Source organism: Telmatherina bonti, assembly GCF_933228915.1.
Source record: "Telmatherina bonti genome assembly, chromosome: 20".
NCBI lineage: Eukaryota > Metazoa > Chordata > Actinopteri > Atheriniformes > Telmatherinidae > Telmatherina > Telmatherina bonti.
The window spans coordinates 33,253,754-33,397,932 of NC_136618.1; the positions used below are offsets into that span (position 1 = coordinate 33,253,754).

The following is a 144,179-nucleotide window of genomic DNA, read 5'->3' on the forward strand; positions in this document are numbered from 1 at the left end:
GGAACCCGGTACTAGAAGGTGGACCTGATAAAGTGGACAGTGGGTGTAGCTGGACGGTACCTTGTTGTTATCAGCGTCTCTGAAGGACAGACCGAAGTAGTCTCTCTCCAGCAGGTTGACATGTTCGCACACTTTGTCAAACAACTGAAGGCCCCTAGCTCGTTTCTGAGCAGAAAGACGGGAAACAGTTAATCTATGTCCAGTTCTCTTACATCTCTTACATCTACCTGTCCTATATCTATGGTCTTAGGTCCCCTGCCCAACATCTACCTGCTCTACGTCCACTTATCCCATGTTCCCATGTCCTATATTGACTTGTCGTAAGTCCACCTGTACAATATATATTTGTCTTATGTCTGCCTGTTATCAGTCTACCTGTCTTAAGTCCACTGTCTCACCCATAGACTGTATATATAAAATGTGTATGTATATGGAGGGAGGGGGTCATTTTGTGGTCTTTCACTAGTGGGAGGGGTCAGTTTCTGGTCCAACCATAGACTGTATATAAAAAAGATGGGCGGAGCCTCCGTGACGTCACCTGTAGGTTTCTGAAGAGTTGAATTGAAGCTCGGTGGGCGGTTCCTACCATCACCATCTTGGCAGGGGCATGCATGTCGTCTCGCCCGGAAAATACAAATATGGGCAAAGAGGTGGAGCTAAGAGGGGGGCTGTGAGCGTCATGGTGGATGATTGACATCGAGCGAACTCCAAGCTGCCTGCAGCTAAGAGCTAACTGAGCTAACCCAGAGATAACAGGAGATAACCAGCTAACGGAGGTAAGCGGGCTAAAGCTAAGTCACGTTGTTAACAGGCTAAAAATCGCAGTTGTTCTACGTTCTGCTGACTTGAAGCAGGAGATCGGGTACCTGTCAATCAAAAGGACATGCCCCTAAATATGCCAACTTTCAAGAATAAATTACTTTTTAACGGGCGAGTTAGAAAAAAATTCACTCCCCCCACAGTTGTCATGAAGGTAAACCTGACCTATTAAACCGAAAATGGACATTTTTGTACCAGGCTGTAAACATGTTTATTTCTGCTGTAAACATGTTTATTTCTACTGTAAACATGTTTATTTCTGCTGTAAACATGTTTATTTCTGCTGTAAACATGTTTATTTCTGCTGTGAAGTTGGTCTTTTTAACATGGGAGTCTATGGGGATTTGCTCTGTTTTGCAGCCCCTAGTGGATGAAGAGGGAACTGCAGTTTTATGCTTAGGCTTCACTTTTAACCGCCAGAGGCTCTGTCCATCTTTCAGATACGCTCTATGGTCTCACCTCCATGGTGCAGGTGAACAGTGACCCGTCCAGCAGGGTCACTCTGGTCTGCATGGTCCTGAAGCTCAGTGGGATTCTGACTGGAGAGTTGGCGATGCGGCTGTTTGATGACAGGTGACTGGCAGCGTCCTCATTCAGCGAGCCTGGAGCGGGGATGCGAGACGGCCCACCCTCTCCTCCCTGAGGTCACAGGAAGTGATATCACACTCAACAACAGCTCTGATGTCATGGTGCTTAGCCATTATTTGTCTGATGTTACCTGTTTGGGTGTGGAGTGGGCGGCGGCTTCAGGTAGAGACTCCGCCTCTGAGGGCTGGGCTTCACCTGGCTCTGTTGTCATGTTGATTCACCTGTAAGACAGTGATGTTACGGTTACCTTGGAGACAGCACAGAGTAGTGAGAGAAAGATCCAGAGGTGGATGTGGTCAGACCCATGATTTACTGATCTCATGTGTGTATGTTTCAATCACTTTATCATTATTATTATTATTATTATTATTATTATTATTATTATTATTATTATTATCATTATTGTTATTATTATTATTATTGTTATTATTGTTTTTATTGTTATTATTATTATAATTGTTGTTGTTGTTGTTGTTAATGAATGTTATAAAGTAAAATATTAATAAAATGATGTTTAATGTGAATATTTTGGTGCCTGAATGGTTTAAACATGCAGATTTACAGCCGTCGTCGCCTCCGACTACATTTTCAGCTCGTCTCCATCTTATGATGTCATCACACCAAGCGCCATGGTTACCATCTGCTGACCCCATCCAGCTGTCAGGTGCATGGCTGCCATGGTAACAGCAGAGGGCAGAGAGAGGGATTAAAATTGAGAGACAATCTGATCTAATCTGATCTGGCCTCAGTTCTGTTCGTTGTCATGGTGATGATGATGAGGATGGTGGTGATGATGAAGATGAAATAAAATCTAAAATGTGGAGGTAGTTTTGGATAAAAATCAGACCAGTGACTGCAGCAGCTGCCTGGTAACTGGAGAGCAGTCACATGACCCCAGCAGCATTCATTATAAATCTTCCTCATCATCATCATAAACGGTTTTATGTGCAGAACAGAAAGTCATAAACGGTGGATAACGATGATCTGAGGTTCTGGAGGGCCAGAACCTGAGAACTGGTTTCAGTCCCAGTAAGACACGTGGAGCTGGACGTCATAGAGACATGAGACGATGCTGTTTTAGTCTAAATAAATCCAGCAGGTTGGTTCATTAACCCTGAAAACTCATCTGGGACTTTTTTGTTCTTTTTCAGCCGTTTCTGCTCGTTGCAAAGAAACGTTTCTCTGGATGAACCTTAAAGGACTATTTCACATTGTTTAATAATACAAACAAACTTTTCTTTCAGCTCATTAGCTGCTATAAAACAAAACAGAATAAGGTTTTCTTTCATTCCTCATCAAAAATACATATAAATGTGAACTCGGTCAGCTCCTTAAATCCCAGTTTGACTGCAGGATGAGTTCAGGACGAGTAATTCTCCATATAATATACGTTTTAATTTCATTCAATTTGTTTTTTCCACATTCCAGCTCCATTAGACATATTTCATAACTTAATTTATAAAAACAGTGACATCATGTGATCAAACTGGCATTTAAAGGGTTAAAATAAGTTATAATATAATTTTATTGTATATATTATATATTATAATATATCTGGTAGTTTTGATTTGGACTAAAGTTAACTGGAAGATTTGGGGATAAAAGGTAATAACACTAATCTTAGTAATTAATATTGATATTATTACTTTTTATCCCCAAATCTTCCAGTTAACTTCAGTTTATATATATAATATAATATAATATAATATAATATAATATAATATAATATAATATAATATAATATAATATAATAATATAATATATATTGTGGGCTGCACGGTGGCGCAGTGGTTAGCACTGTGGCCTCACAGCAAGAAGGTTGCTGGTTTAATCCTTGGCTGGTTTGGTCAGTGGCCTTTCTGTGTGGAGTTTGCATGTTCTCCCTGTGTATGCGTGGGTTCTCTCCAGGTACTCTGGCTTCCTCCCACCATCCAAAGACATGCATGATAGGTTAATTGGTCACTCTAAATTGCCCCTAGGAGTGAGCGTGAGTGTGGTTGTTCGTCTCTCTGTGTGTGGTCCTGCGATGGACTGGCGAGCTGTCCAGGGTGTACCCTGCCTGTTGCCCACAGCCAGCTGGGATAGGCTCCAGCTTCCCCGCGACCCTGAATTGGAATAAGCGGTTCGGAAAATGAATGAATGAATATATATTGTAATATAACATGATAATAATTAATATAATATTGATAGGATTGATCCTAAATGTTTGACAGCAGCGGCTGGGAGTTTTAGAACTTTTAATGACCTGAAAGGTGACAGATTGAAGCGATGCAGCAGAATTCAACTGAAATGAAAAAGAAAACTAAAGTAGAGAAACTTTCAGGCATTTTGGACAAAATGGACAAATGTGGACATGATTTTTAACTGATTTAATGTGGATTATGTTTTACTCTGATTAAACAACAGCTGGATTGTGATAAAGGTGTTGTTCTTCTGCTGACAGATGTTGCAGTTAAAATCCAGTTTTCAGTCCTTCAGACCGGGTCGGATCAGACATTTCCCCACCTGGGACAGGTCTTTAGTTTCATCCTGGTGGAAGAGGAGAAACAGGAAAACCTCCCGCCCGGATTGCATCCTGCTGTCTGAAGCAGGTGGTCCATGCTTTATTACCCTCACCTGCACAGCTCCACATGAAACCAGACTGAGCTGGTCCCTGTTGTTGTCCCTGCTGCAGTCTGTGAGGGACTGCCGACCTGTCCAGGTGTGTCCCGCTTCTCACCTGACAGCGGATGGGATAAGCCCCGCCCCCACAGCCCTGAGACAGGGTGTGTAAACATGGATGCTGTGTCCTTCATGGTGAGACAAGATGTAGGACATCTCCACACAAACCCAGACATGCAGACCTGTCCGTGACTCTGGAACCAGAACTTCTGGATCCCAGACTGCTCCAGTCAGGACGGACTGACGAGGTGGAGGACTGGGACCAGATCCACGTGGTCTGGACTCAACCACACCAGCAGCAACCAAAGATCGATTCATTCCGAGGTTGGACTCACGTGACCGACTCCTGGTGTGAGCTTAGTAACGCGACATCACAGACAAAGAGCTGCTGTGGTCACAGGGCGTGGCTGCAGGTCAACCAGAGGAAGAGGAGGATGAAGAAAAGCTGACTCATCACGTCACAGGGAAGATGCGGAGAGATCACCGATCTCTGATCGATCCCTGATTTATCAGAGAACTGCTGAATCCTCGTCTGTGCGTGTTGGTGGTCCTGCTGCAGGACACGCGCGCGCGCACACACACACACTCAGCTGCAGTGTGATCACAGAGTCTCTCTCCATCTCTCTCTCCATCTCTCTCTCTCTCTCTCTCTCTCTCTCCATCTCTCTCTCTCTCTCTAGTGATGCTATCGAACTGATCACCTTCCATCGCGGATCAATAACGCCTCTAAAGAAAAACAAACCTTCATCTTTACCTGTCCTCGTGCAGGACGCTCGCCCTCTTCCTCCCGGTAGCGGCTTTTTTTTCTACGTCATGTCTTAGTACGTCACATCGTGGCAGCGTGGGTGACGTCACGACGCACGGTGCGGAGCTGCTGCTGCCAGATCTCTGCATGTGAGGATTCTCTCCATCATTAAAAATGACACGGGAACTAAACTCAGCTGTTCGGACCCAGAACTCAGTTACCATGGAAACCACCATTCACAGCTGTTTGGCATTTGGTCAGCTTCTCATTTGGGATTATTATGGGATGGTGAACGCCTGACCGTGATCTCAGAGAGGAGGTTCTGTTTCTGTTGATCAGCAATACTGAATCATGTCTCTGTGTGTGTGTGTGTGTGTGTGTGTGTGTGTGTGTGTGTGTGTGTGTGTGTGTGTGTGTGTGTGTGTGTGTGTGTGCAGGTGTATTACTTACCAGTTGGGACAGGAAACGATCCATCCAGTCAGAGGAAAAAGAAAACAAGAATTAAAATACAGAAACAAAGATCACTCAAACGAACAAACATATCAGATCAACCAAGAGTCACAAAGATCAGTTCATTCACACCTGAGAACCAACTGGCTCCTGTCTGGGAACCAACTGGCTCCTGTCTGGGAACCAACTGGCTCCTGTCTGAGAACCAACTGGCTCCTGTCAGAGAACCAACTGGCTCCTGTCTGAGAACCAACTGGCTCCTGTCTGAGAACCAACTGGCTCCTGTCAGAGAACCAACTGGCTCCTGTCAGAGAACCAACTGGCTCCTGTCTGGGAACCAACTGGCTCCTGTCTGGGAACCAACTGGCTCCTGTCAGAGAACCAACTGGCTCCTGTCAGAGAACCAACTGGCTCCTGTCTGGGAACCAACTGGCTCCTGTCTGGGAACCAACTGGCTCCTGTCAGAGAACCAACTGGCTCCTGTCTGGGAACCAACTGGCTCCTGTCTGAGAACCAACTGGCTCCTGTCAGAGAACCAACTGGCTCCTGTCTGGGAACCAACTGGCTCCTGTCTGAGAACCAACTGGCTCCTGTCTGAGAACCAACTGGCTCCTGTCTGAGAACCAACTGGTTCCTGTCTGAGAACCAACTGGCTCCTGTCTGAGAACCAACTGGCTCCTGTCTGAGAACCAACTGGTTCCTGTCTGAGAACCAACTGGCTCCTGTCTGAGAACCAACTGGCTCCTGTCTGAGAACCAACTGGCTCCTGTCTGAGAACCAACTGGCTCCTGTCTGAGAACCAACTGGCTCCTGTCTGAAAACCAACTGGTTCCTGTCTGAGAACCAACTGGTGTCTGAGAACCAACTGGTTCCTGTCAGAGAACCAACTGGTGTCTGAGAACCAACTGGCTCCTGTCAGAGAACCAACTGGCTCCTGTCTGAGAACCAACTGGCTCCTGTCAGAGAACCAACTTGCTCCTGTCTGAGAACCAACTGGCTCCTGTCTGAGAACCAACTGGCTCCTGTCTGAGAACCAACTGGCTCCTGTCTGGGAACCAACTGGCTCCTGTCAGAGAACCAACTGGCTCCTGTCTGAGAACCAACTGGCTCCTGTCAGAGAACCAACTGGCTCCTGTCTGGGAACCAACTGGCTCCTGTCTGAGAACCAACTGGCTCCTGTCTGAGAACCAACTGGCTCCTGTCTGAGAACCAACTGGCTCCTGTCTGAGAACCAACTGGCTCCTGTCTGAAAACCAACTGGTTCCTGTCTGAGAACCAACTGGCTCCTGTCTGAGAACCAACTGGCTCCTGTCTGAGAACCAACTGGCTCCTGTCTGAGAACCAACTGGTTCCTGTCTGAGAACCAACTGGCTCCTGTCAGAGAACCAACTGGTGTCTGAGAACCAACTGGCTCCTGTCAGAGAACCAACTGGCTCCTGTCTGAGAACCAACTGGCTCCTGTCAGAGAACCAACTTGCTCCTGTCTGAGAACCAACTGGCTCCTGTCTGAGAACCAACTGGCTCCTGTCTGGGAACCAACTGGCTCCTGTCTGGGAACCAACTGGCTCCTGTCTGAGAACCAACTGGCTCCTGTCTGAGAACCAACTGGTTCCTGTCTGAGAACCAACTGGCTCCTGTCTGAGAACCAACTGGTTCCTGTCTGAGAACCAACTGGTTCCTGTCTGAGAACCAACTGGCTCCTGTCAGAGAACCAACTGGCTCCTGTCTGAGAACCAACTGGCTCCTGTCTGAGAACCAACTGGTTCCTGTCTGAGAACCAACTGGCTCCTGTCAGAGAACCAACTGGCTCCTGTCTGAGAACCAACTGGCTCCTGTCAGAGAACCAACTGGCTCCTGTCTGAGAACCAACTGGCTCCTGTCAGAGAACCAACTGGCTCCTGTCTGAGAACCAACTGGCTCCTGTCAGAGAACCAACTGGCTCCTGTCAGAGAACCAACTTGCTCCTGTCTGAGAACCAACTGGTTCCTGTCTGAGAACCAACTGGCTCCTGTCAGAGAACCAACTGGCTCCTGTCTGAGAACCAACTGGCTCCTGTCTGAGAACCAACTGGTTCCTGTCTGAGAACCAACTGGCTCCTGTCTGAGAACCAACTGGCTCCTGTCTGAGAACCAACTGGCTCCTGTCAGAGAACCAACTGGCTCCTGTCTGAGAACCAACTGGCTCCTGTCAGAGAACCAACTGGCTCCTGTCTGAGAACCAACTGGCTCCTGTCAGAGAACCAACTGGCTCCTGTCTGAGAACCAACTGGCTCCTGTCTGAGAACCAACTGGCTCCTGTCTGAGAACCAACTGGTTCCTGTCTGAGAACCAACTGGCTCCTGTCTGAGAACCAACTGGCTCCTGTCTGAGAACCAACTGGCTCCTGTCAGAGAACCAACTGGATCCTGTCTGAGAACCAACTGGCTCCTGTCTGAGAACCAACTGGCTCCTGTCTGAAAACCAACTGGTTCCTGTCTGAGAACCAACTGGCTCCTGTCTGAGAACCAACTGGCTCCTGTCAGAGAACCAACTTGCTCCTGTCTGAGAACCAACTGGCTCCTGTCTGAGAACCAACTGGCTCCTGTCTGAGAACCAACTGGCTCCTGTCTGGGAACCAACTGGCTCCTGTCTGAGAACCAACTGGCTCCTGTCTGAGAACCAACTGGCTCCTGTCTGGGAACCAACTGGCTCCTGTCTGAGAACCAACTGGCTCCTGTCTGAGAACCAACTGGCTCCTGTCTGGGAACCAACTGGTTCCTGTCTGAGAACCAACTGGCTCCTGTCTGAGAACCAACTGGTTCCTGTCTGAGAACCAACTGGCTCCTGTCAGAGAACCAACTGGCTCCTGTCTGGGAACCAACTGGCTCCTGTCTGAGAACCAACTGGCTCCTGTCAGAGAACCAACTGGATCCTGTCTGGGAACCAACTGGCTCCTGTCTGAGAACCAACTGGCTCCTGTCTGAGAACCAACTGGTTCCTGTCTGGGAACCAACTGGCTCCTGTCTGAGAACCAACTGGCTCCTGTCTGAGAACCAACTGGCTCCTGTCTGGGAACCAACTGGTTCCTGTCTGAGAACCAACTGGCTCCTGTCTGAGAACCAACTGGCTCCTGTCTGGGAACCAACTGGCTCCTGTCTGAGAACCAACTGGCTCCTGTCTGAGAACCATCTGATTATTATGAGTGAAATGGACCTTAAGATGTACTTTGCCATGTGAAGATGTGCAAACGGACGGTCCATGGAAATGTACTAAAGATTATAAACACTGCTGCCCTTTTGGATGACTAAGATTTAGTTTTGGTAGCAAAGGAGTGGCTCTTCAGTGCAGTTAAAGACTAAAAATCAACCAGACTGGTTGGAGAGGCCGAGTCTCCTCAGCTAGCTGGCTGCATGTTGACAATTTCCAGATTATGAAATAGAGAAGAGATGAAGACTGAGATTGTGAGGTATAAAGAAGAATAGTCGAAAGCTGAGATGGAAAAATTAGCAGTGTGACAAACAGAATGGATGACATGCACAAGATGCTGAATGATCACTCTCCGTAAGCAGCACTGGGACAATACTGAAAGAAAAGAGGAAGAAATACTGAGGCTGAAAGAATGGAGGGAAGAGTTTGAGGCATGACCACAAGTTGTTGGGTGAGGGAAGGGGGTGAGGCAGGCAACAGGAATCAGATTTTGTGGCTAGCAACAACACCGATACTCTACAGAGCTCACCAGACATTTTGTTCCTAATGAGAAGCAACCAGAGTTCCACTCTTAGTCTATGTCGTAAAAAGCCACTACTTTGCAGAGCAGATTATACAGAACGTTTAGAAATGGAGAGGACACTGGAGGATTCGATTAGACAGATTAATATCTTCTCTGACAAGACCTATGAAGTTAACAGTAACAGAGCAACCTTTAGAGAGAGCCTCCTGCAGACCTGTGTGGGAATCACTGAGCTACGTTACCCAGCGTCCCCAATGTTGACACAATAAAAATCTTTGGTTTATTCAAAGAATAACCTTTGACTGTTTGCTGTGAGCTGATTCTGCTACGCCGGAAATACTCCTTTTTCCTACCACCACATCAAGCATATACTCAGATGGACTTCTTTAGTCACAGACATAAAATGCTCTTGTATATTCATATTTGACCACAGCCCAGTCATATTCATCGAATGTGGTGCCTCAACACCAGGCTATTGATCTGACCAATGCTCAAACCGTTTTTGTCTTAGACATTAACGATGTAACCACTGATGTAAGTGGTGGCCATTTGTCGGAAACCTTAAAAGCTTAAAGTTCTCCACAAATGGCAAATCATTTTCATGCAAAAGAAAAGAAAACTGAAACAAATAATGGTTTCCTCTCAGGAAAATTTTGAAGGCTGTAAAGGAACCTAATTTGGCACATTCTGCAACTTCCTCCAAGCTGATACCAAAATCTGATTTTGCTTCAAGCTGAGGATGATGTCAGCATGAGAAAGATCTATATCTCCGGTTGAGACAGGATCTCAGTGAACATCTCCAGACCGAAAATCTGGAAGTGCAATCCCTAAGGGGTACCTTAGGGGAAGTGGTGACTGTAACTGTATAAAACATTTGCTCCCAGCCTGATACCCTGCTCTGCAGAGTTTATGGGAGTTCCTTGACAAAAAAGAGCTCTGCATCCGACAATGCCACAGGCCACGATCTCTGTACTGCTTAAGACAAAAAAGAATCCTCTTAAATGTGAAACAAGCTGAATATTAAATTAAGATAGCAGTGATTATAAGATATTGACCAAAGTATTAGTAGCTAGGATTCAGTCTGTTATAGATAAGATAATATATCAGACAGTGTATGCTGCTGGTCAACGACTTTCCAGTAATCTCTGTCGCCTGTTTGATGTGATGTACTTTGCTGAGGATAATGTTGAGCTGAGATTGTGATTTCCCCCAATGCCCACAAAGCCGTTGATTGAAAAGACTATTTCCATCTGTACATGACCCTGAGAAATTCGGATTTCTAAACTCTGTCCTAAATTCTGTTCATTGACTGAGATAATCTATGCAAACCCTCCGTCAATGGCAAGAACAAGCAATATAATATGTGAACATTTTTTTTCTATTTCAGGGAAAGAGGCAGGAATGCCCCTTGGCTCCCCTGCTCTTTGATGTCAACTTTGAGCCCCTTGTAATAATGCTAATGAATACTGTGGGACTGAGAGGTCCACAGGGGGAAGCAAACCCATAACCTTTCTCTATATGCTGAGGACCTTCTCATTTTCCTGTTGAATCCTGTGACAAATGTCCCCATCGCCTTTGATATTTTTAAGGACTTCAGGAGGGTGTCTGGTTATAGAATGAGTGATCCTCAGGCAATCCTGCCAGGGCCGTTCTTTAACAACATTCGTTCCTCATACCGTTTATTCCAGTTCAGGGTCACTGGTAAGCTGGAGGTTTTCCCAGTAGGAGAGACACAGGTATGTACGTGTTGGACACGTTACCAGTCCATTGCAGAGACAAACAACCACTCACCCCGAGTGACCTCCTGAGGTAACATGCATGTCTTTGATTGGTGGGTGGAAGTTAGTGTACCCAGAGTTAAGCCACGGATACTCCACACAGAAAGTCCACTGTTTGAACCAAAGCGGCAATCTCCGGTGGTTGAAAGTGAAGCCTAGTGCATTAAACTGCAGCTCCCCCTTCATCCACTAGGGGCTGCAAGACATACCATAGATCTCCAAAGACCAATTTCACAGCAGAAATAAACATGTTTACAGCAGAAATTGGTTCAAAAATCCATTTTAGGCGTAATAGGTCAGGTTTACCTTCATGACAACTGTGAGCTGAGTGAATTTTTTTCTAACTCGCCCGTTTAAAAGTAATTTAATCACAAAATTTGGCATATTTAGGGGCGTGTCCTTTCGAATGACAGGTACCCGATCTCCCTCTTCAAGTAAGAAAAACGTAGAACAACCACAGTTTTTAGCCGGTTAACAACGTGACTTAGCTTTAGCCCGCTTACCTCCGTTAGCTGGTTAGCTCCTGTTGTCTCCGGGTTAGCTTGGTTAGCTCTTAGCTACAGGCAGCTTGGAGTTCGCTCGATATCAATCATCCACCATGACGCTTACAGCCCCCCTCTCAGCTCCACCTCCTTGCCCATATTTGTATTTTCCGGGCGAGACGACATGCATGCCCCTGCCAAGATGGCGATGGTAGGAACCGCCCACTGAGCTTCAATTCAGCTCTGCAGAAACCTACAGGTGACGTCATGGAGGCTCCACCCATCTTTTATATACAGTCTATGTTTGAACTTCAAAGACATCATTTATCACAGGATGAGCTGGCAAATATTTATCAGGAAGCTGAGCTGACTGGCCTTAGATGTAAACAGCTGTCAGTCAGGTTAAGGTACATGTTCTGGTCCTGTCCAAGGCTAAAAGGGTCCTAGGCCAAAGTTTTTAGATCTTCTGAGTCCTTCAAACGAAGATATAGAGCACATCTGGCATTTGCCCAAAGAACACTCTTGGCTGGATAAAGGCAACACAGCCATGTCATAAGCAATGCATGGAGGAAGTGATGGTGCGCATTAATCAGAGCATCTCACATCTACTTCGCAAGGCAACACTAAAGGGATGGCAGCCTTTTATTTCTTATTTCAAAGAAATCAGCAGCCCAACCCTACTTTTTTTTATTGTTGTTATCACTATGTTTATTGCAGTCTTTACGTATATACTTGTGGTAAACGGGAATGTCGGGATCACATAGGTTCGGTATCACTCATGTCTGATATTGTTATTGATAGCATCAATAAACTCAATGTATAGTTATAATTCCAGCCATATCACCCATTTTAGTAAAATATTTATATAATATAAATTATGTATTTGATCATATTCACCAAAATGTTATATTTGTCCATTTAAGATAAATTTATAACTTAACAATTTAAATTCTTTCATAGCAATATCTTGTTCAGAGTGTTTGGGAAGACAGTTCTATGCTGACATATCTCTGTAGATCACCAATTTTTTTTTTTATATTTTGGCAGTGAAAAATGACCTCATGCTGTAACTGTGAGTTTCATGATTATTATGTAAGAACTATCTGTTATCTTAGAACTACTCTAGAAATATACGAGTACTCTTAGAGACCTCTGAGAAAAGTTGAGTGTCAGATTTATGTGAACACAACCAAAACATAACAGTGATGTAGATGCAGTTTCACAGTCCAATTCATTCCAATTCATTATCATCTAAATATAATGCTGTAAAAACTAATCCAGTTGCTGATCCAGTCAGGATATATGAGTACACCTTCAGTACTGGTATAAGGCCTCTTGAATAAATGTATCGGCTGTTTTCCTCTGCAGGTAAACTCATTACTACAATCTCCAATCTTTATCTTCTCGGCCTCTGACTGGTCAGTAAAAGTTACTGACATCGATGAGTGAACCACACCCAGACGTACCTGGAAGTAGTTAGAAGTACCCGGTCACTATCTGAACTCAAAAAGTCCTTGAGCCCTGCTTGAGACTGAATTGAACCAGACAGTTTCCCAACAGTAACCTTACTGTTGGGAAACTGTCTGGAACTATTTGCAGAATGAATGAATACATGAATGAATCATAGCTTTGGGTTCAGTGTGTCGGTGACCTCAGAGGGTTTTAGGATTCAGCACAGCCAAAAAGGTCCACAGAAAGCAACTGTTTTTTTTCTCCACACATTCATCCTGGTCCATCTGTAACTACGTCATCCTCACTGTGGCCACTAGAGGGCGCCACATTTACACACAGAGAGTCATCCTGACTTCATTCCAGATGAACTTCCCAAGTCTGATCAGCAGGAAGTTCTTCTGGAACCAGGATCTTTTGGAACCATGGTCCATCTGGACCTATCATCTATCTGGAACCACGGTCCTTCTGAACCATGGTCTTCTGGAACCATGTTTCTTATGGAACCATGGTCCATCTGGAACCATGGTCTATCTGGAACCATGGTCCATCTGGAACCATGGTCTATCTGGAACCATGGTCCATCTTGAACCATGGTCTATCTGGAACCAGGGTCTTCTGGAACCATGTTCCTTTTGGAACAATGGTCTATCTGGAGCCATGGTCCATCATGAACCATGGTCCATCTGGAACCATGGTCCTTCTGGAACGTTCTCCTCAAACAAAAAAATCTTGGCGACCAAGTTCAATTGGACCTTAAAAGTGTCATAATCACATAACCTTCTGTTATCAGATCCCCTTTCTATGGAGCCAGCTAGCAGTTTAGCTACTGGTTTCATGCAGTGGAATTTCTGTGTGGAGTCGTTTGCATGTTTTGTAGGACTGAGTGTAAGTGGTTGTTTGTGTCTCTGTGTTGGACCTGCAATGGACTGGCGAGCCGTCTCCTGCTAATGGCTGGGATGGAAAATGAATAAATATTTTTAAAGCTTTCATGTTTTACTACTTTTACAAGATGCATTAATTGAATGAATAAATCCTATACAGTCTATTTAGACACATCTTTGCCTTGTCTATCAGAATGTATTGGTTTATCAGAAATGAATTCACACAGGTGAACAGATCACATGTTTGATTTCAGGTTGAAAATATCTCAAAAATAAATATCTAATGAACCTGTTAATGATGAGTATGATGGTGCAGCTGTAACTCACACATTTGAGTCCATCTGTTTGTAAAATGTTTGCTTGAACCTTTAAAGATCTGTTGAGTTTAGATTCATGACAGGCAGAGGACCCAAACACAGGTAAACACCAACGTCTGAGATTGAACAGGTGGAGTTATGGTTTTTAGTTTTTGTTGCTGCACTGTAACAACTCTTATCTTCTCCTGTCAGGTAATAGTGGAGCCATGTTTCAAACTTGTGTTTAACAAAGTTTCATAAAGAGAAACCTGAAAGTAGAGATGAAAAGCCCAGGCGTGCCCAAGATGGCCAACAAAGCCCCAGTGATGACATATTGTGTAGTCTTTATAGGCACGGTCTACGTCCCAGAGACGTCTTCTTTCTCAACTGGATCCTGGATCAGAGTTCTGCTGCTGTTGACCTTCTTCCCTGCCATATCCACCCCCAATTAGTCCAGGGAGATGGACCTCCTTCCTGAACCTTGATGGACATTTTCCATCCCAGTCTTGAAGGAAATTTTCCCTCAGGTCCTGCAGTTCTCTGGTCCTGATGGAGGCTAATCTTCCTGGTTCTGGTCCTGATGGAGGCTAATCTTCCTGGTTCTGGTCCTGATGGAGGTTTTCCTTCCTGGTTCTGGTCTTAATGGAGGCTTATCTTCCTGGTTCTGGTCCTGATGGAGGTTTTCCTTCCTGGTTCTGGTCGTCATGGAGGTTTTCCTTCCTGGTTCTGGTCTTAATGGAGGCTTATCTTCCTGGTTCTGGTCTTAATGGAGGCTTATCTTCCTGGTTCTGGTCCTGATGGAGGTTTTCCTTCCTGGTTCTGGTCCTGATGGAGGTTTTCCTTCCTGGTTCTGGTCCTGATGGAGGCTAATCTTCCTGGTTCTGGTCCTGATGGAGGCTAATCTTCCTGGTTCTGGATCCTGATGGAGGTTTTCCTTCCTGGTTCTGGTCCTGATGGAGGTTTTCCTTCCTGGTTCTGGTCCTGATGGAGGTTTTCCTTCCGGGTTCTGGTCCTGATGGAGGTTTTCCTTCCGGGTTCTGGTCCTGATGGAGGTTTTCCTTCCTGGTTCTGGTCCTGATGGAGGTTTTCCTTCCTGGTTCTGGTCCTGATGGAGGTTTTCCTTCCGGGTTCTGGTCCTGATGGAGGTTTTCCTTCCGGGTTCTGGTCCTGATGGAGGTTTTCCTTCCTGGTTCTGGTCCTGATGGAGGTTTTCCTTCCTGGTTCTGGTCCTGATGGAGGTTTTCCTTCCGGGTTCTGGTCCTGATGGAGGTTTTCCTTCCTGGTTCTGGTCCTGATGGAGGTTTTCCTTCCGGGTTCTGGTCCTGATGGAGGTTTTCCTTCCTGGTTCTGGTCCTGATGGAGGTTTTCCTTCCGGGTTCTGGTCCTGATGGAGGTTTATCCTCCCTTTGGGGAGGATGGAGGACCAGTAATGACTTACTTGGAGGGTTGATTTAAACAAACTTTCAGCTGCCTATTTGTGATGTTTTAGGTTCTGACCATCTTGTCTTCATTTCACAACTTGAAGCAACAACTAAACTGGTCAGATTGGTGCCCCCACATCCTGAGAGGAAACTAAAAGAGCAGTTGCCGTGGTTACATGAATAATGATCTTTTAATCTGTTATTATTACTGTTGATATGTTCGTAGATGTGGCTTGTGTCTCCGGGTTTAAAAAGTTTCAGTTCCTGGAAAACCAGGACCACAAAGATCCAGGACCACAGATATAATCTGAGCAACGGGCCGGTCCTGGTCCAGGATCAGAATGGGAGCGGGGAGAGGAGAGGGCTGGTGGTGATGAAGAGCAGAAAACAGAGGAGGAGACATGATGAGTGCAAAGTAAAGCTGAACATGTGGTTTACCTGGACAGGTGTTCAGAGGACTCAGTGATGAAGATGATGATGAAGGTGATGAAGAGAAAGTCCGTCAAAATGGTTTTCGTCCTTGTTTTTCTCCTTTGTCTCTGTGTGTATGTGGATGGATGGATTATTGGTTTTTACCCAGACAGGCTCCTCCCACACAGATTATCCCCCCACACCCCCACGCCCACAGCTGTCCGTCAGGCAGGGGAGGGACTAACCTTTGCAGGGAATCATGGGATATGTAGTAATTTGGTCTGAGGGGTATTCTATTAAATTTATCCAACAAAGACCATATTGGCCTGAAAGTCAGCCTGAAACTAGAGCTCATCAAGCCTCAAGTCCACTAACGTGGCCCAGACTGGTTCCAGACTGGTTCCAGACAGACTGACTTAGTCCCACATCCTGAGGTCTGATAAAGCCTGAAGAACTGATAAACTTTTCAGTTTTTCATCAGTTCTAGTCATCACACAACGCACTAAAAATGTGTGTTTCATTGAGTCAATGTGTGTACGTACGTGTTTGTGTCTGTGTACCCCTGTCTGGAACAGTAGATCCCATCAACTCTGCTTGAGGTTGTCCACCCCGTCTCACCCCCACATCACTGCTGCAGGCTTCCTTCTCTCCACGGTCGATGACTGATCTCTGTGCTCTGAGCACATTCTGACCTCGGGCATGTAGGACCCCACCGCGGTATTTCTGCTGCAGGTGGAGGAGCTGGAGGAGTTAGCTCTGGTGTGTTTCTACTCATTATGTGACGTTTCTCTTCTTTCTCAGCAGATAGAATATTAGAACATATATAAATATATATATATATATATATATATATATATATATATATATATATATATATATATATATATATATATATATATATATATATATATATATATATATATATATATATGTATATATATATATAGATATATATAATGTGTGTGAAGTCTTCGTCGTGCTGCTTCTCCATGACCACTTCGTCTGGTTGGTTGGCCTTTTCAATGTTCTTGGTTTGTATCAGGAAGTCTTACAGGATCCAAGCCCTCTCAGCGTCCACCACTTTGGGAGGCATTGTCTAAGTTGTAACCTGCCGTCTCTGGTGTTTATTTTCTGTTTCCTCCGTGTGTGTTTTTCTCCTTCGGGACTGACTGTAAATATGTTAGTATATCCAGCAGTATTTTAACACACATGCTGTGGTTTTTATAAAGGTAAAAATATTTAAACCCAAAACAGCTGGTCTGAAACCATGAAGGCAGAGTTTGATAGACCTGGTTACTGGAATGAGACCCCAGTCCAAATCCAAATCTGGACTGATACCAGTCTGATCAGGTTACATTACACAGGGCTGATGTAGAACTTGGACTGAACTGGTCCAAGACTTTTTTCTGGACCTGATTTACAAATGTCAGGATAACATAACCTTTGGTGAAATTGACACAATCTGTATGGTATGAAGAATATTGTCACTTGACACAGAAATTAACACGATTTTTCTTTTTCCTCATTATTATTATTATTATTATTATTATTATTATTATTATTATTGTTGTTGTTGTGGTGGTGGTGTTGTTATTGTTGTTTATGATGATGATGATGGGAATTTTGTTATTGATTTAATTTGAGAGGCGGTCTCGTTTCTCTGTTCTCTGATTGGTCCTCTCACCTGTCAATCGGAAAACAGGCGGAGCTTATGAGCAGACCGGGACGCTCTGATTGGTGGATTACAGCTGCTCCCCGGTAATTTTCGGACTGAAAAGTAGAAAGAAAAAAAATAATTCTGGATCCCTCACTTCCAGCACAAGAAGAAAAGAAGAGAAAGAAGAAAGAGAATTTTAAAAACAAAGGAACAAAGAAGAAGAGGAAAGTTTGAGGAGGAGGAGATGTTTGTTCTGGGTGTTTTCCTCCAATAAGTTTGGATTTTGGCTTCAGGACTCGGAACCAGACGGACTGAAGGATCTTGAGCAGCTGAAAACCTCCGTCTGACCTGGAGAATGACACCGAGGTGTGACGGAGCCCTCAGCCGGACCCGCGGCTCCTCCGGCGGACCATTTGGACTGTGACAGACTCCTGTTGCTTCTGGACGGACTGGGACTGGGTCCTAACAAGATCATTTGTTCTTGAGACGGAACACTTAGTCCAGAATGTCCTCGGAGCTGGTCCTGGGTCTGGTCTTCAGAATTCTGTTACCTCTCAGCTTCACTGCTGGTAAGTTCAGAACCAGGTCCACGAGGGGACCCGGTCATCGAGGGGACCGGGTCCACGAGGGGACCCGGTCATCGAGGGGACCGGGTCCACGAGGGGACCAGGTCTGTGACGGGATCTTCAGAGGAAGACAGAAAAAGTTCAAACCTAATCTGACGGATTTTTCCTTTGATCTTCCTGAAAGTTTTTAAAAAGTTCAAAACTGGTTTATGACGCGTTATAATGACTGGATGGATGGATGGATGGATAAAGGGTGGGATGATGACCTTTTTTTTTTACCCTCGACCCCCTATGATCCTATTGTATCTCTGTTCTTATCTGTTGTAAGGCAGCGCTGTAATAGCTGCATGGTCCAAGCTTAAGATCGGTTCTGTTTTTCTCTTTTGTTATGAATGTTACATGTCTGTATGTCAAACCTTGGACGAGCTGGCTTAAACTCTCAATTCCCCCTCGGGGATGAATAAAGTATCTTTGATTTGATTTGATTGATTTGATGATAGATGTATCCATGATGGTGGATGGATGGATGGATGGATGGATGGATAGAGGGATGGATGGGTAAAAGGAGGGATGATACATGTATCCACAGATAGAGGGATGGATGGATAGAGAGATTGATAGAGAGATGGATGGATCCATTGATAGAGGGATGGATGGATAAAAGGAGTTGTGGTAGATGTATCCACGGATAGAGGGATGGATGGATGGATAGAGAGATGGATGGATGGATGGAGGTTTTACCCTGAAGGGATCGTTGTCGACTATTGTTTCAGAAATAATCAATCGTGTTATTGGTTTTAATGACCTGTCAGAGTATCTGATGTCTACTCCGTTCACGGCTCCCTTCCATCGCTGATGAATAATGTTTTCGTGGAAACTGCTGAGTAATATTCCAACAGTTATTGACAACTGGTAAATATCAGGATTGATCATCGACTGTCAGTCAGAAGAAGCTGTTCAGATTATTGATTTTAATCCAGTCACACATATCTGGAGTTTATGGATGCTTTTGTTCTCTACAGAATATTTCCAGGTCTTATCTTCCATGCATTAATATATTGATTACTGTCTTCACAGCCTGTGTGTTGCGGTACAATGGATTCTCTCTGATCTACATCCTGCTGCTGCTCCTGCTGCCGCTGCTGCCCCAACCCACCTCCACCTCAGGTACCAGAACTGATCTATACTTCTAATTAAGTCATGGTACAGTCTGAAGAAGCAGCAAAATCTTTTTATCAGTCCTGCAAAAAAATTATATGATTGCAAAACGCTGACTGAGGAAGAAACAGAAATGTTTTCTGCAAAGTCGTCAGATGAAGAAGCAACTGCAACGACTCGACCAGTTTCTCCACGGGAAACAGTGGAGACACTTCATCATACATGTAAACGTAATAAACACCCTGGGAAATGTGCAGAGCAGTTTATCAATGTTTTCAGGAGGAATTCTCATTGGTGTTGCAGAAGGTATTTAACTTCAGGGGAAGCAGCGGTATGAGGGTCTGAAGTCGTCCTATCAGTTTTACATAAAAGATCCAACCTCATGTGAAGGATCCAGACCTGCCAGTTTTATTCATCCTTACAAGCATGATAATAAACAGAGTTCAGAAACTCAGCTGACCTGCTTCAAACAGATCAAATAGCTGTGTCACCTGAACTCACCTGTTTCCAGATGTGTCACCTGAACTCACCTGTTTCCAGATGTGTCACCTGAACTCACCTGTTTCCAGATGTGTCACCTGAACACACCTGTTTCCAGATGTGTCACCTGAACTCACCTGTTTCCAGATGTGTCACCTGAACTCACCTGTTTCCAGATGTGTCACCTGAACTCACCTGTTTCCAGATGTGTCACCTGAACTCACCTGTTTCCAGATGTGTCACCTGAACACACCTGTTTCCAGCTGTGTCTCACCTGCCATTCTCCTGTTTTCTAAACTTCCTTTGCGTTTGGACAAGTTTTTGACGTCTGTCAACAGAAATCTCTTCATGGGAACGGTTCATGGCTGTTGCTCAGTGTTTTAAACACTTCTAGCAGCCCAGTAAAAGAGTTCTAAACCTATTTGATCAAAGAAACTCCTGCTGGGAAGCCCAACTTAGAGCCCTGATATTATGGATAATCAAAGATAAAGATGCAACATGGGTGGAAATGGAACAAGGGGTTTGCTTGAAGATGTAATCACTGCCTGCTACAGTAAAAGCAGCATAAAAAACACCAAATCTCACATGTAACATGATTGGATTAATCAACCAGTGAAAATATGGTCAACCACACAAAATCTATCAAGGTTGGTGATCAAAGCTATGAAAATGTCAATAAATCCAGATGTTTTAATATGTATTAAACACCAGTGTGGAGAAACAGTGGACTAATATTTATTGACCACAGTTTTAAAGCAGCGGTTTTAAAATAATTTGATCAGGTTAAGTAGAGATGCTACCAGTGTTTATGGTACCAAGGTTAAAGACAAATGGGAAATGGAAGGAAGTGTATTCTAGCAGATGAGGACTGGGAGGACTGGGAGGAAAGACTGGACATAAAATACCTAGCAGCCTCTCATGGAGAGAGCGTAATTGGAATGTGAAGAGGATTTATTTTAACACTCTGATTATTAACCTGAAATGTAGTATTACATCAATACTGGAGGGATTGTGGGTTGGTGGGGGCCTTACCTCATTTATCCTGGGTCTTTCCAAAGGTCGTAGATCTCTGGAAAAGTGTCCAAAAACAAATAAAGTCCAGCATGTTGATCCAGCTTTGTTCAGACTAGGACGTTACCCAAGGATCCTCCAGACAGAAACTAACATATTTACCAAGAATCCTGCTCACGTCAGAAAAGAAAATAATTATAATCCCATGGCTGAAATCCCGCCCCCCCCCCAACCATACAGAAATACATTAGATGTGTGTAGATTAGAAACTTCTGTCAGATGGGAATGAATTGTGAATTATTTCTGTGTTCAATAAACAGAAAAACTCAGCATCTCCAGCTCATCAATGTCTTCCTTATGTTTTACTTTGATGACATCATGAATGCCCAATAATGAGTTCTGACATGATGATGTCATATCCAACTAAGCGGTGATCGGTCTCAGGTGACGGCGGGAAACTGGTCCTTTCCTGAAGGATCTTCCTGAGGAAACTCAGAGAATAGAGCAGTCCATGTCAGGCTGTGACATCACTTCCTGTCTTCTAGTTGTGGTCTAAATGTGGAGGAAAGAATGGAGGGGGGGTTTACAAAGGATGTGTGTTCAGGTATATTTAGTAACTGAACCTAAAGGAGAATCATTCTGTACTCATTGCACAGTAATTACAGTTCAGTTTGGTTTGATTCAGTTTGGTAAGTTTGACTTTGGTTTTGGTTAGGTTCAGGTTTAGTCAGGTTCAGTTTGGTTTTGGTTAGGTTCAGGTTTAGTCAGGTTCAGTTTGGTTTGGTTAGGTTCAGTTTGGTTAGGTTTAGTCAGGTTCAGTTTGGTTTGGTTAGGTTCAGTTTGATTCAGTTTGGTTAGGTTTAGTCAGGTTCAGTTTGGTTTAGTTTGGTTTGGTGAGGTTTAGTCAGGTTCAGTTTGGTTTGGTTAGGTTCAGTTTGATTCAGTTTGGTAAGTTTGACTTTGGTTTTGGTTAGGTTCAGGTTTAGTCAGGTTCAGTTTGGTTTTGGTTAGGTTCAGGTTTAGTCAGGTTCAGTTTGGTTTGGTTAGGTTCAGTTTGGATTGGGTTAGGTTCAGTTTGGTTTGGTTAGGTTCAGTTTGGTTAGGTTTAGTCAGGTTCAGTTTGGTTTAGTTTGGTTTGGTGAGGTTTAGTCAGGTTCAGTTTGGTTTGGTTAGGTTCAGTTTGATTCAGTTTGGTTTGGTTAGGTTCAGTTTGGTTAGGTTTAGTCAGGTTCAGTTTGGTTTAGTTTGGTTTGGTGAGGTTTAGTCAGGTTCAGTTTGGTTTGGTTAGGTTCAGTTTGATTCAGTTTGGTTTGGTTAGGTTCAGTTTGGTTTAGTTTGGTTTGGTGAGGTTTAGTCAGGTTCAGTTTGGTTTGGTTAGGTTCAGTTTGATTCAGTTTGGTTTGGTTAGGTTCAGTTTGGTTCAGTTTGGTTTGGTTAGGTTTAGTCAGGTTCAGTTTGGTTTGGTTAGGTTTAGTCAGGTTCAGTTTGGTTTGGTTTGGTTTAGTTTGGTTCGGTTAGGTACAGTTTGGTTCTGTTAGAGGCAGTTTGTTATAGTATGGTTCAGTTAGGTTCAGTTTGGTTCAGTATGATTTGGTTAGGTTCAGTTTGGTTAAGTTAGATTAGGTTCAGTTTGGTTGAGTAAGATTAGGTTCAGTTTGGTTGTGGTTAGTCAAAAAGCAGAGAACCCCTTCTTTAAAGTCTGTGATCTTAAGTTCCAGGACTCCGTATAGTTTGGAAATGACGTTTTATTTTTAGCGGTTGCTCCTCTGAGATCTCTTGTGATCCCCTGATGAACTCCCGATCATTTGTCCTGTAACATTAAACTTTTCCACATTGCTCTGGGGTCAGCGATGTGGTTGCAGGCCCAGTTCTCCACAGCTGAGTTTGTTGTTGTGACAGAGTTCCACTTCACCTGTTTACCTACTGTATTGTTTACCTACTGTACTGTTTACTTACTGTACTGTTTACCGCCTCTGCTTGGTCTGTTTACATGTGTTGCCCAGAGACAAAATGTCTGCTTATCCACACGTTTAGCTGTGTAGTTCTTGTCCCACAACCACCATCGCCATCGGTTCAACCTGCTTGGAAAGGTGACTAGAGGTGTAGATGTAGAATACACCAGCTGGGATTGTTGGAGGGGAGAAATAATCCACCAAACACGGATTTACTGACCTTTCCTGCTGAGTTTAGTTTGTGGAGCAGAACTAGAAGATGCAGCTGTAGAAGGAATTTAACGATGTTCAGTGAAACGAGATGAACGGTAAACAGCTGGCGATGTTATACACCCGCGCCCAAACATCAGTTCCTCAAACTAAACACTCCAAAGAAATACACAACACAGAGTAAACAACATGAAGTTGTATTTATTTAAAAATACTATAATGATAAAAACGGTTATCATCAATCTCTTATTAAATTATGTTTACCCCCCCCCCCCCCCCCCCCCCATGTGACATCATTTCCTGTTTATGACCCTTTTATGTGTATGTTACCTAGGCAACACCAGTCGATGTGTGATGGCAGCGTGTGTCTCCAGCTTCGTCTTCCTGCTGCTGCAGAGTTTCTTTCAGGTCACCACCATGACGCTGCAGCCTGAACACAACTGTAAGACAAACACGTCCTCATGCACACCAGTTTTACCTGAATGTGTGTGTTTGTGTGTGTGTAATGCGACTGTCTATGTGCAGGCACATCATGGCAGAAAGCTCTCAGTCAGCTCGGCCTGGTGAGGTAAGAATGCCGTCAGTGTGCCATCAGAAGGCCTCCATTTACTAACTGTCACGTTTTGTGGAGGATGTGGAGCCAGAATGCAAGCTGAGGAGGCGGGCAGGTGCAGGGAGAAAGTTTTATGTGAAGTAAAAAAACAGGACAGACGGTAGAAACCAGACAGTAACATGACACTGAACTGGCAATGTGAAAAGGAAACGAAGGGGTGTACACACACACACACACACACACACACAGGTGGGTTAGTAAGGAACAGGTTAATAGGGTGAGCAAAATTTAGCCTAGTGAACTAATGACACAGGAAGCAGAAAGCAAAAACACAGGACAACCTACAAAACGAGACAGAAAACAGCACTAAACCTGACCGTTACTAGCTGGTTACTCTCTTAGTTTTTGGCTATTGTCAGGTTATTATCTGGTTATAAATTGTTTTGTTAGTTACATTTGGTTACAGTCTGGTTATTGTTTAGTTACATTCTGGTTACTATGTGATCACTGTCTTTTTAATGATTGGTTACTCTGGTTTTGGTTATAGTTTAATTATTGCCTAGTTAATATCTGGTTACCACCTTTTTATTCTTTGGTTATTGTGTAGGTATTGTTTGATAACTGTCTGTTTACTGTCTAGTTACTATCTGGTTACTGTCTAGTTATTGTTTGGATAGTTTATGGTTACTATCTGGTTACTGTCTAGTTATTGTTTAGTTGCTATCTGGTTACTGACTAGTTATTACTTGGATACTGTATGGTTATTATCTGGTTACTGACTAGTTATTACTTGGCTACTTGATGGTTACTATCTGGTTACTGTCTAGTTATTGTTTAGTTGCTATCTGGTTACTGACTAGTTATTACTTGGATACTGTATGGTTATTATCTGGTTACTGACTAGTTATTACTTGGATACTTGATGGTTACTATCTGGTTACTGTCTAGTTATTGTTTAGTTGCTATCTGGTTACTGTCTAGTTATTACTTGGATACTGTATGGTTATTATCTGGTTACTGACTAGTTATTACTTGGATACTGTATGGTTATTATCTGGTTACTGACTAGTTATTACTTGGATACTTGATGGTGACGATCTGGTTACTGTCTAGTTATTGTTTAGTTGCTATCTGGTTACTGACTAGTTATTACTTGGAGACTGTATGGTTATTATCTGGTTACTGACTAGTTATTACTTGGATACTTGCTGGTTACTATCTGGTTACTGTCTAGTTATTGTTTGGATACTTTATGGTTACTATCTGGTTACTGTCTAGTTATTGTTTAGTTACTATCTGATTACTGACTAGTTATTACTTGGAGACTGTATGGTTACTATCTGGTTACTGACTAGTTATTACTTGGATACTTTATGGTTATTATCTGGTTACTGACTAGTTATTACTTGGATACTTGATGGTGACGATCTGGTTACTGTCTAGTTATTGTTTAGTTGCTATCTGGTTACTGACTAGTTATTACTTGGAGACTGTATGGTTAGTATCTGGTTACTGACTAGTTATTACTTGGATACTTGATGGTTACTATCTGGTTACTGTCTAGTTATTGTTTGGATACTTTATGGTTACTATCTGGTTACTGTCTAGTTATTGTTTAGTTACTATCTGGTTACTGACTAGTTATTACTTGGAGACTGTATGGTTACTATCTGGTTACTGACTAGTTATTACTTGGATACTTTATGGTTACTATCTGGTTACTGTCTAGTTATTGCATAGTTACTATCTGGTTACTGTCTAGTTATTGTTTGGATACTTTATGGTTACTATCTGGTTACTGTCTAGTTATTGTTTAGTTACTATCTGATTACTGACTAGTTATTACTTGGAGACTGTATGGTTACTATCTGGTTACTGACTAGTTATTATTTGGATACTTTATGGTTATTATCTGGTTACTGACTAGTTATTACTTGGATACTTGATGGTGACGATCTGGTTACTGTCTAGTTATTGTTTAGTTGCTATCTGGTTACTGACTAGTTATTACTTGGAGACTGTATGGTTATTATCTGGTTACTGACTAGTTATTACTTGGATACTTGATGGTTACTATCTGGTTACTGTCTAGTTATTGTTTGGATACTTTATGGTTACTATCTGGTTACTGTCTAGTTATTGTTTAGTTACTATCTGGTTACTGACTAGTTATTACTTGGAGACTGTATGGTTACTATCTGGTTACTGACTAGTTATTACTTGGATACTTTATGGTTACTATCTGGTTACTGTCTAGTTATTGCATAGTTACTATCTGGTTACTGTCTAGTTATTGTTTGGATACTTTATGGTTACTATCTGGTTATTGTCTAGTTATTGTTTAGTTACTATCTGATTACTGACTAGTTATTACTTGGAGACTGTATGGTTACTATCTGGTTACTGACTAGTTATTACTTGGATACTTTATGGTTATTATCTGGTTACTGACTAGTTATTACTTGGAGACTGTATGGTTATTATCTGGTTACTGACTAGTTATTACTTGGATACTTGATGGTTACTATCTGGTTACTGTCTAGTTATTGTTTGGATACTTTATGGTTACTATCTGGTTACTGTCTAGTTATTGTTTGGATACTTTATGGTTACTATCTGGTTACTGTCTAGTTATTGTTTAGTTACTATCTGGTTACTGACTAGTTATTACTTGGAGACTGTATGGTTACTATCTGGTTACTGACTAGTTATTACTTGGATACTTTATGGTTACTATCTGGTTACTGTCTAGTTATTGCATAGTTACTATCTGGTTACTGTCTAGTTACTATCTGGTTACTGTCTAGTTATTGTTTGGATACTTTATGGTTACTATCTGGTTACTGTCTAGTTAATGTCTAACCAGTCTGTTAACTGGTGAATTACCATTTGGTCGCCGTGTGGTTACATTTTAAAACATAACATTTTAACCAGCCGTCTGTGAGTGGATCAGGTTAGCGGTGGGAAAGCTGGCGGGGATGTTTGGTTTACCAGTCAGGTTGACGTTGCGACAAGGAGCTCCGGGTTTAGACGGAGAAGGACAGAGCTCACTAACTCTTACACATGGTGGTAACTGTACACTGGAATCTGCGTGAATTGATTATATAATGCAGGATTCCTGCTGTGAGGTTCAGGCTCTGACAGAACGTCTGAATTAGACAGATCGGAGTTCTTCGTTGTGTCTGTGTTTGTTTTTGAATCAACAGTTTAGTCGTTTTCTGTTTCTCTGCGTCCCTTTTCAGCCTCAGATGTTTCTTTAACCAACAGGAAGTGAAGACAAATGGCCAACCTAAGAGGCAGGTTAATGTCGCAGCCTGTCTCCTCGGAGCAGGATGGCGTCAAACCAGGATGGCCTCAGTGACATCTGAGCCTGTATGTTTGTGTGTGTCAGCAGAAGGAGGTTCAGACAGTAGCCTCTCTGTCTGGACTATAAACTCCTACACACCAATAAACTGGCAGTAACTGGCTGCTAGTGAACCACATGTTCCCTGTGGACTTGTCTTCTGACTGGGGGCTGGACCTTGTCCTGTTAATGTAAACATTACATATGAGTCTCATCTGTTGTTGTTCCTTATTTATTTATAGTGTGGATTTGTGTTTAATCCTTAAAGCTGTTGTGATCAGGTCTTGGGATCATTTTGTGTTTCGGGGTTTTCGTGTTCTTGAGGCGCTGTAGAGACAACGTGCAGCTCGGTTAACTCACATTTCCTCGTGTTTTGTTGTAAACAGACAGAAATGCTGCTGCTAGCAGACATGTGGAGCTGGGAATGTTAAAACACTTTGAACCTCAGTGTGTTTGTTCGTTTCCTGAAGCGTTTCTGACCATCTGGACCAAATAACCCCAAAGAGCCACTGAAAGTCTGTGTGTCTGTCAGTCTGTCAGGAAGTGACGCAACATCTGCACTGAGGCAGCTGCTTCCAGATGTTGGCGTTCTGGTGGTCAGCCTGCTGACGTGGAGGCTGATTGGGAGGCTGGACGCCGCCACACACACACAGGTAACACAACTCAGAGCAGACCAACAGGTGTAACCTTGTTAAGACGTCTCCTCTTCTTTCCTAATGAGCTTAACTCTCCATCAGAGAGTAACTCAGGAGGATATTTATTAACCGTAAACTTGTTATGTGACTTCATGGGACACACACACACGCACACACACACACACACACACACACACACACACACACACACACACACACACACACACACACACACACACACACACTGACAATGTATTGATTTGAGCTCATGTTCAGTTATCATTTTATTATTAGTCGTCTTGGATTCTATTTGTGATGCTGGACCTCACAGATCCAGTAGAACCTGAGTTGGACCTCACAGATCCAGTAGAACCTGCGCTGGACCTCACAGATCCAGTAGAACCTGCGCTGGACCTCACAGATCCAGTAGAACCTGAGCTGGACCTCACAGATCCAGTAGAACCTGCGCTGGACCTCACAGATCCAGTAGAACCTGCGCTGGACCTCACAGATCCAGTAGAACCTGCGCTGGACCTCACAGATCCAGTAGAACCTGAGCTGGACCTCACAGATCCAGTAGAACCTGCGCTGGACCTCACAGATCCAGTAGAACCTGAGCTGGACCTCACAGATCCAGTAGAACCTGCGCTGGACCTCACAGATCCAGTAGAACCTGAGCTGGACCTCACAGATCCAGTAGAACCTGAGAGCGGCGCTATCAGACTAAACCACCAACTTGTCATGGTCAGGTAGAAGACACGCAGCAGGAGGTGGTGGCTGAAGAGGACCTCCATGATGGAGACGATGAGAGGGATGAGGGTAGCAGAAACAAGGTTCTGCTGAAACTGGAGGTTCTGATCCGTAAAGCCCGGCTAATGGTGGGGGCCATGACAACAACTGGAGCAAAAATCCTGCTGACCACTTTACTGGGCCTGACAGGTAACCACACCATTCTCACTTAACCAGTGTATGACTTGCAGTTAACTGGTATAGCATCCACAGATAACCAGTATGAGTCCAGGTTAACCAGTATATGACTGTCAGTAAACTAGTTGCACTAGCTGCAGTGGGCTGCACGGGGTCTCCCTACCTATGTGTAGGTTCTCTTCAGGTCCTCCGGCTTCCTCCCACCGTCCAATGACATGCATGTTAGGTTAACTGGTTACTCTAAATCCTCCCTAGTAGTGGGTGTGAGCGTAAATGGTTGTTGGTCTCTCTGTGCTGGACCCGGGATGGACTGGAGACCTGTCCTGGTGTATCTGCCTCTCGCCCAGTGGTTGCTGGGATAAACTCCAGCTTCTTGTGACCCTTAATTGGACTAAAAGGTTGATAAAATGAAATGAATGAAAAAAATAGTATTTTCCTCTAAGATAACCAGTACACAAGTCTTACTCAACCAGTGTATGACCAGTATGTGAGTCATAGTTCATTCGAGCATTAATCCTTATTAACTCTTATATGACTCAGTTAACCAGTGTTTGACTCATAGTTAATCATTATATGACTCAGTTAACTCCTGGTTAACCAGTATGACTCCCAGTTAAAAAGTATATGTCTCTTTTGACCAGTTAAGCAGTATAGGACACAATTAACCAGTGTTTGACTTCTGGTTAACGATTATAGGACTCAGTTAACTCCCAATTAACCAGAATGACTCCTGGGTAACCAGTGTAGAATTAATATAACCAGAGTATGACTAATGGATAACCAGTATAGGACTCAGTTAACCAGTGTATGACTCCTGGTTAATCAGTATATGACTCAGTTAACTCCTGGTTAACCAGTATGACTCCCAGTTAAACGGTATATGACTCATTTGACCGGTGATTGTCTGGTTAACCAGTATAGGAGTCAGTTAACCATTGTTTGACTCCTGGTTAATCAGTATATGACTCAGTCCTGGTTAACCAATATAACTCCCAGTTAAACAGTATATGACTCATTTGACCAGTGGTGACTTCTGGATAACCAGTATAGGACTCAGTTAACCAGTGTATGACTTCTGATTAACCAGTACTTCCACCTCCCTCGCCCTCACCCCTCCAGGCATCATGTTCCCCTCCCTGTCCTCCCTCCTTTATCTAACCTTTTTCCAGGTAATATGTACCTGGTGGGCGTGGTCAGGCAAAGTCCCACCCCTCATCACCAGGTGTGTGTCTGTGATGTCACTGGTCTACTCAGCTGCCCACCTACTGCTCTTCTACTGCTACCAGCTACCATCACTGCAGGAGGTGTGGCCTCCTAACAGCACCTCCTCCAGGTAATTCTCCTCCCTGTGCAAATGCACAGCGGTACCTGCCTCTTCAGCAGGTAAATGGGGAAATAACGGGAAGGTGCAGAAGAGAAGAAATACATAAACAAGAGGTTAAAATTTTCTGCTTTTTTTTATTTAACCATCTTTTAACCAGGTAAGTCAATTAAGAACTAACTCTCCTTTACAATGATGTCCTGGTTCCAAGTGATGCAGGACAAGAATGAGAGCAGGGCTTGACCGACCTTGTCCGAGTGTCCTGGTTGTGTCCACAACTGCATCCACCAGCTGCTGTTAAAACATGGAAGGAAACCCTGAACACAGCACTGGCCACTAGCCGAGGAACTGACTTAAAAACCACGGCAGCATAACAGATGAATGAAAATACGACGTTGTTTGAGACGTACTGGAAATGGACCGTATGTCCATCCATTAGTCAGTAATCCTACCGAGTAAACATTCACCCTTCTACAGACCAGCTCTGATGGACTGACACATATGATGTCATGAGGATCTGCAACGGTACATGTTGCTGGTTAAAACACACCTCATAATGCTCCTTTAGCATATAAAAATCCATGATTGATTACTAAATGGATCGTTGGTCATGAAATGACTAGAAACCTAATCAGACTGATTGATAATTAATCATTTATTTGGCAACAATTAGTTAATTTAATTTGATTACTTAATGATGAGTATCTTACCTGTTTTCTAGTGACTAGTTCTGAGTAACCAGCTACTTCTGAGTTCTGTTTGCTGTTTGCTTACCAGTCTTGACCAGCAGTAGTTCTGCAGGACTTCATCATTAACTCATCAGCCTTTAAGCTTTTATTGCTTCCTGAAGTAAAGTAAAAACTCTTTCTGAGCATTTAATGAGTAATGATGCAGAAGAATGATGGCCAGAGTAATTCTGTGAATGTATTTTCCGTACATGTACACTGTCGCGTAATGTCGAGGGATATCTGTAATCATAACGGTCTGACAACATGTGACTTCTAACAAAGCTGCTCTATAAGTAAAGATGGACACTCTGTGCATCTTTGACAAATCCAGACAGCGAATGAGTTCAGGCAACAAAATTCTTCATGTGAAGCTTAGTGAAGCACTGAATCCGTTGATGTGTCGGCCATGAAGCTGACTCAGTGCTTTTGGTCCATACAGAGTGCGCCATCGGCTGGCTGAGTGTGTGTAATGCAACTGAAGGGAGGCATTGACAGGACTGGGTTCATCCACGGCTGTCACGGGTCTGATCTTTGACTGGAATATTCTCTGTCCCTCTGGCAGACATGAGTTGGACAGCTGTTTGCTAAATTGATTTATCAGCTACTCCATAATAAATAACATTATTATATAAGTGAATATAATGTTTAGAAAAAAAAATTTCTTTTGAAAATTGTTTCATAGCTGGAAAATGTGGATTCATAATAAAGAATCTGCAATTATAAATTACATTTCTTATTTTTAACTTTTCATGCTAATTCTCAAAGACAAATACTTAAAATACATAAAATGTCATCTGTGTAAAATCAAACACAAAATGTTTATTAAGTTATATATATATATGCACAACTTTAGATCAATATGCACTAATGTGTAATTGTGCACACAAATCCTAACTGACAGTTCTGTAATGCCATATTAATGACTGACCATTAAGTGATCATTAAGTAATCATTTGCTAGTTTGTCCGGTTTCACAAGAGTGCAAAGCTTAGGTCATCAATAATAATCATCAGTCCCTGATTAAATCAGATACTAAGTAAATAAGTATTCTGTCAGGCCCGTAAGATTTAGTGTTACAAATTTTATTGCTACATAATCAATAAATAACAACGACCATCATCATGGATGAAAATATGGATTAGCACTGTACTATGTACTAATTTCTACCAAGAGTTACTCCAGACTAGGCATGATAATAACTCTCGCAATAACTAAACCTACATAAATTAGGCTGCCAGCTTGGTAGTTAGCCTGTATGCTAATCCGATAGTTGGACTGGCTGCTAGCCCAGTTGTTAGCCTGGCTGCTAGCCTGATTGTTAGCCTGACTGCTAGCCCAGTTGTTAGCCTGGCTGCTAGCCTGATTGTTAGCCTGGATGCTAGCCCAGTTGTTAGCCTGGCTGCTAGCCTGCTTGTTAGCCTGGCTGCTAGCCTGATTGTCAGCCCAGTTGTTAGCCTGGCTGCTAGCCTGATTGTCAGCCCAGTTGTTAGACTGGCTGCTAGCCTGATTGTCAGCCCAGTTGTTAGACTGGCTGCTAGCCTGATTGTCAGCCCAGTTGTTAGACTGGCTGCTAGCCTGATTGTCAGCCCAGTTGTTAGACTGGCTGCTAGCCTGATTGTTAGCCCAGTTGTTAGACTGGCTGCTAGCCTGATTGTTAGCCTGGCTGCTAGTCGTCTCCAGGCTAGTCTAGCTGCACAGAATGAATCTCCATGGTAACTGATATATTAATGCTTTTGTAAAACTCATTCAGGTATTGGTTCAGCCAGGATAAGCAGAAAGTCCTGGTGGACTGTGCTGCCCCTTGCTGATTGTCTGTGTATTGATTATTGACTGAACTGTGATCAGGGTGCTAGGTGTGGTTCCTGTGGTCCTGGTGGACTGTGTTAACCCCTGGAGTCTACAGGTGAACCCTGAGCTCAGCTGGTACCACTTCAGTAGCCCTCTGATGCTGCTGCTGCTCTACCACACCGTCGCCTGTCTTTGGAGGAACCAGGTGAGGATGAGGTCATCACATACATGTGCTACTTGCGTCCTGGAGCCTGACAGGTGTCACGTGTTTCCACAGCTGATTGACAGGTCTCAGGGCAGGAACGAAGAGAATGTAGAGTCAATGGTCAGGGGGAGCTGTGACATCATCACCTCCACCAGCATCTTGAGCGACGAGGTCAGCTGTGACATCCCAGCTGAGCGACGGAGAGTGCTATGGAGGAGAGCTCATGAAGATAAGAATGCTGTAAACATGTTTTCAGAAAGATCATCTCATTCAGTACTGTCACACATGTTTACATCATTGTTTACATCAGTAAACCCTGCTCCCTGTCTTTCAGGCACAACTGTCCTCTTCCAGTGACGGCCCCTCTGACTCGTTTGCTCCGCCCACACAGAGCACCGCCTTGGGGCTGGATATGTATTCCACCCCTCACTGCTCCTTCAGCCAATCAGGTGAGTGTGTGGAAGCGGATCAGTGGAGCAACTTGTGCATACGATTGATCAAGATGAAGACTCAACTCTGATCAGTGACTAGTGACGGGTCTGCTCTTGTCCTTGCGGCCACAGACACACTGGAAACATGTGTTTTTGAAGGAGATGGATGGGAAGAAGATTGTGAGGAGGATGTTAGGAGTTTTGAGGAGGCGCGGGGTGGCGCCACCTCCGTGGCCTTGGGCTTCCTCCTCAAACAGAGCTATATCGGTGCTCTGATCTCCATGATGGCCTGGTCCATCACATATGTGTCCTGGCTAACCTGCGTGCTGCTGCTCTGGTCCTGCGTCCTGTGGATGATGCGAGAGCGCCGTCGCTATACACTGATGTCATCGCCCTGGCTGGTTGCCTACGGCAACTTGCTGGTGGTACTACAGTATATCTACAGCTTCCCCTCCCTACAGGAAATCCCTGGACTGTTCCCACGCAATCACGACCCCTGCAGGGAACTCGCCTCCAAGGTACGACCACTGAATGCGACTGACAGCTACATACTACCTACTTTTAATTTTAAAATTTTTTTCTTATTTTATAATGTTTTGATGTTTCTATACAGCACTATGAATCTTGCCCTTACCTAAGAGAAGTATGTATGACTTTAGAAGTATTGGTCCAAGTACAGAACCCTGAAGAACTCCATGACTTACTCATCTGGAAGTGTGTGAGGAAGACTCATCATTTACATTAACAACTAAAATCTATCAAAAATTACTTTGATAGATTTCACTGACCAGCCTGATTCCGATTCCAATCCCAATCAAGTCTATGTAGCAAAGAGCTGTGATCAATAGTGTCAAATTCAGCACTGAGGTCTAACAGGACCAGTCCAGACAGGAGTCCTTTACTGAGGCCAAGAAGAGCCGTATGGTAACTTTCACCAGTGCTGTCTCTGTCCAGTGATGAGCTCACATATCCTGCCAATAGAGATACGCTGATCAAAGCTAACACAGATGCATTCATTCAGAGAAAACCTTTAAACAGTCTGGTTGGCATGGGTGTACAGCACAAGTTAAAGGTTTAGATCAGGCCTGGGCAAATCTGGTCTTCGAGGACCGCAGTCCTGCAGGTGCTGGGAGTTGCCCTGCTGCAACACACCTGACTCAAATCAGTGGGTTATTAAAAGAGTTTGATGTGTGTCCGGTGTGTTGTAGCAGAGAAACTCCTAACCTCTGCAGGACTGCAGTCCTAGAGGACTTGAGAGCCCACCCCTGGTTTAGATGAAGCTGCCATGGTGGTTAAATCGTACCGCTTTTCCACCAGACTGGCCCAAGTTTTGGTTGGAGGCCAGATCCTGACATAGTGCCTGTTCTCTGGTTTTCCACTGCCTAAGCACTGGTTCCTGGCTCTCAAAACTGGTTCTTAACAGGCACAAACATTTTGCTGGGACAGAGCAAAGAACCACTTGGTTGCATCAACAGTTGGGGTTGGGGTTATGTGGCCAACAAAAAAGCACTAAAACATTGAACCGCCATCTTCCCACTAGAGCAGCCATGAAAATATAGACCAACAAATTTGGTCAGAAGAGGAGACCCATTGTTTGTGTGCACTGTGGTCATCCCCTGAAATTCAGAATAAACTGAAGTTTTCCACAAATTGCTGCACAGTAAATCCGGAACAATGGGATCCCACCAGTATCTTGACCGTGGAGGTGTCTAGGCAACCTCTACACCAGAATTCACCTTAAGACCATCCAAAAAATTAAATGAAATTACTTTATTAATCCCAGAGGATAATTGCAATGGTGTAATGGGTATAAATGTTGCTTGTACTGCTATAAATATAGCCCTTTCTAAGTTGACCTACAACCTTATGAACTGACTTTGAATCATCCCCTTTTCTCATTAAACAAGCGTGCTGTCGTTGATATTCAAATATTGACGATCGACCATGAACAGATTTAGTTTTCCATACCAGTTTAGTCCAGTTTAGGGACACTGGAGTCTATTTCAGCCAGTAGCAGGTGAGAAGTTGTCCATTAAGGACCAACACAGAGAGAAAAACAACCACTAACACCTAGGAATGACTTAGTGCCCCAACAACCTGACATCAGAAAGGCCCCATGCATACACTGGGAGAACATGTAAACCCCACACAGAAAGACCACTGTTGGAACCCAACCTAGGCTCGAACCAGTGACCTTCTTGCTATGAGGCTGCAGTACTGGTCTTTACACCACTGTAATACTGACTGAAACATACTGCTATTGACTGCTACTGACCACTGCTGTGACTGACTCAGTGAATATTCCAGACATACAGGCTGTTAAGGAACTGCCAGCATCCACCATGTCTTTATTACGTGCTCTCCAACATGCCGTTTCAAGCTACACCTGCGTCTGAACTCAAGCATTTCCACGCACCTTCTATTCCTGTGATTTGCATTTCAAAATTTGTTTGTTTATTGTTTATTTCAAACAGTAATTAGATTATAACTCAAACATGAATATAAAACAACAAAGCAAACAAAATTAAGAGGTCACACATGTGACGCAAAATACACATATATATATATATATATATATATATATATATATATATATATATATATATATATATATATATATATGTATGTGTATATATATATATATATATATATATATATATATATATATAATAGGGAACAATCTATATGTTCGAAAAGGAGTAGGAAGAAGTGTAAAACTTATTAAATCCTTCCCCTTTTTCTAACTACAAGCATAAATCTACATGTAAACCCAGAATTAAAGCTTCATACATCAGACCATGCTTCTTAGCCGAACCCCCATTATAGATCTTCACTCACACATAATCACTCCAGACTACATTATCCATGATCATGCAATCCAAAACATAACAACGAACAGTACTCCATCATATTTGTTACGATTAACAATCATCTGTGCCTAAATACTACAACATAATCCGCCAAGCACATCCATGTGCTACCTGTAAATGCATATTAAGCCTACTCATTCCCATACCTTTTGAATATACTCTGTTTATATTTTTTCTTAAATAGGATGATGTTTGGATATTATTTCATCTCCACATTCAGTACGTTTCAAAATCAAGGTCCTCCTCAGTGCAGGTAATTAAACATGTCATGAAAAATACATAACAGTACGAGGTCAGTATGGAAATAAGAAGTCACATCGTTTAAAACCCTTCACAGATATTATGTGAAACATCAACATGCTCTCTTTGGCCAAGATTAATAAGTCTGGATGAGTGAACATTAAAAGCAGATGTGTTCCCAGGTAAACAATGTGTTTTATCTAATTGTTTAATTGGTTTCTTTATTTATCATTCTGTTCATGACTACTCAGTTAAAGGTCCAGGAGTTGTCTTGGTTTTATGGCACAGTCAGGAGCTGGAGCATAGCGTAGGCTCAGGCTGTGGGCGACTCATGTCAAGTCAAGAAGGTCTTGTCGGTCTCACCTTAAGGTCCGTCTTTTGCTGGCCTTGACTTTGTAGCTGCGTAGTTTCTGCAGATGTCTGTCTTTGTCCATTTTCCTGCTGTAACCAAACATGCTCCGGCATACAGCGATGGAAGAGGGCTCTGTCCATGCTGGCTCTCTTGCCTCTTGGCTTTCACTGGTCACTCAAGGTCGCAGCTGTTCTGCTGCAGCAGGCAAGATGGAGCGTGTATTTGGCATGTCACACTTTGTTACTGTTTCTTCTGTGTGTTTGTCAATGCCTGGACTAAATATGTCGGGCTCTGTATGTCTTCTCTATATCAAAATAAGTTGCACCATGTCTTCTCTGTGAGGAACAATGATTGTCTCACCTTCCAGCAGAATGACATCTGCCTCTGTAATCTTGTTTCGGTGGTTCCTGAATTCCCTGTTTGGAGGGGGACATAAGTTCCTTGTCTCTGGTCAGACTGTCTGCATAACACGTCTGTGGGTGGACAGCTGCTCATCATTAGCTGTGGATGTCTTAATGTCACCGAGCCTTTCTCTATTCATTGGCGCTGTGTTGACGGCAGTGTGGACTTAGGTCTCGAGCTCGTGAGCTGTCCTCGTTATCCCTGGGTTTTCTGGACAAGGTGTCGGCCACTGGGATGTCGTTGCCTGGTTGGTGGATGAGAGCTGTATCTCTGGAGTGAAAGCAGCATGCATGGCAGGTGTGGTGATGGCCTTGTTGTAGCAGGTATCTGAGAGGTGCACTTGGTCTGCTAGCTTGGGAACAACCATGTGAAGAAATGTTTCCAGCTCTTTTTGGTGACTGTAGGTCTTGTTCTGCTTTCCGCTTGATGAGGTCTGGTTTCCGTTGGGTTTCTCATGGGTTTGTTTCCTAAAAAACTCAACTCAGTGATGCAGATGCAACATGTATCTGGGTTCAACTTCCAAGTCTCTTCCTCTGGTCCAGGTGAGCATGGCTTTGAGGTTGTAATCATGCTTTTGCTTTCCCAAAGACAACAATGTTAGCCATGACGTTGTTAGCAACGTCCTTCACAATGTCGAGCCAGATCTGTGAGCTGGACTACCTTTCATGTCATGGTGTCTGTTTCTATGTTGTGTAGACCTGTCTTCAGATGGTCTCTCAGCGTGGATGGGACCTCCTGGGTGGGCATCCCACTGGTGTTGTATTGGTGTCTATTTCAAAGCTGCAGTCACTTTGGAATTTACCTGTGTAAAGACGGATGAATCCTCTTTGAATATGTCAGTGGGCTGGGTGGCATACTGTGGGGCTGTGACTGCATACACCACTGGTTCTAGAGATCGCTCTTTAGCCGAGCATGCTAGGACAAGTGGGCCATTGCAGTTCTCAACGAAGACCTGTTCAGTTATTGATCTGTCTGTGTAAGTACTTTCCAGGTTGTAGTAACCTTTCACCTTGAGTTGGTTCCCCCGTGTAGCCTGTGTTTGTCTTTCGTTAACTGTTGTGTGTCACAGTGGATGATTTGTTCACCAGTATGCACCTCCCTGCCATGCTTTGTGTATAGTGTGGGCTTTGGTTACTACTGGCTACTATTAACTCAAACTCATTCCTACTAACAAAAACTATTACTACTGATTACTATAAACTAAATAAATTTGAACTTAAATAAATTTGAACTTACACCAATTAGTATGACTAATACTTACTACAATTAATTCTGTTATCTAAAGCAGATTATCATCACTACAACTAACTCAACCAGATTACTAGTGATAATTACTTAGTAAAACCAATTACCACTCACTACTGTTAATTCATACCGATTACTACTGAAAACTCCTACTACTGACTACTAGAAACTAAATCCAATTATTTTCACTATTAACTAAAACCTATTAGTATGACTACTACTTACTAAAACTGTTACTACTGACTACTGTTATCTAAAGCAGATTATCATGACTACAACTAACTCAACCAGATTACTAGTAATAACTACTAACTAAAACCAATAACCGCTGACAACTGTTAACTCATACTGATTACTACTGACTAACACTAACTAAAACAGGTTACTATTACTACTGACTATTATTAACAAAAACTGATTACTATCTCTACTATTATTATTTATTTTGTTTCTACTAACTTCTATGTGCCATGTTGCACCATTACACAGGAATAAGTCCTAGTTTGGGAAACTTCTCACTGACAGTGGCAATAAAACTGACCCTGACCCTGGCTCTGGCTCTTACTCTGACGCTGACGCTGACTCTGATCCTGACGCTGATCCTGACTCTGACTCTGACTCTGATCCTGACGCTGATCCTGACACTGATCCTGACGCTGACTCTGACTCTGATCCTGACGCTGATCCTGACTCTGATCCTGACGCTGACTCTGACTCTGATCCTGACGCTGATCCTGACTCTGACTCTGATCCTGACGCTGACACTGATCCTGATGCTGACGCTGATCCTGACTCTGATCCTGACGCTGACTCTGACTGTGACTCTGACGCTGATCCTGACGCTGACTCTGATCCTGACGCTGATCCTGACTCTGATCCTGACGCTGATCCTGACTCTGATCCTGACGCTGACTCTGACTCTGATCCTGACGCTGACACTGATCCTGATGCTGACGCTGATCCTGACTCTGATCCTGACGCTGACTCTGACTCTGATCCTGACGCTGACACTGACGCTGATCCTGACGCTGACTCTGATCCTGACGCTGATCCTGACTCTGATTCTGACTCTGACTCTAATCCTGACGCTGATCCTGACTCTGATCCTGACGCTGACTCTGACTCTGATCCTGACGCTGACACTGATCCTGATGCTGACGCTGATCCTGACTCTGATCCTGACGCTGACTCTGACTCTGACTCTGATCCTGACGCTGACACTGATCCTGACGCTGACTCTGATCCTGACGCTGACTCTGACTCTGATCCTGACGCTGACTCTGACGCTGATCCTGACGCTGACTCTGATCCTGACGCTGATCCTGACTCTGATTCTGACTCTGACTCTAATCCTGACGCTGATCCTGACTCTGACGCTGATCCTGACTCTGATCCTGACTCTGACGCTGATCCTGACTCTGATCCTGACTCTGACGCTGATCCTGACTCTGATCCTGACTCTGACCCTGACGCTGACTCTGACTCTAATCCTGACGCTGATCCTGACGCTGATCCTGACTCTGACGCTGATCCTGACTCTGATCCTGACTCTGACCCTGACGCTGACTCTGACTCTAATCCTGACGCTGATCCTGACTCTGACGCTGACTCTGACTCTAATCCTGACTCTGATCCTGACTCTGACCCTGACGCTGACTCTGACTCTAATCCTGACGCTGATCCTGACTCTGACCCTGACTCTGATCCTGACGCTGATCCTGACTCTGACGCTGATCCTGACTCTGACCCTGACGCTGATCCTGACTCTGACGCTGATCCTGACTCTGACGCTGATCCTGACTCTGACGCTGATCCTGACTCTGATCCTGACTCTGACTCTAATCCTGACGCTGATCCTGACTCTGATCCTGACTCTGACCCTGACGCTGACTCTGACTCTAATCCTGACGCTGATCCTGACTCTGATCCTGACTCTGATCCTGACTCTGACCCTGACTCTGATCCTGACTCTGACCCTGACGCTGATCCTGACGCTGATCCTGACTCTGACTCTGACGCTGATCCTGACTCTGACGCTGATCCTGACTCTGATCCTGACTCTGATCCTGACTCTGACCCTGACGCTGACTCTGACTCTAATCCTGACGCTGATCCTGACTCTGATCCTGACTCTGATGCTGACTCTGACTCTAATCCTGACTCTGATCCTGACTCTGACCCTGACGCTGACTCTGACTCTAATCCTGACGCTGATCCTGACTCTGACCCTGACGCTGATCCTGACTCTGACGCTGATCCTGACTCTGACCCTGACGCTGATCCTGACTCTGACGCTGATCCTGACTCTGACCCTGACGCTGATCCTGACTCTGACGCTGATCCTGACTCTGACGCTGATCCTGACGCTGATCCTGACTCTGACTCTGACGCTGATCCTGACTCTGACTCTAATCCTGACTCTGACCCTGACCCTGACGCTGACGCTGACTCTGATCCTGACTCTGACGCTGACTCTAATCCTGACTCTGACTCTGATCCTGACTCTGACGCTGATCCTGACTCTGACGCTGACTCTAATCCTGACGCTGACCCTGACTCTGACTCTGACGCTGATCCTGACTCTGACGCTGATCCTGACTCTGACGCTGATCCTGACGCTGATCCTGACTCTGACTCTGACGCTGATCCTGACTCTGACTCTAATCCTGACTCTGACCCTGACCCTGACGCTGACGCTGACTCTGATCCTGACTCTGACGCTGACTCTAATCCTGACTCTGACTCTGATCCTGACTCTGACGCTGATCCTGACTCTGACGCTGATCCTGACTCTGACGCTGACTCTAATCCTGACTCTGACTCTGATCCTGACTCTGACGCTGATCCTGACTCTGACGCTGATCCTGACTCTGACGCTGATCCTGACTCTGACGCTGACTCTAATCCTGACTCTGACTCTGATCCTGACTCTGACGCTGATCCTGACTCTGACGCTGACTCTAATCCTGACGCTGACCCTGACTCTGACTCTGACGCTGATCCTGACTCTGACGCTGATCCTGACTCTGACGCTGATCCTGACTCTGACTCTAATCCTGACTCTGACCCTGACCCTGACGCTGACGCTGACTCTGATCCTGACTCTGATCCTGACTCTGACGCTGACTCTAATCCTGACTCTGACTCTGATCCTGACTCTGACGCTGATCCTGACTCTGACGCTGACTCTAATCCTGACGCTGATCCTGACTCTGACTCTGACGCTGATCCTGACTCTGATCCTGACTCTGATCCTGACTCTGACCCTGACGCTGACTCTGACTCTAATCCTGACTCTGATCCTGACTCTGACGCTGATCCTGACTCTGACGCTGACTCTAATCCTGACTCTGATCCTGACTCTGACGCTGACGCTGATCCTGACTCTGACTCTGATCCTGACTCTGACGCTGATCCTGACTCTGACGCTGACTCTAATCCTGACGCTGATCCTGACTCTGACGCTGATCCTGACTCTGACGCTGACTCTAATCCTGACGCTGATCCTGACTCTGACGCTGACGCTGATCCTGACTCTGACTCTGATCCTGACTCTGACGCTGATCCTGACTCTGACGCTGACTCTAATCCTGACGCTGATCCTGACTCTGACGCTGACGCTGATCCTGACTCTGACTCTGATCCTGACTCTGACGCTGATCCTGACTCTGACGCTGACTCTAATCCTGACGCTGATCCTGACTCTGACTCTGATCCTGACTCTGACGCTGATCCTGACTCTGACGCTGACTCTAATCCTGACGCTGATCCTGACTCTGACGCTGACTCTAATCCTGACGCTGATCCTGACTCTAATCCTGACGCTGATCCTGACTCTGACGCTGACGCTGATCCTGACGCTGATCCTGACTCTGACGCTGATCCTGACTCTGACGCTGATCCTGACTCTGACGCTGATCCTGACTCTGACGCTGATCCTGACTCTGATCCTGACTCTGATCCTGACTCTGACGCTGACCCTGACCCTGACGCTGACTCTGACTCTAATCCTGACTCTGATCCTGACTCTGACGCTGACGCTGATCCTGACTCTGACTCTAATCCTGACTCTGACCCTGACGCTGACGCTGACTCTGATCCTGACTCTGACTGTGACTCTTACGCTGACGCTGATGCTGATGCTGACTCTGACTCTGATTCTGATCAATAGTGTTTGGACTAAAACGTTGTTGTTGCAGCTGGTGTGTCTGTTGACTTTCTGGCTGCTTCTGCGTCAGTCTCTGACTGAGAAAAGAGACAGACAGAAGGAGGCAAACCTGTCTGACATCTCCGTTCATATAAAGCAAGGTAAGTCTATCTGTCTGATCACCTGTCTGTCTGTCTGATCACCTGTCTGTCTGTCTGTCTATCTGTCTGATCACCTGTCTGTCTGTCTATCTGTCTGATCACATGTCTGTCTGTCTGATCACATGTCTGTCTGTCTGATCACCTGTCTATCTGTCTGATCACCTGTCTGTCTGTCTGTCTGTCTGTCTGATCACCTGTCTGTCTGTCTGTCTGTCTGATCACCTGTCTGTCTGTCTGTCTGTCTGATCACCTGGCTGTCTGTCTGATCACCTGTCTGTCTGTCTGATCACTTGTCTATCTGTCTGATCACCTGGCTGTCTGTCTGATCACCTGGCTATCTGTCTGATCACTTGTCTATCTGTCTGATCACTTGGCTATCTGTCTGATCACCTGTCTGTCTGTCGGATCACCTGTCTGTCTGTCTGTCTGTCGGATCACCTGTCTGTCTGTCTGTCTGTCTGATCACCTGTCTGTCTGTCTATCTGTCTGATCACCTGTCTGTCTGTCTGTTGGATCACCTGTCTGTCTGTCGGATCACCTGTCTGTCTGTCTGTCTGTCTGATCACCTGTCTGTCTGTCTATCTGTCTGATCACCTGTCTGTCTGTCTATCTGTCTGATCACCTGTCTGTCTGTCTATCTGTCTGATCACCTGTCTGTCTGTCTGATCACATGTCTGTCTGTCTGTCTATCTGTCTGATCACCTGTCTGTCTGTCTATCTGTCTGATCACATGTCTGTCTGTCTATCTGTCTGATCACCTGTCTGTCTGTCTATCTGTCTGATCACCTGTCTATCTGTCTGATCACCTGTCTGTCTGTCTGATCACCTGTCTATCTGTCTGATCACCTATCTGTCTATCTGTCTGATCACCTGTCTGTCTGTCTGATCACCTGTCTGTCTGTCTGTCTATCTGTCTGATCACCTGTCTGTCTGTCTATCTGTCTGATCACATGTCTGTCTGTCTGATCACATGTCTGTCTGTCTGATCACCTGTCTATCTGTCTGATCACCTGTCTGTCTGTCTGTCTGTCTGTCTGATCACCTGTCTGTCTGTCTGTCTGTCTGATCACCTGTCTGTCTGTCTGTCTGTCTGATCACCTGTCTGTCTGTCTGTCTGTCTGATCACCTGGCTGTCTGTCTGATCACCTGTCTGTCTGTCTGATCACTTGTCTATCTGTCTGATCACCTGGCTGTCTGTCTGATCACCTGGCTATCTGTCTGATCACTTGTCTATCTGTCTGATCACTTGGCTATCTGTCTGATCACCTGTCTGTCTGTCGGATCACCTGTCTGTCTGTCTGTCTGTCGGATCACCTGTCTGTCTGTCTGTCTGTCTGATCACCTGTCTGTCTGTCTATCTGTCTGATCACCTGTCTGTCTGTCTGTTGGATCACCTGTCTGTCTGTCGGATCACCTGTCTGTCTGTCTGTCTGTCTGATCACCTGTCTGTCTGTCTATCTGTCTGATCACCTGTCTGTCTGTCTATCTGTCTGATCACCTGTCTGTCTGTCTATCTGTCTGATCACCTGTCTGTCTGTCTATCTGTCTGATCACCTGTCTGTCTGTCTGATCACATGTCTGTCTGTCTGTCTATCTGTCTGATCACCTGTCTGTCTGTCTATCTGTCTGATCACATGTCTGTCTGTCTATCTGTCTGATCACCTGTCTGTCTGTCTATCTGTCTGATCACCTGTCTATCTGTCTGATCACCTGTCTGTCTGTCTGTCTGTCTGATCACCTGTCTGTCTGTCTATCTGTCTGATCACCTGTCTGTCTGTCTGATCACCTGTCTGTCTGTCTGTCTGATCACATGTCTATCTGTCTGATCACCTGTCTGTCTGTCTGTCTGTCTGTCTGATCACATGTCTATCTGTCTATCTGTCTATCTGTCTGATCACCTGTCTGTCTGTCTGTCGGATCACCTGTCTGTCTGTCGGATCACCTGTCTGTCTGTCTGTCTGTCTGTCTGTCTGATCACCTGTCTGTCTGTCTATCTGTCTGATCACATGTCTATCTGTCTGATCACCTGTCTGTCTGTCTGTCTGTCTGATCACCTGTCTGTCTGTCTATCTGTCTGATCACCTGTCTATCTGTCTGATCACCTGTCTGTCTGTCTGATCACATGTCTGTCTGTCTGATCACCTGTCTATCTGTCTGATCACCTATCTGTCTGTCTGTCTGATCACCTGTCTGTCTGTCTATCTGTCTGATCACATGTCTATCTGTCTGATCACCTGTCTGTCTGTCTGTCTGTCTGATCACATGTCTATCTGTCTGATCACCTGTCTGTCTGTCTGTCTGTCTGATCACCTGTCTGTCTGTCTATCTGTCTGATCACCTGTCTATCTGTCTGATCACATGTCTGTCTGTCTGATCACCTGTCTATCTGTCTGATCACCTATCTGTCTATCTGTCTGATCACATGTCTGCCTGTCTGATCACCTGTCTATCTGTCTGATCACCTATCTGTCTATCTGTCTGATCACCTATCTGTCTATCTGTCTGATCACATGTCTGTCTGTCTGATCACCTGTCTATCTGTCTGATCACCTATCTGTCTATCTGTCTGATCACCTATCTGTCTATCTGTCTGATCACATGTCTGTCTGTCTGATCACCTGTCTGTCTGTCTGATCACCTGTCTGTCTATCTGTCTGATCACATGTCTGTCTGTCTGATCACCTGTCTGTCTGTCTGATCACCTGTCTGTCTATCTGTCTGATCACTTGTCTATCTGTCTGATCACATGTCTGTCTGTCTGATCACCTGTCTATCTGTCTGATCACCTGTCTGTCTGTCTGTCTGATCACATGTCTGCCTGTCTGATCACCTGTCGGTATGACTCCACATCCTGCTCTACAGAGGATTTGGATCAGAAGAAGAATAAGGAAGAGATGTCCTATGAAGATGTGCTTCTTCGGGGTGGAGGAGGACAAGGTCAAATGGAGGCTCTCGTTGCCGTGGTTACCAGGATGTTTGTGAAATACTGGATTTATGTGTGTGGGATCATGTTCTTCTTCGTCAGCTTCGAGGGGAAAATCGTCCTCTACAAAGTTATCTACATGGTCATGTTCCTCTGCTGTGTGGCCCTCTACCAGGTACTACGCATTTTACTACTGTCCCAGTACTATTACTACTCTTCATCCCAGGTAGTACTACTACTGTCTCAGGTACTACTACTGTCCCAAGTACTACTACCAGTGTTCCAGGTACTGCTATTATTACTATTGTCCATCTCAGGGACTATATATTGGGACTATATATCTACTGTCCCATGTACTACGACTGCTGTCCCAGGTACTACTACTGTCCCAAATACTACTACAACTGTCCATCCCAGGTACTATTCTTACTGTCCCATGTACGACTACGACTGCCCCAAGTACTACTACCACTGTTCCAGGTACTGCTACTACTACTACTGTCCATCTCAGGGACTATATTTACTTTCCCAGATACTACTACTGTCCCAGATAAAACTACTACTGTCCACTATAGTACTATTACTACTGTCCCAGGTACTACTACTACTACTGTCCCAGGTACTACTACTACTGTCCATCCCAGTACTATTACTACTGTCCCAGGTACTACTACTACTGTCCATCCCAGGTACTATTACTACTGTCACAGGTACTACTACTACTACTGTCCATCCCAGGTACTACTACTACTGTCACAGGTACTACTACCACTACTGTCCATCCCAGGTACTACTACTACTGTCCCAGGTACTACTACTACTGTCCATCCCAGGTACTACTACTATTGTCCCAGGTACTACTACTACTGTCCATCCCAGGTACTATTACTACTGTCCCAGGTACTACTACTACTACTGTCCATCCCAGGTACTATTACTACTGTCACAGGTACTACTACCACTACTGTCCATCCCAGGTACTATTACTACTGTCCCAGGTACTACTACTACTGTCCCAGGTACTACTACTACTGTCCATCCCAGGTACTATTACTACTGTCCCAGGTACTACTACTACTACTGTCCATCCCAGGTACTATTACTACTGTCACAGGTACTACTACCACTACTGTCCATCCCAGGTACTACTACTACTGTCCCAGGTACTACTACTACTACTGTCCATCCCAGGTACTACTACTACTGTCCCAGGTACTACTACTACTGTCCATCCCAGGTACTACTACTACTGTCCCAGGTACTACTACTACTACTGTCCATCCCAGGTACTACTACTACTGTCCCAGGTACTACTACTACTACTGTCCATCCCAGGTACTACTACTACTGTCCCAGGTACTACTACTACTGTCCCAGGTACTACTACTACTGTCCATCCCAGGTACTATTACTACTGTCCCAGGTACTACTACTACTGTCCCAGGTACTACTACTACTGTCCTTCCCAGGTACTATTACTACTGTCCCAGGTACTACTACTACTACTGTCCATCCCAGGTACTATTACTACTGTCCCAGGTACTATTACTACTGTCCCAGGTACTACTACTACTGTCCATCCCAGGTACTATTACTACTCTCCCAGGTACTATTACTACTCTCCCAGGTACTATTACTACTGTCCCAGGTACTACTACTACTGTCCATCCCAGGTACTATTACTACTCTCCCAGGTACTATTACTACTCTCCCAGGTACTACTACTACTGTCCCAGGTACTACTACTACTGTCCATCCCAGGTACTACTACTACTACTGTCCCAGGTACTACTACTACTGTCCATCCCAGGTACTATTACTACTACTGTCCCAGGTACTACTACTACTGTCCATCCCAGGTACTATTACTACTCTCCCAGGTACTACTACTACTGTCCCAGGTACTACTACTACTGTCCATCCCAGGTACTATTACTACTCTCCCAGGTACTACTACTACTGTCCCAGGTACTACTACTACTGTCCATCCCAGGTACTATTACTACTGTCCCAGGTACTACTACTACTACTGTCCATCCCAGGTACTACTACTACTACTGTCCCAGGTACTACTACTACTGTCCATCCCAGGTACTATTACTACTCTCCCAGGTACTATTACTACTGTCCCAGGTACTACTACTACTGTCCCAGGTACTACTACTACTGTCCAGGCACAAGTCTGCAGATGTAGTCTGAAGTGAGTCAGGTGCGTTGCAGCAGGGAGACTCCTAACTACTGCAGTACTACACCCCTCGATGGCTGGAGCTGCCACCCTTCATATACTCATTACTAGTTCTACTAGTACTACTGTTTCCCCAGATACTACTGTTTATAATAATAATGTTTATAAAGTACTTACCACTACAACTAATAACACTGTTAACTATACTACTCTAATTACTACTATACTAGTACTTTACTACGAACATGCGTACTTGAACTGCAAATACTGCTACTGTAGTACTGCCAGTCCTTCCACTATTACACCAAGAACTACTGCAAGTACTACTGTAAATGTGCAGATACTCCGGTAAAGTTGGTGGGCGGGGCTTCAGGCTGTCTCAGCTCTCTGATTGGATGACTGTAAATATTGATTAGGGATGGATCTGCTTGTACTTTCAGCTGAACTATGAGCGTTGGCGTGCCTTGCTCAGAGGTTTCTGGGTAGCTGTAGTGGTTTACTCTATGCTGGTCCTCATCCTGGTCTACACCTTCCAGTTCCCCTCATCTCCTCATACCTGGAGTTACTACACTGGACTGAGCACGGACAGGTTTGTACACCTTCACACACACCTGTTGCTGTGAGCCAATCAGGAGGCGGTTGACATTTACCTTGGTAGAAACCACACTCGATGGGGACTCAGCTGTGTTTGGCCTCCAGCGGGGTCTTCCTCAGTCCTGTGAACACACTGAGGAAGACTCTGTAGAGGTTCGGATCATTTCAGTTCCCTCGTGTGCATCACTGAGCTCCAGTCCAGGAAGTGAACAGGTTCCTAAGCTGATCGTAGCGTCGTCTCACACGGTTCTGTTGAGTTTCTCTGGTGCTGCTTCCAGTTTTCTGAGTCCTGCTCATGTCCTGATCCATCTGCTTACCTGTCTCATCGCCTGACAGAAGCTTCCGTGTTGTTCAGACAGGTTCTGAGCTGGAAGCGGGATGGAACTGCTTCCTACTGGGAAACCTTAATGTTTACGGCCATCTGTTGGTGGATGTGTTTGGTACCCTCATAGACTGTATATAAAAGATGGGCGGAGCCTCCGTGACGTCACCCGTAGGTTTCTGAAGAGCTGAATTGAAGCTCGGTGGGCGGTTCCTACCATCACCATCTTGGCAGGGGCATGCATGTCGTCTCGCCCGGAAAATACAAATATGGGCAAAGAGGCGGAGTTGAGAGGGGGGCTGTGAGCGTCATGGTGGATGATTGACATCGAGCGAACTCCGAGCTTTCTGTAGCTAAGAGCTAACCAAGCTAACCCGGAGATAACAGGAGCTAACCAGCTAACGGAGGTAAGCAGGCTAAAGCTAAGTCACATTGTTAACTGGCTAAAAGCCGCGGTTGTTCTACGTTCTTCTGACTTGAAGCGGGAGATCGGGTACCTGTCAATCAAAACCTATTAAACCTAAAATGGATTTTTGAACCAGGCTGTAAACATGTTTATTTCCGCTGTGAAGTTGGTCTTTTTAACATAGGAGTCTATGGGGATTTGCTCTGTTTTGCAGAATCCTGCAGTTTTATGCACCTCCGCATAGGCTTGACTTTTGACCGCTGGAGGCTCCGTACGTCCTTCATATACGTCTCTGTGTGGACACACAGAGCTTCTCTGAACCCTGCAGGGCCACAAAGCTGGAATCCTGAGGGGAGCGTCTCATACTTAGGGAACAGTACGCCCTTTAGGATCCTGCATGACGTCCTAAAGGTCTGCAGGTCTGTGCTGACCTGATTGGAAGCAACCAGGTCAACTATAAACCCGTTGATGGTGTCCCTCTTGTCCACAGTGACATGCTGTCGGTGGACTGAACATGGACAGCTGGGTGTGAAGGTGTCCACCTCAGATGAATGTGTCCTCCCTGACCGGTCTTCTCTGTGTGTCGTTGTTTCAGATTGGAAGATGTCGGGCTTGAAAAGTTCTCCATTCCAGTCCTCTTCACCAGAATCTTCATCCCCGCAGCCTTTCTCCTGGTAAGGTGTTGACTGATGCATGTGCAGCTTCTTTGTTGGTTACCATGGAAACGCCACGTGCTGTCCATTCTACAGGTGTGCATCATTCACCTGCATTACTTCCATGAACCGTTCCTGCAGCTGACCGACCTGAAGACAGTGGTGGACACACACAACAGCACCATTACCAGGTCGTCCTCTCACATGTCTGTCACCTGTCTTTCACTGTTTTCTCAGTTCATATGCTGGCGTGTGTCTTGCAGCAGTTCTTTGCTTCCTTGTTCGGTGTGTAATTACGTGGATGCTTGCTGACTTCTACCGCAGTACTTGTGAACATTAGTCCAAAGAACAAAATTGTTATTAGTCGATCATCAAAGGTGTACAACATCTCCAGGTTCACCTCCAGATCTCTTGGTGCTCCCTGGATTGCCATCGGCAACGGAAGGCGAGGAGGTCGGCGTACAGGGTTGCAGCTGCCTGTCAGCTAAGCTGAGGAAGCAGCCGCGCAGGGCTCCAGGCATATTTCTATTCAATGCCAGATCAATCAGCAGCTAAATAGATTAACTGGAGCTATAATGCTCTTAATGAACATCAACGTGTCCAGTCATCCTCGTCATCACTGAGGATGTCCATCAGGCAGGCTTAAAAACTGACCCAACTTCACATAATATCTTCAATATGTTGGAATACACTCAACTGTGTGTATTCCAACATAAAGAATGTTTACACATCCGGACCTGTCAGACCACCCGTTTAAGTTTATGTTCCCAGTATGCATCCCTCCCACAAGGCATGCAAACGCTGTCGCAGAGACCGTCAAAACATGTCCTGAGGGGTCTTCTCTGAGCTGCAACACGGCTCTGGAAGCACCATATGGGATTTATATGAGCCTGAGAACTTAGACACTTACATGACTGTTTAATTATATAAGACACCTTTTATGGACTCTGTGATTGTTGACAAGAACATCAGTGTTTTCATTCATTCATTCATTTTCCTAAGCGCTTAATCCAATGAAGGGTTGCATGGAAGCTGGAGCCTATCCCAGCAGTCTTTGAGTGAAAGGCAGGGTACACCGTGGACAGATCACCAGTCCTTCACAGGGCCACACAGAGACAAAAAACCACTCACACTCACTCCTAGGGGCAATTTATGTAATTTAGCCAATCAACCTAACATGCATGTCTTTGGACGGTGGGAGGAAGCTGGAATACCCAGAGAGAACCCGTGCATACACGGGGAGAACACGGCTGCTGTAGCTCAGGAGGAAGAGCAGTCGGCTTGTAACTAGAAAGTTGGGAGTTTGATTCCCCTGACTATGTGCCGAAGTGTCCTTGGGCAAGACACTGAACCCTAAGTTGCCCCCCGATGTGCCTATCGTGGTATTAGCGTGTATGTAAGTCGCTTTGGATAAAAGCGTCTGCTAAATGACTGTAGAATAGAATAGAATACAATAGGACATGCAAACTCCACACAGAAAGGCCACTGTCCAAACCTTACCCCAGCCGAGGATCGAACCACCATGCCACTGTGCAGCCTCAAATCAGGGTTTTCTCTAACCAGGAACCCTGGATGATCAATGAAGTCTGATCACTTCTCAGGGCAGCTGACAACAGGTTAATAACTGCGGTGGCGTGTTATTATCCTGACGTGAGACAGACACCTGGATCAGTGAATCTGAAGAAAGCAGCTGGACTTGATGGGGCACCTGGGAAGAAACTTGAAGCTTTGTGATCTTCAGTTGATCTCTAGCACAAGCTGAAGTACCAACTGGCCGGAAATCCTCAGTTATCATCCTCTACCCAAATATCCACCACTACATTCATTTTCTGTAGCGCTATTACCAATAAACATCGCAGGAAAGCTGGAGTCAACCCAGCAATCACCCGGCGAGAGGCAGGTTCACCTAGACAGGTCGCCAGTCCATCGCAGGATTCCACCACAGACAGACTCAATGACTACAGGCCAGTTGCACTCACACCTGTAAGTATGAAAACATCATCAGTCTAGTCTCCCCCTGTTGTGGAATATTCTATGCTATTGGTGCTACAGAAAGGAGGCAGCAGCTGATGGCAAAGAGACTACATTTATTACAGACTGACATAGATTCAGAATGGGACGAGGGGAAGACCTGTCTTCAGAAGGAGCCTTCTGCTAATATCGGATCATCCCTGCAGCAACACTTCTTTACATGGGAAGGCATGTCACAAGTTGCTGATTATACACTGTCCAAGCTGACTGCTGGTGACTGCTGCTGTTGATAAAGTTGCTATGTTACTTCAACAAGTATCATTGTTTGCCAGATGCAGAAGTTGACCTTGGATCCAATCTAACTTCCACACCCCCACCCCAAGATTTACACCAACATCAGTTAGATTATTGATAAAGCAGATCTACAGACCATGGTGCCATTGCTCTCCACTAAACCATCAGTGGAACTATAGAAGAAGTTGTCTCCCAAGAACGGAACAGCAAACCGTCCGCATCTTCGACTGCCTCACCTAGATGGTCTAAACTAGGGCTGGTCCAGTCCGGTATGCGTTCTCCAGTTAAAGTCTGCTTACCAGGCTTCTGCAGAGCTGAGATGAGGGAATTCACTCACTTGATTCAAGTGTGTTGGAGAAAATGTGGATCTAAATGTTGCAGGATGGTAGCTCTCGAGGACCAAACTCGCCTGTCTCCTGGTATGACTACAGGGTATGCTGCTTATTCCCCCCGCAGAGTAGAAGGCTCTGCAGAGAGAGACTGACTGTCCATCCATCCATCTATCCATCCATCCATCTATCCATCCATCCATCCATCTATCCGTCCATCCATCCATCTATCCATCCATCCATCCATCCATCCATCCATCCATCTATCCGTCCATCCATCCATCCATCCATCCATCTATCCGTCCATCCATCCATCCATCCATCCATCCATCCATCCATCCATCCATCCATCCATCTATCCGTCCATCCATCCATCCATCCATCCATCCATCTATCCATCCATCCATCCATCCATCCATCCGTCCATCTATCCGTCCATCCATCCATCCATCCATCCATCCATCCATCCATCTATCCGTCCATCCATCCATCCATCCTTCCATCCATCCATCCACTGACAGCACAGAAACAGATCAGCATCCACCCAACCCATGGCTAATGCCAGATACCTCAGCAAAGCCTCGGCCATCACCAGCGAGTGTCCATCCAGGCTGTTAAACCTCCTGAAAGCAGTAAAGTTCGCTTAAAGTCTGGACCAGACTAACAGAACAGACTAAAGACCAGCTTTTTTCCTCACACCAATCCCTGCAGTGAATGGACTTGAATGCATCGTGTACAGTTAGTTGATCATGTGCAATATTTTTAATTTGACATTATTTTTATTCTTTATGAACCTTTTATAAACTATAGTTTCTGTGTATAAAGACTGTCTTGAATCCAACTTGGACCTGTCTCTGACTCGTCTCTCACTGCGTTCTCACCTGTCTCGCTGCAGGTTGGTCCACTCCGATGGCAGTCTGGTCGACTTGTCTCTGATTGCAGCTCCTCAGCTCCCCCAGCAGGAAGAAATGACTGGAGAACAGGAGGACAGAGAGGAGGAGACAGATAAAAAGTGCATAAAGGAGGAAGAGCAGGAAGAGGAAGATTACCCCTCTATGTTTGACAGGGAAACCCTGTCTGACCACCTCACAGGTAACCCCATGATGCCGTCACCTGACTGTTTGGGACTAAAACAGGAAGTAATGTCTGTAGCTCCCAGTCGAATAAACAGTCTTTACTGATGGTCCGGAGTGGTTTTTATTTATTCAGCCATTAAACCTTCATAGACCAACGTAAGGGCTAAACGGCACAATCACAAAGAAAACAAACGTTACATTTCTGACATAAATTCAGTTACATACATTAACTTATAGCATCTAGCTTTAGTTACATATCCATTTCTAATTTCTCATATGACAGAAGATGGAGATTTAATGTAGCTTGTTGCCACATTCGACTGGTGCTGATACTGGTAATGTCCCGTTTATTATACCTTAAACTATGTTTTTCTTCTGTGTCGTTCACTAAACTGTATGGCCGTTTCTTTCGTTGCAGTTAGTTACCTTTAGTTACCATTAGTTACAGTTAGTTACCACTAGTTACTGTTAGTTACCATTACTTACTATTAGTTACAATTAGTTACCGTTAGTTACCATTAGCTACTGTTAGTTACCATTAGTTACTATTAGTTAGCGTTAGTTACCATTAGTTACCGTTAGTTATCGTTAGTTGCCATTAGTTACCGTTATCAACATCTGTTAAAACCCTCTCAGAATTAAACAGTTCTACATTTACAGGAACAATGCTATGATTAATATGTTCACATTTAAAGGTGAAACTAAAAATATAAACTCCTGTCAACAATCTTAACAACGTCCTTGTTCCTGGTGGACAGACCTGGTGTCCTGGAGGTTGGTGGTGGACCGTCTGTCTGTCTTGTTCTTGCACTTCCTGCTCTCCCTTCAGCGCCTGCAGTGCCTCCTCTGGTGGCTGCTGGAACTGCACATTGTGAAGATCGTGTCCTCCTTCATGATCTGGATCTGCGTGCGGGAGGTCAGTGTCTACACTCATCTGTCTGTTTAAAGCTGTGTGTTCTTCTCACACCATCACCTGTCTGTGTATCCCAGGTGTGTGTGTTTAACCTGCTGTTCGTGCTCTGTGTGGCCGTGGCTCTGCCCTGCAGGGCCTGGCGCCCCCTGCTGTCCGGAGTCTGCACTGTCTGGACCTGCGTGGTGACCGTTTGTAAGATGTTGTATCAACTGAAGGTCGTCCAGCCAATCAGTTACTCCTCCAACTGCACCATGGTAACCATGGCAACAGCATCACGTACCGGAGTGTGACATGGCTGTCTGCTTGACTCGTCTGTCCCTCTGCAGCCAGGTAACGCCAGCATCGACCTGTCCCACTCGGCTCTCTACTCTGGGCCGATTGACCCCGCCCACTGGGTGGGGCTTCGTAAGACGGAGGGGAAGCTGCTGGACTATTTGAGGGTAAAGAGCGGAACACCGCCAGCAGATACCGACACGTGATGGACCATCAGCAGATAATAACACCATACTTGTGTTCCTCTACAGAACAATCTGATAATGCTAGCGCTGTTAGCCTTTGAGGTGACAGTTTACAGACACCAGGAGCTCTACCGTCTCCGACATGATAAAGTCCCACCCCCCACCAGGACCGTCTTTCATGACGTCACCAGGTGTCACCTGGACGACAGTGTGCTGAGCTGCATGAAGTATTTCCTCAACTACTTCTTCTACAAGTTTGGTCTGGAGGTTAGCAGCAGAAGCATTAGCATAGCGGCAGAGTATTCCTCTTTAGGACTGAGTGACTCCTCCTCCTCTTCCTCCTCTTCCTCTCCAGACCTGCTTCTTGTTGGCCGTGAATGTAATTGGTCAGCGAATGGATCTGTTTGCTGTCGGCCACGCCCTCAGCCTCATTGCGGTCCTGTCACATCGCAGCAGGAAGCGCATAGCATCGGTGTGGCGGCGGTATTGCTACTTCGTTTCAGGGCTGCTGTTCTTCCAGTACATCCTGTGCATCGGATTCCCTCCTGCAGTCTGTAAAGGTACGGACTCACCTGAAGTCAACATGTTCACTCCTGTTCCTGCCTCATGAACCCATGTGTAGGTTTACATTTCTTGCACATGGCTCTAGCGCTACATGGCAACGCCTATGTCTGACCAGCAGATGTCCTCTGCCGTTAAAGTTCTTGTGTTCTCATTCTCACATGAAAGTCTTTTGGAGAAAAGCGTCTCCACCCTTTTTTAAAACGACAGCAGTGCCGTCTTATAACCACGAGCCAGCTGTTTCCCAGCAGTTGTTATCAACCGGAGCATCAGAGGAACATTTCATGGTATCATGGACTTTCTGTTAGATTGATGATAACTTTATGTCTTATCTCTTTTTGTTTTTGTTCATAAGAAAGCTGGACAGAATAACTGATAACTGGCCAAGTTAGCCCAACGCTGAACCAGAAAATGATCTTTAAAAATGAAAATGTTTTTGAACTTTGTTTATATTTGGCCTAAATGTTTGATTGGCTGAACTCGCCGCTGAGTTTTCTTTGCTGTTGGTTGACAGATTATCCTTGGAGACCTCCATCCTCAAACGTAGAGTCCAATCTGGTGAAGTGGCTCTTCCTGCCTGATTACCTGACACGTCCCAATGCAGTCTTCCTCCTGTGTAAGACCATCATCATCATCATCATCATCATCATCATCATCATCATCATCATCATCATCATCATCATCAAGACTTAGTCATACTTTACAGTCCCAGTGACAGAAAGCATCATATGGCTCTGACACACAGTAACAGACGTCAGGGGACTCAGCCACATGGTCTGGGTCCTGGGAAACCAATCCAGACTCCAGACTAGAGTCCAGTCCAGGCTCCAGACTAGAGTCCAGTCCAGGCTCCAGACTAGAATCCAGTCCAGGCTCCAGACTAGGGTCCAGTCCAGGCTCCAGACTAGAGTCCAGTCCAGACTCCAGACTAGTCCAGAGTCCAGAATAGAATCCAGTCCAGTCTCCAGACTAGAATCCAGTCCAGACTCCAGACTAGTCCAGACTCCAGACTAGAGTCCAGTCCAGACTCCAGACTAGAATCCAGTCCAGTCTCCAGACTAGTCCAGACTCCAGACTAGAGTCCAGTCCAGACTCCAGACTAGAATCCAATCCAAACTCAAGACTAGAATCCAGTCCAGTCTCCAGACTAGAGTCCAGTCCAAACTCAAGACTAGAATCCAGTCCAGTCTCCAGACTAGTCCAGACTCCAGACTAGAGTCCAGTCCAGACTCCAGACTAGAGTCCAGTCCAGACTCCAGACTAGAATCCAGTCCAGACTCCAGACTAGAATCCAGTCCAGACACCAGACTAGACTCTAGTGCAGACTCCAGACTAGACTTTAGTGCAGACTCCAGACTAGAATCCAGTCTAGACTCCAGACTAGAATCCAGTCGAGACTCCAGACTAGTCCAGACTCCTGACTAGAGTCCAGGCCTGACTCCAGACTCTAGACTAAAATCCAGTCCGGACTCCAGACTAGAATCCAGTCAGGACTCCAGACTAGAATCCAGTCCAGTCTACAGGCTAGTCCAGACTACAGACTAGAGTCCAGTCCAGACTCCAGACTAGAATCCAGTCCAGACTCCAGATTAGAATCCAGTCCAGACTCCAGACTATAATCCAGTCCAGACTCCAGACTAGAGTCCAGTCCAGACTCCAGACTAGAATCCAGTCCAGACTCCAGATTAGAATCCAGTCCAGACTCCAGACTATAATCCAGTCCAGACTCCAGACTAGAATCCAGTCCAGACTCCAGATTAGAATCCAGACCAGACTCCAGACTAGAATCCACTCCAGACTCCAGACTAGAATCCAGTGTGGTCTCCAGACAAGAGTCCAGACTAGTCCAGACTCCAGAATAGAGTCTAGCCCAGACTCCAGACTCCAGACTAGAATCCAGTCAGGAATCCAGACTAGAATCCAGTCCAGACTCCAGACAAGTCCAGACTCCCGACTACAGTCCAGTCCTGACTCCAGACTCCAGACTAGAATCCAGTCCAGACTCCAGACTAGAGTCCAGTCCAGACTCTAGACTCAAGACTAGAATCCAGTCCGGACTCCAGACTAGAATCCAGTCCAGACTCCAGGCTAGTCCAGACTCCCGACTAGAGTCCAGTCCTGACTCCAGATTCTAGACTAGAGTCCAGTCCAGACTCCAGACTCCAAACTAAAATCCAGTCCAGACTCCAGAATAGAATCCAGTCCAGTCTCCAGACTAGAATCCAGTCAAGTCTCCAGACTACTCCAGACTCCAGACGAGAGTCTAGTCCATTCTCCAGACTAGAATCCAGTTCATTCTCAAGACTAGTCCAGACTCCAGACTAGAGTCCAGTCCAGACTCCAGACTAGAATCCAGTCGAGACTCCAGACTAGAGTCCAGTCCAGACTCCAGACTAGTCCAGACTCCAGACTAGAGTCCAGTCCAGACTCCAGACTAGAATCCAGTGCAGTCTCCAGACTAGTCCAGACTCCAGACTAGAGTCCAGTCCAAACTCAAGACTAGAATCCAGTCCAGTCTCCAGACTAGTCCAGACTCCAGACTAGAGTCCAGTCCAGACTCCAGACTAGAATCCAGTCCAGACTCCAGACTAGAATCCAGTCCAGACTCCAGACTAGACTCTAGTGCAGACTCCAGACTAGACTTTAGTGCAGACTCCAGACAAGAATCCAGTCTAGACTCCAGACTAGAATCCAGTCGAGACTCCAGACTAGTCCAGACTCCAGACTAGAGTCCAGTCCGGACTCCGGACTAGAATCCAGTCCAGACTCCAGACTAGTCCAGACTCCTGACTAGAGTCCAGTCCTGACTCCAGACTCTAGACTAAAATCCAGTCCGGACTCCAGACTAGAATCCAGTCAGGACTCCAGACTAGAATCCAGTCCAGTCTACAGACTAGTCCAGACTACAGACTAGAGTCCAGTCCAGACTCCAGACTAGAATCCAGTACAGACTCCAGATTAGAATCCAGTCCAGACTCCTGACTATAATCCAGTCCAGACTCCAGACTAGAATCCAGTCAGGACTCAAGACTAGAATCCAGTCCAGACTCCAGACTAAAATCCAGTCTAGACTCCAGAATAGAATCCAGTCCAGTCTCCAGACTAGAATCCAGTCAAGTCTCCAGACTAGTCCAGACTCCAGACGAGAGTCTAGTCCATTCTCCAGACTAGAATCCAGTCCAGTCTCAAGACTAGTCCAGACTCCAGATTGGAGTCCAGTCCAGACTCTAGACTAGAATCCAGTCCAGACTCCAGACTAGAATCCAGTCCAGACTCCAGACTAGAATCCAGTCCAGACTCCAGACTAGTCCAGACTCCAGACTAGAGTCCAGTCCAGACTCCAGACTAGAATCCAGTCCAGTCTCCAGACTAGTCCAGACTCCAGACTAGAGTCCAGTCCAGACCCCAGACTAGAATCCAGTCCAAACTCAAGACTAGAGTCCAGTCCAGTCTCCAGACTAGTCCAGACTTCAGACTAGAGTCCAGTCCAGACTCCAGACTAGAGTCCAGTCCAGACTCCAGACTAGAATCCAGTCCAGACTCCAGACTAGAATCCAGTCCAGACTCCAGACTAGACTCTAGTGCAGACTCCAGACTACACTTTAGTGCAGACTCCAGACTAGAATCCCGTCTAGACTCCAGACTAGAATCCAGTTGAGACTCCAGACTAGTCCAGACTCCAGACTAGAGTCCAGTCCGGACTCCGGACTAGAATCCAGTCCAGACTCCAGACTAGTCCAGACTCCCGACTAGAGTCCAGTCCAGACTCCAGACTCCAAACTAAAATCCAGTCCGGACTCCAGACTAGAATCCAGTCAGGACTCCAGACTAGAATCCAGTCCAGTCTACAGACTAGTCCAGACTACAGACTAGAGTCCAGTCCAGACTCCAGACTAGAATCCAGTACAGACTCCAGATTAGAATCCAGTCCAGACTCCAGACTAGAATCCAGTCCAGACTCCAGACTAGAATCCAGTTCAGACTCTAGAATAGAATCTAGTCCAGTCTCATGACTAGAGTCCAGTCCAGACTCCAGACTAGAATCCAGTCCAGACTCCAGATTAGAATCCAGACCAGACTCCAGACTAGAATCCAGTGCGGTCTCCTGACTAGAATCCAGTCCAGACTCCAGACTAGAATCCAGTGTTGTCTCCAGACTCCAGACTAGAGTCCAGTCCAGACTCCAGACTAGAATCCAGTCCAGACTCCAGACTAAAATCCAGTCTAGTCTCCAGAATAGAATCCAGTCCAGTCTCCAGACTAGAATCCAGTCAAGTCTCCAGACTAGTCCAGACTCCAGACGAGAGTCTAGTCCATTCTCCAGACTAGAATCCAGTCCAGTCTCAAGACTAGTCCAGACTCCAGATTAGAGTCCAGTCCAGACTCTAGACTAGAATCCAGTCCAGACTCCAGACTAGAATCCAGTCCAGACTCCAGACTAGTCCAGACTCCAGACTAGAGTCCAGTCCAGACCCTAGACTAGAATCCAGTCCAAACTCAAGACTAGAGTCCAGTCCAGTCTCCAGACTAGTCCAGACTTCAGACTAGAGTCCAGTCCAGACTCCAGACTAGAATCCAGTCCAGACTCCAGACTAGAATCCAGTCCAGACTCCAGACTAGACTCTAGTGCAGACTCCAGACTACACTTTAGTGCAGACTCCAGACTAGAATCCAGTCTAGACTCCAGACTAGAATCCAGTTGAGACTCCAGACTAGTCCAGACTCCAGACTAGAGTCCAGTCCGGACTCCGGACTAGAATCCAGCTCAGACTCCAGACTAGTCCAGACTACAGACTAGAGTCCAGTCCAGACTCCAGACTAGAATCCAGTACAGACTCCAGATTAGAATCCAGTCAGGACTCCAGACTAGAATCCAGTCCAGACTCCAGACTAGACTCTAGTGCAGACTCCAGACTACACTTTAGTGCAGACTCCAGACTAGAATCCAGTCTAGACTCCAGACTAGAATCCAGTTGAGACTCCAGACTAGTCCAGACTCCAGACTAGAGTCCAGTCCGGACTCCGGACTAGAATCCAGTCCAGACTCCAGACTAGTCCAGACTACAGACTAGAGTCCAGTCCAGACTCCAGACTAGAGTCCAGTCCAGACTCCAGACTCCAAACTAAAATCCAGTCCGGACTCCAGACTAGAATCCAGTCAGGACTCCAGACTAGAATCCAGTCCAGTCTACAGACTAGTCCAGACTACAGACTAGAGTCCAGTCCAGACTCCAGACTAGAATCCAGTACAGACTCCAGATTAGAATCCAGTCCAGACTCCAGACTAGAGTCCAGTCCAGACTCCAGACTAGAATCCAGTTCAGACTCTAGAATAGAATCTAGTCCAGTCTCATGACTAGAGTCCAGTCCAGACTCCAGACTAGAATCCAGTCCAGACTCCAGACTAGAATCCAGTCCAGACTCCAGACTAGTCCAGACTCCAGACTAGAGTCCAGTCCAGACTCCAGACTAGAATCCAGTCCAGTCTCCAGACTAGTCCAGACTCCAGACTAGAGTCCAGTCCAGACCCTAGACTAGAATCCAGTCCAAACTCAAGACTAGAGTCCAGTCCAGTCTCCAGACTAGTCCAGACTTCAGACTAGAGTCCAGTCCAGACTCCAGACTAGAATCCAGTCCAGACTCCAGACTAGAATCCAGTCCAGACTCCAGACTAGACTCTAGTGCAGACTCCAGACTACACTTTAGTGCAGACTCCAGACTAGAATCCAGTCTAGACTCCAGACTAGAATCCAGTTGAGACTCCAGACTAGTCCAGACTCCAGACTAGAGTCCAGTCCGGACTCCGGACTAGAATCCAGTCCAGACTCCAGACTAGTCCAGACTACAGACTAGAGTCCAGTCCAGACTCCAGACTAGAATCCAGTACAGACTCCAGATTAGAATCCAGTCAGGACTCCAGACTAGAATCCAGTCCAGACTCCAGACTAGACTCTAGTGCAGACTCCAGACTACACTTTAGTGCAGACTCCAGACTAGAATCCAGTCTAGACTCCAGACTAGAATCCAGTTGAGACTCCAGACTAGTCCAGACTCCAGACTAGAGTCCAGTCCGGACTCCGGACTAGAATCCAGTCCAGACTCCAGACTAGTCCAGACTACAGACTAGAGTCCAGTCCAGACTCCAGACTAGAGTCCAGTCCAGACTCCAGACTCCAAACTAAAATCCAGTCCGGACTCCAGACTAGAATCCAGTCAGGACTCCAGACTAGAATCCAGTCCAGTCTACAGACTAGTCCAGACTACAGACTAGAGTCCAGTCCAGACTCCAGACTAGAATCCAGTACAGACTCCAGATTAGAATCCAGTCCAGACTCCAGACTAGAGTCCAGTCCAGACTCCAGACTAGAATCCAGTTCAGACTCTAGAATAGAATCTAGTCCAGTCTCATGACTAGAGTCCAGTCCAGACTCCAGACTAGAATCCAGTCCAGACTCCAGATTAGAATCCAGACCAGACTCCAGACTAGAATCCAGTGCGGTCTCCTGACTAGAATCCAGTCCAGACTCCAGACTAGAATCCAGTGTTGTCTCCAGACTCCAGACTAGAGTCCAGTCCAGACTCCAGACTATAATTCAGTCCAGACTGCAGACTAGTCCAGACTCCAGACTAGAGTCTAGTCCAGACTCCAGACTCGAATCCAGTCTGGACTCCAGACTAGAATCCAGTCCAGACTCCAGACTAGTATCCAGTCCAGTCTCCAGACTAGAATCCAGTCAAGTCTCCAGACTAGTCCAGACTCCAGACGAGAGTCTAGTCCATTCTCCAGACTAGAATCCAGTCCAGTCTACAGACTTGTCCAGACTACGGACTAGAGTCCAGTCCAGACTCCAGACTAGAATCCAGTACAGACTCCAGATTAGAATCCAGTCCAGACTCCAGACTATAATCCAGTCCAGACTCCAGACTAGAATCCAGTCCAGACTCCAGACTAGAATCTAGTCCAGTCTCCAGACTAGAGTCCAGTCCAGACTCCAGACTAGAATCCAGTCCAGACTCCAGACTACAATCCAGTCCTGACTCCAGACTAGAATCCAGTCCAGACTCCAGACTAGAATCCAGTCCAGACTCCAGACTAGAATCCAGTCCAGTCTCCAGACTAGAATCCAGTCAAGTCTCCAGACTAGTCCAGACTCCAGACGAGAGTCTAGTCCATTCTCCAGACTAGAATCCAGTCCAGTCTACAGACTTGTCCAGACTACGGACTAGAGTCCAGTCCAGACTCCAGACTAGAATCCAGTCCAGACTCCAGATTAGAATCCAGTCCAGACTCCAGACTATAATCCAGTCCAGACTCCAGACTAGAATCCAGTCCAGACTCCAGACTAGAATCTAGTCCAGTCTCCAGACTAGAGTCCAGTCCAGACTCCAGACTAGAATCCAGTCCAGACTCCAGACAAGTCCAGACTCCCGACTAGAGTCCAGTCCTGACTCCAGATTAGAATCCAGACCAGACTCCAGACTAGAATCCAGTGCGGTCTCCTAAATAGAATCCAGTCCGGACTCCAGACTAGAATCCAGTTTAGTCTCCAGACTCCAGACTAGAGTCCAGTCCAGACTCCAGACTATAATTCAGTCCAGACTGCAGACTAGTCAAGTCTCCAGACTAGTCCAGACTCCAGACGGGAGTCTAGTCCATTCTCCAGACTAGAATCCAGTCCAGTCTACAGACTAGTCCAGACTACGGACAATAGTGCAGTCCAGACTCCAGACTAGAATCCAGTCCAGACTCCAGACTAGAATCCAATCCAGACTCCAGACTAAGGTCCAGGCCAGACTCCAGACTAGAATCTAGTCCAGACTCCAGACTCCAGACTCGAATCCAGTCTGGTCTCCAGACTAGAATCCAGTCAGGAATCCAGACTAGAATCCAGTCCTGACTCCAGACTAAGGATCAGGCCAGATTCCAGAATAGAATCCAGTACAGACTCCAGACTAGAATCTAGTCCAGACTCCAGAATAGAATCCAGTCCAGACTCCAGACTAGAATCCAGTCCAGTCTCCAGATTAGAATCCAGTCCAGACTCCAGACTAGAATCCAGTCCAGACTCCAGACTAGAATTCAGTCCAGACTCCAGAATAGAATCCAGTCCAGACTCCAGACTAGAATCCAGTCCAGACTCCAGACTAGAATCCAATCCAGACTCCAGACTAAGGTCCAGGCCAGACTCCAGACTAGAATCTAGTCCAGACTCCAGACTCCAGACTCGAATCCAGTCTGGTCTCCAGACTAGAATCCAGTCAGGAATCCAGACTAGAATCCAGTCCTGACTCCAGACTAGAATCCAGTCCAGACTCCAGACTAGAATCCAGTCCAGACTCCAGACTAGTCCAGACTCCAGACTAGAGTCCAGTCCAGACTCCAGACTAGAATCCAGTCCAGTCTCCAGACTAGTCCAGACTCCAGACTAGAGTCCAGTCCAGACCCTAGACTAGAATCCAGTCCAAACTCAAGACTAGAGTCCAGTCCAGTCTCCAGACTAGTCCAGACTTCAGACTAGAGTCCAGTCCAGACTCCAGACTAGAATCCAGTCCAGACTCCAGACTAGAATCCAGTCCAGACTCCAGACTAGACTCTAGTGCAGACTCCAGACTACACTTTAGTGCAGACTCCAGACTAGAATCCAGTCTAGACTCCAGACTAGAATCCAGTCCAGACTCCAGACTAGACTCTAGTGCAGACTCCAGACTACACTTTAGTGCAGACTCCAGACTAGAATCCAGTCTAGACTCCAGACTAGAATCCAGTCCAGACTCCAGACTAGTCCAGACTCCAGACTAGAGTCCAGTCCGGACTCCGGACTAGAATCCAGTCCAGACTCCAGACTAGTCCAGACTCCCGACTAAGTCCAGTCCAGACTCCAGACTCCAAACTAAAATCCAGTCCGGACTCCAGACTAGAATCCAGTCAGGACTCCAGACTAGAATCCAGTCCAGTCTACAGACTAGTCCAGACTACAGACTAGAGTCCAGTCCAGACTCCAGACTAGAATCCAGTACAGACTCCAGATTAGAATCCAGTCCAGACTCCAGACTAGAGTCCAGTCCAGACTCCAGACTAGAATCCAGTTCAGACTCTAGAATAGAATCTAGTCCAGTCTCATGACTAGAGTCCAGTCCAGACTCCAGACTAGAATCCAGTCCAGACTCCAGATTAGAATCCAGACCAGACTCCAGACTAGAATCCAGTGCGGTCTCCTGACTAGAATCCAGTCCAGACTCCAGACTAGAATCCAGTGTTGTCTCCAGACTCCAGACTAGAGTCCAGTCCAGACTCCAGACTATAATTCAGTCCAGACTGCAGACTAGTCCAGACTCCAGACTAGAGTCTAGTCCAGACTCCAGACTCGAATCCAGTCTGGACTCCAGACTAGAATCCAGTCCAGACTCCAGACTAGTATCCAGTCCAGTCTCCAGACTAGAATCCAGTCAAGTCTCCAGACTAGTCCAGACTCCAGACGAGAGTCTAGTCCATTCTCCAGACTAGAATCCAGTCCAGTCTACAGACTTGTCCAGACTACGGACTAGAGTCCAGTCCAGACTCCAGACTAGAATCCAGTACAGACTCCAGATTAGAATCCAGTCCAGACTCCAGACTATAATCCAGTCCAGACTCCAGACTAGAATCCAGTCCAGACTCCAGACTAGAATCTAGTCCAGTCTCCAGACTAGAGTCCAGTCCAGACTCCAGACTAGAATCCAGTCCAGACTCCAGACTACAATCCAGTCCTGACTCCAGACTAGAATCCAGTCTGGACTCCAGACTAGAATCCAGTCCAGACTCCAGACTAGAATCCAGTCCAGTCTCCAGACTAGAATCCAGTCAAGTCTCCAGACTAGTCCAGACTCCAGACGAGAGTCTAGTCCATTCTCCAGACTAGAATCCAGTCCAGTCTACAGACTTGTCCAGACTACGGACTAGAGTCCAGTCCAGACTCCAGACTAGAATCCAGTCCAGACTCCAGATTAGAATCCAGTCCAGACTCCAGACTATAATCCAGTCCAGACTCCAGACTAGAATCCAGTCCAGACTCCAGACTAGAATCTAGTCCAGTCTCCAGACTAGAGTCCAGTCCAGACTCCAGACTAGAATCCAGTCCAGACTCCAGACAAGTCCAGACTCCCGACTAGAGTCCAGTCCTGACTCCAGATTAGAATCCAGACCAGACTCCAGACTAGAATCCAGTGCGGTCTCCTAAATAGAATCCAGTCCGGACTCCAGACTAGAATCCAGTTTAGTCTCCAGACTCCAGACTAGAGTCCAGTCCAGACTCCAGACTATAATTCAGTCCAGACTGCAGACTAGTCAAGTCTCCAGACTAGTCCAGACTCCAGACGGGAGTCTAGTCCATTCTCCAGACTAGAATCCAGTCCAGTCTACAGACTAGTCCAGACTACGGACAATAGTGCAGTCCAGACTCCAGACTAGAATCCAGTCCAGACTCCAGACTAGAATCCAATCCAGACTCCAGACTAAGGTCCAGGCCAGACTCCAGACTAGAATCTAGTCCAGACTCCAGACTCGAATCCAGTCTGGTCTCCAGACTAGAATCCAGTCAGGAATCCAGACTAGAATCCAGTCCTGACTCCAGACTAAGGTCCAGGCCAGATTCCAGAATAGAATCCAGTACAGACTCCAGACTAGAATCTAGTCCAGACTCCAGAATAGAATCCAGTCCAGACTCCAGACTAGAATCCAGTCCAGTCTCCAGATTAGAATCCAGTCCAGACTCCAGACTAGAATCCAGTCCAGACTCCAGACTAGAATTCAGTCCAGACTCCAGACTAGACTCTAGTGCAGACTCCAGACTACACTTTAGTGCAGACTCCAGACTAGAATCCAGTCTAGACTCCAGACTAGAATCCAGTTGAGACTCCAGACTAGTCCAGACTCCAGACTAGAGTCCAGTCCGGACTCCGGACTAGAATCCAGTCCAGACTCCAGACTAGTCCAGACTCCCGACTAGAGTCCAGTCCAGACTCCAGACTCCAAACTAAAATCCAGTCCGGACTCCAGACTAGAATCCAGTCAGGACTCCAGACTAGAATCCAGTCCAGTCTACAGACTAGTCCAGACTACAGACTAGAGTCCAGTCCAGACTCCAGACTAGAATCCAGTACAGACTCCAGATTAGAATCCAGTCCAGACTCCAGACTAGAATCCAGTCCAGACTCCAGACTAGAATCCAGTTCAGACTCTAGAATAGAATCTAGTCCAGTCTCATGACTAGAGTCCAGTCCAGACTCCAGACTAGAATCCAGTCCAGACTCCAGATTAGAATCCAGACCAGACTCCAGACTAGAATCCAGTGCGGTCTCCTGACTAGAATCCAGTCCAGACTCCAGACTAGAATCCAGTGTTGTCTCCAGACTCCAGACTAGAGTCCAGTCCAGACTCCAGACTATAATTCAGTCCAGACTGCAGACTAGTCCAGACTCCAGACTAGAGTCTAGTCCAGACTCCAGACTCGAATCCAGTCTGGACTCCAGACTAGAATCCAGTCCAGACTCCAGACTAGAATCCAGTCCAGTCTCCAGACTAGAATCCAGTCAAGTCTCCAGACTAGTCCAGACTCCAGACGAGAGTCTAGTCCATTCTCCAGACTAGAATCCAGTCCAGTCTACAGACTTGTCCAGACTACGGACTAGAGTCCAGTCCAGACTCCAGACTAGAATCCAGTACAGACTCCAGATTAGAATCCAGTCCAGACTCCAGACTATAATCCAGTCCAGACTCCAGACTAGAATCCAGTCCAGACTCCAGACTAGAATCTAGTCCAGTCTCCAGACTAGAGTCCAGTCCAGACTCCAGACTAGAATCCAGTCCAGACTCCAGATTAGAATCCAGACCAGACTCCAGACTAGAATCCAGTGCGGTCTCCTAAATAGAATCCAGTCCAGACTGCAGACTAGAGTCCAGACTCCAGACTACAATCCAGTCCTGACTCCAGACTAGAATCCAGTCCAGACTCCAGACTAGAATCCAGTCCAGACTCCAGACTAGAATCCAGTCCAGTCTCCAGACTAGAATCCAGTCAAGTCTCCAGACTAGTCCAGACTCCAGACGAGAGTCTAGTCCATTCTCCAGACTAGAATCCAGTCCAGTCTACAGACTTGTCCAGACTACGGACTAGAGTCCAGTCCAGACTCCAGACTAGAATCCAGTCCAGACTCCAGATTAGAATCCAGTCCAGACTCCAGACTATAATCCAGTCCAGACTCCAGACTAGAATCCAGTCCAGACTCCAGACTAGAATCTAGTCCAGTCTCCAGACTAGAGTCCAGTCCAGACTCCAGACTAGAATCCAGTCCAGACTCCAGACAAGTCCAGACTCCCGACTAGAGTCCAGTCCTGACTCCAGATTAGAATCCAGACCAGACTCCAGACTAGAATCCAGTGCGGTCTCCTAAATAGAATCCAGTCCGGACTCCAGACTAGAATCCAGTTTGGTCTCCAGACTCCAGACTAGAGTCCAGTCCAGACTCCAGACTATAATTCAGTCCAGACTGCAGACTAGTCAAGTCTCCAGACTAGTCCAGACTCCAGACGGGAGTCTAGTCCATTCTCCAGACTAGAATCCAGTCCAGTCTACAGACTAGTCCAGACTACGGACAAGAGTGCAGTCCAGACTCCAGACTAGAATCCAGTCCAGACTCCAGACTAGAATCCAATCCAGACTCCAGACTAAGGTCCAGGCCAGACTCCAGACTAGAATCTAGTCCAGACTCCAGACTCCAGACTCGAATCCAGTCTGGTCTCCAGACTAGAATCCAGTCAGGAATCCAGACTAGAATCCAGTCCTGACTCCAGACTAAGGTCCAGGCCAGATTCCAGAATAGAATCCAGTACAGACTCCAGACTAGAATCTAGTCCAGACTCCAGAATAGAATCCAGTCCAGACTCCAGACTAGAATCCAGTCCAGTCTCCAGATTAGAATCCAGTCCAGACTCCAGACTAGAATCCAGTCCAGACTCCAGACTAGAATTCAGTCCAGACTCCAGAATAGAATCCAGTCCAGACTCCAGACTAGAATCCAGTCCAGACTCCAGACTAGAATCCAATCCAGACTCCAGACTAAGGTCCAGGCCAGACTCCAGACTAGAATCTAGTCCAGACTCCAGACTCCAGACTCGAATCCAGTCTGGTCTCCAGACTAGAATCCAGTCAGGAATCCAGAATAGAATCCAGTCCTGACTCCAGACTAAGGTCCAGGCCAGATTCCAGAATAGAATCCAGTACAGACTCCAGACTAGAATCTAGTCCAGACTCCAGAATAGAATCCAGTCCAGACTCCAGACTAGAATCCAGTCCTGACTCCAGACTAAAATCCAGTCCAGACTCCAGACTAGAATCCAGTCCAGACTCCAGACTAGAATCCAGTCCAGACTCCAGACTAGAATTCAGTCCAGACTCCAGACTAGAATCCAGTCCAGACTCCAGACTAGAATTCAGTCCAGACTGCAGACTAGAGTCCAGACTCCAGACTAATATCCAGTCCAGACTCCAGACTAGAATCCAGTCCTGACTCCAGACTAGAGTCCAGTCCAGACTCCAGACTAGAATCCAGTTTGGTCTCCAGACTCCAGACTAGAGTCCAGTCCAGACTCCAGACTATAATTCAGTCCAGGCTGCAGACTAGTCAAGTCTCCAGACTAGTCCAGACTCCAGACGGGAGTCTAGTCCATTCTCCAGACTAGAATCCAGTCCAGTCTACAGACTAGTCCAGACTACGGACAAGAGTGCAGTCCAGACTCCAGACTAGAATCCAGTCCAGACTCAAGACTAGAATCCAATCCAGACTCCAGACTAAGGTCCAGGCCAGACTCCAGACTAGAATCTAGTCCAGACTCCAGACTCCAGACTCGAATCCAGTCTGGTCTCCAGACTAGAATCCAGTCAGGAATCCAGACTAGAATCCAGTCCTGACTCCAGACTAAGGTCCAGGCCAGATTCCAGAATAGAATCCAGTACAGACTCCAGACTAGAATCTAGTCCAGACTCCAGAATAGAATCCAGTCCAGACTCCAGACTAGAATCCAGTCCACTCTCCAGATTAGAATCCAGTCCAGACTCCAGACTAGAATCTAGTCCAGACTCCAGACTAGAATTCAGTCCAGACTCCAGAATAGAATCCAGTCCAGACTCCAGACTAGAATCCAGTCCAGGCTCCAGACTAGAATCCAATCCAGACTCCAGACTAGAATCCAGTCCAGACTCCAGACTAGAATCTAATCCAGACTCCAGAATAGAATCCAGTCCAGACTCCAGACTGGAATCCAGCAAGACTCCAGATTAGAATCCAGTCCAGACTCCAGACTAGAATCCAGTCCGGACTCCAGACTAGAATTCAGTCCAGACTGCAGACTAGAGTCCAGACTCCAGACTAGAATCCAGTCCTGACTCCAGACTAGAATCCAGTCCTGACTCCACACTAGAATCCAGTCCAGACTCCAGACTAGAATCCAATCCAGACTCCAGATTAGTCCAGACTCCAGAATAGGATCAAGTCCAGACTCCAGATTAGAATCCAGTCCAGACTCCAGACTAGAATCCAGTCCAGACTCCAGACTAGAATCCAGTCCATACTCCAGACTAGAATCCAGTCCAGACTCCAGACTAGAATTCAGTCCAGACTGCAGACTAGAGTCCAGACTCCAGACTAATATCCAGTCCAGACTCCAGACTAGAATCCAGTCCTGACTCCAGACTAGAGTCCAGTCCAGACTCCAGAATAGAATCTTGTCCAGTCTCCAGACTAGTCCAGACTCCAGACTAGAACTCAGTCCAGACTGCAGACTAGAGTCCAGACTCCAGACTACAATCCAGTCCTGACTCCAGACTAGAATCCAGTCCAGACTCCAGACTAGAATCCAGTCCAGACTCCAGACTAGAATTCAGTCCAGACTGCAGACTAGAGTCCAGACTCCAGACTAATATCCAGTCCAGACTCCAGACTAGAATCCAGTCCTGATTCCAGACTAGAGTCCAGTCCAGACTCCAGACTAGAATCCAGTCCAGACTCCAGACTAGAATTCAGTCCAGACTGCAGACTAGAGTCCAGACTCCAGACTAATATCCAGTCCAGACTCCAGACTAGAATCCAGTCCTGACTCCAGACTAGAGTCCAGTCCAGACTCCAGACTAGAATCCAGTCCAGACTCCAGACTAGAATCCAGTCTGGACTCCAGACTAGAATCCAGTCAGGAATCCAGACTAGAATCCAGTCCAGACTCCAGACAAGTCCAGACCCCGACTAGAGTCCAGTCCTGACTCCAGACTCCAGACTCCAGACTAGAATCCAGTCCTGACTCCAGACTAGAGTCCAGTCCAAAATCTAGACTCAAGACTAGAATCCAGTCAGGACTCCAGACTAGAATCCAGTGTGGTCTCCAGACTAGAGTCCAGACTAGTCCAGACTCTAGACTAGAGTCCAGTCCAGACTCCAGACTATAATTCAGTCCAGACTGCAGACTAGTCCAGACTCCAGAATAGAGTGTAGTCCAGACTCCAGACTCCAGACTAGAATCCAGTCCAGACTCCAGGCTAGTCCAGACTCCCAGACTAGAGTCCAGTCCTGACTCCAGACTCCAGACTAGAATCCAGTCCAGACTCCAGACTAGAGTCCAGTCCAGACTCCAGACTATAATTCAGTCCAGACTGCAGACTAGTCCAGACTCCAGAATAGAGTCTAGTCCAGACTCCAGACTCCAGACTAGAATCCAGTCAGGAATCCAGTCCAGACTCCAGGCTAGTCCAGACTCCCGACTAGAGTCCAGTCCTGACTCCAGACTCCAGACTAGAATCCAGTCCAGACTCCAGACTAGAGTCCAGTCCAGACTCCAGACTCCAAACTAAAATCCAGTCCGGACACCAGACTAGAATCCAGTCAGGACTCAAGACTAGAATCCAGTCCAGACTCCATACTAGTCCAGACTCCTGACTAGAGTCCAGTCCTGACTCCAGACTCCAGACTAGAATCCAGTCCAGACTCCAGACTAGAGTCCAGTCCAGACTCCAGACTCCAAACTAAAATCCAGTCCGGACTCCAGACTAGAATCCAGTCAGGACTCAAGACTAGAATCCAGTCCAGACTCCATACTAGTCCAGACTCCCGACTAGAGTCCAGTCCTGACTCCAGACTCTAGACTAGAGTCCAGTCCTGACTCCAGACTCTAGACTAGAGTCCAGTCCAGACTCCAGACTCTAGACTAGAGTCCAGTCCAGACTCCAGACTCTAGACTAGAGTCCAGTCCAGACTCCAGACTCTAGACTAGAGTCCAGTCCAGACTCCAGACTCTAGACTAGAGTCCAGTCCAGACTCCAGACTCCAGATTAGAATCCAGTCCAGACTCCAGATTAGAGTCCATACTGTAGTGGACTGTTAATCCAGGTGGTCTCATGGTCCTGAGTGAAAGTTTTCAGATTGTTTTTCTGTGATTTCGTGTCTTGATGTTGTGGAATGTTCTGAGATTTTATGGAAAGCAGAGATTCTGCACGTGAAAAGTGACGTAAATAAACCCATAACAAACTGAACCAGGAAGTCGGTGAATGTGGTGATGATGAGCGACTCCTCACCTTTCAGACGACTTCCTGCTCCTGCTCGGGGCGTCTCTACAGCTGCAGGTGTTTGAGGAGGAGCTCCAGACATCCGTTCAGCTCCTAGCAGGAGACAACAGTGAGATGGACGAAGACGACGAGCACTTCTCTGATCCAATCAGACGTCTCCGTCTCTGTACAGTGCCAGACTTCATACTGTGCAGGTAATCTGCAGCATGGTCACCTGTCTATGTCACCTGTCTACGTGTCAACTGTCCCTCTCTTGTGTTTGTTCAGGTCGTACCTGGATATGATGAAGGTGATCATCTTCAGTTACATGTTCTGGTTTGTCCTCACCATCATCTTCATCACTGGAACCACCAGGTGAGGGGTGGAGTCACACGTAGAGATGGATGCAGCTGATGCTGTGGTTTATTGAAGTGCAATGCCGATGATGACCACTAGGTGGTCAGAAATACCTCCAACAGGTGTATTGAAAACAGTTGGTTCGTTAAACTGGTTTACTGCTGATAAACCAGTCAGTGAAACAACCAGATTTGTGGGTCATCCAAATCCAGACTGGAACACCTGAGCCCACGATCCACACAAGTCTGAAAACCAAAGCACAAGATTGTTGACTCAGCAGATGGTCCAGCCAGTCGCAGACAAGACAGCACAGCCAGCCAACCAGTCGGCGCCAACCAGTCGGCGCCAATCAGTCGGCGCCAATCAGCCGGTAGCCAATCAGCTGGCGCGAACCATTCGGCTCCAAGTCCTTCCACTGTAACACTTCCATAAAAATGTTCTGAAATCATTTGAAGTTGTATTTCTGACGTGTGAAAATTCCCAGCTGACAGTGAAGCGGATCTGATCTGTTCCAGGATCAGTATCTTCTGCATGGGTTACCTGGTGGCCTGTTTCTACTTCTTGTTGGTGGGCGGAGACCTGCTGCTGAAACCAGTTAAATCCATCCTGCTGTACTGGGACTGTCTGATTGGCTACAACATGTTTGTGATCACCATGAAGAACATTCTGTCGGTGAGGCACATCTTCATTACCATCAGTGTGATTAGTGTACACAGAGCAAACCTGTGTGTGTGTGTGTGTGTGTGTATCAGATCCTGGCTTGTGGCTTCATCAAGTCTCTGGTGTTGAACCACTGCTGGCTGATCCAGCTCTTCAGCCTGGCGTGCACCATCAAAGGATACTCTAAACGTACGTCTGTCGTCCCCTCCTCCAAGCCTCCTCCTCTTCTGTTGTTTACAGTTTGTTTACAGTTTGTTCTTTACAGTCTGTTGTTTACAGTTCTGTTGTTTACTGTCTGTTGTTTGCTGTTTGTTGTTTACAGCGGAGCAGCAGAGCAGTAAACAGTGTGAGCTGCCGAGCGACGAGGCCGGGATCATCTGGGACGGTGTGTGTTTCTGCTTCCTGCTGCTGCAGAGGAGGGTCTTCAGGAGTCACTACTTCATGTATGTGGTGCTGGACCTGCAGAATACGCAGCTTCTGGCGTCCAGGTACACACCTCTCTCTCACACACACACACACACACACACACAGCCAGTCACATAACAGCAATGTGTGTGTGCTGCAGGGGGGCGGAGCTCTTTGAGGCGTCCACAGTGAAAGCCGTCAGAGCGAGACTGAGCGAGGAGAAGACCTCCATGGACTTACTGAAGAGACAGTAAGACTTAAAGTCCAGAGTCAAGACTAGATATAATCCAGGACAAGTCCAACACGTGTCCCAGTCTAGTCCTGGTTTAGTCCAGTTATTTTCTACCAGTCCAGTCCAGTCCTGGTCTGGCATGAGTCCAGCCCCAAAACCACTTTGTTGAGTCCAGAACCAGTGTGGGAAGAGACCAGACTGTCTCAGTCCAGTCTAGAGTTTAGTCTGGTTCCAACCCAGGAACAGTCCAGATCCCAGAATGAGAACTGGACCAGACAGAAACTGGATTCTGTCCCATCTGGACTTCAGCCTGTAGTCAGGTCCTGTGTTCTGTAGTGATGTCCATAAATATGTTGGTGGACAAACTCACCTGTCCAGGTACAGATACACACATGTCCAGGTACAGATACACACCTGTCCAGGTACAGATACACACATGTCCAGGTACAGATACACACCTGTCCAGGTACAGATACACACATGTCCAGGTACAGATACACACCTGTCCAGGTACAGATACACACCTGTCCAGGTACAGATACTCACCTGTCCAGGTACAGATACACACCTGTCCAGGTACAGATACACACCTGTCCAGGTACAGATACACACCTGTCCAGGTACAGATACACACATGTCCAGGTACAGATACACACATGTCCAGGTACAGATACACACCTGTCCAGGTACAGATACACACATGTCCGGGTACAGATACACACATGTCCGGGTACAGATACACACATGTCCGGGTACAGATACACACATGTCCAGGTACAGATACACACCTGTCCAGGTACAGATACACACATGTCCAGGTACAGATACACACATGTCCAGGTACAGATACACACATGTCCGGGTACAGATACACACATGTCCAGGTACAGATACACACATGTCCAGGTACAGATACACACATGTCCGGGTACAGATACACACATGTCCGGGTACAGATACACACATGTCCGGGTACAGATACACACATGTCCAGGTACAGATACACACATGTCCAGGTACAGATACACACCTGTCCAGGTACAGATACACACATGTCCAGGTACAGATACACACATGTCCAGGTACAGATACACACATGTCCGGGTACAGATACACACATGTCCAGGTACAGATACACACCTGTCCAGGTACAGATACACACATGTCCAGGTACAGATACACACATGTCCAGGTACAGATACACACATGTCCGGGTACAGATACACACATGTCCAGGTACAGATACACACATGTCCAGGTACAGATACACACATGTCCGGGTACAGATACACACATGTCCGGGTACAGATACACACATGTCCGGGTACAGATACACACATGTCCGGGTACAGATACACACATGTCCGGGTACAGATACACACATGTCCAGGTACAGATACACACATGTCCGGGTACAGATACACACCTGTCCAGGTACAGATACACACATGTCCAGGTACAGATACACACCTGTCCAGGTACAGATACACACATGTCCAGGTACAGATACACACCTGTCCAGGTACAGATACACACATGTCCGGGTACAGATACACACATGTCCAGGTACAGATACACACCTGTCCAGGTACAGATACACACCTGTCCGGGTACAGATACACACCTGTCCGGGTACAGATACACACATGTCCAGGTACAGATACACACCTGTCCAGGTACAGATACACACATGTCCAGGTACAGATACACACATGTCCAGGTACAGATACACACCTGTCCAGGTACAGATACTCACCTGTCCAGGTACAGATACACACATGTCCAGGTACAGATACACACCTGTCCAGGTACAGATACACACCTGTCCAGGTACAGATACACACATGTCCAGGTACAGATACACACCTGTCCAGGTACAGATACACACATGTCCAGGTACAGATACACACATGTCCGGGTACAGATACACACCTGTCCAGGTACAGATGCACACATGTCCAGGTACAGATACACACCTGTCCAGGTACAGATACACACATGTCCAGGTACAGATACACACATGTCCAGGTACAGATACACACATGTCCAGGTACAGATACACACCTGTCCAGGTACAGATACACACATGTCCAGGTACAGATACACACCTGTCCAGGTACAGATACACACATGTCCAGGTACAGATACACACATGTCCGGGTACAGATACACACCTGTCCAGGTACAGATACACACCTGTCCAGGTACAGATACACACATGTCCGGGTACAGATACACACATGTCCAGGTACAGATACACACCTGTCCAGGTACAGATACACACCTGTCCAGGTACAGATACACACCTGTCCGGGTACAGATACACACCTGTCCCGTCTCTGTGTCCTTCAGGATGGAGAGGATAAAATCCCGGCAGCAGAAATTCCGTAAAGGAAAGGAGAGGATGATGACGATGACCCGAGACAGTTTCCAAACCGATGGTCTGGCAAATAATATCTGTCGTCATGGCAACAGGCTTCCAGTTGCTGCATAAACTGAAGATTTATTTTCTGCAGGTCAAGAAAAGACGAGGGAGGTGCAGGAGGAGAAAGACTGGTGGAAACCCTGGGTCAATCACGCCTCCAGTGAGTCACATGACCTCTGACATGATCAGAGCCTTCTGCCACTTCAGACGGGGTTCATATTGTTTCTCCCTGTAGTGGTGAGGAGTGGCGACTACTACCTGTTTGAGACAGACAGTGAGAAGGAGGAGGAAGAAGAGAAGAAGGGGGGAGAGGAGAAAAAAGAGGCGGGGCTTACTGACAAGTCAGCCTTTCAGGTAAGTCTCCATGACTCGCTGGAAATGATGTTGGATGTTGTTGGATGTTGGGAATCCAACCTCTGCTCCTCTGCCAGTGGGAGCAGAAAATAAAGACCATGGAGTAGCTGGAAGACACAGCAGCTGTATGTCTGATGAGGTTTGTGATGAGTCTGGTTTGTTCCTCTCCGTCAGTTCGTCTACCATGCCTGGATTACAGACTCCAGAACAGCTATGAGAGCTCGCAGCAAGAAGCTCTGGAGGAAGAACTCGTCCGAACAGCGGAGCAGGAGAGAGGAGGAGAGAGGAGGTGAGGAGGAGCTGGAGGGAGGTGGAACATCCTCACATAAACATCTGCACCGCTGTCACCGTTCACACGTTCACATCTGGGTTTGTAGTATTGACTGGTTAGGATACTCATCCATCATCCCTCCATCCATCTATCTATCCATCCATTGTCCCTCCATCCATCCATCCATCCATCCATCTATCTATCCCTCAGTCCATTCATCCATCCCTCCCTCCATCTATCATCCATCCATCCATCCCTCCATCCATCCATCCATCCCTCCCTCCATCTATCATCCATCCATCCATCCCTCCATCCATCCATCCATCCCTCCCTCCATCCATACATCCATCCATCCATCATCCATCCAGTAATCAATCCATCGTGAACCAGTGAGGAACATTTAATCAGATTTAAATAGTTTTTTCTGGATCAGCTTTACCTGGATAATTGAATTAAAACATACAACATTAATACAGACAGAAGGCAGGAAGCGTAATGGTTTCACATCTACAACTTGTCTCAAACCCATTTCAGTGTTCTCAAATGTTGGTGAAACAGTGTCTGAGCAGTCTTAGTGTCAGAGGTAGCGATGATACCAGAACCATCTTCTTCTGTTTAACAGCTGCAGTCATAGAGGTGATGGAGGAGACAGAGGAGGAGGAAGTGGAGGAGGACACGGGGTTGGAACCAGGTAGGAGGTTTCCACTGAAGCGTTTTATAAAATGTATTAATATAGGAGTCGTTAAAACGCTCGGCTTCCGTGTTCTTCAGACACAGCTCTGCGTCGGTTCTCCAACACTCTTCGGTTCTTCTGGGTTCTGCTCTCTGCTCTCCTTGACTCTCTGACTGCCTGGTTGAACAGCTTGTGTCAGGAACACATGGATATCTCCACCGTGCTCCGGATTGAGCACTGCATGTTGACACAGCAGGCCAAACAGGTAGAAACATCAGGACTGCAATGTCCTGCAGCAGGCTGTGGGCTGGAGGGGAATCCTAACCTGGTTGTGTTCTCTGGCTTTCCAGGGCAGTACCCCCAGCAGGGAGGCTATCAACTATTACTACCAACAGAAGATGATGGGAACCTCTACAGAGTCAGAACTGGACTACAGTACCCATGAGTCCAAGCAACAGGCCTCAGCTGAGACAGGAAGAGAAGAGAGGCTCGTTTCTGACCCAGCTGGAGAAGCACCAGCTCAATCATCTGGCGAAGAACTACAGTCAATTTCTGGCAGAAATTACATGGGAGACCTACACACTGAGCCAGAACCAGGATCTGGACCAGCAGATTGTGGTCCCACAAATCTACATGTTGAGACAGAAATAGAAGGAAGTGGACTCTTCAGTCCATACCCTGAACCTGGTCCAGCACTGGGATCAGGACCAGATCCAAACACTCTTCATGCTAAAACAGGACTGGAGTTCTACAAAGACCAAGTCCAAAAAACTGAACCTCAAAATCCTGAAGATCCTCCTGAAATGGATCCAGAACCATTATCAGGAGCAGATGGATCAGTAGAACCAGATCAAGCCTCAGAGGGTCCAGCTGAAGCAAAACCTCCACCGGGACAAGCGGAGAAATCTGGTGAAGCCGAGGGCCGCCCAGAATGCCTGGTGGCAAAAACCAGCCAAAGACCACGACCCAGGTTGTCCAGGATGGACAGAGTCCGTTCTTTCCCGTCCTTCACATCTTCAGAGGAAGACAGCACCGGTGGATCACACAGGTCCGTTCATCAGGAATCATCCTCTGATCTCAGCCAGACTATCATCCTGGTGTCTACAGGGACACCTTCCTACTTCTTCTTCTTCTTTACCAGAACCTTCCTGCTTCTTCTTCTTTACCAGAACCTTCCTACTTCTTCTTCTTCTTTACCAGAACCTTCCTGCTTCTTCTTCTTTACCAGAACCTTCCTACTTCTTCTTCTTCTTTACCAGAACCTTCCTGCTTCTTCTTCTTTACCAGAACCTTCCTACTTCTTCTTCTTCTTTACCAGAACCTTCCTGCTTCTTCTTCTTTACCAGAACCTTCCTACTTCTTCTTCTTCTTTACCAGAACCTTCCTGCTTCTTCTTCTTTACCAGAACCTTCCTACTTCTTCTTCTTCTTTACCAGAACCTTCCTGCTTCTTCTTCTTTACCAGAACCTTCCTTCTTCTTCTTCTTCTTTACCAGAACCTTCCTGCTTCTTCTTCTTTACCAGAACCTTCCTACTTCTTCTTCTTCTTTACCAGAACCTTCCTGCTTCTTCTTCTTTACCAGAACCTTCCTGCATCTTCTTCTTCTTTACCAGAACCTTCCTGCTTCTTCTTCTGGATCTTTATAAGAACCTTCCTGCATCTTCTTCCTCTTTATCAGAACCTTCCTGCTTCTTCTTCTGGATCTTTATAAGAACCTTCCTGCTTCTTCTTCTTCTTTACCAGAACCTTCCTGCTTCTTCTTCTTTATCAGAACCTTCCTGCTTCTTCTTCTTCTTTACCAGAACCTTCCTGCTTCTTCTTCTTTATCAGAACCTTCCTGCTTCTTCTTCTTCTTTACCAGAACCTTCCTGCTTCTTCTTCTGGATCTTTATAAGAACCTTCCTGCTTCTTCTTCTTCTTTACCAGAACCTTCCTGCATCTTCTTCTTCTTTATCAGAACCTTCCTGCTTCTTCTTCTTCTTTACCAGAACCTTCCTGCTTCTTCTTCTTCTTTATCAGAACCTTCCTGCATCTTCTTCTGGATCTTTATCAGAACCTTCCTGCTTCTTCTTCTTCTTTACCAGAACCTTCCTGCTTCTTCTTCTTCTTTATCAGAACCTTCCTGCATCTTCTTCTGGATCTTTATCAGAACCTTCCTGCATCTTCTTCTTCTTTACCAGAACCTTCCTGCACCTTCTTCTTCTTTACCAGAACCTTCCTGCTTCTTCTTCTTTATCAAAACCTTCCTGCTTCTTCTTCTTCTTTACCAGAACCTTCCTGCTTCTTCTTCTGGATCTTTATAAGAACCTTCCTGCTTCTTCTTCTTCTTTACCAGAACCTTCCTGCATCTTCTTCTTCTTTATCAGAACCTTCCTGCTTCTTCTTCTTCTTTACCAGAACCTTCCTGCTTCTTCTTCTTCTTTATCAGAACCTTCCTGCATCTTCTTCTGGATCTTTATCAGAACCTTCCTGCTTCTTCTTCTTCTTTACCAGAACCTTCCTGCTTCTTCTTCTGGATCTTTATCAGAACCTTCCTGCTTCTTCTTCTTCTTTACCAGAACCTTCCTGCATCTTCTTCTTCTTTATCAGAACCTTCCTGCATCTTCTTCTTCTTTATCAGAACCTTCCTGCTTCTTCTTCTTCTTTACCAGAACCTTCCTGCTTCTTCTTCTTCTTTATCAGAACCTTCCTGCTTCTTCTTCTGGATCTTTATCAGAACCTTCCTGCTTCTTCTTCTTCTTTACCAGAACCTTCCTGCATCTTCTTCTTCTTTATCAGAACCTTCCTGCTTCTTCTTCTTCTTTACCAGAACCTTCCTGCTTCTTCTTCTGGATCTTTATCAGAACCTTCCTGCTTCTTCTTCTTCTTTACCAGAACCTTCCTGCTTCTTCTTCTTCTCTTGGATCTTCATCAGAATGTGTATATCCTTCGTCAGAACCGGGCCAGTGGGTTGAGGACCTGAGACCTCCGTTCATGAGGCTCCCCCTCCCCCTGAGCTAAATGCTCTGAACGTTTTTACCAATCAGACATATTGATAACCAGGCTGGTGTTGGGTGTTTTGGACAATAACAATAACATTGATCTGTCTGTGTGTAAACAGTGGTGGAGAATCAACACAACAACTTCCTGTTTGTAGCCAGCCTCCTCATCAGTTCTCCAGTGCCTCCTTTCCCACCTCCTCATCCTCCCTGCACCTCCCACCTTCCTACAGCCTGGCCCTCGGCCTAGACCTGCAGACAGGTACGGGGCAGTTAGAGGACGCCAGTGAGTTGGGCCCAGGAGTCGGGAGACCACTGTCTTTTCAGAGTCCGGTGGGTGACTTCCTGTCTGAGTCAGCCTCCACTTCCTGTCCGGTGGCGTCTCGCACCCAGGAGCTGACTGCCAGCGAGCTGCTGAAAAACAGGTGAGGACAGACGAGACGTAACGGGATCTTCAGCTGTGACCTGCTCATGATTCACACCACATTTTTCTGTGCTTCAGGACTTTTTACAACAAGGAGCTGGAGGCATCAGACCGTTTCTACGGCAACCAGCCCCAGCTGTTGCAGCTGTGCTACGCCCTGTACCACATCCTGGCAGCCAGGTAAGCTGACATGAACACGCTTTCCTGTAGATTCCAGCTGTGTTTACATCCAGTCCTCCTCAGACATGCAGTTCAGTTCTACATGTGATGCTTTCAATGCTGCGACCTGAGTTTCACCTTGACGTGCACATGAATGGGCGCATGCGGGTAAACGCCCCAACCATCAGAGAAAGCATAAAGACATGTCTTCATCCAGCTGGAAACCAGACAGACATCCTGGTTTTTAAATTCCCACAGGGAGTTGAAGATGTGGAGAACTTCTTGTCCATCATGGAGACGCAGCTGGACGAGCTGGATCCCTTCCACAGGATGAACTTCTGAGTTCTATATTAGCTTAAAATAGATTTAACATTCTTTGTAAATGTTAACGTCTACATGCTTTTTAAGATCTGGACTTTAAGAAGATTTAGAAATTCCACTCAGTAAAACTTGTTTATTCACTCCATCAGGACATTAAAAAACTAAACCGTTGTCTGTCCTCCATGGTTTCAGTCATTTATGGGAAAGTTGGCCGTCATGAGGATTGAAGACTTCTTCATTCCTGACAGCTGACTGTAGCTGTCACATGATGTTTAGTCTGCTTGTCTTCAACTCACCTTTTCTTCTTCTTCACCTCATCCAGTGTTTCTGTAGATATTCAGTAAACCACGCGGTTTCCCAGGTCGTGAATGCTCATATTCACTGTATCTGTATCTGTTAAACTGAGGCCAGTTAACAACCAAAACATGTTTCTATGTGGCTGACAAAGTCATGTCCTGTTTGTTCCTGTCAGGTCGGAGATAGTGTGTTATCTCGTCATTGTGTTGAACCACATGGTGTCTGGCAGCTGTCTCACATTGGTGCTTCCTATGCTAGTCTTTCTCTGGGCAACGCTGTCTGTTCCTCGACCTAGTAAGACCTTCTGGATGACGGCTATCATCTACACTGAGGTTTGCGGTGTTCTGTTCCTTGGAATGATGCTCCTTTCTGGCTTTATCCGTAACTTCATACTTGGCTCCTCTGTGTGTCCTCAGGTCACTATTGTAATCAAGTATTTCTTCCAGTTTGGGTTTTTTCCCTTCAACCAGAAGCTAGAAGTGGACCGTTCCAAACCTTTCCACCCTCCAAACATCCTGGGTGTTGAGAAGAAGGAAGGCTACGTTCTGTATGATCTGCTGCAGCTGCTGGCTTTGTTCTACCATAGAGCCATACTCAAGGTAAAACCCACACTTAAACCACCATAATGAAAATAAACAAACTTCCACAACAGCCCTATGATTGGATGTAAAAGCAGGACCTACACCACCACAGAATGAGAGCGAAAGTATAACACACACCAACATAGAGCCATACTGAAGCTAAAATGCCAACTTTTACCACCACAGAACCAGAATGAAGTTAGACAGTTCCTGTTTAGTAGTGAAGATTTCTGCAACAAGCTTTAGTCAAACACCATATAGCTCTTCTAGTTCCAGCAGAGTCACACGTCTGTTTCACTGCTGCTGGGGCAAGAGAGGGGAGATTACCCCTAAACCAACTGATGCTCGCTGCTGCTGGTTAAAGTAAGTGAGCTAACCCTGAAGCTAGCTACTGCTTGTTAAAGTAAAGCAAGCTTACCCTGAAGTTAGCTGCTGCTGGTTAAAGTAAGTGAGCTAACCCTGAAGCTAGCTACTGCTGGTTAAAGTAAAGCGAGCTAACCCTGAAGCTAGCTACTGCTGGTTAAAGTAAAGCAAGCTAACCCTGAAGTTAGCTGCTGCTGGTTAAAGTAAGTGAGCTAACCCTGAAGCTAGCTACTGGTGGTTAAAGTAAAGCGAGCTAACCCTGAAGCTAGCTGCTACTGATTAAAGTAAAGCGAGCTAACCCTGAAGCTAACTGCTGCTGGTTAAAGTAAGCGAGCTAACTAGCTGCTGCTTAAGCAGCCCCAACCCTACACCCTTGAGTTGGAGGCTGAAAATTTAACAGGCGTTTCTCTTGCAGTTTTCACAAATTGTGGAGGCAACAGACCAGATGCTTGATTACTAAACCCTCACAGAAATTATGCTTTAGAAGTAAAAGGACCAGATGGAAAGACAAGGAAAATAACTGGTTGTTGACAAACGTTCCTGTGAATGCAGTATTTAGCTAACCTAGCAGAATAGCTGCTACGCTCTGGATTGAACCACCCCAGGTTGGACAGTACGCTACAGTATTACCAACAGAACTGTGCTTGCAGTAAAAACCACCACAGAAACCTATTTAAATTTATTAAACTCCCTGTTCCTTGTCATCCTCTGCAGTGCCATGGACTGTGGGATCAGACTGTTACCACGGAGACTGGCACACCTGGTCATTGCAGTGATGAAGTTGATTTCACTCTCAGAAGCACCGGAAGTGATGCTGGTACTGATGCTGGCAACATTCTGCGCCGTAGAGCAACAAGACAAACTCGTGGCAGCTCCACTCTGCAACATTCTCCTGCAGGTACAAACACACTGTCACTCCACAAGGGTGATGTCTTGGTATACATATGTGTCCTTATCTTAGCATAAACTTCCAGGTGCTGCATCGTGATGTTTCCTCTTCTTTCCAGGGAGCGTGAGCTCCAAAGCTCAGCAGCCCAGTCGATGGGATCTGCTGCTAGAGAAACTGCAGGAGCTTTCTGTTCTGGCCAGGCAGTATTCTGTCAGCAGGTGAGTATACACTCTGCACACAGTAACACCGTCCATTAACCTCATTATCCACAACTCTCCTGTGTGTGCCTGTAAGGTGCATGTCTCTCTACCAGCCGCTCTGCCAGTTCTTCAGAGCTCTCGTCCAACCTGAGTACAGCGCCGTGACTGATGTGTACGTCCTCATGTTCCTGGCTGACACTGTTGACTTCATCATCATCGTCTTCGGCTTCTGGGCCTTTGGAGTGAAGTTTTGTTCCCGTTTGTTACTGAGTTGAACCAGAACTCCAGTGTAATGTTTCTTAGATTGGATGTCTTTCATTCTGTGAAACTATTTTGTTAATCTTTAACTCTCAGAAACATTCTGCTGCTGCTGATATCACATCCTCCCTGTCTGAGGATCAAGTTCCTGAAGCTTTCTTAGTAATGGTCCTCATCCAGTTTGGTAGGTCCACCCCTGTATTCACACTGCTGTGTCTGTCCACCTGTTTGCTTACGTACCTGTCCACCCATCTGTTTTATCAGGTACCATGGTTATAGACAGGGCTCTGTATTTAAGGAAGACAGTTCTGGGAAAATTGATTTTCCAGGTTATTTTGGTTTTTGGGATTCATTTCTGGATGTTCTTCATCCTGCCGACAGTCACTGAAAGGTAGATCACCTTTATGTTTTTTAACAACTTCTGACCTTTTTTCTAACACAAACCTCTCAGTTACCTTCAGCTGTAATGAAGAATTTATTCCTTTAAATATTCTGTTTCTGGAGGGAGTAACACAAAACTAGTCTGGTTCTTTGTTTACTCCTCCATCCATCTCTCTGCAGGCGGTTCAATCAGAACCTCGTGGCTCAACTGTGGTACTTCGTCAAATGCGTTTACTTTGGCCTGTCAGCTTATCAGATCAGATCTGGTTACCCAACACGAGTTCTAGGAAACTTCCTGACCAAGAGCTACAACTACCTGAACCTCTTCCTGTTCCAAGGGTAGGTTTTAGCCTAGCCTAGCATACCATCCAGACTGCGAGCTGAGAGAAACTGTTTGCCTTGCTTAGCATATAAACTGGAAGCTTTAGGAAACTCTTAGCCTAGCTTAGCATATAAATGGGGGCTGGAGTAAACTCTTAGCTCCGTTTAGCATATAGACTGGGAGCTTTGGGAAACTCTTAGCCTAGCTTAGCATATAGACTGGGAGCTTTGGGAAACTCTTAGCCTAGCTTAGCATATAGACTGGCAGCTTTGGGGAACTCTTAGCCTAGCTTAGCATATAGACTGGCAGCTTTGGGAAACTCTTAGCCTAGCTTAGTATATAAACCTGGAGCTTGGGGAAACTTTGTTTTGTAGTCCGTAACTGGACATCTGACCTGTGTTTCCTATCTTGCTTCTAGTTTCCGACTGGTTCCATTCCTAACCGAGCTGAGAGCGGTGATGGATTGGGTGTGGACAGACACCACACTGTCTCTGTCCTCATGGATCTGTGTGGAGGATGTTTACGCTCACTGTTTTGTCTTAAAATGCTGGAGGGAGTCAGAGAAGGTTCGATTCCCTTTACACAAACATTCTGTCAGTACATAGCCGTCAAAGTGTACACTCCGAAAATACTTGTATTTGTGTGGCTTTGCATACAGAGGTACCCTCAGCCCCGTGGACAGAAGAAAAAGCGGGTGGTCAAGTACGGGATGGGCGGTTTGATCGTTCTCTTATTGATCTGTATCGTCTGGTTTCCTTTGCTCTTCATGTCGCTCATTAAATCTGTTGCTGGAGTGGTCAACCGACCACTTGACGTGTCTCTGACGATCACACTGGGAGGCTTCCAGGTATGCCCACCGTCCCTGCTCACACCTGATCTGTCCAAAACAGTAGTATCGCCTGTTCACTACTTTCACAGTAACACTGATGTGGTTTTCAACAGTAGGCTGACTAGTACTTTTACAGCAGCATAGGTGTGGTTTTAGTACTGAGCGTTTTGTATTTAGTAGTACATCAACAGTAGTACTGACATTATTTTCAACAGTAATAAGTCTAGGCATTAAAAAGTTTGGATCTAAATAAAAACACAATGTAATGATTTTCAAACCTCTTCAAACCATATTTTCTTCCAGGTTGAACATAAACATCATGTTAAAACTGAAACATTTTATTATTTCAGAAAACATATGAGTTTGTTTCAAATATGATGGCAGCAACACAAATATAAAAAGTTGCAATAAAAACAACAAAAGCTGGAAAAGAAAAATTGGTTAAAAAAAAATCTGAAACATCTGCAGGTGATTCGGACAGCTAATTGACACTGAACAATTGTCTCATAACTGGCCAGAGATGGTGATAAAGTATCTGTTCTCATAGCAATAACCTTCCTGCACCCTGTTTTCACTGAATAAAGAAACAATAGACAAACATACTGTTTAGCTTATGAAGCTACAGAATTAATTCATAGATCAACACAGCCATAAAATGTGTCAATAAAAACACCTTATACACGATCCTAGATAGATTCACCAGGTGCCAACAGCGTGTAGATAATGCTGTAATAGACTTTGTCCTGAGACTATCAAGATATGTAATTAAAGATAGTTTTTGGTGGTGGTTTAGAGGCTTTACTGTGTTTTAAGATCCAAAAAGCCATCTATCCATCTCCTTCAAAGGTTCAGTGGAAAATTAAAGACTAATGTCAGAAAAATGGAATCTATCAGTGGCATTGTCTTACTGACATTGTCAGTAAGACAATGTCTTTCTGTTAGCATGTAATAACCCTCCTGAAATCACTTTTATGCTTTTATTCTATTAGAATGAACGATTCTGTCTACTTACTGTGGGTCCACAAACATGGCAGCTGCCACACTTTTACTATGGTGTCTCTGAAAGGACAAACAAGTGTCTTTAAAGCTTTGTAACTATAGTTGTTTAATAGAGGCTAGAGCATTAGTCTGCCCCTGGCCGAAACACCCGACCTGCTGCCAGTAACACCCGGCCTGCTGCCAGTAACACCCGGCCTGCTGCCAGTAACACCCAGCCTGCTGCCAGTAACACCCGACCTGCTGCCAGTAACACCCGGCCTGCTGCCAGTAACACCCGGCCTGCTGCCAGTAACACCCGGCCTGCTGCCAGTAACACCCGACCTGCTGCCAGTAACACCCAGCCTGCTGCCAGTAACACCTGACCTGCTGCCAGTAACACCCGAACTGCTGCCAGTAACACCCAGCCTGCTGCCAGTAACACCTGACCTGCTGCCAGTAACACCCAGCCTTCTGCCAGTAACACCCGACCTGCTGCCAGTAACACCGGGCCTGCTTCCAGTAACACCCGGCCTGCTGCCAGTAACACCGGGCCTGCTGCCAGTAACACCGGACCTGCTGCCAGTAACACCCAGCCTGCTGCCAGTAACACCCAGCCTGCTGCCAGTAACACCCAGCCTGCTGCCAGTAACGCCGGGCCTGCTGCCAGTAACGCCGGGCCTGCTGCCAGTAACACCCAGCCTGCTTCCAGTAACACCCGGCCTGCTGCCAGTAACACCCAGCCTGCTGCCAGTAACACCCGGCCTGCTGCCAGTAACACCCAGCCTTCTGCCAGTAACACCCGACCTGCTGCCAGTAACACCCGGCCTGCTGCCAGTAACACCCGGCCTGCTGCCAGTAACACCTGACCTGCTGCCAGTAACACCGGACCTGCTGCCAGTAACACCCAGCCTGCTGCCAGTAACACCCAGCCTGCTGCCAGTAACACCCGACCTGCTGCCAGTAACACCCGGCATGCTGCCAGTAACACCCGACCTGCTGCCAGTAACACCCGGCCTGCTGCCAGTAACACCCGACCTGCTGCCAGTAACACCCGGCATGCTGCCAGTAACACCCGACCTGCTGCCAGTAACACCCGGCCTGCTGCCAGTAACACCCGACCTGCTGCCAGTAACACCCGGCCTGCTGCCAGTAACACCCGACCTGCTGCCAGTAACACCCGACCTGCTGCCAGTAACACCCGGCATGCTGCCAGTAACACCCGACCTGCTGCCAGTAACACCCGGCATGCTGCCAGTAACACCCGACCTGCTGCCAGTAACACCCGGCCTGCTGCCAGTAACACCCGACCTGCTGCCAGTAACACCGGGCCTGCTGCCAGTAACACCCGGCCTGCTGCCAGTAACACCCGGCCTGCTGCCAGTAACACCGGGCCTGCTGCCAGTAACACCCGGCCTGCTGCCAGTAACACCCAGCCTGCTGCCAGTAACACCCGGCCTGCTGCCAGTAACACCCAGCCTGCTGCCAGTAACACCCGGCCTGCTGCCAGTAACACCTGACCTGCTGCCAGTAACACCCGGCCTGCTGCCAGTAACACCCGACCTGCTGCCAGTAACACCGGGCCTGCTGCCAGTAACACCCGGCATGCTGCCAGTAACACCCGACCTGCTGCCAGTAACACCCGGCCTGCTGCCAGTAACACCCGACCTGCTGCCAGTAACACCGGGCCTGCTGCCAGTAACACCCGGCCTGCTGCCAGTAACACCCGGCCTGCTGCCAGTAACACCGGGCCTGCTGCCAGTAACACCCGGCCTGCTGCCAGTAACACCCAGCCTGCTGCCAGTAACACCGGGCCTGCTGCCAGTAACACCCGACCTGCTGCCAGTAACACCCGACCTGCTGCCAGTAACACCGGGCCTGCTGCCAGTAACACCCAGCCTTCTGCCAGTAACACCCGACCTGCTGCCAGTAACACCGGGCCTGCTGCCAGTAACACCCAGCCTTCTGCCAGTAACACCCGACCTGCTGCCAGTAACACCGGGCCTGCTGCCAGTAACACCCAGCCTTCTGCCAGTAACACCCGACCTGCTGCCAGTAACACCGGGCCTGCTGCCAGTAACACCCGACCTGCTGCCAGTAACACCCGACCTGCTGCCAGTAACACCGGGCCTGCTGCCAGTAACACCGGGCCTGCTGCCAGTAACACCCGACCTGCTGCCAGTAACACCCGACCTGCTGCCAGTAACACCCGACCTGCTGCCAGTAACACCGGGCCTGCTGCCAGTAACACCCGACCTGCTGCCAGTAACACCCGGCCTGCTGCCAGTAACACCGGGCCTGCTGCCAGTAACACCCGGCCTGCTGCCAGTAACACAGGGCCTGCTGCCAGTAACACCCAGCCTGCTGCCAGTAACACCCAGCCTTCTGCCAGTAACACCCAGCCTGCTGCCAGTAACACCCAACCTGCTGCCAGTAACACCCAGCCTGCTGCCAGTAACACCCAGCCTGCTGCCAGTAACACCCAGCCTTCTGCCAATAACACCCAGCCTGCTGCCAGTAACACCCAACCTGCTGCCAGTAACATCCAGCCTGCTGCCAGTAACACCCAGCCTGCTGCCAGTAACACCGGGCCTGCTGCCAGTAACACCCAGCCTGCTGCCAGTAACACCCAGCCTGCTGCCAGTAACACCGGGCCTGCTGCCAGTAACACCCAGCCTGCTGCCAGTAACACCCAGCCTGCTGCCAGTAACACTTAGCCTGTCAGATTATATTGATTTCAAAACTGATGGCAAGAGTTATTTGTCAACGTGCAGACATGGTGCTGTTTGCCACACTGTTAAAACAACACACAGGATACAAACAACATGTTTTACAATTTATATAGATATGATATAATGTAAACAGAATAAAATTTTGATTGTCTCACACAATTTTATTTCAGCATAAAAACAGCATCAGGATGTCAAACAAGAACAGGTCGTGTTACTAATGAATAAACAAGTCATTACATTAAATATACTTAAATTCTATCAGTTTTAAATATATAATTTTATCAATTACATTTTTTGTACAAGAAATAATAGTAAACATATGAAGATTTTTTTAATAGGAAAACAGGTTTTAGCTGATGACAATGTAATTTCAGTTAATCAGAAAATTTTTAGGCCAGATGCAGTTGCCGATGCCAGTGATTGAGCACAATTTAAAAGCACCATAGAAGAAGACAGCACAGATGTACAGTGTTGAAGTTTTACTGTAACAATACAGTCATGGCTACACATGGACCTGCATCATGGCCGCATCACTCATACGGACAGACAAGTTTGTCTGCAGAATTTTGGCCACTGATGGCCACCGTACAGTCACAAATGTGCTATACCCATCTTCACCACTGGATATCAGTAACACTCGCACACAGGACCTTTTCAGGGAGACGGTAAACCACACCAGGTACTTGCAGGGAATCAGTAGCCGTTGGCACCTGTTTTATTATCTATCTGCTGGTTATTGAGATGTTATCTCATGGTGCCGGTTGTGTTGCCTGACATTCGTCACTAGTATGGAAACTGTTTCAGGCTCAGGTCTGATTTTTATGTGCAGAATCGAGCTCTGTGGATTGTTTCTTGTGTTCTACAGGTGTTTCTGAGTATGTACTGCGGTTTCCACGACAGAATCATGTCTAGTTTTCATACAACACTGAGGTGTCAATAAAACATTGAATTGTGATGTTTGTCGCGTCAACCTGCTTCACTTGGCCAGCCCAGTCCTGGCTCCAGACCGCTAAAGATGTTGTTGTTCAGTAATACTGACTGGTTGCTCTCGTTGTCAGCCCATCTTCACAATGAGCGCCCAGCAGAATCAGCTCAGAGATATGACTGAGGATGATTTCAGCTCCTTCATCGGGTCCTACAGTTACACACCTGTAAGTTGTCTGACTGGACTGGTTGGGTCCAGATGTTAGTCTGAATATATTTATATAAACAAAGCTGCATATAAATGGGACTAATGTGAATCATGGATTTGTTTTATTTGGATTGTGATTGGAATAGAGTGAACTGGATTGAACTGGACTGGAAGTGTCTAAAAGTCCGTCACACCTAGAACTGGGCAAAAAACTAAATATGGGAATAAAAAACGCATGGAATGGAAACACCTACATTTCGAAAAAAGGCAGAAATTTTGCTGAAAAGTTTAGTGGCTTTTTCAGACGTTTCGACATAGAAATATATTGCAAAAGTGTAACAGAAACACTTTTTTCGCATTTACGTGTCCCCGGATGTGACGGTTGTGACCAGTTCATTTGTGGTAAAAATGGCGCGGAACAAACAACAGCGAATTTTAGAGTTTCAGAAAAGTAATTGAGGGAGAAAAGCTCTGAAAAGCCGTAGCAAATTCTTCGCAGCAAGTAGAAAATCCAAAAATAACGTTCCGTTACCAACTTGCATTGGCTGCAATTCTCGTAAAAAAAACGTCAGGCTGATGACGAAATCTCGTCGTTCGTCGAATGTAAAATCTCGTCGTATGTCGAATGTAAAATCTCGTCGTATGTCGAATGTAAAATCTCGTCGTATGTCGAATGTAAAATCTCGTCGTACACCATACGGATGAGAGTTTACGAGAACTGAAGCTAACGCACTGAACGCTGTTCAATGGAAACACTTGCAAATCAAAGTTGTTGTTCGTTGAAACTTAGAAAGATCGCAGCTTATGATGTTTTTGTTGTGAACTGGTGCTGAAAAAAAGGAGATTCTACCCAGTACCCTTACACACCATTTGTACATGCATTTCCCAGAATGCCTTGCAGTTCCTGGAAGCATATGGACCCGAGGATGTGACGCTGGCAGAACTGCAGGGCAGCAGTAACTCACTGTGGACTATCAGCCCACCCAGCAGAGAATACCTGGGCCAGGTCCTGAACCTGGACCATTTCCCCCTGACTTTGTCTTGGACTGTGCAGAGGTCTGTCTTTTTGTCCTGATCAGTGATCAATAACTTGTCAATCAAAGTGAAAAGTCCTGATGACGTGTGTTTCGCAGGAACCTGAGTCTGGGGGCGAAGACGGAGCTGGCGTCAGGTAAACATGTGACCTACCTGGACAACCAGACTCGTCTGGAGCTGATTGAGCTGCTGAACGGAACCAGGAACCGCCCTGTGTGAGTGACATAGGGGGCGGGGCTTAGTGGTGGAGGCGGGGCTTCACTTTATGTCTGACGGACTATCAAACCTGCTGCGGCGCTCTTTGAAGCTCGGTCCCTTCACTGTGATTGTGTTGGTGCACCTTGTTGTCCACTCATCAGAATGTAACGTGCTTAAAAACCGCCTTCTTACTAATCACCTCTGATCACTAAACGGGTTTTTGTCAACATTTGTCAACATAAATAAGAACAAAATCACACAGGAAGTGGACACTGTTGAACAAATAAGGAATCGTGGTTGGACTACAAACATGTCCGCCAGGACAGCAGAGTTTCTGAAGCTTCCTCTGTTTTCAGGGTCATACAGGACGTGTTTCCCTGCTTCATTCGAGCGCCCAGTGACTCCAACGCCAGACCCATAGAGCAGCTTTACTTGGGTCAGTATTTTACCGTCTGACACCCTGACCAGAGTACAAGAAGCTCCTCTAACCACAACAATTCTCTCTTCCAATCAGATAACCATTACAAAGACATCCTACTGGCTCTGGAGCGCTCCAGCAACCAGAGCAGAGAAATCCAAGAGTGGTGGATCGTCGACCAACCGGCTGACAGCCTGGTGTCTGTTGGGGGTGTGGCCTCGTTGACTGACAGAAGGGAGGCGGGGCTTCAACTCTTTGTGTTCAGTGACAAAGTCAGTCCTCCGAGTCTGGGCTTCCTGGCTGGATACGGGTACTATGAATACTACACCTATATGTATTCCAGATACAACACCGGTCCGGCTGCCGGCTTGTGCCAAACATATTTACTTTGATAATCTGAAGGGTTTTTATGATTGGTTTAGTTTGAATAATACTATATTTTGGAATTTATTTTACAGTTTTTGTTATTGTTAAAGACAAAAGTTATCAGACAATATGAATATAAGAAATTTGTTTTTATTGCTGTTTCAATAGAAAGTATTTAAACACGGTAGGAAAGAAATACCTGTAAGGTTATAAGTGTGTAACAGGTCTCTAACTCAGCTCCATGCAGACTGCTTTTGTCTTTGTTCATTTACATACTTAACTAGGAAGCCAAAATTGTCTGAAACAGGGATTTTAACATTGGAAGAAGGTCTTAAAGCTCCAGTTTCTCCTTAAATCTGTCGTTAACCATAATGTCTGCCAGCCAGAAACCAGAAACACAAACACACACTCTGAACAGACGTAGCCGTCAGTGTATAATAACTCATAAACATGTGACCACACCTCTCCAAAGGCTAGAGATAGACCAGGACAGTCCAGAGACCTGAGTGGTCAGTAGCACAAATCGCATATCCATACCCTTATCCAGACAATACTCGTCCCCCTAAAAGGCACCTGAGGAATGTTTATAATATTAATCTAATAATGCTTTACATTCAGACGTAAGCTTTAGCTTTAGCAGGGCGGTAATGTATGTCATTTGTTTGTATCACCGACCGAAACGTTTTTTTGTTCAGAAGACTAAAATGTAGCATTAGTTAAAAAATGATGCTGTTTTTTTATAGAAAAAGCTATAAATTCCAACACCTGTACATGAGAATATTGTGATAAAAGTGGCATCAGGTTTTATTTCTCACAGGTCCTATCATCATCATCATCATCTGCTTTCATCTGTGTTGTCTCATGTTCCTGGTATCCTCCAGTCTGAAGCGATCCCCGCGGGACTCCCCACACTCGTATCACCTCTATAAGTATACAGACTGCTTCAGTTAGCTCCCACCCCCCCTCCCGGACCCTGAGGAGGGTATAGAGCTGGTCCACCAGGACAAAAACCTCCTCCACCTCAATGTGAGGTTCAGCTATCCGGCGGACCCTCCTCTCCAGGACCCCTGAATAGACCTTACCAGGGAGGCTGAGGAGTGTGATTCCCCTGTAAATGGAACACACCCTCCCATCCCCCTTCTGAAAAAGTGGGACCACCACCCCAGTCTGCCAATCCAGAGGCACTGTCCCCGATGTCCACGCAATGCTGCAGAGGTGTCAGCCAGGACAGCCCCACAGCATCCTGAACCTTGAATAATTCAGCCCCAAGGACCCTGCCAGCGAGGGGATTTTTAACCACCTCAGTGGGCTCAGACCCACAGACCGGAGAGCCGCCCCCCTTCAGCATTCATATGAAGCAGAGCCTCTCTGAGCCCTGAGGAGATGTGAGGACATCCTGCTTCAGCGAGTCTCCAGACCTGAGAAAAACCTGCTTCTTCCTGTCAGTCATCAGGAATTATGAGTGACGATACGCTTGTCTGCTTTGACCAGTTTTGAATGGTTGAAGCCAGTCAGCAATTTCCATCTTGTTTCAGTAGTTTTATGTAGTTCTTGACAGTTCCGAACAAAATGAAGCCGTTCCTGTCCAGTTTCTGCAGTTTTAAGTAGTTTTTGTCTATTTTGACCAGCTTTGACAGTTTTTAGCCAGTTTCAGCAGTTTCAAGTAGTTCTTGACACTTTAGAGCAGTTTCGATTCGATATCCGATTCGATTCGATTCCTATTTTTGGGGTGCAGATTCGATTTAAATTGCGATTCTCACAATTCTTTGATATTGCTGATTTTTGTAGATTACTTTAAAAAATGGATGAAACTTTTTTTTTTTCTCATCATTTTTCTTGATTTTTAATCAGGAAAAAACAACACCATCATTCTGCTGCTATAATGCCCAAGACAAGCTAAAAGATCAATAAAAATTACAGTAATTTTATAGTGGATTATTTTTATTTATTTGAAAAAAAAAATTGTTTTTTTAACGAAAAATCAATTTTAAAATTGTGAAGCAAAAAAATCCCGATATTCAATATTTCGATTCGATTCCCCCCCCGATCAGGAACGGTGACGTTTCTGGTCGGGATGGGAGTTCAAAGCTCTGCCCCAGTTCAAGACCTGGGATTCCAGCTGAGATCCAGCTCCTCTTCTCCCTCCACGGCGTTGTGTTTCTGTCGTTCCACGTCTTCACGCCGAGCCACACTGACCCACGTCTGTTCCCCCTCAGGATCATGGGTCTGTACGCCTCGGTGGTTCTGGTCATCGGGAAGTTCGTCAGGGAGTTCTTCAGCGGCATCAGTCACTCCATCATGTTCGAGGAACTTCCGTGTGTCGACCGCATCCTCAAACTCTGCACGGACATCTTCCTGGTGAGTCCAGGCCGACTGAGCCAATCGCATCGCTCCACCGGTTCCTCCGCTTCACCGTTCTTTTCTCTGGCAGGTGAGAGAGACCGGAGAACTGGAGCTGGAGGAGGAGCTCTACGCCAAGCTCATCTTCTTGTATCGATCACCTGAGACTCTGATCAAATGGACGCGCCGCTGACCTCATCCATCCATCCTTACTGATCCGAAGATTACAGCTGCAACCGGGACCTCCAGAAGCACACAGACAGGGTTCCCCAGACGTTCCACAGACGTTCTGCTGATGTTCCCCAGACGTTCCCCAGACGTTCTACAGACGTTCTGCTGATGTTCCCCAGACGTTCCCCAGACGTTCTACAGACGTTCTGCTGATGTTCCCCAGACGTTCCCCAGACGTTCCCCAGACGTTCTACAGACGTTCTGCTGATGTTCCCCAGACGTTCTACAGACGTTCTGCTGATGTTCCCCAGACGTTCCCCAGACGTTCTACAGACGTTCTGCTGATGTTCCCCAGACGTTCTACAGACGTTCTGCTGATGTTCCCCAGACGTTCCCCAGACGTTCTACAGACGTTCTGCTGATGTTCCCCAGACCTTCTACAGACGTTCTGCTGATGTTCCCCAGACGTTCTACAGACGTTCTGCTGATGTTCCCCAGACGTTCCCCAGACGTTCTACAGATGTTCTGCTGATGTTCCCCAGACGTTCCCCAGACGTTCTACAGACGTTCTGCTGATGTTCCCCAGACATTCCCCAGACGTTCTACAGACGTTCTGCTGATGTTCCCCAGACGTTCTACAGACGTTCTGCTGATGTTCCCCAGACCTTCTACAGACGTTCTGCTGATGTTCCCCAGACGTTCTACAGACGTTCTGCTGATGTTCCCCAGACGTTCCCCAGACGTTCTACAGATGTTCTGCTGATGTTCCCCAGACGTTCCCCAGACGTTCTACAGACGTTCTGCTGATGTTCCCCAGACGTTCCCCAGACGTTCTACAGACGTTCTGCTGATGTTCCCCAGACGTTCTACAGACGTTCTGCTGATGTTCCCCAGACGTTCCCCAGACGTTCTACAGACGTTCTGCTGATGTTCCCCAGACGTTCCCCAGACGTTCTACAGACGTTCTGCTGATGTTCCCCAGACGTTCTACAGACGTTCTGCTGATGTTCCCCAGACGTTCCCCAGACGTTCTACAGACGTTCTGCTGATGTTCTCCAGACGTTTCCCAGACGTTCTACAGACGTTCTGCTGATGTTCCCCAGACGTTCCCCAGACGTTCTACAGACGTTCTGCTGATGTTCCCCAGACATTCCCCAGACATTCTACAGATGTTCTGCTGATGTTCCTCAGACGTTCCCCAGACGTTCTACAGACGTTCTGCTGATGTTCCCCAGACATTCCCCAGACGTTCTGCTGATGTTCCCCAGACGTTCCCCAGACGTTCTACAGACGTTCTGCTGATGTTCCCCAGACCTTCTACAGACGTTCTGCTGATGTTCCCCAGACGTTCTACAGACGTTCTGCTGATGTTCCCCAGACGTTCTACAGACGTTCTGCTGATGTTCCCCAGACGTTCTACAGACGTTCTGCTGATGTTCCCCAGACGTTCCCCAGACGTTCTACAGACGTTCTGCTGATGTTCCCCAGACCTTCTACAGACGTTCTGCCGATGTTCCCCAGACGTTCTACAGACGTTCTGCTGATGTTCCCCAGACGTTCCCCAGACGTTCTACAGACGTTCTGCTGATGTTCCCCAGACGTTCCCCAGACGTTCTACAGACGTTCTGCTGATGTTCCCCAGACGTTCTACAGACGTTCTGCTGATGTTCCCCAGACGTTCTACAGACGTTCTGCTGATGTTCCCCAGACGTTCCCCAGACGTTCTACAGACGTTCTGCTGATGTTCCCCAGACGTTCTACAGACGTTCTGCTGATGTTCCCCAGACGTTCCCCAGACGTTCTACAGACGTTCTGCTGATGTTCCCCAGACCTTCTACAGACGTTCTGCTGATGTTCCCCAGACGTTCTACAGACGTTCTGCTGATGTTCCCCAGACGTTCCCCAGACGTTCTACAGATGTTCTGCTGATGTTCCCCAGACGTTCCCCAGACGTTCTACAGACGTTCTGCTGATGTTCCCCAGACGTTCCCCAGACGTTCTACAGACGTTCTGCTGATGTTCCCCAGACGTTCTACAGACGTTCTGCTGATGTTCCCCAGACGTTCCCCAGACGTTCTACAGACGTTCTGCTGATGTTCCCCAGACGTTCCCCAGACGTTCTACAGACGTTCTGCTGATGTTCCCCAGACGTTCTACAGACGTTCTGCTGATGTTCCCCAGACGTTCCCCAGACGTTCTACAGACGTTCTGCTGGTTGATAAAACTGAACCAACAACAGAACATTCGCTGTGATTATGGATAACTAATGATCAGTAACTTCTGGAACATTCCACATCCTGGAACATCTGGAATGACTTTGTCTCCTCGATGAGGGAATGACTGAGAAAAATCAGACTTACAGCCTTTTTCCACCGGCTTGTTATGTTATTGTTTACAGAGCAAACAACACTGTTTAGCCGTTGCAGCTCTTTGTGTGATTTTTGTCGGGTGTGTCCTGAGCAGGACAAACACACACAGGCGTAGGAAATGCCACCAACCAGTGAAGGAAAAGTGGAAATAAATGTGATGAAACCAGCTGTTGCGTTGTTGTCGGTAGGTTTTAAAGTCTTTGTAAACTTCCTCTGTTACTTCTGAAGCACAACGACTCGAAAGCGTCCTGGAAGCATGGAGAGGGCTCTGGTTCAGTTCAGATGACGTGTATGACGTGTAACCCTAACCCTCTGGGAATCCAGGTTCAGGCTTATCTTGAAGGTTTGGTGTGGATTGGGAGGTGCATTCACACCAGGAGAGTCCGCTACGCTCCGTCTGATTGGTGCTTCGCCTTCACTCCCCACCAGAGGCAAGAAAATATGCATCAGATCCTTGTGATCTGGATCCATCAGGTTTCTGTCAGAACTTTTAATACTTCCATGTCATACCTATGGGATAGTTCTCTTGTCAAGAGCCGTCTATTGCTCTACACGCATGTATGGTTTGGTTGTTTTTACCAGCAGTTCCATGTGCTGAACCCACAGAGCCTTGTCACGGAGCCTCCATGACACCACCTGGAGAACTGAAGCTCAGTGGGCTGTTCCCACCATTGCCATCTTGGCAACGTCACGTCTCAAAACCCCTAGGAAATACAAAAATGGGCCAAGAGGTGGAGCTGAGAGGGGGGCTGTAAACGTAGAGGTGGATGATTGACACCCACCCAACTCCTACCTGCTTGTAACTGAGAGCTAACAGAGCTAACAGAACAGGAGCTAATCTGTAGCTAACAGAGCTAACCTGTAGCTAACAGGAGCTAACTGGTAGCTAACCTGTAGCTAACAGGAGCTAACTGGTAACTAACCTGTAGCTAACAGGAGCTAATCTGTAGCTAACAGGAGCTAACCTGTAGCTAACAGGAGCTAACCTGTAGCTAACAGGAGCTAATCTGTAGCTAACAGGAGCTAACCTGTAGCTAACAGGAGCTAACCGGTAGCTAACCTGTAGCTAACAGAGCTAACCTGTAGCTAACAGGAGCTAACTGGTAGCTAACCTGTAGCTAACAGGAGCTAACTGGTAACTAACCTGTAGCTAACAGGAGCTAATCTGTAGCTAACAGGAGCTAACCTGTAGCTAACAGGAGCTAACCTGTAGCTAACAGGAGCTAATCTGTAGCTAACAGGAGCTAACCTGTAGCTAACAGGAGCTAACCGGTAGCTAACCTGTAGCTAACAGGAGCTAACCAGCTGATGGAAGTAGGTGAGTTGAAGCTAAGCCGGGTGGTTGGGATACATTCTGCCTTTTTACAGAATTTGTGCATTCACAATACCCTAAACCATGGGTGTCCAGCTCCAGTCCCCAAGGGCCACAATCCTGCAGGTTTGCCTTGTATTCCCGCTCCAACACACCTGACTCAAACGACTCACCGTGCAGAACTTAATTGGCTGTTGGGTCTGATTAATGTGAGCCAGGTGTGTTAGAAAAAGGGAAACATCAAAAACCTGCAGGACATCGACCCTCGAGGACCCACTTCGGACACCCCTACCCTAAACAAAGTACTTTCCTTTTTTCTTTTTTTTTTTTTTCTTTAAATTCATTACTTTTTTTTTTTTTAATTGATTACTTTGTTTTTTTTAATTAAAAAAAAAAATCCTTTTTTTTTTTTTTTTTTTAATAAACAAAGTACTTCCTGAGCGAATGGACCAGGATTTGAAGAAAAAAGCTGGTAAATCTGCCCTAAATGTCTCAGAGTTGGTGTGAAACCAACATCCTCAGATTTGTCAGGTCCAATGTGACGGAGTCAGATTCATGGGTTTTAATGTCAGGTTTCTTCAGAGTTACCTGGGCTTACCTCTGGAAAACATCAGATTGCCCCAAACCTGAGCAGCATTTGGAGACAGGGGTCAGCGAGGTGTCTTGTGAATCAGACACAACATCAGCTGATACCTTCAACGAGCTGATCGGATGCTAACGTTTCACTAGCATCTATAAATCATCACAGCCGTTCCTCCTGCTGGGGTGTTCATAGAAGCGCATCACTGCACAGCCATATGTTCTCTTTTGGTCTTAAAGGCTGTGTTTGGTTTGTGTGGCGTGGTGAAGATGAAGATGTCGCATCTCTCACAGAACAACATATTTTCAACCTTTATTGTCACAGCATGAAAAGTTCTGATTTATGACGTTTGACATGAGTCCAGGTCCTGTAGAGGAGATCTGGACCACAAACCAGCAGGACCATTACCGTCTGCAAGCTACCTGAGAACTGCCCGAAGCCTTTAGTCCAGACCGGATTACAAAGGTCTGAGATCTAAACTAAAGTACTTCAGAACGTCGGACCAAAGACACAAACATCAGATGAAAGAAAATGTGCTTTATTGAGATCTGTATTCCAAACGTCAGGCAGCATCGTCTTTGTGCTGTTTGGATGAAGCCGGTTCTGCTTCGGCTGGAAGACGTGGACACGCTACAACATCAGGACGGAGTTTCTAGTCCTCAACATTTTCCCAGCATGCATCACACAGCGGCGTTCCCTTTGCTCGCCTTGCTGAGATCAAACTAAAGAAACTGCTTTTAACCAGTTTACTGACTTACAATGGTCTCCCATGTTTCAGGTGTGATGGTTCAGAACTTAGACCGGCTTCAGGACCAGCTCAGAACTGGTTCAGACCTGGGTCAGGACTAGGTTTTAACATTGGTCAAGTTCTAAAGCAATTCAGACCGGGTTCAAACCTGGTTCACAACTGGTTTAGACCTTGGTAAAGTTCTAAACCTTTTCAGACCATGTTCAGACCTGGGTCAGGATTGGTTTGAACTGGTTCACATCTGGTTTAGACCTGTGTAAAGCCCAGAACCAGTTCAGACCTGGGTCAGGACTAGCTTTTAACTGGTTAACATCTGGTTTAGACCAAGGTAAAACCCAAAAACAGTTCAGATCCTTTCAGATCTGGGTCAGGTATTGCTTTGAACTGGTTCAGACCTGGCTCACAACTGTTTAGACCTCGGTCAAGTTCTGAATCAATTCAGACCTTGGTTTAGTTTGAACTGGTTCAGAACTGGTACAGACCTGGTTTAGACATGGGTAAAGTCCAGAACCAGTTCAGACCTGGGTCAGGACTAGGTTGAACTGGTTAAGTACTGGTTCACACCTGGTTCATCATCGTCATCATCATTTGGTCACGATTGTCCCTGAAGTCACATGACATCTGGGTTGTGCACAGTCTAACTCCTGATTGGCTGTCTTGTCTCCGCCTCCTCACACCTCTCCATTTACGCAGCTTGTCTGTGATGTCACTTCCTCTGACCTATAAGTCCCGCCCTGTGATGAAGACCACTCGAATGAGTCTTCGTCTCCGTGAATCAGCTGACTGTAACCTGCAGTGACGATGACAGTTGGCAAGCTCCGCCTCCTGGCGGGAGGCGCTGGTGTGGAGGTGGAGGAGGAGAGGAGGTGAGACAAGGAGGAGTGGGACAGGTGTGAGGGTGTGAGGGAGGAGGATGAGAGAAGGAGCAGGGCCTGGGATCCTCCTGGCACTGATGGAGAGGAGGTGGAAGCACACGGAGGCGGAAGAGGAGGAGGTGAGCCCTGGTCTCCTCCCTCAGCTTTCCGCAGTTCCTCCTCTCTCCCTGCTGCTCCCCATATGGAGTGCCTCCTGCAGGTGGAAGTGGGGTGTGGGCGGCGCAGTGGTAATGTGAAGGACCAGAGCGCCTCCTTGGGTTGGGAGGTCCAGCAGGTGGAGGTGTGGGTGGAACTGAAACTCCGGGGTAGAGAGTGTCTCTCATAGGAGGCAGAGGATGGAGGAGGAAGAGGAGCGTCTGTCTGCTCCTGGTAGATGCTGAAGACTCCTCCTTCCTCTCCACCTCCTGCTTTGTTGCCCTCAGGTTGCCTTGACAGCAGCCCACCTCCTCTGTCTCCTCCCTCCCTCCTGCTCATCAGGGAGGTGGGAAAGGCCCTGGACTTCGTCTCCAGACTCTTGGACTGGACGTAGTTGATGAGGCCGTTGAGGGGATTGGCAGAGGGGGGGCAGGATGAGGAGGAGGAGGAGGGGGGTTTTCTGAGAGTGTGAAGGTCTATAACGGTGGAGTAAATGTCCCGCAGGTTGATGACCTTGGTCTTCTTGTCGCGATTTTCGTGCAGGACGGCATTGGCACAGATGAAGAGGAAAATCCCGATTCCCATGATGAGCGGGCCGAGGACCTTCAGCCTATCAGAGTACAGATACCTGTGGAGACATGATGTCACAGCCAATCAGAGGATCAGGCCAGAGTACTAATCTGTTATAGAAAAGAAAAATAATCCAGAAAAAAATTGTTTTGTTTTGTTTAAAAAACTATTTTGGCGACGTGTTAAAAGTCCACCTCAGTTCCAGAAGAAGGTTTTAAACATGAAACATGTGGAACTGCATGGAAGATTCTGGAAGTTCAGATCCTCTGGAATTCTCTGTTCTGCTGCAGAAATCTGAAATTCTTCTGAACAGATGCTGAAGAACATATACGTCCTCAAACAGCAGCAGCGTCGGCTCACCATCCTACCTCCACACCGGAGGCCTGTTCAACGAAGTGAGACTGACAAACCAAGGATATCTCTCTTGTCACCTGGTAACATAGACTGTATATGAAAGATGGACGGAGCCTCCGGCGGTTAAAAGTGAAGCCTATGTGGAAGTGTATAAAACTGCAGTTCCCCCTTCATCCACTAGGGGCTCCAAAACAGAGCAAATCCCCATAGACTCCCATGTTAAAAAGACCAACTTCACAGCAGCAATAAACCTGTTTACAGCAGGAATAAACATGTTTACAGCCTGGTACAAAAATCCATTTTAGGTTTAATAGGTCAGGTTTACCTTCATGACAACTGTGGGGGGAGTGAATTTTTTTCTAACTCGCCCAATTAAAAGTAATTTAATCTAAAAATTTGTCATATTTAGGGGCGTGTCTTTTTGATTGACAGGTACCAGATCTCCTGCTTCAACTCAGCAGAACGTAGAACAACCGCGGTTTTTAGCCGGTTAACAACGTGACTTAGCTTTTGCCCGCTTACCTCCGTTAGCTGGTTAGCTCCTGTTATCTCGGTTAGCTCTTAGCTACAGAAAGCTTGGAGTTGGCTCGATGTCAATCATCCACCATGACGCTCACAGCCCCCTTCTCAGCTCCACCTCTTTGCCCATATTTGTATTTTCGGGCGAGACGACACGCATGACCCTGCCAAGATGGTGATGGTAGGAACCGCCCACCGAGCTTCAATTCAGCTCCTCAGAAACCTACGGGTGATGTCACGGAGGCTCCGCCCATCTTTTTATATACAGTTTATGCCTGGTAATCAGTTTGGTAAATCCACCCAGTATGTTTCAAAGATCAGAGTGCACTCACATGATAGGGAGTTTGCAGCTTCGGACCAATCGCGAACTTGGAGAAACCCTGCAGAGCAGCTACTTGACCATGGAAGAGCAGACCAAACTAAACACATCACCCATGCCAACACTGTTGCCATAGTAACAACCAGGAAGGAATACTGACAGACAATGCTTTCATTTGGCAGATTATATAATGTTAATTAATCAAACAATATAAATAGACAGTAGTCTGATTACTGGTTTACAGCCCAGATGTTTCAGGCAGAATTTTCTCAGTTCTTTTCTCTCCTAAACTCTTTTCATCATCTGTGCGCCAACTTTGTAAAGTGAGCAGCCATTTACCAGTACATCTGATTGGTCAAGAGGGGGTGCTTTTATACTGGTTAATTTCTTACCCAGAACATAACCTGTTCCAGAGCAGGCTAGCTGCTCAACGTAACTTACCATGGTGATTTACCACCATAATGGTACATCATGGTAATGTTGGTAATTGTGGTGGTAATTGTTTCACAGGCCTGTTAGACATGAGCACAAAAGTTTAATAATGAACTAAGAGCTTTTTTCTTTGTTTGACTTATTTATTAAATTTAGTTTATTTGTTGTAGCTACTTTTAGCGTCTTAAACGTTACCCTGATTGATACGGTCGTGTTGTGCAGCGTGTCTCTTTGTGCAAGAGGAACTTCTCCCAAGAGAGACGAATAAAGTGACCTTTATAAGCTATAGAAGCAGAAAAATATGTTTAGAAACATTTTGTGAAACTATCTTACATCCATGTCCAAACCAAGGCGAGGTTTGAAGTGCTTTCTCCCAGGCTGAAGCAGCAGCTAGCTTTAGGGTAAACAGGTGTGTTCACTAACAGGATCATCTACCTGCAGTGGAGCAGAGCTAACTATATTCAGCTAGTTTACTGGCTGGTTGGAACAGCTGCCAAATAGGTCTTCTACTTTATGGCACCTGGATTATACGCCTAAACTGACCCAGCAGTGATGAAACCTACTCAGGATTCTGCTGTTATTAGATTAGCTGCAAGCATGGTTACTAAACTCTCACAGAAATGTTGCGTCAGGACCAAAACTATGGTGTTTAGGTCTCTCAGCATAGTGGCAACCAGACCAGGTTCAATTCTGACATCTTCCCCATCTATCTAACAGACAATAAAGCATTCCCAAACCATTTTCCTTGAGGATCCCTTTCATGCGAATACTAAAAAGCTGTGGGACCATTCATGCTTGTTTTTATTCTTTAATTGTGAAATTCTCATCTTTAATACTTTATTTTGACTGAGTTCTTCCTCCGATGAAGTCAAAGTAAAAACTTATACCTTTACTTCGGGATAAATCGTCTGCTCTGTTGGACCAAATGACAAGATGACAAGTTCAACTCGTCTCTGTGTGGACATGGTCTTAATGTTTAATCACAATGGCTCTGGTGGGTTTCAGGAAAACACGCATTGTACAAATAACATCTCACAGGTTTTAAAGCCTTCCTTTGGAAATAATATTTTTCATTTCATTATTGATGATGACCAAAAGGCCAGTCTAGCCAACTTAAAACATCACCTGAGAGGTCTGTTCCGATACCAGACACCTTTCTATCATCATGGATCTTCATGGTCGCGATTTGTCTAGGGCAGGGGTGTCCAGCTCCGGTTCTCAAGGGCCAGAACCCTGCAGGTTTTCCATGTATCTCTGCTCCAACACACCTGACTCAAATTAATCAGTAGCGCAGAACATCATTGGCTGTTTGATCCAGTTAATGGGAGCCAGACGTGTTGGAACAGGGATATATGGAAAACCCACAGGACAGGACCCCCAAGGACCGGCTTTGGACACCACTGGTTTGGGGTTTATCCCAAGCTGAAACCTGACTGGAACATGGCTGACAAACTCCAAGACCAGTGACAACTTCAGACACATGCTGGCTAGTCCCAGCTATCTGACAGGGATTCTGACTTGGAGATGTAAGGTTCCAGTACACCTTTATGACAAGATACAGACAAGTCAACTGGTGGGGGTGTGATTGCACATAAATCAGTGTTTGTTTCACTGTTCCTTCCATATCTGCCTCAGGAAATTTGACAGAAAGCTTGTCTAAAAAGTCAGAGATTTCAAACAATCTCTCCAGATTGATCTGTTGACGTCCTTGGTGACATACCCTGACAAACAGTCCAACAGACTTCCACCAGTATGTAAGACGACCTCCCAGACACAATAAAATCTCAACCCAGATGTTGCAACAGCCGCCTGGAGATAATGTGTTAATGCAGTAAGAGGGTTGCTGCCTCCTTACCATAACTGACACCTTCTCCCCGTCTACCAAACTGGTCTGATGACATGATGATGATGATGCTGGCTTCAGACTGAGACCTTGTCCACACGTAGCCGGGGGTTTTGTAAAACCGAATGTCTTCCCTCCTCTGTCCAGTAAAAAAATGACTCTACAAGACCTCGATTTTTAAATACAAATCCATCCACACACCTCCACATAACTGCACTGTTCAGCACACTCATTAGCATATCCTACCATTAATCCTATCCAGTCAGAATAACCTTCCATCTCACGACGTCACTTCCACAAAACAGTATACATGCCTCCCAACATGATCTGGTTAGGTGGTGGAAAATTACCGTCCTTAATGTCACCCTTTGCCGTTGTTAGTTTATGTGGAGCAGAATTACAGCTTGTAAAAAACAAACACAAGCGCCTGGACAACAGATAACGCCATCACAGTTCTGAGGACGCCCATGCTGGTGTAAATGTTAAGAGTTCATATGTTCAGTAAGCGGCATGCCTTCAGTTTCATTTTGAAAAGGCCAGACAGGATGTCTGCGCTTTGTTGTTGGAGAAATTTGAGGGTGCTGACTAATAATGAAATACGGCGACTGTGCCAGTTCCACAGAACTACTTTGTGTTCTTGTTTTATATATTCTAAAAGTTTAGGCTCATAAACAAGACCCTTGGTTACATAAACAAAGGTCGCACAAGTGACATCGTGTGCAGACGCAGAGGGTGATGTTTCAAATCATAAAACCCCGGTTATATATGTCCACATGCAGACGTGCAAACAGCGAATTCGCAAATCTTCACTTTAGTTGGAGGTTTTTAAAACCCATCGTTTTTGATACATAAATCTGCGTTTTGATGACATGACAGGCCGAATCGGGGAAAAATGTCTTCGTTTTTTTCCAGATACACTGCTACGTGCGGACAAGGCCTGTCTCGAGGCTCCAGATTGGGACCTGTTTGGAGTGTCGACGAGCTCAATGATGTTATGAATAGTTGGGTTTCATATTGCAAAAACATGACACCAGTTAAAAATGAGAAGACTGATCCAGATAATACACACTGGGTTTCTAAGACACTTAAAGATTTTTGCATAGAAAAAAACAAATATAAACAAATATAAGGATAATCTTTTTGGACAGTACAGAAATTCCAACTGAGATTAATGAATGCGGCAGAAAGAGGTTCACCTCAGTAGTTTAATGCATAGACAAGATAACAAACTGTCCTCTTTTAGTCCCTCCCTAGAAACTCAGTTTCTGAACAATGTTGATGTAGTTAGGTGTTAAAAATGTGAACTGAGAAGAAGCTCGTTGATCCCAATGACCACAAAACACCTGCACTGACCAGCTTGGCTGAATCCTAAATTCTAGCTTTAATCTGTCTCTCTGCCAGCAGGGGACAGCTGTCTTTTTGGACAAAGTCCATACTGGTCCCAGTCACCTCTATGAACAACTTTAACCTCTCTGGTCATGAAGTAGTTAAAGAAACTGGTTAAGATGTTGATGAAAGCCGAGTATCTCTTCAGTCTGCTGATAGAGCCAGGAGACGTCCTGCTGCTTTGTCTGGACTAGAAGCATCTAGAAGGCAGGAAGAATCAGCTCGGCTGAATATTCTTGGTTTATGGACAGCCTTTCACACCATCCAGCCTTTTGTTCTTGTTAACAAACTTCTGAATGTGTTTGGTTTGGACAAACAAGTGAGAATTGACAGAACTCAGTCCAGCCTCTTAACATCCCCTGCCAGCTGACTTCAGGGTGGTGTTATCTACTGTTTTTATATATTTTATACACCACCGCACTGGCAGTTTCATCAGAAAGTATGTGGATGTCTCTGCAACCATCAGCCTGCTTAGGGATGATGAAATCTGCCACATTCTAACTGATTTTATGTTAGTGTGAAAAATCCTTCCATCAAATGAATATCTCTCAAACAAAGGAGATATGTCCGGATTTAAGACAAGCCTTCCCAGCGCCACAGTGTTGCTTTATCCAAACTCAACCAGTCTGAACTAAAGACCAGTTATAAATACGGAGGAAAAATCATCAATCAATTCTATGCCAACTGGGAATCTCTGGGTAAAAATAGTAAGCAACAGCTCTTTTGCCAGAGAAAGCTGCCAAGTTTCACATCAACTAGACTTTGATGAAGCTATTTTATGGTGTTTTTATTGAGTCGGTCCTGTCCTTCTGTATCATCTTCCTGCTGGAAACCTGACGGTCAGAAACAAAAAAAAAACTTTCTCCAGGGGACAGTAGACTTCTGTTGCCTGGAGGACATCTATAGCAGGCATAAGAAGGCAAAGTCCAACCCCTTGGATTCCCATCATCCCCTCAACAAATAAAACTGATTGTTTCCTCCTGGTCTCCACAAAACCATCCATCAGCCTTTAAAACTAGATCTGAGTTTTCCTTTGTACCTTCTTCTATTAAGGCTGGGGTAGGTAATGTTGGGCAGCTAGCAGGATGTGAAAGTGGCACCCTGTCTTGGCTCCTCCCCCTGTCTTGGCTCCTCCCCCTCTGGTTCTGCTCCTTGCGTGATCCGGGGCTTTTTTATTCGCAGCTTTTTCCCACCAACTATTTTCTCTTTCTCGGCTGTTTAGCAGGAGGAGGCAAATAAACCGAGCCGGGTCGGGAAATCCTTCCTGCATTTTCTCAGCCATGTTTGCCTTCCGAGTTTCTTCTTTACTACTTTGTATTTTCATCCTAACACGCTGTTTATATGCAGGGTGTGGCTATCAGGTATGCGCTGCTGGAGGGGGAGGAGGGGAGCCGGGAGAAGAAGTTACGAAATATAAGAAATGAACAACTCCATTTGGGTCGGAACGTTTGGATTGGTCAGAGTTTTTACAGATTTACAGTAAACTGAGTGGTCTAACTGTATTTCTTATTGTTCATGATTACAGAATGTATAGACTACTATCAGGACGAGGAACCGCTTCACCCAGAGGAACATGTCTCTGAGTAACGTTACCTACCCCAGTTTTAAGTCCTACATGGTGCAGAAAGGCAGTGTGTGAATGATGTCTGCTGCAGAACAAGTGAAGGTTCAGACCCACAGCTGTACCTTCCTACATCCTCTTCACCAGACCAAGAGTCTCTGCCTAGAGGTCTGCAACCCCTGATGCAACCGTCTGAATCACATAAAAGACCATTTAACCAGAACTAGCTTCAGACAGGTTTAGGTTAGTTTACCGGTCTAGAAAGTCCTCCAGAAATCCTCGTGGGAGCTGCTGACTCGTCCCATTGATGATTTCTGTTTGGTTAAAGCCCTCCATGTTCATTCCTCCCTCGTCTCCTTCATCTCCTCCATGTGCTGCGAGGATCCCCTCATCTCTTTCATCCCCTCTGTCTCCTTGGGGGAGCCCTTTGTCTCCTCCTGGGGCGCCTTCATCTTCTTCGTCTTCTCGGTGGATCTCTTCATCTCCTTCAAGCTCCTCTGCATTCTCTCCTCCCTGAATCACAGACAGATGTTCAGGGAAACATCTGGGCCACAACTGCAGCATTAGAAATGTGACAAACTCACCTGGATGCCAGCGGGGGCAACTGTGGTGCTGCTGGAGGACACTGAAGCCATGGCGGCGCCCTCCTGTGACTGAGCACTGAAGAACAGTCCATCTCGAGGCCAGTAGCCCAGAGCCGCCATTAAGACGCCCCCCAGCAGGACCAAGATGCCGAACACTGCCACCAGACCCGCCACTGAGCACAGCTTCACCTTCCCTTTGACAACCACCACCTCACTCCTCCTGGAGGGCAGGAAGTGACGTCATCGTGGGGTAATTTGTTAGGCGACCTCTGACACTGTGGCCGTGTTACTGATTGTGTCGTACCTTTTGTTTTTGCTTTTGTTCTTCTTTTGTGTGTGTGCTTTGTGTGGTTTGGACCTCAGAGAGTCCTGACGCCTTGCATTGATCCTCAGCAGGCCGCCAGTTGCAATCATCACCAATCAGATGGCGGAACCGCACCCACTGCTACCTTACCTGGATAGATAAACATCCTGGTTGAGGTAACAATCGTTTCTGTCTTCAAAGGTTTCAGAAGATCTGAACATTATAACTAAAAGTGTATAACTAGTGGAGATCCAGAGCTAGTCAAGGTGTATAACTAGTGGAGATCCAGAGCTAGTCAAGGTGTATAACTAGTGGAGATCCAGAGCTAGTCAGGGTGTATAACTAGTGGAGATCCAGAGCTAGTCAAGATATATAACTAGTGGAGATCCAGAGCTAGTCAGGGTGTATAACTAGTGGAGATCCAGAGCTAGTCAAGGCGTATAACTAGTGGAGATCCAGAGCTAGTCAAGGTGTATAACTAGTGGAGATCCAGAGCTAGTCAAGGTGTATAACTAGTGGAGATCCAGAGCTAGTCAAGGTTTATAACTAGTGGAGATCCAGAGCTAGTCAGGGTGTATAACTAGTGGAGATCCAGAGCTATAACTAGTGGAGATCCAGAGCTAGTCAAGGCGTATAACTAGTGGAGATCCAGAGCTAGTCAGGGTGTATAACTAGTGGAGATTCAGAGCTAGTCAAGGCGTATAACTAGTGGAGATCCAGAGCTAGTCAGGGTGTATAACTAGTGGAGATCCAGAGCTAGTCAAGGCGTATAACTAGTGGAGATCCAGAGCTAGTCAAGGCGTATAACTAGTGGAGATCCAGAGCTAGTCAAGGCGTATAACTAGTGGAGATCCAGAGCTAGTCAAGGCGTATGACTAGTGGAGATCCAGAGCTAGTCAAGGCGTATAACTAGTGGAGATCCAGAGCTAGTCAAGGTGTATAACTAGTGGAGATCCAGAGCTAGTCAGGGTATATAACTAGTGGAGATCCAGAGCTAGTCAAGGTGTATAACTAGTGGAGATCCAGAGCTAGTCAGGGTGTATAACTAGTGGAGAGCCAGAGCTAGTCAAGGCGTATAACTAGTGGAGAGCCAGAGCTAGTCAGGGTGTATAACTAGTGGAGATCCAGAGCTAGTCAAGGCGTATAACTAGTGGAGAGCCAGAGCTAGTCAGGGCGTATAACTAATGGAGATCCAGAGCTAGTCAAGGCGTATAACTAGTGGAGATCCAGAGCTAGTCAGGGCGTATAACTAGTGGAGATCCAGAGCTAGTCAAGGTATATAACTAGTGGAGATCCAGAGCTAGTCAGGGTGTATAACTAGTGGAGATCCAGAGCTAGTCAAGGCGTATAACTAGTGGAGATCCAGAGCTAGTCAAGGCGTATAACTAGTGGAGATCCAGAGCTAGTCAAGGCGTATTACTAGTGGAGATCCAGAACTAGTCAAGGCGTATAACTAGTGGAGATCCAGAACTAGTCAAGGCGTATAACTAGTGGAGATCCAGAGCTAGTCAAGGCGTATAACTAGTGGAGATCCAGAGCTAGTCAAGGCGTATTACTAGTGGAGATCCAGAACTAGTCAAGGCGTATTACTAGTGGAGATCCAGAACTAGTCAAGGCGTATAACTAGTGGAGATCCAGAGCTAGTCAAGGCGTATAACTAGTGGAGATCCAGAGCTAGTCAAGGTATATAACTAGTGGAGATCCAGAGCTAGTCAAGGCGTATAACTAGTGGGGAGCCAGAGCTAGTCAGGGTATATAACTAGTGGAGAGCCAGAGCTAGTCAAGGTGTATAACTAGTGGGGAGCCAGAGCTAGTCAGGGTGTATAACTAGTGGAGATCCAGAGCTAGTCAAGGCGTATAACTAGTGGAGATCCAGAGCTAGTCAAGGTATATAACTAGTGGAGATCCAGAGCTAGTCAAGGCGTATAACTAGTGGGGAGCCAGAGCTAGTCAGGGTATATAACTAGTGGAGAGCCAGAGCTAGTCAAGGTGTATAACTAGTGGGGAGCCAGAGCTAGTCAGGGTGTATAACTAGTGGAGATCCAGAGCTAGTCAAGGCGTATAACTAGTGGAGATCCAGAGCTAGTCAGGGTGTATAACTAGTCGAGATCCAGAGCTAGTCAAGGTGTATAACTAGTGGAGATCCAGAGCTAGTCAAGGTGTATAACTAGTGGAGAGCCAGAGCTAGTCAGGGTGTATAACTAGTGGAGAGCCAGAGCTAGTCAAGGCGTATAACTAGTGGAGATCCAGAGCTAGTCAAGGCGTATAACTAGTGGAGAGCCAGAGCTAGTCAAGGTGTATAACTAGTGGGGAGCCAGAGCTAGTCAAGGTGTATAACTAGTGGAGATCCAGAGCTAGTCAAGGCATATAACTAGTGGAGATCCAGAGCTAGTCAGGGTGTATAACTAGTGGAGAGCCAGAGCTAGTCAAGGCATATAACTAGTGGAGATCCAGAGCTAGTCAAGGTGTATAACTAGTGGAGATCCAGAGCTAGTCAGGGTGTATAACTAGTGGAGATCCAGAGCTAGTCAAGGTGTATAACTAGTGGAGATCCAGAGCTAGTCAGGGTGTATAACAGACCTCCAGTAGATACGGATCTTTATTCTCTCAGGTCTTCACAGAGCTGAGAAGGAGTTCAGTTTGTTTCCATGTAAGTCGGGACGACTGCCAGCTGGCGCGCCACATTTTGGTGATCATGGTTCATAAACCACACAGACTGATGCAACTAGTCATGAACAATCCCACCATAACATGCTGCATTTGGACTGTGTAAGCAAGTTGGAGTACCCCCACCACACACACACACACACACACACACACACACACACACACACACACACACACACACAGAGATGTCATGACTGCTGCAGATTCAAGTGAGGGTCGGGTGGGAACACTAGTCTCCCACAATGCACTGCTCTGACAGGAACTACGTCTCCCAGCATGCACTACAGCTCCTCCAGAGCAGACTCATTCGTGCCACACCGATCAATACTGATCAGTTCTGAAGGCAGATAATCAATACTGCAGAGATCATTCACAGGACAATTAATTATTTACTCACTGATGATCAAAGTGATCTTTATTGATCATGTACACTGCCAGTACTGATTAGTAGTGTACAGATCTCCACATAGACACAAAAACAGGAATCAATCAGATTCCAGCTGTGTTCTGATTCACAGATTCAGGTCTGATCAATAAACATGACATCACCACTGAATAGGAATCAGTTTTTATCAGGATCGAGTGATAGCTTTGCTGTGATTAATCAATCAATAACACACACACTCACAGAACAGAAGGTTTGTTGTCACGGGGGAAGCTGCTCCTGTTTCATGTTCCTCCTCCTCTCCTTCTGTCCTCCTCCTGTTCTCCTCCTCTCCTGCTACTCCGACGTGTCTGAATATCTCCTCTTCTACTCACCTCCTGCTGTCATCTCCCCTGCTCTCTCTCTGCTCCTCCCTCTGTTTCTGTCTCTGCAGCGATGCCGACTCAGAGTCTCCTCCCACAGAGAGAAAGACAGGTTCCTCCCACTGACACTCCACTGGAAATAACACACTCGTCTGAAACATCTGCAGCCAGATCTGCCCGCACGCTAGAACTGTTCCCCTCTAACGGTCCAGAACATCCGCACCAAGACCAGCTCTGTGTCAGGGCAGTTCAGCAATTAGAGTCTAATCCTGCAGCTAAACATCACAAAGAACAATCTCCACCGAAACACTGAAACACACCTGGACACGTTTTGATAACTAAACACACCTGGAGGACACATTTCAATGACTAAACACATCTGGAGGACACATTTCAATGACTAAACACACATGGAGGACACAATTCAATAACTAAACACATCTGGAGGACACATTTCAATAACTAAACACACCTGGAGGACAAAATTCAATAACTCAACACACCTGGAGGACACAATTCAATAACTAAACACACCTGGAGGAAACAATTCAATAACTCAACACACCTGGAGGACACATTTCAATAACTAAAAACACCTGAAGGACATAATTCAATAACTAAACACACCTGGAGGACACAATTCAATAACTAAAAACACCAGGAGGACACATTTCAATGACTAAACACACCTGGAGGACAAATTTTAATAACTAAACGCACCTGGAGGACACATTTCAAAAACTAAACACACCTGGAGGACATAATTCAATGACTAAACACACCTGGGGAACACAATTCAATAACTAAACACACCTGGAGGACACATTTCAATGACTAAACACACCTGGAGGACACATTTTAAGGACTAAACACACCTGGAGGACACAATTCAAAAACTAAACACACCTGGAGGACACATTTCAATGACTAAACACACCTGGAGGACACATTTTAAGGACTAAACACACCTGGAGGACACATTTTAATGACTAAACACACCTGGAGGACACATTTCAAAAACTAAACACACCTGGAGGACATAATTCAATGACTAAACACACCTGGGGAACACAATTCAATAACTAAGCACACCTGAAGGACATATTTCAATAACTAAACACACCTTGAGGACACATTTCAATTACTAAACACACCTGGAGGACACGTTTCAATGACTAAGCCCACCTGGAGGACACAATTCAATAACTAAACACACCTGGAGGACACATTTCAATGATTAAACACACCTGGAGGACACATTTCAATAATTAAACACACCTGGAGGACAGATTTCAATGACTAAACACACCTGGAGGACACGTTTCAATAACTAAGTAAACCTGAAGGACACATTTCAATAACTAAACACACCTGGAGGACACATTTCAATGATTAAACACACCTGGGGGACACATTTCAATAACTAAACACACCGGAAGGGCACAATTCTTTAACTAAAAACACCTGAAGGCCAAAATTCAATAACTAAACACACCTGAAGGACATATTTCAATGACCAAACACACCTGGAGGACACGTTTCAATAACTAAACACACCTGGAGGACACATTTTAATGACTAAACACACCTGGAGGACACATTTCAATAACTAAACACACCTGGAGGACACGATTCAATAAGTAAACACACCTGGAGGACATATTTTAATGACTAAACACACCTGGAGGACACATTTCAATAACTAAACACACCTGGAGGACACGTTCCAATAACTAAACACACCTGAAGGACATATTTCAATGACCAAACACACCTGGAGGACACATTTTAAAACCTAAGCACACCTGAAGGACACGATTCAATAACTAAGCACACCTGGAGGACACAGTTCAATAACTAAACACACCTGGAGGACACATTTCAATGATTAAACACACCTGGAGGACACATGTCAATGACTAAACACACCTGGAGGACACATTTCAAAAACTAAACGCACCTGAAGGACACATTTCAATAACTAAACACACCTGGAAGACACGTTTCAATAACTAAACACACCTGGAGGACACATTTCAATAACTAAACACACCTGGAAGACACGTTTCAATAACTAAACACACCTGGAGGACACATTTCAATAACTAAACACACCTGGAGGACACATTTCAATAACTAAACACACCTGGAAGACACGTTTCAATAACTAAACACACCTGGAGGACACATTTCAAAAACTAAACACACCTGGAGGACACATTTCAATAACTAAACACACCTGGAGGACACAATTCAATAACTAAACACACCTGAAGGACACGTTTCAATAACTAAACACACCTAGAGGACACAATTCAATAACTAAACACACCTGGAGGACACATTTCAATATCTAAACACACCTGGAGGACACATTTTAATAACTAAACACACCTGGAGGACACATTTCAATGACTAAACACACCTGGAGGACACAATTCAATAACTAAGCACACCTGAAGGACATATTTCAATGACTAAACACACCTGGAGGACACATTTTAATGACTAAACACACCTGGAGGACACATTTTAATAACTAAACACACCTGGAGGACAGATTTCAATGACTAAACACACCTGGAGGACACATTTCAATAACTAAGCACACCTGAAGGACACATTCCAATAACTAAACACACCTAGAGGTCACGTTTCAATAACTAAGCACAGCTGGAGGACACCTTTCAATGATTAAACACACCTGGAGGACAGATTTCAATGACTAAACACACCTGGAGGACACATTTCAATAACTAAGCACACCTGGAGGACACAATTCAATAAATAAACACACCTGGAGGACACATTTTACTAACTAAACACACCTGGAGGACATATTTTAATGACTAAACACACCTGGAGGACACATTTTAATGACTAAACACACCGGGAGGACACATTTCAATAACTAAACACACCTAAAGGGCACAATTCATTAACTAAAAACACCTGAAGGCCAAAATTCAATAACTAAACACACCTGAAGGACATATTTCAATAACTAAACACATCTGGAGGACACATTTTAATGACTAAACACACCTAGAGGACACGTTTCAATAACTAAGCACACCTGGAGGACACATTTCAACAACTAAACACACTTGGAGGACACATTTTAAAGACTAAACACACCTGGAGGACACAATTCAAAAACTAAACACACCTGGATGACACATTTCAATGACTAAACACACCTGGAGGACACATTTTAATGACTAAACACACCTGGAGGACACATTTCAATGACTAAACACACCTGGAGGACACATTTTAATAACTAAACGCACCTGGAGGACACATTTCAAAAACTAAACACACCTGGAGGACATAATTCAATGACTAAACACACCTGGGAACACAATTCAATAACTAAACACACCTGGAGGACACATTTCAATGACTAAACACACCTGGAGGACACATTTTAAGGACTAAACACACCTGGAGGACACAATTCAAAAACTAAACACACCTGGAGGACACATTTCAATGACTAAACACACCTGGAGGACACATTTTAAGGACTAAACACACCTGGAGGACACATTTTAATGACTAAACACACCTGGAGGACACATTTCAAAAACTGAACACACCTGGAGGACATAATTCAATGACTAAACACACGTGGGGAACACAATTCAATAACTAAGCACACCTGAAGGACATATTTCAATAACTAAACACACCTTGAGGACACATTTCAATTACTAAACACACCTGGAGGACACGTTTCAATGACTAAGCCCACCTGGAGGACACAATTCAATAACTAAACACACCTGAAGGACACATTTCAATGATTAAACACACCTGGAGGACACAATTCAATAACTAAGCACACCTGGAGGACACATTTCAATGACTAAAGACACCTGGAGGACACGTTTCAATGACTAAGCCCACCTGGAGGACACAATTCAATAACTAAGCACACCTGGAGGACACATTTTAATAACTAAACACACCTGAAGGACACAATTCAATAACTAAACACACCTGGAGGACACATTTTAATAACTAAACACACCTGGAGGACACAATTCAATAACTAAGCACACCTGGAGGACACAATTCAATAACTAAACAGACCTGGAGGACACATGTCAATAACTAAACACACCTGCAGGACACATTTCAAAAAGTAAGCACACCTGGAGGACACATTTCAATAACTAAACACACCGGAAGGGCACAATTCAATAACTAAACACACCTGAAGGACATATTTCAATGACCAAACACACCTGGAGGACACATTTTAATAACTAAACACACCTGCAGGACACATTTCAAAAAGTAAGCACACCTGGAGGACACATTTCAATAACTAAACACACCGGAAGGGCACAATTCTTTAAGTAAAAACACCTGAAGGCCACAATTCAATAACTAAACACACCTGAAGGACATATTTCAATGACCAAACACACCTGGAGGACACATTTTAATGACTAAACACACCTGGAGGACACGTTTCAATAACTAAACACACCTGGAGGACACATTTTAATGACTAAGCACACCTGGAGGACACATTTCAATAATTAAACACACCTGGAGGACACGATTCAATAACTAAACACACCTGGCGGACACATTTTAATGACTAAACACACCTGGAGGACACATTTCAATGACTAAACACACCTGGAAGACACATTTCAAAAACTCAACACACCTGGAGGATACAATTCAATAACTAAACAGACCTGGACGACACAATTCAATCACTAAGCACACCTGAAGGACACATTTCAATAACTAAACACACCTGGAGGACACGATTCAATAAGTAAACACACCTGGAGGACATATTTTAATGACTAAACACACCTGGAGGACACATTTCAATAACTAAACACACCTGGAGGACACATTCCAATCACTAAACACATCTGGAGGACACAATTAAATGAGTAAACACACCTGGAGGACACATTTCAAAAACTAAACACACCTGAAGGACATATTTCAATGACCAAACACACCTGGAGGACACATTTTAAAACCTAAGCACACCTGAAGGACACGATTCAATAACTAAACACACCTGAAGGACATATTTCAATGACCAAACACACCTGGAGGACACATTTTAAAATCTAAGCACACCTGAAGGACACGATTCAATAACTAAGCACACCTGGAGGACACAGTTCAATAACTAAACACACCTGGAGGACACATTTCAATGATTAAACACACCTGGAGGACACATGTCAATGACTAAACACACCTGGAGGACACATTTCAAAAACTAAACACACCTGAAGGACACATTTCAATAACTAAACACACCTGGAGGACACATTTCAATAACTAAACACACCTGGAAGACACGTTTCAATAACTAAACACACCTGGAGGACACATTTCAAAAACTAAACACACCTGGAGGACACATTTCAATAACTAAACACACCTGGAGGACACGTTTCAATAACTAAACACACCTGGAGGACACAATTCAATAACTAAACACACCTGGAGGACACAATTCAATAACTAAACACACCTGGAGGACACATTTCAATGACTAAACACACCTGGAGGACACATTTCAAAAACTAAACACACCTGAAGGACACGTTTCAATAACTAAACACACCTAGAGGACACAATTCAATAACTAAACACACCTGGAGGACACAATTCAATAACTAAGCACACCTGAAGGACATATTTCAATGACTAAACACACCTGGAGGACACATATCAATAACTAAACACACCTGGAGGACATAATTCAATGACTAAACACACCTGGGGAACACAATTCAATAACTAAGCACACCTGAAGGACATATTTCAATAACTAAACACACCTGGAGGACACATTTTAATGACTAAACACACCTGGAGGACAGATTTCAATGACTAAACACACCTGGAGGACACATTTCAATGATTAAACACACCTGGAGGACAGATTTCAATGACTAAACACACGTGGAGGACACATTTTAATGACTAAACACACCTGGAGGACACAATTCAATAACTAAACACACCTGGAGGACAGATTTCAATGACTAAACACACCTGGAGGACACATTTCAATAACTAAGCACACCTGAAGGACACATTCCAATAACTAAACACACCTAGAGGTCACGTTTCAATAACTAAGCACAGCTGGAGGACACCTTTCAATGATTAAACACACCTGGAGGACAGATTTCAATGACTAAACACACCTGGAGGACACATTTCAATAACTAAGCACACCTGGAGGACACAATTCAATAAATAAACACACCTGGAGGACACATTTTACTAACTAAACACACCTGGAGGACATATTTTAATGACTAAACACACCTGGAGGACACATTTTAATGACTAAACACACCGGGAGGACACATTTCAATAACTAAACACACCTAAAGGGCACAATTCATTAATTAAAAACACCTGAAGGCCAAAATTCAATAACTAAACACACCTGAAGGACATATTTCAATAACTAAACACATCTGGAGGACACATTTTAATGACTAAACACACCTGGGGAACACGTTTCAATAACTAAACACACTGGAGGACATATTTCAATGACTAATCACTAAAACATCTCCTCCAGGTGTGTTTTAGTGATTTAACATGTCCTCCAGGTGAGTTTTAGTGACTAAACATCTCCTCCAGGCGAGTCTTAGTGACTAAACATCTCCTCCAGGTGTGTTTTAGGGACATAAACATCTCCTCCAGGTGAGTTTTAGTGACTAAACATGTCCTCCAGGTGTGTTTTAGTGACTAAACATCTCCTCCAGGTGTGTTTTAGTGACAAAACATCTCCTCTTGGTGTGTTTTAGTGACTCAAACATCTCCTCCAGGTGTGTTTTAGTGACTCAAACATCTCCTCCAGGTGTGTTTTAGTGACTTAACTCTCCATGTGTTTTTTAGTGACTGAACATCTCCTCCAGGTGTGTATTAGGGACATAAATATCTCCTCCGGGTGTGTTTTAGTAACTAAACATCTCCTCCAGGTGAGTTTTAGTGACTCAAACATCTCCTCCAGGTGTGTTTTAGGGACATAAATATCTCCTCCAGGTGTGTTTTAGTGACTAAAAATCTCCTCCAGGTGTGTTTTAGTGACTCAAACATCTCCTCCAGGTGTGTTTTAGTGACATAAATATCTCCTCCAGGTGAGTTTTAGTGACTAAACATCTCCTCCAGGTGTGTTTTAGGGACATAAATATCTCCTCCAGGTGAGTTTTAGTGACTAAACATCTCCTCCAGGTGTGTTTTAGTGACTCAAACATCTCCTCCAGGTGTGTTTTAGGGACATAAATATCTCCTCCAGGTGAGTTTTAGTGACTAAACATCTCCTCCAGGTGTGTTTTAGTGACTAAACATCTCCTCCAGGTGAGTTTTAGTGACTAAACATCTCCTCCAGGTGAGTTTTAGTGACTAAACATCTCCTCCAGGTGTGTTTTAGTGACACAAACATCTCCTCCAGGTGAGTTTTAGGGACATAAACATCTCCTCCAGGTGAGTTTTAGTGACTAAACATCTCCTCCAGGTGAGTTTTAGTGACTAAACATCTCCTCTAGGTGAGTTTTAGTGACTCAAACATCTCCTCCAGGTGAGTTTTAGTGACTAAACATCTTCTCCAGGTGAGTTTTAGTGACTCAAACATCTCCTCCAGGTGAGTTTTAGTGACTAAACATCTCCTCCAGGTGAGTTTTAGTGACTAAACATCTCCTCCAGGTGTGTTTTAGTGACTAAACATGTCCTCCAGGTGTGTTTTAGGGACATAAACATCTCCTCCAGGGGTGATTTTAGTAACTAAACATCTCCTCCAGGTGTGTTTTAGTGAAAAAACATCTCCTCTTGGTGTGTTTTAGTGACTAAACATCTCCTCCAGGTGAGTCTTAGTGACTAAACATCTCCTCCAGGTGTGTTTTAGTGACTAAACATGTCCTCCAAGTGTTTTTTAGTGACTAAACATCTCCTCCAGGTGTGTTTTAGTGACTCAAACATCTCCTCCAGGTGAGTCTTAGTGACTAAACATCTCCTCCAGGTGTGTTTTAGTGACTCAAACATCTCCTCCAGGTGAGTCTTAGTGACTAAACATCTCCTCCAGGTGAGTTTTAGTGACTAAACATCTCCTCCAGGTGAGCTTTAGTGACTCAACATCTCCTCCAGGTGAGTTTTAGTGACTCAAACATCTCCTCCAGGTGAGTTTTAGTGACTCAAACATCTCCTCCAGGTGAGTTTTAGTGACTAAACATCTCCTCCAGGTGAGTTTTAGTGACTCAAACATCTCCTCCAGGTGAGTTTTAGTGACTCAAACATCTCCTCCAGGTGTGTTTTAGTGACTTAACTCTCCATGTGTTTTTTAGTGACTGAACATCTCCTCCAGGTGTGTATTAGGGACATAAATATCTCCTCCAGGTGTGTTTTAGTAACAAAACATGTCCTCCAGGTGAGTTTTAGTGACTCAAACATCTCCTCCACGTGTGTTTTAGGGACATAAATATCTCCTCCAGGTGAGTTTTAGTGACTAAACATCTCCTCCAGGTGTGTTATAGTGACTAAACATCTCCTCCAGGTGAGTTTTAGTGACTAAACATCTCCTCCAGGTGAGTTTTAGTGACTAAACATCTCCTCCAGGTGTGTTTTAGTGACTCAAACATCTCCTCCAGGTGTGTTTTAGTGACTAAACATCTCCTCCAGGTGAGTTTTAGTGACTAAACATCTCCAGGTGAGTTTTAGTGACTAAACATCTCCTCCAGGTGTGTTTTAGTGACTCAAACATCTCCTCCAGGTGTGTTTTAGTGACTAAACATGTCCTCCAAGTGTTTTTTAGTGACTAAACATCTCCTCCAGGTGTGTTTTAGTGACTCAAACATCTCCTCCAGGTGTGTTTTAGGGACATAAACATCTCCTCCAGGTGAGTTTTAGTGACTAAACATCTCCTCCAGGTGAGTCTTAGTGACTAAACATCTCCTCCAGGTGAGTTTTAGGGACATAAACATCTCCTCCAGGGGTGATTTTAGTAACTAAACATCTCCTCTTGGTGTGTTTTAGTGACAAAAAATCTCCTCTTGGTGTGTTTTAGTGACTAAACATCTCCTCCAGGTGTGTTTTAGTGACTCAAACATCTCCTCCAGGTGTGTTTTAGGGACATAAATATCTCCTCCAGGTGAGTTTTAGTGACTAAACATCTCCAGGTGAGTTTTAGTGACTAAACATCTCCTCCAGGTGTGTTTTAGTGACTCAAACATCTCCTCCAGGTGAGTCTTAGTGACTAAACATCTCCTCCAGGTGAGTTTTAGTGACTAAACATCTCCTCCAGGTGTGTTTTAGGGACATAAACATCTCCTCCAGGGGTGATTTTAGTAACTAAACATCTCCTCCAGGTGTGTTTTAGTGACAAAACATCTCCTCTTGGTGTGTTTTAGTGACTAAACATCTCCTCCAGGTGAGTCTTAGTGACTAAACATCTCCTCCAGGTGAGTTTTAGTGACTAAACATGTCCTCCAAGTGTTTTTTAGTGACTAAACATCTCCTCCAGGTGTGTTTTAGTGACTCAAACATCTCCTCCAGGTGAGTCTTAGTGACTAAACATCTCCTCCAGGTGTGTTTTAGTGACTCAAACATCTCCTCCAGGTGTGTTTTAGTGACTTAACTCTCCATGTGTTTTTTAGTGACTGAACATCTCCTCCAGGTGTGTATTAGGGACATAAATATCTCCTCCGGGTGTGTTTTAGTAACTAAACATCTCCTCCAGGTGAGTTTTAGTGACTAAACATCTCCTCCAGGTGAGTTTTAGTGACTAAACATCTCCTCCAGGTGAGTTTTAGTGACTAAACATGTCCTCCAAGTGTTTTTTAGTGACTAAACATCTCCTCCAGGTGTGTTTTAGTGACTCAAACATCTCCTCCAGGTGAGTCTTAGTGACTAAACATCTCCTCCAGGTGTGTTTTAGTGACTCAAACATCTCCTCCAGGTTACTCTTAGTGACTAAACATCTCCTCCAGGTGTGTTTTAGTGACTCAAACATCTCCTCCAGGTGTGTTTTAGGGACATAAATATCTCCTCCAGGTGAGTTTTAGTGACTAAACATCTCCTCCAGGTGTGTTTTAGTGACTAAACATCTCCTCCAGGTGAGTTTTAGTGACTAAACATCTCCTCCAGGTGAGTTTTAGTGACTAAACATCTCCTCCAGGTGTGTTTTAGTGACACAAACATCTCCTCCAGGTGAGTTTTAGGGACATAAACATCTCCTCCAGGTGAGTTTTAGTGACTAAACATCTCCTCCAGGTGAGTTTTAGTGACTAAACATCTCCTCTAGGTGAGTTTTAGTGACTCAAACATCTCCTCCAGGTGAGTTTTAGTGACTAAACATCTTCTCCAGGTGAGTTTTAGTGACTCAAACATCTCCTCCAGGTGAGTTTTAGTGACTAAACATCTCCTCCAGGTGAGTTTTAGTGACTAAACATCTCCTCCAGGTGTGTTTTAGTGACTAAACATGTCCTCCAGGTGTGTTTTAGGGACATAAACATCTCCTCCAGGGGTGATTTTAGTAACTAAACATCTCCTCCAGGTGTGTTTTAGTGAAAAAACATCTCCTCTTGGTGTGTTTTAGTGACTAAACATCTCCTCCAGGTGAGTCTTAGTGACTAAACATCTCCTCCAGGTGTGTTTTAGTGACTAAACATGTCCTCCAAGTGTTTTTTAGTGACTAAACATCTCCTCCAGGTGTGTTTTAGTGACTCAAACATCTCCTCCAGGTGAGTCTTAGTGACTAAACATCTCCTCCAGGTGTGTTTTAGTGACTCAAACATCTCCTCCAGGTGAGTCTTAGTGACTAAACATCTCCTCCAGGTGAGTTTTAGTGACTAAACATCTCCTCCAGGTGAGCTTTAGTGACTCAACATCTCCTCCAGGTGAGTTTTAGTGACTCAAACATCTCCTCCAGGTGAGTTTTAGTGACTCAAACATCTCCTCCAGGTGAGTTTTAGTGACTAAACATCTCCTCCAGGTGAGTTTTAGTGACTCAAACATCTCCTCCAGGTGAGTTTTAGTGACTCAAACATCTCCTCCAGGTGTGTTTTAGTGACTTAACTCTCCATGTGTTTTTTAGTGACTGAACATCTCCTCCAGGTGTGTATTAGGGACATAAATATCTCCTCCAGGTGTGTTTTAGTAACAAAACATGTCCTCCAGGTGAGTTTTAGTGACTCAAACATCTCCTCCACGTGTGTTTTAGGGACATAAATATCTCCTCCAGGTGAGTTTTAGTGACTAAACATCTCCTCCAGGTGTGTTATAGTGACTAAACATCTCCTCCAGGTGAGTTTTAGTGACTAAACATCTCCTCCAGGTGAGTTTTAGTGACTAAACATCTCCTCCAGGTGTGTTTTAGTGACTCAAACATCTCCTCCAGGTGTGTTTTAGTGACTAAACATCTCCTCCAGGTGAGTTTTAGTGACTAAACATCTCCAGGTGAGTTTTAGTGACTAAACATCTCCTCCAGGTGTGTTTTAGTGACTCAAACATCTCCTCCAGGTGTGTTTTAGTGACTAAACATGTCCTCCAAGTGTTTTTTAGTGACTAAACATCTCCTCCAGGTGTGTTTTAGTGACTCAAACATCTCCTCCAGGTGTGTTTTAGGGACATAAACATCTCCTCCAGGTGAGTTTTAGTGACTAAACATCTCCTCCAGGTGAGTCTTAGTGACTAAACATCTCCTCCAGGTGAGTTTTAGGGACATAAACATCTCCTCCAGGGGTGATTTTAGTAACTAAACATCTCCTCCAGGTGTGTTTTAGTGACAAAAAATCTCCTCTTGGTGTGTTTTAGTGACTAAACATCTCCTCCAGGTGTGTTTTAGTGACTCAAACATCTCCTCCAGGTGTGTTTTAGGGACATAAATATCTCCTCCAGGTGAGTTTTAGTGACTAAACATCTCCAGGTGAGTTTTAGTGACTAAACATCTCCTCCAGGTGTGTTTTAGTGACTCAAACATCTCCTCCAGGTGAGTCTTAGTGACTAAACATCTCCTCCAGGTGTGTTTTAGTGACTAAACATGTCCTCCAAGTGTTTTTTAGTGACTAAACATCTCCTCCAGGTGTGTTTTAGGGACATAAACATCTCCTCCAGGTGAGTTTTAGTGACTAAACATCTCCTCCAGGTGAGTTTTAGTGACTAAACATCTCCTCCAGGTGTGTTTTAGGGACATAAACATCTCCTCCAGGGGTGATTTTAGTAACTAAACATCTCCTCCAGGTGTGTTTTAGTGACAAAACATCTCCTCTTGGTGTGTTTTAGTGACTAAACATCTCCTCCAGGTGAGTCTTAGTGACTAAACATCTCCTCCAGGTGAGTTTTAGTGACTAAACATGTCCTCCAAGTGTTTTTTAGTGACTAAACATCTCCTCCAGGTGTGTTTTAGTGACTCAAACATCTCCTCCAGGTGAGTCTTAGTGACTAAACATCTCCTCCAGGTGTGTTTTAGTGACTCAAACATCTCCTCCAGGTGACTCTTAGTGACTAAACATCTCCTCCAGGTGTGTTTTAGTGACTAAACATCTCCTCCAGGTGAGCTTTAGTGACTCAACATCTCCTCCAGGTGAGTTTTAGTGACTCAAACATCTCCTCCAGGTGAGTTTTAGTGACTCAAACATCTCCTCCAGGTGAGTTTTAGTGACTAAACATCTCCTCCAGGTGAGTTTTAGTGACTCAAACATCTCCTCCAGGTGTGTTTTAGGGACATAAATATCTCCTCCAGGTGAGTTTTAGTGACTAAACATCTCCAGGTGAGTTTTAGTGACTAAACATCTCCTCCAGGTGTGTTTTAGTGACTCAAACATCTCCTCTTGGTGTGTTTTAGTGACTTAACTCTCCATGTGTTTTTTAGTGACTGAACATCTCCTCCAGGTGTGTTTTAGTGACTAAACATGTCCTCCAAGTGTTTTTTAGTGACTAAACATCTCCTCCAGGTGTGTTTTAGTGACTCAAACATCTCCTCCAGGTGAGTCTTAGTGACTAAACATCTCCTCCAGGTGTGTTTTAGGGACATAAACATCTCCTCCAGGTGAGTTTTAGTGACTAAACATCTCCTCCAGGTGAGTCTTAGTGACTAAACATCTCCTCCAGGTGAGTTTTAGGGACATAAACATCTCCTCCAGGGGTGATTTTAGTAACTAAACATCTCCTCTTGGTGTGTTTTAGTGACAAAAAATCTCCTCTTGGTGTGTTTTAGTGACTAAACATCTCCTCCAGGTGAGTCTTAGTGACTAAACATCTCCTCCAGGTGTGTTTTAGTGACTAAACATCTCCTCCAAGTGTTTTTTAGTGACTCAAACATCTCCTCCAGGTGTGTTTTAGGGACATAAACATCTCCTCCAGGTGTGTTTTAGTGACTCAAACATCTCCTCCAGGTGTGTTTTAGTGACTAAACATGTCCTCCAAGTGTTTTTTAGTGACTAAACATCTCCTCCAGGTGTGTTTTAGTGACTCAAACATCTCCTCCAGGTGTGTTTTAGGGACATAAACATCTCCTCCAGGTGAGTTTTAGTGACTAAACATCTCCTCCAGGTGAGTCTTAGTGACTAAACATCTCCTCCAGGTGAGTTTTAGGGACATAAACATCTCCTCCAGGGGTGATTTTAGTAACTAAACATCTCCTCTTGGTGTGTTTTAGTGACAAAAAATCTCCTCTTGGTGTGTTTTAGTGACTAAACATCTCCTCCAGGTGTGTTTTAGTGACTCAAACATCTCCTCCAGGTGTGTTTTAGGGACATAAATATCTCCTCCAGGTGAGTTTTAGTGACTAAACATCTCCAGGTGTGTTTTAGTGACTCAAACATCTCCTCCAGGTGTGTTTTAGGGACATAAACATCTCCTCCAGGTGAGTTTTAGTGACTAAACATCTCCTCCAGGTGAGTCTTAGTGACTAAACATCTCCTCCAGGTGAGTTTTAGGGACATAAACATCTCCTCCAGGGGTGATTTTAGTAACTAAACATCTCCTCTTGGTGTGTTTTAGTGACAAAAAATCTCCTCTTGGTGTGTTTTAGTGACTAAACATCTCCTCCAGGTGTGTTTTAGTGACTCAAACATCTCCTCCAGGTGTGTTTTAGGGACATAAATATCTCCTCCAGGTGAGTTTTAGTGACTAAACATCTCCAGGTGTGTTTTAGTGACTCAAACATCTCCTCCAGGTGAGTCTTAGTGACTAAACATCTCCTCCAGGTGTGTTTTAGTGACTAAACATGTCCTCCAAGTGTTTTTTAGTGACTAAACATCTCCTCCAGGTGTGTTTTAGGGACATAAACATCTCCTCCAGGTGAGTTTTAGTGACTAAACATCTCCTCCAGGTGAGTTTTAGTGACTAAACATCTCCTCCAGGTGTGTTTTAGGGACATAAACATCTCCTCCAGGGGTGATTTTAGTAACTAAACATCTCCTCCAGGTGTGTTTTAGTGACAAAACATCTCCTCTTGGTGTGTTTTAGTGACTAAACATCTCCTCCAGGTGAGTCTTAGTGACTAAACATCTCCTCCAGGTGAGTTTTAGTGACTAAACATGTCCTCCAAGTGTTTTTTAGTGACTAAACATCTCCTCCAGGTGTGTTTTAGTGACTCAAACATCTCCTCCAGGTGAGTCTTAGTGACTAAACATCTCCTCCAGGTGTGTTTTAGTGACTCAAACATCTCCTCCAGGTGACTCTTAGTGACTAAACATCTCCTCCAGGTGTGTTTTAGTGACTAAACATCTCCTCCAGGTGAGCTTTAGTGACTCAACATCTCCTCCAGGTGAGTTTTAGTGACTCAAACATCTCCTCCAGGTGAGTTTTAGTGACTCAAACATCTCCTCCAGGTGAGTTTTAGTGACTAAACATCTCCTCCAGGTGAGTTTTAGTGACTCAAACATCTCCTCCAGGTGTGTTTTAGGGACATAAATATCTCCTCCAGGTGAGTTTTAGTGACTAAACATCTCCAGGTGAGTTTTAGTGACTAAACATCTCCTCCAGGTGTGTTTTAGTGACTCAAACATCTCCTCTTGGTGTGTTTTAGTGACTTAACTCTCCATGTGTTTTTTAGTGACTGAACATCTCCTCCAGGTGTGTTTTAGTGACTAAACATGTCCTCCAAGTGTTTTTTAGTGACTAAACATCTCCTCCAGGTGTGTTTTAGTGACTCAAACATCTCCTCCAGGTGAGTCTTAGTGACTAAACATCTCCTCCAGGTGTGTTTTAGGGACATAAACATCTCCTCCAGGTGAGTTTTAGTGACTAAACATCTCCTCCAGGTGAGTCTTAGTGACTAAACATCTCCTCCAGGTGAGTTTTAGGGACATAAACATCTCCTCCAGGGGTGATTTTAGTAACTAAACATCTCCTCTTGGTGTGTTTTAGTGACAAAAAATCTCCTCTTGGTGTGTTTTAGTGACTAAACATCTCCTCCAGGTGAGTCTTAGTGACTAAACATCTCCTCCAGGTGTGTTTTAGTGACTAAACATCTCCTCCAAGTGTTTTTTAGTGACTCAAACATCTCCTCCAGGTGTGTTTTAGGGACATAAACATCTCCTCCAGGTGTGTTTTAGTGACTCAAACATCTCCTCCAGGTGTGTTTTAGTGACTAAACATGTCCTCCAAGTGTTTTTTAGTGACTAAACATCTCCTCCAGGTGTGTTTTAGTGACAAAACATCTCCTCTTGGTGTGTTTTAGTGACTAAACATCTCCTCCAGGTGAGTCTTAGTGACTAAACATCTCCTCCAGGTGTGTTTTAGTGACTAAACATGTCCTCCAAGTGTTTTTTAGTGACTCAAACATCTCCTCCAGGTGTGTTTTAGGGACATAAACATCTCCTCCAGGTGTGTTTTAGTGACTCAAACATCTCCTCCAGGTGTGTTTTAGTGACTAAACATCTCCTCCAAGTGTTTTTTAGTGACTAAACATCTCCTCCAGGTGTGTTTTAATGACTCAAACATCTCCTCCAGGTGAGTCTTAGTGACTAAACATCTCCTCCAGGTGTGTTTTAGTGACTAAACATCTCCTGCAGGTGAGTTTTAGTGACTAAACATCTCCTCCAGGTGAGTTTTAGTGACTCAAACATCTCCTCTTGGTTTGTTTTAGTGACTAAACATCTCCTCCAGGTGAGTTTTAGTGACTCAAACATCTCCTCCAGGTGAGTATTAGTGACTCAAACATCTCCTCCAGGTGTGTTTTAGGGACATAAATATCTCCTCCAGTTGAGTTTTAGTGACTAAAAATCTCCTCCAGGTGTGTTTTAGTAACTAAACATGTCCTCCAGGTGAGTTTTAGTGACTCAAACATCTCCTCCAGGTGTGTTTTAGGGACATAAATATCTCCTCCAGGTGAGTTTTAGTGACTAAAAATCTCCTCCAGGTGTGTTTTAGTGACTCAAACATCTCCTCCAGGTGAGTTTTAGTGACTAAACATCTCCTCCAGGTGTGTTTTAGAGACATAAATATCTCCTCCAGGTGAGTTTTAGTGACTAAACATCTCCTCCAGGTGTGTTTTAGTGACTCAAACATCTCCTCCAGGTGTGTTTTAGGGACATAAATATCTCCTCCAGGTGAGTTTTAGTGACTAAACATCTCCTCCAGGTGTGTTTTAGTGACTAAACATCTCCTCCAGGTGAGTTTTAGTGACTAAACATCTCCTCCAGGTGAGTTTTAGTGACTAAACATCTCCTCCAGGTGTGTTTTAGTGACTCAAACATCTCCTCCAGGTGTGTTTTAGGGACATAAATATCTCCTCCAGGTGAGTTTTAGTGACTAAACATCTCCTCCAGGTGAGTTTTAGTGACTAAACATCTCCTCCAGGTGAGTTTTAGTGACTCAAACATCTCCAGGTGAGTTTTAGTGACTAAACATCTCCTCCAGGTGTGTTTTAGTGACTCAAACATCTCCTCTTGGTGTGTTTTAGTGACTTAACTCTCCATGTGTTTTTTAGTGACTGAACATCTCCTCCAGGTGTGTTTTAGTGACTAAACATGTCCTCCAAGAGTTTTTTAGTGACTAAACATCTCCTCCAGGTGTGTTTTAGTGACAAAACATCTCCTCCAGGTGAGTCTTAGTGACTAAACATCTCCTCCAGGTGTGTTTTAGTGACTCAAACATCTCCTCCAGGTGAATCTTAGTGACTAAACATCTCCTCCAGGTGTGTTTTAGTGACTAAACATGTCCTCCAAGTGTTTTTTAGTGACTAAACATCTCCTCCAGGTGTGTTTTAGGGACATATACATCTCCTCTTGGTGAGTTTTAGTGACTAAACATCTCCTCCAGGTGAGTCTTAGTGACTAAACATCTCCTCCAGGTGTGTTTTAGGGACATAAACATCTCCTCTTGGTGTGTTTTAGGGACATAAACATCTCCTCCAGGGGTGATTTTAGTAACTAAACATCTCCTCCAGGTGTGTTTTAGTGACAAAACATCTCCTCTTGGTATGTTTTGGTGACTAAACATCTCCTCCAGGTGAGTCTTAGTGACTAAACATCTCCTCCAGGTGTGTTTTAGTGACTAAACATGTCCTCCAAGTGTTTTTTAGTGACTCAAACATCTCCTCCAGGTGTGTTTTAGGGACATAAACATCTCCTCCAGGTGTGTTTTAGTGACTCAAACATCTCCTCCAGGTGTGTTTTAGTGACTAAACATCTCCTCCAGGTGTGTTTTAGTGACTCAAACATCTCCTCCAGGTGAGTCTTAGTGACAAAACATCTCCTCCAGGTGTGTTTTAGTGACTAAACATGTCCTCCAAGTGTTTTTTAGTGACTAAACATCTCCTCCAGGTGTGTTTTAGTGACTCAAACATCTCCTCCAGGTGAGTCTTAGTGACTAAACATCTCCTCCAGGTGTGTTTTAGTGACTAAACATCTCCTCCAGGTGAGCTTTAGTGACTAAACATCTCCTCCAGGTGAGTTTTAGTGACTCAAACATCTCCTCCAGGTAAGTTTTAGTGACTCAAACATCTCCTCCAGGTGAGTTTTAGTGACTAAACATCTCCTCCAGGTGAGTTTTAGTGACTCAAACATCTCCTCCAGGTGAGTTTTAGTGACTAAACATCTCCTCCAGGTGAGTTTTAGTGACTCAAACATCTCCTCTTGGTGTGTTTTAGTGACTCAAACATCTCCTCTTGGTGTGTTTTAGTGACTAAACATCTCCTCCAGGTGAGTCTTAGTGACTAAACATCTCCTCCAGGTGTGTTTTAGTGACTAAACATCTCCTCCAGGTGTGTTTTATGGACATAAACATCTCCTCCAGGTGAGTTTTAGTGACTAAACATCCCCTCCAGGTGTGTTTTAGTGACTCAAACATCTCCTCCAGGTGTGTTTTAGGGACATAAACATCTCCTCCAGGTGAGTTTTAGTGACTAAACATCTCCTCCAGGTGTGTTTTAGTGACTAAACATCTCCTCCAGGTGAGTCTTAGTGAATAAATATCTCCTCCATGTGTGTTTTAGTGAATAAACATCTCCTCCAGGTGTGTTTTAGTGACTAAACATCTCCTCCAGGTGAGTTTTAGTGACAAAACATCTCCTCCAGGTGAGTCTTAGTGACTCAAACATCTCCTCCAGGTGTGTTTTAGGGACATAAATATCTCCTCCAGTTGAGTTTTAGTGACTAAAAATCTCCTCCAGGTGAGTCTTAGTGACTAAACATCTCCTCCAGGTGTGTTTTAGTGACTAAACATCTCCTCCAGGTGAGCTTTAGTGACTAAACATCTCCTCCAGGTGAGTTTTAGTGACTCAAACATCTCCTCCAGGTAAGTTTTAGTGACTCAAACATCTCCTCCAGGTGAGTTTTAGTGACTAAACATCTCCTCCAGGTGAGTTTTAGTGACTCAAACATCTCCTCCAGGTGAGTTTTAGTGACTAAACATCTCCTCCAGGTGAGTTTTAGTGACTCAAACATCTCCTCTTGGTGTGTTTTAGTGACTCAAACATCTCCTCTTGGTGTGTTTTAGTGACTAAACATCTCCTCCAGGTGAGTCTTAGTGACTAAACATCTCCTCCAGGTGTGTTTTAGTGACTAAACATCTCCTCCAGGTGTGTTTTATGGACATAAACATCTCCTCCAGGTGAGTTTTAGTGACTAAACATCCCCTCCAGGTGTGTTTTAGTGACTCAAACATCTCCTCCAGGTGTGTTTTAGGGACATAAACATCTCCTCCAGGTGAGTTTTAGTGACTAAACATCTCCTCCAGGTGTGTTTTAGTGACTAAACATCTCCTCCAGGTGAGTCTTAGTGAATAAACATCTCCTCCATGTGTGTTTTAGTGAATAAACATCTCCTCCAGGTGTGTTTTAGTGACTAAACATCTCCTCCAGGTGAGTTTTAGTGACTAAACATCTCCTCCAGGTGAGTTTTAGTGACTCAAACATCTCCTCCAGGTGAGTTTTAGTGACTCAAACATCTCCTCCAGGTGAGTTTTAGTGACTAAACATCTCCTCCAGGTGAGTTTTAGTGACTCAAACATCTCCTACAGGTGAGTTTTAGTGACTAAACATCTCCTCCAGGTGAGTTTTAGTGACTCAAACATCTCCTCCAGGTGTGTTTTAGTGACTCAAACATCTCCTCTTGGTGTGTTTTAGTGACTAAACATCTCCTCCAGGTGAGTCTTAGTGACTAAACATCTCCTCCAGGTGTGTTTTAGTGACTAAACATCTCCTCCAGGTGTGTTTTAGTGACTAAACATCCCCTCCAGGTGTGTTTTAGTGACTAATCATCTCCTCCAGGTGAGTCTTAGTGAATAAACATCTCCTCCATGTGTGTTTTAGTGACTAAACATCTCCTCCAGGTGTGTTTTAGTGACTAAACATCTCCTCCAGGTGAGTTTTAGTGAATAAACATCTCCTCCATGTGTGTTTTAGTGACTAAACATCTGCTCCAGGTGAGTTTTAGTGACTCAAACATCTCCTCCAGGTGTGTTTTAGTGACTCAAACATCTCCTCCAGGTGAGTTTTAGTGACTAAACATCTCCTCCAGGTGAGTTTTAGTGACTAAACATCTCCTCCAGGTGAGTCTTAGTGACTAAACATCTCCTCCAGGTGTGTTTTAGGGACATAAACATCTCCTCCAGGTGAGTTTTAGTGACTAAACATCTCCTCCAGGTGAGTTTTAGTGACTCAAACATCTCCTCCAGGTGAGTTTTAGTAACTAAACATCTCCTGCAGGTGAGTTTTAGTGACTAAACATCTCCTCCAGGTGAGTTTTAGTGACTCAAACATCTCCTCTTGGTTTGTTTTAGTGACTAAACATCTCCTCCAGGTGAGTTTTAGTGACTCAAACATCTCCTCCAGGTGAGTCTTAGTGACTAAACATCTCCTCCAGGTGTGTTTTAGGGACATAAACATCTCCTCCAGGTGAGTTTTAGTGAGTAAACATCTCCTCCAGGTGAGTTTTAGTGACTCAAACATCTCCTCCAGGTGAGTTTTAGTAACTAAACATCTCCTCCAGGTGAGTCTTAGTGACTAAACATCTCCTCCAGGTGAGTCTTAGTGACTCAAACATCTCCTCCAGGTGTGTTTTAGTGACTCAAACATCTCCTCCAGGTGAGTTTTAGTGACTCAAACATCTCCTCTTGGTGTGTTTTAGTGACTCAAACATCTCCTCTTGGTGTGTTTTAGTGACTAAACATCTCCTCCAGGTGAGTTCTAGTGACTAAACATCTCCCCCAGGTGTGTTTTACTGACAAAACATCTCCTCCAGGTGAGTTTCAGTGACTCAAACATCTCCTCCAGGTGTGTTTTAGTGACTCAAACATCTCCTCCAGGTGTGTTTTAGTGACATAAATATCTCCTCCAGGTGAGTTTTAGTGACTAAACATCTCCTCCAGGTGTGTTTTAGGGACATAAATATCTCCTCCAGGTGAGTTTTAGTGACTAAACATCTCCTTCAGGTGTGTTTTAGTGACTCAAACATCTCCTCCAGGTGTGTTTTAGGGACATAAATATCTCCTCCAGGTGAGTTTTAGTGACTAAACATCTCCTCCAGGTGTGTTTTAGTGACTAAACATCTCCTCCAGGTGAGTTTTAGTGACTCAAACATCTCCTCCAGGTGAGTCTTAGTGACTAAACATCTCCTCCAGGTGTGTTTTAGGGACATAAACATCTCCTCCAGGTGAGTTTTAGTGAGTAAACATCTCCTCCAGGTGAGTTTTAGTGACTCAAACATCTCCTCCAGGTGAGTTTTAGTAACTAAACATCTCCTCCAGGTGAGTCTTAGTGACTAAACATCTCCTCCAGGTGAGTCTTAGTGACTCAAACATCTCCTCCAGGTGTGTTTTAGTGACTCAAACATCTCCTCCAGGTGAGTTTTAGTGACTCAAACATCTCCTCTTGGTGTGTTTTAGTGACTCAAACATCTCCTCTTGGTGTGTTTTAGTGACTAAACATCTCCTCCAGGTGAGTTCTAGTGACTAAACATCTCCCCCAGGTGTGTTTTACTGACAAAACATCTCCTCCAGGTGAGTTTCAGTGACTCAAACATCTCCTCCAGGTGTGTTTTAGTGACTCAAACATCTCCTCCAGGTGTGTTTTAGTGACATAAATATCTCCTCCAGGTGAGTTTTAGTGACTAAACATCTCCTCCAGGTGTGTTTTAGGGACATAAATATCTCCTCCAGGTGAGTTTTAGTGACTAAACATGTCCTTCAGGTGTGTTTTAGTGACTCAAACATCTCCTCCAGGTGTGTTTTAGGGACATAAATATCTCCTCCAGGTGAGTTTTAGTGACTAAACATCTCCTCCAGGTGTGTTTTAGTGACTAAACATCTCCTCCAGGTGAGTTTTAGTGACTAAACATCTCCTCCAGGTGAGTTTTAGTGACTAAACATCCCCTCCAGGTGTGTTTTAGTGACTCAAACATCTCCTCCAGGTGTGTTTTAGGGACATAAATATCTCCTCCAGGTGAGTTTTAGTGACTAAACATCTCCTCCAGGTGAGTTTTAGTGACTCAACATCTCCTCCAGGTGAGTTTTAGTGACTCAAACATCTCCTCCAGGTGAGTTTTAGTAACTAAACATCTCCTGCAGGTGAGTTTTAGTGACTAAACATCTCCTCCAGGTGAGTTTTAGTGACTCAAACATCTCCTCTTGGTTTGTTTTAGTGACTAAACATCTCCTCCAGGTGAGTTTTAGTGACTCAAACATCTCCTCCAGGTGAGTCTTAGTGACTAAACATCTCCTCCAGGTGTGTTTTAGGGACATAAACATCTCCTCCAGGTGAGTTTTAGTGAGTAAACATCTCCTCCAGGTGAGTTTTAGTGACTCAAACATCTCCTCCAGGTGAGTTTTAGTAACTAAACATCTCCTCCAGGTGAGTCTTAGTGACTAAACATCTCCTCCAGGTGAGTCTTAGTGACTCAAACATCTCCTCCAGGTGAGTTCTAGTGACTAAACATCTCCCCCAGGTGTGTTTTACTGACAAAACATCTCCTCCAGGTGAGTTTCAGTGACTCAAACATCTCCTCCAGGTGTGTTTTAGTGACTCAAACATCTCCTCCAGGTGTGTTTTAGTGACATAAATATCTCCTCCAGGTGAGTTTTAGTGACTAAACATCTCCTCCAGGTGTGTTTTAGGGACATAAATATCTCCTCCAGGTGAGTTTTAGTGACTAAACATCTCCTTCAGGTGTGTTTTAGTGACTCAAACATCTCCTCCAGGTGTGTTTTAGGGACATAAATATCTCCTCCAGGTGAGTTTTAGTGACTAAACATCTCCTCCAGGTGTGTTTTAGTGACTAAACATCTCCTCCAGGTGAGTTTTAGTGACTCAAACATCTCCTCCAGGTGAGTCTTAGTGACTAAACATCTCCTCCAGGTGTGTTTTAGGGACATAAACATCTCCTCCAGGTGAGTTTTAGTGAGTAAACATCTCCTCCAGGTGAGTTTTAGTGACTCAAACATCTCCTCCAGGTGAGTTTTAGTAACTAAACATCTCCTCCAGGTGAGTCTTAGTGACTAAACATCTCCTCCAGGTGAGTCTTAGTGACTCAAACATCTCCTCCAGGTGTGTTTTAGTGACTCAAACATCTCCTCCAGGTGAGTTTTAGTGACTCAAACATCTCCTCTTGGTGTGTTTTAGTGACTCAAACATCTCCTCTTGGTGTGTTTTAGTGACTAAACATCTCCTCCAGGTGAGTTCTAGTGACTAAACATCTCCCCCAGGTGTGTTTTACTGACAAAACATCTCCTCCAGGTGAGTTTCAGTGACTCAAACATCTCCTCCAGGTGTGTTTTAGTGACTCAAACATCTCCTCCAGGTGTGTTTTAGTGACATAAATATCTCCTCCAGGTGAGTTTTAGTGACTAAACATCTCCTCCAGGTGTGTTTTAGGGACATAAATATCTCCTCCAGGTGAGTTTTAGTGACTAAACATGTCCTTCAGGTGTGTTTTAGTGACTCAAACATCTCCTCCAGGTGTGTTTTAGGGACATAAATATCTCCTCCAGGTGAGTTTTAGTGACTAAACATCTCCTCCAGGTGTGTTTTAGTGACTAAACATCTCCTCCAGGTGAGTTTTAGTGACTAAACATCTCCTCCAGGTGAGTTTTAGTGACTAAACATCCCCTCCAGGTGTGTTTTAGTGACTCAAACATCTCCTCCAGGTGTGTTTTAGGGACATAAATATCTCCTCCAGGTGAGTTTTAGTGACTAAACATCTCCTCCAGGTGAGTTTTAGTGACTAAACATCTCCTCCAGGTGAGTTTTAGTGACTAAACATCTCCTCCAGGTGAGTTTTAGTGACTCAAACATCTCCAGGTGTGTTTTAGTGACTCAAACATCTCCTCCAGGTGAGTTTTAGGGACATAAATATCTCCTCCAGGTGAGTTTTAGTGACTAAACATCTCCTCCAGGTGAGTTTTAGTGACTAAACATCTCCTCCAGGTGAGTTTTAGTGACTAAACATCTCCTCCAGGTGAGTTTTAGTTACTAAACATCTCCTCCAGGGGTGATTTTAGTAACTAAACATCTCCTCCAGGTGTGTTTTAGTGACAAAACATCTCCTCCAGGTGTGTTTTAGTGACTCAAACATCTCCTCTTGGTGTGTTTTAGTGACTAAACATCTCCTCCAGGTGAGTCTTAGTGACTCAAACATCTCCTCTTGGTGTGTTTTAGGGACATAAACATCTCCTCCAGGTGAGTTTTAGTGACTAAACATCCCCTCCAGGTGAGTTTTAGTGACTCAAACATCTCCTCCAGGTGTGTTTTAGGGACATAAACATCTCCTCCAGGTGAGTTTTAGTGACTAAACATCTCCTCCAGGTGTGTTTTAGTGACTAATCATCTCCTCCAGGTGAGTCTTAGTGAATAAACATCTCCTCCATGTGTGTTTTAGTGACTAAACATCTCCTCCAGGTGTGTTTTAGTGACTAAACATCTCCTCCAGGTGAGTTTTAGTGAATAAACATCTCCTCCATGTGTGTTTTAGTGACTAAACATCTCCTCCAGGTGAGTTTTAGTGACTCAAACATCTCCTCCAGGTGTGTTTTAGTGACTTAACTCTCCATGTGTTTTTTAGTGACTAAACATCTCCTCCAGGTGTGTTTTAGTGACTAAACATCTCCTCCAGGGGAGTTTTAGTGACTCAAACATCTCCTCCAGGTGAGTCTTAGTGACTAAACATCTCCTCCAGGTGTGTTTTAGGGACATAAACATCTCCTCCAGGTGAGTTTTAGTGAGTAAACATCTCCTCCAGGTGAGTTTTAGTGACTCAAACATCTCCTCCAGGTGAGTTTTAGTAACTAAACATCTCCTCCAGGTGAGTCTTAGTGACTAAACATCTCCTCCAGGTGTGTTTTAGGGACATAAATATCTCCTCCAGGTGAGTTTTAGTGACTAAACATCTCCTCCATGTGTGTTTTAGTGACTAAACATCTCCTCCAGGGGAGTTTTAGTGACTCAAACATCTCCTCCAGGTGAGTCTTAGTGACTAAACATCTCCTCCAGGTGTGTTTTAGGGACATAAACATCTCCTCCAGGTGAGTTTTAGTGAGTAAACATCTCCTCCAGGTGAGTTTTAGTGACTCAAACATCTCCTCCAGGTGAGTTTTAGTAACTAAACATCTCCTCCAGGTGAGTCTTAGTGACTAAACATCTCCTCCAGGTGAGTCTTAGTGACTCAAACATCTCCTCCAGGTGTGTTTTAGTGACTCAAACATCTCCTCCAGGTGAGTTTTAGTGACTCAAACATCTCCTCTTGGTGTGTTTTAGTGACTCAAACATCTCCTCTTGGTGTGTTTTAGTGACTAAACATCTCCTCCAGGTGAGTTCTAGTGACTAAACATCTCCCCCAGGTGTGTTTTACTGACAAAACATCTCCTCCAGGTGAGTTTCAGTGACTCAAACATCTCCTCCAGGTGTGTTTTAGTGACTCAAACATCTCCTCCAGGTGTGTTTTAGTGACATAAATATCTCCTCCAGGTGAGTTTTAGTGACTAAACATCTCCTCCAGGTGTGTTTTAGGGACATAAATATCTCCTCCAGGTGAGTTTTAGTGACTAAACATCTCCTTCAGGTGTGTTTTAGTGACTCAAACATCTCCTCCAGGTGTGTTTTAGGGACATAAATATCTCCTCCAGGTGAGTTTTAGTGACTAAACATCTCCTCCAGGTGTGTTTTAGTGACTAAACATCTCCTCCAGGTGAGTTTTAGTGACTAAACATCTCCTCCAGGTGAGTTTTAGTGACTAAACATCTCCTCCAGGTGTGTTTTAGTGACTCAAACATCTCCTCCAGGTGTGTTTTAGGGACATAAATATCTCCTCCAGGTGAGTCTTAGTGACTAAACATCTCCTCCAGGTGTGTTTTAGGGACATAAATATCTCCTCCAGGTGAGTTTTAGTGACTAAACATCTCCTCCATGTGTGTTTTAGTGACTAAACATCTCCTCCAGGGGAGTTTTAGTGACTCAAACATCTCCTCCAGGTGAGTCTTAGTGACTAAACATCTCCTCCAGGTGTGTTTTAGGGACATAAACATCTCCTCCAGGTGAGTTTTAGTGAGTAAACATCTCCTCCAGGTGAGTTTTAGTGACTCAAACATCTCCTCCAGGTGAGTTTTAGTAACTAAACATCTCCTCCAGGTGAGTCTTAGTGACTAAACATCTCCTCCAGGTGAGTCTTAGTGACTCAAACATCTCCTCCAGGTGTGTTTTAGTGACTCAAACATCTCCTCCAGGTGAGTTTTAGTGACTCAAACATCTCCTCTTGGTGTGTTTTAGTGACTCAAACATCTCCTCTTGGTGTGTTTTAGTGACTAAACATCTCCTCCAGGTGAGTTCTAGTGACTAAACATCTCCCCCAGGTGTGTTTTACTGACAAAACATCTCCTCCAGGTGAGTTTCAGTGACTCAAACATCTCCTCCAGGTGTGTTTTAGTGACTCAAACATCTCCTCCAGGTGTGTTTTAGTGACATAAATATCTCCTCCAGGTGAGTTTTAGTGACTAAACATCTCCTCCAGGTGTGTTTTAGGGACATAAATATCTCCTCCAGGTGAGTTTTAGTGACTAAACATCTCCTTCAGGTGTGTTTTAGTGACTCAAACATCTCCTCCAGGTGTGTTTTAGGGACATAAATATCTCCTCCAGGTGAGTTTTAGTGACTAAACATCTCCTCCAGGTGTGTTTTAGTGACTAAACATCTCCTCCAGGTGAGTTTTAGTGACTAAACATCTCCTCCAGGTGAGTTTTAGTGACTAAACATCTCCTCCAGGTGTGTTTTAGTGACTCAAACATCTCCTCCAGGTGTGTTTTAGGGACATAAATATCTCCTCCAGGTGAGTTTTAGTGACTAAACATCTCCTCCAGGTGAGTTTTAGTGACTAAACATCTCCTCCAGGTGAGTTTTAGTGACTAAACATCTCCTCCAGGTGAGTTTTAGTGACTCAAACATCTCCAGGTGTGTTTTAGTGACTCAAACATCTCCTCCAGGTGAGTTTTAGGGACATAAATATCTCCTCCAGGTGAGTTTTAGTGACTAAACATCTCCTCCAGGTGAGTTTTAGTGACTAAACATCTCCTCCAGGTGAGTTTTAGTGACTAAACATCTCCTCCAGGTGAGTTTTAGTGACTAAACTTCTCCTCCAGGGGTGATTTTAGTAACTAAACATCTCCTCCAGGTGTGTTTTAGTGACTCAAACATCTCCTCTTGGTGTGTTTTAGTGACTAAACATCTCCTCCAGGTGAGTCTTAGTGACTAAACATCTCCTCCAAGTGTGTTTTGGTGACTAAACATCTCCTCCAGGTGTGTTTTAGTGACTAAACATCTCCTCCAAGTGTTTTTTAGTGACTCAAACATCACCTCCAGGTGTGTTTTAGGGACATAAACATCTCCTCCAGGTCTGTTTTAGTGACTCGAACATCTCCTCCAGGTGTGTTTTAGTGACTCAAACATCTCCTCCAGGTGTGTTTTAGGGACATAAATATCTCCTCCAGGTGAGTTTTAGTGACTAAACATCTCCTCCAGGTGAGTTTTAGTGACTAAACATCTCCTCCAGGTGAGTTTTAGTGACTAAACATCTCCTCCAGGTGAGTTTTAGTGACTCAAACATCTCCAGGTGTGTTTTAGTGACTCAAACATCTCCTCCAGGTGAGTTTTAGGGACATAAATATCTCCTCCAGGTGAGTTTTAGTGACTAAACATCTCCTCCAGGTGAGTTTTAGTGACTAAACATCTCCTCCAGGTGAGTTTTAGTGACTAAACATCTCCTCCAGGTGAGTTTTAGTTACTAAACATCTCCTCCAGGGGTGATTTTAGTAACTGAACATCTCCTCCAGGTGTGTTTTAGTGACAAAACATCTCCTCCAGGTGTGTTTTAGTGACTCAAACATCTCCTCTTGGTGTGTTTTAGTGACTAAACATCTCCTCCAGGTGAGTCTTAGTGACTCAAACATCTCCTCTTGGTGTGTTTTAGTGACTAAACATCTCCTCCAGGTGAGTTTTAGTGACTCAAACATCTCCTCCAGGTGTGTTTTAGTGACTTAACTCTCCATGTGTTTTTTAGTGACTGAACATCTCCTCCAGGTGTGTATTAGGGACATAAATATCTCCTCCAGGTGTGTTTTAGTAACAAAACATGTCCTCCAGGTGAGTTTTAGTGACTAAACATCTCCTCCAGGTGTGTTTTAGTGACTAAACATCTCCTCCAGGGGAGTTTTAGTGACTCAAACATCTCCTCCAGGTGAGTCTTAGTGACTAAACATCTCCTCCAGGTGTGTTTTAGGGACATAAACATCTCCTCCAGGTGAGTTTTAGTGAGTAAACATCTCCTCCAGGTGAGTTTTAGTGACTCAAACATCTCCTCCAGGTGAGTTTTAGTAACTAAACATCTCCTCCAGGTGAGTCTTAGTGACTAAACATCTCCTCCAGGTGTGTTTTAGGGACATAAATATCTCCTCCAGGTGAGTTTTAGTGACTAAACATCTCCTCCATGTGTGTTTTAGTGACTAAACATCTCCTCCAGGGGAGTTTTAGTGACTCAAACATCTCCTCCAGGTGAGTCTTAGTGACTAAACATCTCCTCCAGGTGTGTTTTAGGGACATAAACATCTCCTCCAGGTGAGTTTTAGTGAGTAAACATCTCCTCCAGGTGAGTTTTAGTGACTCAAACATCTCCTCCAGGTGAGTTTTAGTAACTAAACATCTCCTCCAGGTGAGTCTTAGTGACTAAACATCTCCTCCAGGTGAGTCTTAGTGACTCAAACATCTCCTCCAGGTGTGTTTTAGTGACTCAAACATCTCCTCCAGGTGAGTTTTAGTGACTCAAACATCTCCTCTTGGTGTGTTTTAGTGACTAAACATCTCCTCCAGGTGAGTTCTAGTGACTAAACATCTCCCCCAGGTGTGTTTTACTGACAAAACATCTCCTCCAGGTGAGTTTCAGTGACTCAAACATCTCCTCCAGGTGTGTTTTAGTGACTCAAACATCTCCTCCAGGTGTGTTTTAGTGACATAAATATCTCCTCCAGGTGAGTTTTAGTGACTAAACATCTCCTCCAGGTGTGTTTTAGGGACATAAATATCTCCTCCAGGTGAGTTTTAGTGACTAAACATCTCCTTCAGGTGTGTTTTAGTGACTCAAACATCTCCTCAAGGTGTGTTTTAGGGACATAAATATCTCCTCCAGGTGAGTTTTAGTGACTAAACATCTCCTCCAGGTGTGTTTTAGTGACTAAACATCTCCTCCAGGTGAGTTTTAGTGACTAAACATCTCCTCCAGGTGAGTTTTAGTGACTAAACATCTCCTCCAGGTGTGTTTTAGTGACTCAAACATCTCCTCCAGGTGTGTTTTAGGGACATAAATATCTCCTCCAGGTGAGTTTTAGTGACTAAACATCTCCTCCAGGTGAGTTTTAGTGACTAAACATCTCCTCCAGGTGAGTTTTAGTGACTAAACATCTCCTCCAGGTGAGTTTTAGTGACTCAAACATCTCCAGGTGTGTTTTAGTGACTCAAACATCTCCTCCAGGTGAGTTTTAGGGACATAAATATCTCCTCCAGGTGAGTTTTAGTGACTAAACATCTCCTCCAGGTGAGTTTTAGTGACTAAACATCTCCTCCAGGTGAGTTTTAGTGACTAAACATCTCCTCCAGGTGAGTTTTAGTGACTAAACTTCTCCTCCAGGGGTGATTTTAGTAACTAAACATCTCCTCCAGGTGTGTTTTAGTGACTCAAACATCTCCTCTTGGTGTGTTTTAGTGACTAAACATCTCCTCCAGGTGAGTCTTAGTGACTAAACATCTCCTCCAAGTGTGTTTTGGTGACTAAACATCTCCTCCAGGTGTGTTTTAGTGACTAAACATGTCCTCCAAGTGTTTTTTAGTGACTCAAACATCACCTCCAGGTGTGTTTTAGGGACATAAACATCTCCTCCAGGTCTGTTTTAGTGACTCGAACATCTCCTCCAGGTGTGTTTTAGTGACTAAACCTGTCCTCCAAGTGTTTTTTAGTGACTAAACATCTCCTCCAGGTGTGTTTTAGTGACTCAAACATCTCCTCCAGGTGAGTCTTAGTGACTAAACATCTCCTCCAGGTGTGTTTTAGTGACTAAACATCTCCTCCAGGTGAGCTTTAGTGACTAAACATCTCCTCCAGGTGAGTTTTAGTGATTCAAACATCTCCTCCAGGTGAGTTTTAGTGACTCAAACATCTCCTCCAGGTGAGTTTTAGTGACTAAACATCTCCTCCAGGTGAGTTTTAGTGACTCAAACATCTCCTCCAGGTGTGTTTTAGTGACTCAAACATCTCCTCCAGGTGTGTTTTAGGGACATAAACATCTCCTCCAGGTGAGTTTTAGTGACTAAACATCTCCTCCAGGTTTGTTTTAGTGACTCAAACATCTCCTCCGGGTGTGTTTTAGGGACATAAACATCTCCTCCAGGTGAGTTTTAGTGACTAAACATCTCCTCCAGGTGAGTTTTAGTGACTAAACATCTCCTCCAGGTGTGTTTTAGTGACTCAAACATCTCCTCCGGGTGTGTTTTAGGGACATAAACATCTCCTCCAGGTGAGTTTTAGTGATTCAAACATCTCCTCCAGGTGAGTTTTAGTGACTCAAACATCTCCTCCAGGTGAGTTTTAGTGACTAAACATCTCCTCCAGGTGAGTTTTAGTGACTCAAACATCTCCTCCAGGTGTGTTTTAGTGACTCAAACATCTCCTCCAGGTGTGTTTTAGGGACATAAACATCTCCTCCAGGTGAGTTTTAGTGACTAAACATCTCCTCCAGGTGTGTTTTAGTGACTCAAACATCTCCTCCGGGTGTGTTTTAGGGACATAAACATCTCCTCCAGGTGAGTTTTAGTGACTAAACATCTCCTCCAGGTGTGTTTTAGTGACTAAACATCTCCTCCAGGTGAGTCTTAGTGAATAAACATCTCCTCCATGTGTGTTTTAGTGACTAAACATCTCCTCCAGGTGTGTTTTAGTGACTAAACATCTCCTCCAGGTGAGTCTTAGTGAATAAACATCTCCTCCATGTGTGTTTTAGTGACTCAAACATCTCCTCCAGGTGAGTTTTAGTGACTAAACATCTCCTCCAGGTGAGTTTTAGTGACTCAAACATCTCCTCCAGGTGAGTTTTAGTAACTAAACATCTCCTGCAGGTGAGTTTTAGTGACTAAACATCTCCTCCAGGTGAGTTTTAGTGACTCAAACATCTCCTCTTGGTGTGTTTTAGTGACTAAACATCTCCTCCAGGTGAGTTTTAGTGACTAAACATCTCCTCCAGGTGTGTTTTAGTGACTCAAACATCTCCTCCAGGTGTGTTTTAGGGACATAAATATCTCCTCCAGGTGAGTTTTAGTGACTAAACATCTCCTCCAGGTGAGTTTTAGTGACTAAACATCTCCTCCAGGTGAGTTTTAGTGACTAAACATCTCCTCCAGGTGAGTTTTAGTGACTCAAACATCTCCAGGTGAGTTTTAGTGACTAAACATCTCCTCCAGGTGAGTTTTAGTGACTAAACATCTCCTCCAGGGGTGATTTTAGTAACTAAACATCTCCTCCAGGTGTGTTTTAGTGACAAAACATCTCCTCCAGGTGTGTTTTAGTGACTCAAACATCTCCTCTTGGTGTGTTTTAGTGACTAAACATCTCCTCCAGGTGAGTCTTAGTGACTAAACATCTCCTCCAAGTGTGTTTTGGTGACTAAACATCTCCTCCAGGTGTGTTTTAGTGACTAAACATGTCCTCCAAGTGTTTTTTAGTGACTCAAACATCACCTCCAGGTGTGTTTTAGGGACATAAACATCTCCTCCAGGTCTGTTTTAGTGACTCGAACATCTCCTCCAGGTGTGTTTTAGTGACTAAACCTGTCCTCCAAGTGTTTTTTAGTGACTAAACATCTCCTCCAGGTGTGTTTTAGTGACTCAAACATCTCCTCCAGGTGAGTCTTAGTGACTAAACATCTCCTCCAGGTGTGTTTTAGTGACTAAACATCTCCTCCAGGTGAGCTTTAGTGACTAAACATCTCCTCCAGGTGAGTTTTAGTGATTCAAACATCTCCTCCAGGTGAGTTTTAGTGACTCAAACATCTCCTCCAGGTGAGTTTTAGTGACTAAACATCTCCTCCAGGTGAGTTTTAGTGACTCAAACATCTCCTCCAGGTGTGTTTTAGTGACTCAAACATCTCCTCCAGGTGTGGTTTAGGGACATAAACATCTCCTCCAGGTGAGTTTTAGTGACTAAACATCTCCTCCAGGTGTGTTTTAGTGACTCAAACATCTCCTCCGGGTGTGTTTTAGGGACATAAACATCTCCTCCAGGTGTGTTTTAGTGACTAAACATCTCCTCCAGGTGTGTTTTAGTGACTAAACATCTCCTCCAGGTGAGTCTTAGTGAATAAACATCTCCTCCATGTGTGTTTTAGTGACTAAACATCTCCTCCAGGTGTGTTTTAGTGACTAAACATCTCCTCCAGGTGAGTCTTAGTGAATAAACATCTCCTCCATGTGTGTTTTAGTGACTCAAACATCTCCTCCAGGTGAGTTTTAGTGACTAAACATCTCCTCCAGGTGAGTTTTAGTGACTCAAACATCTCCTCCAGGTGAGTTTTAGTAACTAAACATCTCCTGCAGGTGAGTTTTAGTGACAAAACATCTCCTCCAGGTGAGTTTTAGTGACTCAAACATCTCCTCTTGGTGTGTTTTAGTGACTAAACATCTCCTCCAGGTGAGTTTTAGTGACTAAACATCTCCTCCAGGTGTGTTTTAGTGACTCAAACATCTCCTCCAGGTGTGTTTTAGGGACATAAATATCTCCTCCAGGTGAGTTTTAGTGACTAAAAATCTCCTCCAGGTGAGTTTTAGTGACTAA

General features: G+C 45.2%; 3 protein-coding genes across 3 annotated transcripts in view; 1 reads left to right on the forward strand and 2 right to left on the reverse strand.

Annotated features, from left to right (window-relative positions):
* epb41l3a (erythrocyte membrane protein band 4.1-like 3a) overlaps positions 1-1,332 on the reverse strand; it is a gene marked incomplete at both ends in the record, with an annotated part of 67,126 nt that extends 65,794 nt beyond the window's left edge. Inside the window, 2 exons of the mRNA XM_079260009.1 lie at positions 61-165; positions 1,279-1,332. Coding sequence (XP_079116135.1) covers positions 61-165; positions 1,279-1,332 — 159 coding nt within the window. The remainder of the gene's footprint in view (positions 1-60; positions 166-1,278) is intronic.
* A 16,507-nt stretch (positions 1,333-17,839) lies between these two features.
* Positions 17,840-94,148, forward strand: LOC306770991 (piezo-type mechanosensitive ion channel component 2-like). The gene is given in 55 exon segments (XM_079260011.1): positions 17,840-17,918; positions 18,993-19,082; positions 23,061-23,168; positions 23,252-23,294; positions 27,155-27,275; positions 28,007-28,196; positions 29,304-29,517; positions 32,079-32,226; positions 32,299-32,466; positions 32,561-32,675; positions 32,790-33,175; positions 41,966-42,074; positions 44,937-45,172; positions 47,623-47,771; positions 49,100-49,178; positions 49,254-49,348; positions 52,647-52,843; positions 53,586-53,743; positions 53,818-53,994; positions 54,067-54,180; positions 54,265-54,465; positions 54,554-54,758; positions 55,274-55,375; positions 71,362-71,539; positions 71,613-71,699; positions 72,197-72,353; positions 72,434-72,530; positions 72,664-72,829; positions 72,907-72,996; positions 75,331-75,469; positions 75,473-75,563; positions 75,639-75,757; positions 75,932-76,046; positions 76,651-76,719; positions 76,800-76,966; positions 77,052-77,749; positions 79,802-80,104; positions 80,182-80,283; positions 81,056-81,212; positions 81,297-81,479; positions 82,539-82,722; positions 82,832-82,931; positions 83,008-83,155; positions 83,268-83,355; positions 83,436-83,562; positions 83,733-83,891; positions 84,293-84,440; positions 84,533-84,721; positions 89,469-89,561; positions 90,432-90,598; positions 90,676-90,792; positions 91,132-91,211; positions 91,290-91,503; positions 93,776-93,917; positions 93,991-94,148. Coding segments are annotated over 55 exon segments (8,445 nt in total). The 5' UTR covers positions 17,840-17,854; the 3' UTR covers positions 94,093-94,148.
* Positions 94,149-99,750: 5,602 nt separating this feature from the next.
* Positions 99,751-108,071, reverse strand: tmem200ca (transmembrane protein 200C-a; the record flags this gene model as incomplete). The annotated part of the gene is made up of 4 exons (XM_079260012.1): positions 99,751-100,717; positions 107,327-107,586; positions 107,658-107,877; positions 107,962-108,071. The coding sequence occupies 4 exons, from the start codon at positions 108,069-108,071 to the stop codon at positions 99,751-99,753; spliced, it is 1,557 nt and encodes a 518-aa protein (XP_079116138.1).
* Positions 108,072-144,179: the final 36,108 nt, after the last annotated feature.